This window comes from Malania oleifera, chromosome 11 (genome assembly GCF_029873635.1).
Source record: "Malania oleifera isolate guangnan ecotype guangnan chromosome 11, ASM2987363v1, whole genome shotgun sequence".
In the NCBI taxonomy this organism is placed as follows: domain Eukaryota; kingdom Viridiplantae; phylum Streptophyta; class Magnoliopsida; order Santalales; family Ximeniaceae; genus Malania; species Malania oleifera.
In genome coordinates, this window is record NC_080427.1 from 66,895,282 (window position 1) to 67,039,460 (window position 144,179).

Below are 144,179 nucleotides of genomic sequence, written 5' to 3' on the forward strand. Positions count from 1 at the left end.
TACCATAGTAAATGATGAGTCATAACGGGCATGGAGACTCGAGTACCATAGTAAATGATTGACTCGTACTGGGGTGAACCTGAGTACCATATCAAATAGGGAACTCGTACTAGGCATGATGATCTGAGTACTATAGTAAATAAGGAAACTCGTATCGAACGTGGGGACCCACGCACCATAGCAAATTGGGAGACTCGTACTGGGCATGGGGACCCGAGCACCATAGCAAATTGGGAGACTCGTACCGGGCATGGGGACCCAAACACCATAGCAAATGGGGAGACTCGTACCGAGCCTGGGAACCCGAATACCATAGTAAATGATGACTTGTACCGGGTATGGGGGCCCAAGTACCATAGCAAATGATTGACTCATACCGGGGTGAACCTGAGAACCATAGGAAATAGGGAACTCATATTGGGCATGATGACCAAAGTACCATAGTAAATGAGGAAACTCATACCGCGCGTGGGGACCCAAGCACCATAGCAAATTGGGAGACTCGTACCGGGTATGAGGACCCGAGTACCATAGAAAATGAGGAGACTCGTACTGGGCATGGGGACCCGAGTACCATAGTAAATAAGGAGAACTCGTACTTGGCATGGTGACCCTTGTACCATAGTAAAATGGGAAACTCGTATCGGGTATGGGGACCCGAATACCATAGCAAATTAGGAAACTCGTACCAGACGTGGGGACCCGAGTACCATAGCAAATAGGGAACTCGTACTAGGCATGGGGACCTAAGTACCATAGTAAATGAGGAAAATTCTAGAAAAAACTCATCTGAAGGTTGGATATATATTTTGGGGTTCAAAGACCCGTGCCCTAATTTCTACTGATATGTGCATGACTCGTACTGGGTTCGTTGACCCGAGTACCATAGTATCTTTGCATGACTCGTACTGGATACGCAAACCATGGTACCATAGAAAATGAGGAAATTTCTTATTAAAAATCATCTAAATGTTGGAGGCATATTTTTGGGTTCAAAGACCTGTGCCCCCTTCTCAAAGTGGTCATTCTATGTCTAGGGTCAGCTACCCCAGTTTCAAAGCATGTCATTTTGTGTCTAGGGTTATTTGCCCCAATTTCAAAGCATTTCATTCTGTGCCTAGGGTTAGCTGCCCCAGTTTCTAGGTCAATCATTATATTCCTAGGGTCACCTGCCCCCAGTTTTCTGGTGGTCATTTTGTGCCTGGGGTCAGCTGCCCCAGTTTCAAATATTATCAAGACAAGAATGACTCGATCAAGGATGCAAAAGGATTGTTCAAGGAAACTATTCAATAGGACAAGTATGAATAAATGGTGCTCTATTGTTATATGTATGCATGTTACTACTTATGATGCTAGAATGCAGGTATATACGCATGTTGGATAAGATGATGTGTATGCAGTTTGTATTTTTTTCCTTTTTCATGTAATGCATGAAATGTATGTTAATGCATGAACTTTTTTATTCCCATGTGCCCATAATCGACAATCCCAACTCTGACCTTCACCATTTTTCAAATTCCAATCCAAATAAGGGTCCCTGAATTGGTTCTTTAGAAATTCAACCTGTCATTTGCCCTAGTTATATTTATTTGTCATTGATCTTGGCCAAGCTTTCAACTTCTACTTTGATGTGTGGGTGCTGGAACTGGCTACAATGAAGCTCATCACAGAATTTGCCCTAGTTACATGCATCTGTAATTGCTCATGGACATGTTTTAGAATTCTACTTTGATGTGAAGGCACTAGGACTGGCTACTGTGAAGCTTATCATAGAATTTGCCCCAGTTACATCTGCAATTGCTCTTGGCCATATTTTCAAATTCCAACTCTAATGTGAAGGCACTGGGACTAGCTACAATGAAGCTCAACCTAGAATTTGCCTCAGTTACATCTACTTGTAACTACTCTTGGTCATATTTTCAAATCCCACTTAGGTATGCAAATCTCTGAATTGGCTCCTAGTAAATTAGCGAGCTTTGCAAGATACTTCTTTGACTATCCAATCATCTTTTGGAGCTTTTGAAGGACAAAAGGGGTTTTATGGATGAGTAATCATACATTTTGGACATCAATTTGCAAAGTCAAAAGGTTATATGCACAAAATAGATGTTTTACGATGTTTATGCTATTTTAAAAGGAAAATTTTATACCAATATTCGAAATTCATGTGACATTGATGTTAGTCCATCAGGCTGGATGAGTGACATTCCCCTTTTGTCGATTGCCCCATTTTTGTCGAAGGAAACACTTCCCCTTATGTCTTTTGCTGGGAAACTAATGTCACTTTCCTGTTCTGGCTGTTGTCCATAGTTTAGTGAAACTTTACCTGTATTTTGATCTCGAGATAGAGTGTGGGACTTAGAACGAAACGTAGGCCTAAGGATACAAGTACTTAGAAAAATAAGGAAACCAAGGCTCAAAATTCCCCTTCCCTAAATGATATCTTCTGCCCCAGTTTGTGGCGAAGTTTGCAAAGTATTAACCGAAGTTGTCGTTTGAACAAGCTACATACATACCCCTTCGAGATCAAGTCATTGCGTAGTTCAGACTCAATCATTGAGTCTAACAAAATATTAGAGACAACAATGCATACCAATTTGGTTAGGTCTTTTGATAGGACCGTAATGTAGGCTTAGGGGATAAAGGTCAAGAAATAGACATAATAAGGCTCAAATTTTGTTGATGTTATCAAGGGTAGTCATTGATCAAGGATCACATGTGATGTATGTCCCCGATTTTTCTTTCTCTTTCTCTTTCTTTCTTTTTTCTCTCTTTTGCATCTTCTCTTTACTGCACCTTTCATTATCTTTTTATGGAGGAGTTTTAACTTAATTTTTATTCGATCTCCATTTGGGACTAAAACTTTTGAAATTGCCCTAGTGTGGGGTGTGATCCTTTGACGAGTTAAATTAAGAATCGAAAATTTTGAGCTCAAAGTGGTTAGTAAGAGATTTTTCTTGATCTTCTTTCTGGGTAGTGGAAAAATGGTATGTCGTCATTTTGGTAGCTAATTGTTATCTCGCATGATTTTTCAGACCCTTGAAAACCCCAAACCTGATTTAATCTTTAGGAAAATGACTTAAAAAAAAAAAAAAGCTTGATATTTAGGCTCAAATGGTGTAACAAGTGATAAATGAGTTCTTGTTTCTTTTGGGAAAACTAGTCGACCAAGGATGGCCATCCGTCATTTGATCAAAACAAAAGTGATGAGTAATCATAAACTTATGGAACAAACAACACAATTTCATGCCTTTTTGATGCTTGAATTCATAGGATGAGGAAAATTGTTTCATCTTCTTTATCCTTCCTCTCCTGACTTGAATTTTCAAAAGTTAACATCATTTTTTGGCTCCTGAATACTGGTATCGTTGTTTTTCCTATGCCTACATGAAACATGAGCAAACAAAATTTTGCGATTGAACTCATGATGTAAATGATATATGAAAATGCATAACTTCATTTCATTGATAGGAATGAAATTCTCTGAGACAAAAATGTCACAGGATTACAAAGAGAAAATGAAAATGAAAATAAAGAAGACAAAAGCACTATATGAAGTGGACGAGATAGTAAAAATTCTGCCAATTTGTATTTCTGCTCTAGCAGCAAAAAGGTAAGTCATTCAGGCCACATCTAATATATTCCTCTGCTGTCCCTGGCTCCCATACCTTCTCACATTTTGTTAACCACTTTCTTCCCCGTGATTGGGTAGAGGATCACTTTGAATTCCAGACTGTTTATCATCAAAATGCAGCCACCCTGAATCCCTCAGTGTTTGTACCTTGTGTTTGAATGCCCAGCAGTGCTCGATTGTGTGCCCAAGAGTATTAGCATGATACGTGCATCGAGCTTCTGGGTCATATCAGTACAAGAAAGGGGGTAAAATAGGAGTCCCTAGAATGGTTGAAATCATGTTTTGTTCCTTCAATTGAGAGAATAAGTCTGAATAAGTTGTAGGAATAGGGTATATCTTTCCGATATTCCTCTGGGCACCCCTTTCTTGTGTTTGGTTAATTGGTTTGGCGGGAATAGGCCCGAGAGGAACCATTTGAGGCCACATGCTTGCATGTGCAATCTAATTAATAGAATTTTTCTTAGGCCACTGATTTCTACCTCCCTAATGATAATGCCCCTAAACCATCTAAGCTTCCTCATCCTTTTTCCTACCGATCCATTTCTTGCTTGGACCTGTCTCAGCGTCATTGCTTTTGGCTTGACTTGCCTTGATGTCAGCCTCGATCCTTCCTTCAGTTGCCACTATGTCCATGAAATCGTGGGGAGTTGCTCCTAGGAGATGCATATGGTAGGGGTATTTTAGTGTACTCACAAACAACGTGATGGCTTCCCGATCACCTACCGAGGGGTCCATGATGAGTCCCTAAAATACATGATTTTAGACCCTCATTTACCTTTGTTTATCCTCATTTTATTATGTATTTACCTAGAGTTATCATTGTTCATAACTATGCAATGTTTGTCTGTCTTTTCAGGAAAAACAAGTTAAAACCATGGAATTAGGCATTACAAGAAGTGTTGACTTTTTGAGTCTGATCCCCGAGTTTGATAATGACAAACCGCGTGTTACTAATTTTTGTGCCTAAGTAATTGAACATGTTAATCATTCAGAACACACACATGTAAGTGAAGTGGAAACTAAAAAGACTTAAAGCACATTATCCTGGCTGATTCCATAAAGAGTCCAGAGAAAAAGAAGAAAACATTCGTTTTAACTGTAAATGCATTTTGTTTAATTATTTGGTCTGTAATATTGTGGTCTATAATAACTACATCTCATGTATGATGGGTTCATATGCTCAAGACCATAGATTGACCTTAGGGATCGCCTTCGATCGATCGACGTCGGATTTTTGGGGTTAACTCTCAAGAGGCCTTAGAATGACCATAGGATCATCACCCATATACCCTAAAATTCCTTATGTATAAGTGCTCTGGGTTGATGAATCATTGAGTCCAAAACAAGGCTTAAATTCACATCCTAAGTGGTCTCGGTCGACCGAACCTAAAGCTACATAGAAGCTTCGATCGACCGAACTGAAGTCAACATTTTGACTTTGGTTGGTTGACCATTTTCAAATGAACTAGGCACATACGGTCGACCGAATTGATACGTGGAGAATTCCCAACACCTTGGTCGACCGAAATCTTAGTTCAAATTTGACCTAATCGACTAAACCTCTAAATTTGGTGAACTGAACATGCTCTAGTCGACCGAACCTCGGAGGGTTCAAAATCCCCTTAATCTGGTCGACCAAAACCTTAGTTAAAAAATGCCATGGTTGACCGAACTTAGTGATATGGTCAACCGAACCTCTCGGGTTGGTAAATTTTTACCGCAGTAAATTAGGGTTAATTTTCATTAAACTCAATTAAACATTTTCAAAAATACCTAGCATGTCCCCAACGATTTTATTTTTCTCCAACTCTATATATACCTCCTCATTGGTCATAATTAAGAGAGGATTAGGGTTTTAGATTAGCCTAATTTCCCTAAAAAATTTATTGAACAAAATTATTCATACTCTCATATCTTTTCAAATATATTGCCAAAATCTACCTCACATACTCATCTAGCCATTTATTTTGACTGAGATTAGTTTTTCATATTCATCTTACAAGCTTAAACTCTTCCTCACTTGTATTTGATTGTGTATTGATTTTTGGAGAGTAGCTTAAAGTTCTTCTCATAATATTTTACTTATAAATATTAGATTGGGAAAAACTTTTCATTGGCTTAAGAACTTGCATCCTTATTGCAAGTTTCATAAGCTTACTTTGTGTTTTGATAAAATCATTTTTAGCAAGCTTAAACCATAACATCCATTGTGCTTGATATTTGAAAAATATTTTTGGGATGTTTGCTTAGGGTTCTAGAGATGCTTTGAATATTCATATTGCAAATACATTATCTTGAAATTAAAGGTCTCGCTCTCACATATACATATTGACATACACATTATTGAGAGTTAACACATTAGTTAACGAAATCTAACTTGAGCTTAATATCCTATCATATGTGAGTGCATTAATTGATTGTGCGTAGTGGTATACATATGCTTAGTGTAAAAAGCATATTTGTTTGTATGAAAAAATTCATATATGATTGTGTACCCAACATGTGGTAAGAAGAGGGAGACTTGCCTTGTGAAAAGTCTCGAATTGGCTTTGATCCAGTTAGGAAAGTTAGGTGCACCATCATGTTAAGGTGTTGTATTAGGTGTCACTCCACCCGCTAAGTGAGCCTTAGTGGAATCCTCTTACTTGTGAGCTTGAGGTGGGGACGTAGGCATTGTTGGCCGAACCCCGATAACATATCATGCGTATACTTTATATTTTTGCAATTTATTTTCTGTACTTTCATTTTCAGCACATGTATGTTGTATGCCTAATTCATTATATGTTGTACATGTGTAGATTGGGTTTACGATTATATAGACAGGCCCTAGGTTGTGTACTACTGTTGCTAATTTGGATAAACCTATGAATAAATTTTTAATACCCAATTCACCCCCCCTCTTGGGAATACACCAATTCCAATAAGAAGCCAAGGAGGATTTGGAGGATTCAAAGCTCAAATTCAGACGTTCAGCCAAGCTTTAGAAGCTTCAGATCATAAATAGACAAGAAGATGACGCTCAACCATGTGGTGCGACCAACAAACCATAGTCTTCCATTGCAAACTCCAAGGTTCAAACTAAGATCAGAATGCTACAAGGTTTGACCAAGTGCGTAACCAAGTGACACCCTAGAGCGACCACGTCGAGATACTGAGATAGAACTGAAATTCAGAAATACCGAGACTTTCGATGAAGTGATCGACTAAGAGACCTTCCGGGGCGACTATGTCAAGATACTGAGATTTCCTGAGGGTCGAGATACTGCAAGTTTCGACCATCAGTTCAACCATCAAGACCCTGAGGCACGATGAAGTCAAAGACATTGAAGATTCGAATCCCTGACTTCCCATGAGATCTGACTAGGGCACGCACAAAAATGCCAGAGGAGCGACTTGGTTGACAGTGATGATCTACTACGCGAGATTTGCTACAAACTTTCCAAACTTGTAAAACAACCCTTGTAAACCCTAGCGCCTATAAGTATTTGCTACAAAAACATGCTTTGGGTTCCTCTTTGGCCTCTCTTAGGTTAGTGACAGTCCTATGAATTCATTAAGAGCCAAGTTAGAATAGGAGTAGAGTAGTTTAGGTTCGTGTATGGAGTGTCCGACGGCCTGTGACAACTGGTGGCGTTCATACAACAGCCGTGTATATTAGGATCTTTTTTGTACTTCCTAGTGTTAGTGACAGACGTGATGAATGCAAAAGGATGATCTTTTTACATACTTTCATTTACAACTTTCCTTTACTACTTTCATTTTTAGTTTAGATTGTGATAATGTTTAGTGACAAGATTAGCACTGCTATTGCTTCAATCAAGTACATGTATTAGGCTACAGTCTCCCATAGAGATTCTCATGATCGTTGTGCTAGAGTATACTCCGGTTCCTGATCGTGCTCCGGACGAGACTGGTGCACCCTTGCTACTCTATACGCTCGAACAGCTCCTTGGATTGTTTAGCCGGGTTTCAGTTAGTTTAGTACGGTAAACTCACTGAACTTGGAGTAAGCAAAATAACATCCTAAACTATACTCATGTCTAAACACTGCTTTATAGGAGTAGATTTAATATAGATTTACTTGCATTCATTTAATTGCTTTCCAGTAGTTGGTTAGATTTCATCCTTTGAAAAATACCACCTTTTACTTCTTTTTCACAACAAGACTATAATAAACTAATCTGGAAGTAGTTTAATAACTGCACTTTAAGCTTTCTTGGATCGATACCCGACTTACCCACTTTTGACTAAACTTGGGATAGTTAGGTTTTATAAATGTTATTTTTGGTACCCCGACTTACCTTCAATAGCTTTTAATCGTTCCTCGAGCACATCAAAGCGATACTCGGCTGTGGATTTGTTTGTGCCTACCCTCGTATCAATGGCCATCATTGGAGGTACCCCGACTGTTGGGAACCCCGATACTGGTGCCACTGGGATGAAGGTAGCCATATTTAGTGGTGGGCCCTCTACAACAGCTGGTGGCCACCCAGATGCTTTCCTGTGAACTGGAATGAAACCCGGAGCATGAATGAGATCAATATCGTTCTCATCATCTGGCACCTGAACTATCTTCCCCTTGTTCAGTAACAAATCTAGTATCTTGTTCACTTTGCTACTCAGTTCTTCCAGTCCCTATTCTATGCCTGGGACCCGGCCTTCTAGCTGCTTTGCCATTATCTTTGCTTTTCTTGTGGTGTTGTAAAGGTGGGTAGAGGTGGGCTCAATATTGGAATTCTGGATTTTGATTTGGCCTCATTTTACAGGAAGTTGGAATGTGATTATTGGCCTATAGAAGAAGGAATCTTGTGCATGGATCATGCATGAATGCATGTAATGCAGCCTAAATAATCATTTGGCTAGAGTTTCAAGAAAAACCTTATCCATTAACGATCTCAGCGATGATCCATTTTCCTCTAGGTAGGGTACTTTGGTAGATAAAATTTGACTTTTTAAAAAATGGATTGGGTTCTTTTCAAAATATTGGCCAAATGATATGGATGTCTTAGTGGATGCAGCACGCACAACACAACACAAGGCATTTCATGACATATATACAACAGACATAGATTACAATATGTGGAGAAAGATGTGATTTCTGTCCCGACCCCGGGGGAGGTATATACAAGATTCTCCGAGGCTCTATCCTAGGTAGGGGATTTTGGATAAACATGTGTGGTTAGACTCTAATCCCTATTGAAAAAGGTCCCCAGATTGAAACTCCATCCTCCCTCATAGAGGTCCAAATAAAGCTCGCACTGAGTGCAGTGGTTCGCGGGTTCCCACAGGCCTTGCCACATGGGGATTGGCACAATTACACTCCTTTCTAATCTTAGCAAGGAAAGTCTAGGTATAGAGCTGTGAAAGTGTGCGGGTTCAATTTAACCCGATCCCCTTACCCCACATTCATCCACATGCTTATTTGAACACAATATTCACAATTAAACACATGCGTAATAAAAGTATGTACAGTTAATCACATGCTTAACAAAGTACTCACAATTATTCACAATTAATCACATGCTTAGCCATGGAAATAAAGCATTCAGAACTAATCAAATGCTTATTCAAACACAAAAGTAAGCCAAGCACTTACAGTTAATCCTATATATACAATTATTCACCTATGTACAATCAAATTATCAATTTGTACAAAAATGAAAGGGAGTATTCACAATGGCTTATCAATTTTGAATTTTGGGATAATCTTTGACTAATTACTGGCTTGACTCTCAACATCCCCAGTGGAGTCGCCAAGCTGTCGTGACGTTCCCGGACATGAACTTGGGATGACTTAAAAAATGATAATGAAGTGTGTGGATTTTGAAAATGTGATTTTCGTGAAAAACAATGTGTATGGAGTTGACACTAACCTTTTAAAGTGTGGTTAGAATACTTGATTACTACCCAATTAAGAGTAGAATCGGTCTGCATTACTAAAGTCGGGCTCAAAAGTTCGGTTATGCGAGGGGAAAGTATTAGCACCCCCTACACGCCCGTTCTTATCAACGGTACCTAATTAATTGAAAATTATCTCAAAATAAATTTAATAAGCCTTAGAAAATAACTCCCTTTCAAAAATAAAAAATTCACAAAATAAATACAGTATAAATATTCCCTCAGAACTGGGGCATACCGTACTCCGAAGAGTTCAATGCCTCCCTTTGCAATCATCGGAATCGAAAAATTGAGAAAATAGGGTACAAAATACTCTCCCAAGATTTTGAAATTTTTATAAAATTTCCTAAGTATGAAAAATAATATTCCAGGAGGTTTTGGAATTTATTCGGGATAAAAAAAAAGTGTCAAAACTGATTTTAAAGTCTCAAAATGTTTTTCCTAATTTCTTTTTTTTTCTAAATTTTTTTATATTTTTCCCAAATTTTGAAATAATAAAAAAACAATTAAAGAAAAACAATGAAAATCAAGTCCCAAAAATATTTTTAGAATTTTCTTTGAGTTTTCTAAATTTTTTGCATTTTTCTAATTTTTCTGAATTTTTTAATGATTTTTTGTGAATTTTTAAACCATTAAAAATAACAAAATATAAAAGAAACAAAAATCAGAACCGGTCCAAGGCCGATTTTGGAGACCCAAACCGGTTCAAGACGAAACCGGTTCAAAGGGGGGGAGTCAACCTATAATGACCCCGACCCGCCACGTGGGCTCGGAGTGCTACTTTAGTGACATATGTGTACCTAATACCTTATTCATCCTTATACATAAATATATCCATTTTCACATAATTATATACCATAAAACTAAACAAAAATAAAATTTCTGTCTATACACTACCTACATAAAATTTAAACCACTAGCTCGGCTCCTCTAGCCTGCTAGACCCGATCTCTAGGATTCCCTGAAAAGACAGTTTGTAAAGTAGGGGTAAGACACAACTCAGTAAGGGAAAGACTAAGTTAATGTCAGTGTGCGGCCAACATGCATTTAGTGTACAGAAAATAACCAGTTCACTAAGTAGATAAACACATTTATGAAATCATTCTTATTTTACACTCACACACACCATTAGTCGAGGATAGGGAAGATTATTCGCTCATACAAGTAGCTTCCCCTAGCTCTAATACCATTACTGTTATTAAGGCACTCACCTTTCTCAGCAAGCTCTCGAAATTATCTTATTAATTATTCGTTTTCACACAAATTAACAGATATGCATATAAGACACTCCCTGTGACAAAGACGTCATTTACTTCCCCTATGACACGGTTTGTGCACCCCGAAGGCTAGACTGAGCCTGGGTGATCAGCCCAAACAAAGTCAAAAAAACAACATCCTCTACAAACACATCTGCAGGCATCCACAACAAAGTTACAGGTCTGACGCCCTTACTTCAACCTCACGTAGGCAGTCGACTGGACCCCCTACACTTCTATCAAGAACAGTGTGGGTGCACATGGTCTAACTAGTAACGGTACCGTGCTCACAATACACTAGTCCCTAGGGTTCCTAAAACATATCATGCAATTTAGATAATAGAAATCACCATTTAAAATATAAATTCACATATATTTCCTGTCATTCTAAAAACTTGGCCCTCAACCACAAATACAATCCGTCTCACAGCCATTTAAATAAAACCTCGGCCCTCGGCTGTCAAATAATAATCTTGGCCCTTGGCCAATCAAACAATACCCTGTCATTGGCCTTTATTTCAAAATCCTGCATTTTTCACAAGCAGTTCCAGTATTTTTTAAACAGTTTCAAATCCAGTTAAACAATAAATCCTACCAAATAATCATCGACCACACAATTTCAACATTTAAACAGAACTATATAAACAACCAAACTTTCCACCGTTCGTTTTTATTCAAAATACCATATAATATATCCTAGGTTTGTAAAATCCATTTCGAACGATTGGTTTTTGAAATAACCTTTAAATTTTTAAATACGTAAATAAATAAATAAATATATAACAATTTAATTAGTTTATATTTAATAAAATTTTGACTTAACTTAATCTCCTTACCTAACTCCTGAAAAGCCTACTAACACCTCGGCCTACGCCCCACGGTGTTCAAAATCTCTGAAACCCTAAAATTCAAATTTCACTACATTACTCATCACAATCCCTAGAGTAATTTTTCCTAAAATTTTCCTAAATTTTGAATACCCTAAATAGCTTAATAAAGTCTAAATTATTAAACTTACCCTCGATTTAATATTGGTGCCCCGGAGCTCCAATTCGAAAACCCGCTTCAGCTAGATTGTAGAGAATCTCCCCACAAGTCTCCTGGCAATTTCCATTTATTAATTGGGCTTATGGTTTAAGAAAAATTAATGTAAGTTTGAGAATTGACCTTACCACAGGAGATATGTCTACGCCGCTCTCACAACAAATTCGCTCCAGTAGAAGTGTCGGTGGCGGTGAACAGAGCCCAACGGTATTTTCGGATTTCCAATCGGCCGAATATCGGAGAAGGAAGTGAGGAGAGTGGGAGAGAGGAGATAGAGGAACGGACGCTGCTCTCTGCTTCTATTGCTTCTGTTTCTCTGAAGACTACTAGAGCTTCAACTGAAGCTTCAGGTTACTAATAATATATTATATTATATTATTATATCATATTATATTATATAATTAATAATAATAATTTATTTATTTATTTTAATTATTTTTTTTTTTATCACTACACAACCATTTTAAGCCTTGTCTAAGCCTCAAAAGTTGGAGAGCATATCAAGATGGAATTTTATTTTGGATGCTCCCTCTATTGATATGAATTATAGCTTAGATGAAATAAATTTCTTATACTTTACAAGGAATTGATTTCATTAGATATGCCAAAGTATAATCGAGCACTCAAACAATTTTTCAACAACTATACTGGATATTTATTAACCATATTCATCTCTAATTAGTATAGTCATCCCTGTAAGCCATAGATACATTAGAGAATGTATATGAAGGCATACTTTAGAATTAATGACCTATAAACATTCCATATCAAATTATAAAGCTTTAAGCGTAGGATATAATGTTCAGGGATTTCAGAAGAGCCTCAATATTCAAAAAGTGAAGTGATGCAAGTGAGTCCTTTATGATCTTTCCATAAGGATAGAGCTTAGCTACTCTAATTAGTTCGATGATTATGTGAGGATGAAATTTAATTAATCAAATGATTTCCACTCATCATTTCAAAAAATATTTTAACATTTATTTCATCATAATTATCTTTGTACAAGGTTTTATTTTGGGAAAAATTTATCGAAATTTCAGCAGTATGTCGTCTGTAAATTGGATATTTTCCCATAAAACTTGTACCTGATAGTGAGTTGTTTTCAACAGATAAATCATATAAAGCAAGCTTCAACCTAATATCTACAACTAGCATGCAAATTATATCACTGCATTTGTCATGAAGGAGACTTTCAACACAAGCATGCTTTCCAACAACTCATAAAAGAAATGAACTATCCAACAGATGATATGAACAGTAACTAACAACGGATAGTGATGAGATTAGTGCAGAGTTGTTCTCACAAGAGCATACATACATATAAGCATAAATAAAAATTGAGAGCATTTTAATGTATATAGATTGAAAGATAAATGCTCCCCCTCAATTATGCACTTGACTCATTTAATGTTTTTTTCTTATTTTTCAAATCATTTAGCCAAGAGATCTAGATTTTTAATGACATATGCTTGGCTTTGGATGAATAGGCTTAGAGGACCAAAAAGTCACAATAAATATTTCTTTCAAAGCCATAAGCCTACAATGTCTCTTCTCTTATGAATCTTAATGCGTGTGAGAGGCACCAAGTTGGAATGACTTTTGATTTAAACTGCATGTGCATAGATCTACTTGAATTTTACACATTCATCTAGATTGAAACCTGCTGCAACCACCTTAGTCATTCAACTCATCACGAAGGATATGAAGCTCTAAAAGATTTGATTTAAAAGTTGAGAGCTATGTGAGAGAATTACAAATTAAATACTTTTAAGGATTAAATATCTATTATGTTCAAAAGAGTATTTGAGGAAGTGGGACGTTATTTATGATACACAAGTAAAAGATTATGTCCTAAAGATTTTAGCAAAGAGCATTTAGGAGTATGAATTCTTAGGACCATGCTCTTTGGAGAATGGCAAGTACCCTTTGGATATGATCACATAGAGGAGCAAGGATACGAATCAAGGAATGGGTGAAACCTTACCGAATATGATTGTGGTTTGGTAAGGAATCCTATGAATGGGATGGTAAACCAAAATTAGAGGAGCTACAATTTAAACTCAAAGGAAACAATCCCCTAGTGGATGCTTTTAATTTGATTATAAAGCATGTCTTTAAATAAGTACCCATAGAATAAGAACTTATTATCAGTGCTTATACCTAGAGTGATGACCAGGTTTTGACTAATGAGATTAGGGTAAAATGATATAAAGTAAGACGAATTCCCTAGAGCTCAATTTTGTGCAATGGACAAAAATATGCTTAAACTTGTGATTTTCATGTTAGCATGGGTTAAGCATTATGAATTAAATACCAAGCATAGATGCCATGTCCATTTGGAAGTGGATAAGGATTCTTAGTATAACAAGAGCGTATACTAAGATTTTCATTTTAAGCATCAACCACTTCCCAAACCTATAGTCATCACAACCCCCTAAACCTAAGCCTAGGATCTAAGGAAGCATTAAATAATTAAGTAATATTAATTTAAATCCATTTTTCCTCAGGATCTATAAGATTTGCTTTCATGATCACCTATATCATTTTTTTTATCTAAGCCTCAGGCACTTCTAAATAGATAATTAAAACTGACGTGCCCTTTCATTTTATTAAATAAGTAAATTTTGTATATGTGTGAAGGGTTTTGCTTATTTGTTATATTTTTACAAAAAGAGGCAGATGAATGACTATGAGATTTATGAATCAAGCCTGAACCCTTTTTGAAAAGAATTTTATTTTTTATTCCAAAGCATATAATTTTCAATATTTTCTCAATCTTTTTCTTTTCAAGAGTAGCATGATAATTTTCTAACCCCTTTAATTGTTTGGCTATTCTTTTGTTCTCATTCTTCAAAAATATTTTATGCTTAGATGCTCTAACTAGAAACTTGTACATTTTCAATAAAGTCTTTTCTAGTTTTTCATATGATAACATGCTTTTATTATTCAATTCAGCACACGATTCATCAAAAGAATTAACACAATAATTTTCACATGAATCATTGCATGCAACGTCAACAGTATAATCATTATTTTCAACAAATGATTCAATGCATAATATATTCTTGTATTCTACATGAAAATCATCAAGTGCATCAATCGTAGAATTTTCACAATATTCAATAGATGATTCAGCACATGAAGCAACACAACATTCAACACAAGAATCATCCGTTGAGTTATAGAGAGAATCATATACCACTCGTTTTGTTATTGCCATTTCCCTATCACTTACCACTCCCTGAACATCTGAGCATCACACCTCTGGAGTGGTGGTCTCCTTTTCCTGGGTCTCTTCATACTTCTTTTCAAGCTCAACCCAGATCTCTTGTGAACTACTACATGCCATAATCTCATGAAGAATATTAGTATCTAAAGCACAGTACAAAAGATCCATGGCAAGTGAATTTGCATGCATTAAATTAATATCATTTTCTACTGGCATATGAATTCCCTTATCAATCACCTGCCGAACCCTCCAATTCATAGATTTTATAAAAATTCTCATTCAAATTTTCCAGTGGGTGTAGTTTACACTACAAAACAATGGGGGACTGGAAGGTGACTGTCCCTCTCTGAATGGGGATACACCAATCTGAGTCATCTCGATCTTTTAGTAAAAACGTTTAAGTCAATGCTACGAGGCTCTGATACCAATTGTTGGAATTGGTGTACTCCCAAGAAGGGGGTGAATTGGGTATTAAAAATTTTGTCCTAGGTTAAACTAATCCAACAATCAATATTACACAAACTTAGGGTCTTTATATGTAATCATACACCCAATCAAATATTCAAATTAATAAATATAAACATACAGGTGTAGAAAGTAAATTTTGGAAAATAAAATTAACAAGATATATTATCGGGGTTCGACCAATACTGCCTACATCCGTGCCTTGGCTTACCAACACAAGGATTCCACTAATGCTCACTTAAGGGGTGGAGCGGCACTAGTTACAACTAGGTCAATTCACAGGGCTGACCTCAACCTACAACGGCACCTTAATAGGATGGTACGCCTAGCTTTCCTAACTGAGTCTAAGCCAATCCGAGACTATTCAATAGGGCTAATCTCCCTCTTCAAGCCCACGCCTGGAATACAACAGATATAAAAATTTGCGTACAAACAGATGCTTCTTACACAAGCAGATATGTACCAATATAATCAACACACTACCGAATGATAAGATATGATAAACTCAGTGTAGTCTTAATGTTTACTCTCAAAGATTAATGCAAATATGACAATCAGTTCGTGAGAGTGTATGTGAAAAGATCTTTGTGTCAAAATAATAGTATCAATCACAATCAGTTCAGAGGGTATTTGCTTATTATGTTTGCTAATCTCACCCTAATCTTTACAAATGAGCGGGTATATTTAGACTTCCCCAAAATTATAATCGTTCGGGACATATGAGTCATTTTTGCAAAAGTTTAACTGAGGTTACTAAAAATAACAACGTTTTTAACCTCGATAAATTTTGACAACCCGAGAGGGTCGGTCAACCATATTGAGGGTTCGGTCGACCGTAGTGCCAAGTTTGGTTGACCAGGGAAAATTTGAACTTTGTGTTCGGTCGGCCATTCATAAAGCGATTCCAGAACCTCTGCGATTTGGTCGATCGAAGTGAGTTCGGTTGATTGAATTGGTCAAACTTTGATTGACCGAGACATTTTGAACTTAAGGGCTCGGTCGACCAGATGGTTGGAATTTCCCACGTGGGGGTTCGGTCGACCAAAGTGTTGCCTATATATTTCTAGTCGATCGGCCGAAGGGTCAACTTTTTGACCTGGTAGGGGTTCGGTCGAGCGAAGATCTCAGTGTAACTGAGTTCGGTCGACTGAACATGCCATCCTTGAGCATTTCAGTCTTTTCCCCTTTATTAAATTGTCCCTAAATATATTATGTTTATTTTCAAGACTATGGGGGACATTTTATGCAATATTTAGGGTCCTAAAGACAATTTATGGTCTTTGTGAGTTAATCCCAAAAATCTGGCGTCGGTCGACCGATCCCTAAGGTCATTCAATAATCCTTTGAGCTTATTTATCCTATCATGCATGTAATGCATTGATTACTACAGACTATTTCCTATTTACTATTACATACCCGAATAAAACTCAATTAAATTACAACAAATAAATGTTTTGGGTCTTTATCTTCTTCTAGTCCATGCGTGTGCACCATATTATACTTCCAATTGATCCTGCACACAAACTCATCAACTATTAAATATCAAAGTATTTGTTATAATCAAAACGGGATATGACCTATAAGGTCAACAAGTATACAATGCCGCTCCACCCGTAAAGGGGCATTTAATGGAATTTTCTTGCTTGTGAGCTTGAGGCGAGGACGTAGGCATTGTTGGCCAAACCCTGATAACATATCTTGTGTCAGCTCTCTCTTTCGCACGTCTACCTAAATTTTTGCACTTTAATTTCTATACATGTATGTTATTATTTATTGTCTTGTTTATTTTACATACACGCCTTGAATAATTAAGAAATACTAAGTCTACTTTAATTGATTTATTTATCTGTTCAATTTTACATTGTTTGGTAATTGACATATATTTTTAAAGACCCTATGTTGCGGTATACTGCTTGTGGATTTGAACTTAACTTAGGAAAAGTTTTAAAATTCCAATTTACCCCCCTCTTGGGAATACACCAAAGTCAACAGTAAGTGATGAGAAGTATAAGCCTTGTGTTCTTAACATCTGAAAAGTATTTAACTTCTCAACTTAAATCTTATGGATTTAATCATAAAGCAAATGTTTTTATTTTTTTGGCATAAATAATTAATTCATATGGTTACCATGTGAATAATTATAATAAAAAGAATCAATATATAAAGCATTTGATCATTCTGAAATCCTCACATATTGTGCACTATTAGTGCACCAAATCCTCATGGCTTTTCACCCCTCCTTATCTATTTATTTATTTTCATTTTTGTTGTGCTTATGGTAATGGGGATGGAAAAAATACAATTTAGGAATGGTGAGGAGAGGAGACATAGTAGTTTTGAGTTGGTAGCTTGTTTGTGCTCATTGTTGTTTGAGGTGGCTGAGAAGGAATTTTGGAGATTTAGTACTTTTGTGTTGGCAGTTAGTCATGCTCATTATCATTTGAGATATATATCTTGGTGATGTCTTCAAGTCCAATTGAATTTAAGCTTATTGGAAACAATGACACTAAATGTGACTGGAGATGGACGGAGACATGACCAAAGTCGGTGGTGAACTTGGATTGAAATGATAAATGTTATGAAAAGGCAATTGGAATGGGCTATGGCTCCATGTCGTTCACATTCAGAGTAATAAGAAGAGGGCATAAAAAACTAAGAAAAAGAAAAGAAAGAAAGGACCATTAACCATGACCAACTCTTACATTGCATTTAAGAGCATGAATTTCGAACGTTAGATTTGGATTTGGGTGGATTTGAAAATATTTTAATACAATTTTATATTACATCTTATTCAAATCCAATACAAATCCAAATTTAAGGTCTTTCCAAACATAGGGTTATTGTGGGCTTTCAAACCATAGGTCCCTACAAACTTCTTTAAAAAAAAGAGCTCCACTCTCTCTTTTTTATTAACCAATGATCTCCTTAAGACATCATAATGTCAAATGCACAAGAGAAGGAGGATGGTGATTGATATAACACATAATGATCCCAATATTGACTTACAAAAGACTAAAAAAGAAAGAACTTGCATTGAGGTACAAGATGATTTTAGTAGTAACAAATATAACATCCAAATCATTTCAACCCAATAAATACCCACAAATCAAATCATAACTCCCACAATCCCAATAATTTCTCATTTTGAAGAAATAAATTAGGGTATCCCTCGAAACCCTATACAATGGATTCCATAAGAAAGGTCAAGGTATCTTATTCTTACCTATTTTTTTTACTGTTGCAATAATTTAATCCTTTCATATCCCCTAACCTAAGCATTAGAGTGATCCCCTAAAGTACACCCCAGGTCCTCCAAAAATTTTCTTTTCTTGATTCTTAGGGGGTGGTCTAGCTCGTGGTCGATCTAGTTAACTTGATTAATTTTTGGCTGCAATAATTGGCGCCATTTGTGGGAAGATTAGAAGGATTGAATTAATAACTATCACAGTCGCCTCTCATAATTCCAATTCCTATAATCCTTTTGGAGATCATTCACCTTTATCAATTCAATCAATGCATGTCAATATCTCTTCATGAAACAAATGGTACCAATGGAGCAATTTCCAATCTTTTATAGAAGGATGAAAGAAATATTTGGAGTGCTTTTACAATAGAGAAGGATTATTCATAACAGAATCCAGAAATGCTTCTTTTGGATATGTCCTTAGAAGGTAATCTGCGGTGCATTGAGAAATTTTTTTGAAGATTTCAGATCTGGTCGGAAAGAACCATGGTCTTGAGAATGCCAATAACATTGGCATTGACGAACAATGCTTATAAGCATTTGAGGATAAATATTTTTTAAAAAAACGACCTATCAACTTGAAAAAATGATGGAGGTTTTTGATAAATTTATATTAGATGAACTCAATATAATTTTGTTATATAATCTTATGAGATATTCTTTTATTGTTAATATTTAAATGCAAGCAACTAATAGCTTACAAAGACTGCAAGACTTTCAACAAGTCAGTTGGGTCCACTTGCTGAAAAAAGCCCAACTGATGAGCACTGCTCATAAGACATGAAAAAACCCAAATGAAACATTGCTCATAAGGCATATAATGCCCATATGATGAGCACAGTTGATAAGGAAATTAGAAGCACTGCTCACCAAAATATGACCCATTTAACAAGCACAGCTCATAAGCCCCAAAAATGGCCATATGATGGGCACAACTCACAAGGCAACTAGAGGCAAGCACAACTCACCAAAATATGACCCATCTGATGAGGACAGCTCATGAGGGAACCAGAGGCGAGCACTACTCACTAAGATATGACCCATTTGATGATCACAACTTATGAGTCCCAAAAATGTCCATCTAATGAGCACAACTTATAAGGAAACCAAAGGCTAGCACAACTCACCAAAATATGAGTCATCTAATGAGCACAACTTATGAGACCCAAAAATTCCCATTTGATGAACACAACTCATGAGACAACTAGAGGCAAACACTGTTCACCAAAATATGGTCCACCAAGCACAGCTCACGAGGCAACAAAGGGAGAACACTACTTATCAAAATATGTCATATGAGCACTGATCATAATACCTAAAAACACTTTTTTTATAAGCACAACTCATGCCATCTTGCTCAGTTTGAGTCGTCTCCACCAAATGCGACTCGATTGTTCATAATCTGGCATGAACTTGGCCCAAATTTATATTAGGACCTCTATATTTAGGTTTGAATTGGACTTTACCAAAAAGCTAGCTTGGTACTCCTTAAGCAACTTGAGGCTCATTTGTTGGTTTGGATTTTGCATGATTCAATTGAGTCGTTTTTTAAGAGATTTGTTCGAATTTTTTGATTGAATAAAACTGGATTAAGTAAATCATATGGACCACTCTCAAGCCAAAGAAAGTAATTCTAAAGCTTGAGAGTTGGGGGGGGGGGGGTGGATTGATACACCACAAAATAATATTAATGTTGACTTGTAAAAGACTAAAAAAGAAAGGACCTAAATCGAGGGATAAGATGAGTTTAGTGGCAACAAATAGGACATCCAAATCAATTCAACTCATTAAATACCCATAAGTCAAATCATAACTCCCACAATCCTAATAATTTCTCATTTATGAAGAAATCAATAAAGATGTCCCTCAAACTATCTATAAAAGGGGCTCCATAAGAAAGGTTAATGTATCTCATTCTTATTTATTCTTTTACTGTTATAATAATTCAATCATTCTATGATCTCTAACTTAGGCTTTTGGTGTGATCCCCTAGAGTGTACCTCAAGCTCTCCAAGCCTCTTTTTTCCTAATTCTTAGTAGGTGGTCGAGGTTGTGGTTGATTTGGTTCACCCAATTAACTTTTGGCTGCAACAGTGATAAAAATAAATGGTATGGCTAATTATGTTGTCAACAACCACAAATACTACTAGGGCTTCAAAAATAGTTTGTTCTTGGAAGTTTTCTATGCTCGAGCTCCTTTCTAAAACATTATTTACTGACATTTGAGAAAGACAAAGATTGAAGGAGAAACATAAGATAAGAAAGAATAAAGAAGAAATTAAACGAAGTAGATGAGAAAAATATGGAAAGAGAAGGGACAAGAGAGAGAAATAGGGGGTTAACATATGCAATTTTTTTAATGGACTTCCAAAAAACAATTAACTATTGAAACTTGTTAGCTGCAATTAAAAGGCTGTGCTAGTAAATTTTCTTCTGATGACATCCATTTGAAAGAAAGAATTTATTGTAGTTGATGACAAATTTGATAATGAATAGTTCTAATCCAAAGGTTTCCTAATTACTTGTCAAAGAAAATAAGTGAAAAATTCTATTAAATGTTGTATGAGTAGTGAAAGCATACTATTAGTGAAAATAATTTTGAGTATTTTTAAAAATATTTGAAAAATTGATTCACTTTATATTATTTTATATATAGTTTTGTCAATCAAATAACAATGGTACATAATTCATCTTTTTTTTTTTTCTATTGATAATAGGACAATTCAATAATAATAATAATAATATAATATAATTTTAAATACTTGTTTAATAAACATTACTTTGGAGGATAACCTCCTAGATTACTATGTTTAAGATGTAAAACAATTTGTACATTAAAACATTTTTTTTAATAAAAATGTTGAACTGCCTAGTGGGTATATTAGGTAACTTAAAAGCCGGAAGGGGGTAAAATTTTAGTATCAAAGGCGTTGGAAAAGGAAGAATTAGAAATTAGAATTTTTATTGCAAGGTTTTTCCCATCGGAGCACCCAGAACTCGGCGGGGAGCATCATATAAAGAGAGCTGCCAACAACGAGTAGCCTCTGTGTCGCTCTCTCCATCTTCGAGCTCCATTCCCCGCTGCCATACCTCGCCGGAAAGGTTACTTCACAGACCGTTATCTAGCTGAATCTCCAAACCGCAAGCAGCGTCGCCATTTCCGATCATCAAGCTTCCATGTGAAAACTTCCATTAATTCCATAACTGACCGATCTCCGACGGCAGCGCGGTTCGATTAGTTGCTACTGCTTCGGAGACATAGACTCGAAGAAACTATGGCGCTCTCAGCTTCTGACCTTCCGGCGATGTACTCGTTGCTCACCAATTCGCTTAGCGGCGATGAAAACTTGCGCAAACCGGCCGAGGCCGCCCTTTCTCAGTCCGAGAGCAGGCCTGGCTTCTGCTCTTGTCTTATGGTAATTTTTGCATTCCCAGAGTCTCGCTGTTCTCTTTCCATCTCTATCTCGGAAGTTGTGTCCTGAAGATTCTGGATGATGCAGGAAGTGATAACAGCAAAGGACTTAGCGTCTCAGGTGGATGTTCGTTTGATGGCTTCCGTCTACTTCAAGAATAGTATTAATCGGTATTGGAGGAACAGACGGGATTCCTTGTAAGATGCCATCCTCCGTGTCCTTTAGTTTCGTGGTGGTCCAAAAATGTCGCATTTGTTGTCATGCAATTTTGTGATTTGATCACAAGATTGCGATGAAAGGCTGATTTGACTGTTCTATGCCGGATATTTCATGCTTAGTTTAGTGAACTTTGTAGGAAGATGTGGTGATCCCTGTTTATAGCAGGGTATTCTAATTTAAAAAACATAGGTTGCAATGCAGAGAAAGCTTCATGGTTTTGTGAAAGTCAAGTGGCTTTACTGTGTCTGCCATACCCAAACTGAATAATGTTTTGAGGTATAATGCATCAGTATAATATTATTAATGGTGCACGCATATTTGCAACTGATTACAGGAGGCTTTCAGTTATAGGCAATCGCAATACATGATAACTTGATTGGGAACTGGGATTTGGATAGATGATTGTCTAAGAAATGTGTTTCTTCCATGGAAAATGATCTTTACTCAAACTATTGATGGCATGCCTTATTGTTCATGGAGGGGTCTGGGTTGGTATGCACTGTCTTGCACCTTGTTACTTGCTACAAGGAATGAACTCAAATGTCATGTGCCAAATGACTGAAGTGCAATATGATTATGGATGCAACCCAGCTCCATGCACAAATAGCCAATTACTATGTCGTTTGTCTCAACTCAATTTAGCTTGAAAAAACCATTTGTACCAGCTCGGAACTTTGTTTTGTCCATGTAAATCCCAATTTGTGATTATGCTTTATTGATGGTTTAACCTCCTATAAGCTCATGTCCCACAATGGTTCTTTTCTTGCCATATAAGCATCTTTATTTGTGGGTCTTATTCTACATTCCAAATTCTTCATTTATGAAATTATATTGATGAAAATGATCTCATCTTGTCCCCAAGGTTTTGCCCAAACACATTGTTTTCTCTATTCAAAGTTTGAGGTAGTATTTCGATTGTTATAAAGCATAGGAATGTAATGTCAAACAAATGGCAATGGTCTAGGTAATCTAATGTGTCAACAGTCATCAGAGATGTGCTGATTGTTGAAGGCAACCATCTGTTTGCCATTTTGCATGTTTAAGTTACGGAAATGGTTATTCTCTCAGGTGTTTGTGTTATGGCTACCTAGTTATTCTTCCTTTTCCCTTACTTTTGTTTACTTGATACATGCAACAAATTCTGGACCAAATAGGTGGTCTCTCACTTTTCTCTATCATTTTAGACGGAGACTCTTAAATAAGCCATATGGGTCTGCAAATTACTAAATGTTTACATGGCTGTGAATCATATTGTCCTTTTCTAAAAAAAATCTTTGCCTTGGTTTTCCGGATAATTGTTGCTTTCTGCATGGATCTTGTATGGAAGGAATAGAAGAAGAAAATGTTAATATATTGAATTCTTCATATATGTGTTCTTGTGTATTTATGTATGTTTGTATTGTATACCCACATCCTCTCAGTTTCTAATTTAGAAAAACCAAGAAATTGATAGATAAATGTGCTATTTGTCTGTTATAAATGAGAGGATGCTTTTTACCAAGAAAATGATAGATAAATGTGCTATTTGGCTGTTATTAACAAGAGGATGCTTTTGAGAATTGGTGGAGTAAAATTTATTTTAATGTCGTAGGCACATGTGATATACATGTTTCCGCTCATGGAAAATTCATGCATTGATGTTTAAGGAGTCTCAGGCCTCATATATTTTAACTTTTCTTGTCACATTTTTTTTTTCTTTTGTAGTTTTATTGTCATTTTCTGCTTTGATGGAATTTGGTGCATTAATATCATCACTTTCTGATGGGAGTTGAATTATGAATTGATTTTGACTGTTTGAATCGCCTAGGGTGTTATTCTTCTCGTGCATCCCCTTTCATCCCTTTCTCTCTATGTTTTCCACATTTGGTCTCTTCTATACCTATCCTAACATATTTCTCCTCTCCCTTCTCTACCTTTCTCTCCCATCCTAAATCTGTTGTCCAAAATTCACTTCATTGTTTGCTTCAATTATTCCTCATTATGAGCTAGTAGGAGTTTTGCTCAAACATAGAGCATGAATTGGACATGGCCATAGTTGGATTTGTTATAAAAATGATAAAATCACTTTTCTTCATATTATTATTATTATTTTCATTTTTTTAAATTTAAGAGTGTATTTGACAGCGTGGTAAGCTTATTATTGTATTTGACTCAGCTAAAATATGCTGTGAAATTACCTGTGCAGGGGAATTAGCAGTGAGGAGAAATTGCATTTGAGACAAAAACTGTTGTCACACTTGAGAGAAGAAAATTATCAGGTGGTGGCTGAAACTTTTCCCCCCTCTTTTCATGAATGGTTTGCTTTTTCAATTTTTGTCAAGCATAAGATGGATAAAGATGCCTACATCCAGTGTGGTCCCTTCCCCTTATGAAACTACCTTAAAACTACAGATTACAAAAGGAACCCTTCTTATATGTTAATATGCTGTCCTCGTATGTTTCAATATGCATAATGGGCCATTGGTGCAACCTTAGTTCTAATGCTATGATGATACTGCATATGGAAAGTCAAGGTTTCAAGTCTGGCATATTTGTTACAAGATGTGGTTAATAAATGCATTTTTAGTATACTAAGTGGTTGATTTTCATCGGACATATAAATGCAATATGCCTAAGCCCTAACTAACATGCCTTCAGTGGATTGGGTATACATAAATGTAGTATGTCCTCAGTGGCTTTTGAACAATACTTATGACTTAATAATATTAAAGAGATAATGGATAAATTTTTCCTTCAAATAAAATAATCAGATATTATGTATTTCATGGGTCAAATTCTCTATCAACTAAAATCATCAGATATTATGTATTTCATTCTTTGTTATATGGGACTTGCTCTTTCTCACTCCTACAATTGCTTCTGTTAGCAGTTAGTTTTGCTAATTTTCTGTGCAATTTTGGTCCAGTGCAGATAGCTCTTCTGTTGGCTGTGCTCATCTCAAAAATTGCTCGCATTGATTATCCTAAAGAATGGTACACCAGTTGTCTGTTCATTTTTCTATTTATGAAGCATTAGAAAAACTGAAAGAGTGCATATGCCACCTAATCACAATGTAAGTTTATTTGACATGATTATTGAGCAAGTTATTTATAAGGTTTGTGAAAAACTTGCAGACATGATGCTAAAAAGCTCCTCTTCAAAGGTCTTTTTTTATTACTATTTAGAATTAAGATCAAGGCCAAAAAGTAACACTACAGGTTCCTGTTGTTGGAGGGATTGAGGATAAATTTTGGATGGGCACTAGAGGGTCCCCCTCATTTCAATCCCTTGATGTTTGGTGTGTAACCCTGCAATAGAAATTGGAAATCCACTCAAATCCAAGAATTGATTTTGGGTTATAAGAGGGGTTACATATAACCCTCAAGGGGAAATGTATTATTTGCAAACCCCCAGCAAGGATAGAGATCGGAGAAGAAGTCTACTGCAAGTTTGCAACTACAATTGCCACCACTTCTGCTATTGCCAACACCACCAACCCCCACATCCACCATGACCACCACCACCATTGTTTCCACAGTTATAATCACGAGCACTGCCAGCACTATGACTACCATAGCCACCACAACTACCGTGTTATTGTTTTTAACTCCCTCTTCTTTATAACTTGCATTGTGCTGTTAGCACCATTGTTGCCAACACCTCTGCAGCAATACTTCACGTGATAATTTGTTTTTTCTTGTCCCACAAATTCCTCAATACCAAAGAAGAAATCTAACTTGCTCAACTAGCTGAAATGCGTGTTCTAGTTGCCGATGTGGTTTGAATGAATAGACATTGTTTGATTGTTACTTTCATACACACGGTGCATCCCACGATTCCCACCTCCTTCCCTTTTTGTATTCGTTTTCTTTTAGGTAATTCACGCATATTATATGAACCTTGTAATGCCACTGGAGCCATTTCTGGACTAAATTTTAAAGTAGAAAAAGAAAAAGAAATTGATAATAACAAATTGTTAAGAAAATTTGGAGGGTTTGTTGAGCTAGGGAGAGGCAGTTGCCACCAGTTTTGGAACTGAGCTAAAAAATGAATGGTTTTCCAGTTCTATGCTGCGATTATTGGTGTTGTGACTTGTGGTGGTCAGACTAAGTATGCCATGCTTTCCCTCCGCCAATATGGTTTGGGATCCTTGCATACTGAGTATTGAATTTATTGTTATTCTTCTTCTTCTTCTTCTTCTTCTTATAATTATTATTACTATTATAATTAATATTATTATTGGTGTTTGTGAGCTATTAAATGTAGTATTTGGTTTTCAGTCCTCATGGTTCTTTTAGTAAATTAGATTACCTGTATTGATCTATTAAATGATCTCTTAATCAGGCCAGAGCTCTTTACAGTTCTTGCGCAACAACTTCAATCAGCAGATATACTTACTTCCCACCGGATTTTCATGATTCTCTTCCGAACGTTGAAGGAATTGTCCACTAAAAGGCTTGCTTCAGATCAGAGGAACTTTGCACAGGTACAGTATATCATACCACATTAGTGTTTTTTATATTTTCCTCTCTCTTCCTTCAGTGAAATCTTCTCTTTCCCTTATTTTTCTCTTTTACTTTCCTGAACCTACAAGATATTTTATTGCTGTTGTATTCTGCACCTACCTATTTGATTTATTTGTAGTTTGTGTTTCTTTGGGCCAAACATCATCATATTAGGGAAGTATGTGATGCAAAAATAATTTTGGTGGTTCTTAGAGCTTAAAAGGATTTTTTTACTAAGTTTCATTGGGATGATCCCGTGTTAAGTTATGTTTATTTTAATATTTGAATCTTTAGTATCACTTTTGGGCTTCAGGTTCCTTTTCTTTCCCTCTCCCTCTCGTCCAGGCTCTCCCTCTTGTCTTCTCCTCCTCCTTCCTCCTTTCTTTTTCCTTCTTCATTTCTCTTTCTGTTCTCCCTCTGTTCTATCTCTCTCTGTTTCTGACTTTCTGTTTGTGTCCCACATAAGTCTTGCTCGTAAGGAAATTCATTTATTTGAATCTAATAATCTCAGTTTCATATTAAATTTTGGATTCATTATATACAAAAATAAATAAATTCCTTGCCAACTAAATTCCTTTTCTTTTCTTTCTTTTACTTCTACTTCTAAAGGTTTCTTTTCTTTTTCGTTCTTTCATTTTCCTGTATTTTATTCTCTGTTTTGGTTTTGTTTCTCACCAATCAAAAGATCCACTCTCTGGACTTCCTTTCTTTCCTTTCTTTTCTCCTAAAGACTCAAACAAATCCAAGGATTCTTGTTTCTTCAACCCTAAAATCATGAAGAAGCAATAAAGATTTATGGGTTGAGGAATTTTGTTTCTTTAATATTCTTGGATTTGAATCTTGAATTTAGATTTGAAGAATTCTTGCAATCCCTCATTGCTTAAATATTCTTTGAATTGATTTTCTTTAGTAACATCAAATTTCTTGCATCAAAGGTACTTACGATAGCATTTTTCAAGCGGTTGTTGTTACCTCTTTTAGTTTCAGTCACCGGTGAAATTTTCTCCTCTCTTGTGATTCTTTTTTTATTACGATTATTAATAATTTTTCCAATAGTTGGTTAGCAGTAGAGATTGTGTTTTTGATTACATGCTTTTTTGTGTTTTGTGTTTTTCATTTGCTAGTTTTAGAATATACAAAATTTTTCAAGAAGTACTATTGCATGTTTTTTTTTTAAAAAAATTTTGTCTAGCTTGGATTAACACCTAAAATTGTGTGCTTTAAAATTTTTAATGCATTATATTGTGTGTGTGGTTACTATTAGTTGTAGGGTGTGACTTAGAAAATTGTCTATGTGAATTAAGTTTGCAAAAAAATAAAATAAAAATGCAAATGTATATGTTGCCTGCGTAACAGAAATTCTTTGTACACAATCAGTCCCAAAGCTGGATAAAGGAGTAGGATTGTTATAGGTAGCTGACAACCAAAGTAAAAAACCTTTGTTAGATCTTATTATCATAAGTTCTTACCAAATTCACCTAGGTCAAGGGAATAGATCGGGCCAGTATAAATGGGAGAGGGTTAATAAGTTAGCACAAGAAACTAAAATAAGATTAGCAACTTGAAATATATGGACTCTTATGGGAAATAATATGGAAATAGTGGAAATAATATTTAGAAGAAAAATTAACTTAATTTGCCTTCAAGAGACGAAATGGGAAGGAGAGAAAGTTAGAGAAATTGAAAAATCAAGATTTAAATTTTGGTACATTGGTAAAGAGAAACATAAAAACAGGGTGGGTATTATTGTAGAGAAAAACCTAAAAGATAATGTAGTAGATGCTAAAAGAATAGGGGATAGGATCATTATAATTAGGATAGCTTTAGGTCGGGAAATAGTGACTGTCATTAGTGCGTATGCTCCCCAAATAGGCTCAGTAGAAAATCTGGAAAGACAAATTTGGGAAGATATGGATAGTATTTTACAAGGGATACCAATGTATGAAAAGACATTTATAGGAGCCGATTTGAATGGTCATATTGGCAAGGATAATATAGGATATGATAGGATACATGGACGCCATGGATATGGAGATAAAAATAAGGTCAGTAAAACAATAGGTCAGTAAAACAATCTTAGATTTTGCCATGTCTTACGATTTGGTTATACTGAATACTTCCTTTATAAAAAGAGAAGAACGCTTAATAACTTTCAAGAGTATAATAAAAGCCAAATAGATTTCTTCTTAATTAAGAATGGTGATCATCTATCTTGAAATGATTGTAAAGTTATTCCAGGTGAAAGTTTGGCTACACAACATACAATCTTAGTACGAGATATACATATTAAAAAATAGAAGAGAAGGAGTAGTATAAATCAACACAAGAGGACTAGATGGTGGAATTTGAAGAGGTATAATATAGTAAAATTCAAAGATAAAATGAACAAAGAGTGTGATTAGACAATAGGGGATAAGGTTGATGCAAATACTGTTTGGAATAAAATGGTAAATTCTATTGTAGGATAGTAAAAGAGGTTTTAAGAGAGTCCAAAGGAAGATACTCGGGTTGTAAAGAAAGTTGGTGGTGGGATCAAAATGTCTAAAAAATTGTTAAGACAAAAAGAAATTGGTATGAAATATGGAAAAATTGTAGAAATATAGATAATCTTGAAAAAAATAAAAAAGCCAGAAAAATGCAGAAAAGTCTATCAATGAAAGGTAAACATAGAGCTTATGATACTTATACTAAACTAGATATAAAAGGAGAAAAAAACATTTATAAACTTGCTAGAGCTAGAGAAAGAAAATGCAAAGTTTTAGGTGATGTAAAATGTATGAAAGACGAGAATGATAATGTCTTAATTAGAGAAGAAAACATAAAAAAAGTGGCGAAGATACTTTAATAAGTTGTTTAATGAAATCCAAATGAAGGATTGAACTTGCAAGTGGGAAATGAGGAGAAGACTAAAAATAGGAGATTTATTTGTAAAATTAGAGTCCTTGAAGTTAAGATCACATCTATAGGACCAGATAAAATACCAATTGAAGAGTGGAAATGTTTAGGGGATAAAGGAATTATTTGATTAACTAACTTTTCAAAGCTATTATAAAAATTAAGAAAATGGTAGAAGAATGGAGGAAAAGTATGTTAGTACCTTTGTATAAAAACAAAGGCGATATTTCAAAGCTGTAATAACTATCGTGGAATTAAGGTTATGAGTCATATGATGAAATTATGGGAAAGGGTAATTGAACATAGAATAAGATTAGACACGAAGGTTTCAGAAAATAAATTTGGTTTTATGCCTGGGAGATCAACAACAAAAGCTATTTATCTTTTAATAAGTTTAGTGGAAAAGTTTAGGGAAAAGAAGAAGGATTTGCATATGGTTTTTATTGACTTAGAGAAAGCTTATGATAGGGTACGTAGGGAAGTTCTTTGTTGGGTATTAGAAAAGAAGGGAGTTTGCAATAGATATACAGAGTTCATTAAGGATATGTATGATAGAATAGTGACTAGCGTTAGGACTATAGGAGGAGAATCTAGAGAGTTTCCAATCACAATAGGTGTACATCAAGGTTTTGCTTTGAGTCCTTAATTTTTTACTTTTGTAATTGATGAACTAACTAGGAATACCCAAAATGAGATCCCTTGTTGTATGTTGTCTGCATATGATCTCATATTGATTGATAATTGTAGAAGTGGCGTGGAATCTAAGCTAGAACTTTGGAGAACCACATTAGAGTCTAAAGGGTTTAGGATAAGTAGGAATAAAGATAGAACATAAGAAATGTAATTTTAATAATGTAAGGAGTAGCAATAGAGAGAAGATTAAATTGGATAATTAAGAGATTAATAGCATTGATAGATTTAGATATCTTGGATCTACTATGCAAGCCTGAAAGGGAAATTAAAGAAGATGTAGTACGTAGAATTAAGACAAGTTGGTCAAAATGGAGGAGTGCGTTAGGTGTCTTGTGTGATCATAGAATACCCTTAAAATTAAAAGGAAAGTTTTATAAGACGGCTGTAAGGCCAGTTATGCTTTATGGTTCGGAATGTTGGGCAACTAAGAAACAACATGTACAAAAAATGAAAGTTGCTAAGTTGCGTAGGTTAAGGTGGATGAGTGATTTTACATTAAAAAATAAAGTGAGAAATGAGCATATACACAATAATTTAGGTATAGCATTGATTGAAAACAAGATAAAGGAGGGGCGGCTTAGATGGTTTTGGCATTTGAAACACAGACCTAGTAGAGCACCTATGAGGAGGAGTGAGTTAGTTATTGTTTCTTGCATGAAAAGGGGTAGGGGTAGCCGGTAGGCTTAAAATAACTTGGAATGAGGTAGTGAGGAAGGATTTAATAGCCCTTAATCTAATAGAGGAAATATGAATCAGGTGAATTGATGGGAAATGATTCATAGTGCTGATCCCACCTAGTGGGACTTGAGACTTGTTGTTGTTGTTGTTGTTGTTTAGTATCACTTTTAGGTGATGGGGGCATTTTTGAAGAGCATTTGAAACTGTGTGTTGTGGGAGTGTCTTGTTTTAAGCAGTTAAAGTTGGTTTGAGGTGGTGAACTGGCTACATGGTGCTCCCTGCTCATGGATAATGGACCTGAACTTTTTCTTTTTACTTGTAGTCAGCTTCATAGCATGTGCTGCACATCTGGCTAGTAAATTGCATATATTAATATCTTCTCCAATAAAATTTATCAATAAAAAATGTATACCAGTAAGTAGAAGTTTCATTGCTCCAGTTCTGCAGTTAGAATTTCAAAAAATGTTGCACTGGTATTTTGTAGCAACATACTTCCTGTTATGTGCTGACATTGTTTATAAATTGCTTCACATGACTGTTCTTTTTTAGTGCTGACTGCTGATAGTGATAAACTGTCATCACCAATAGTCGTTTTATAAGGTGCCAGCATTTTTCTATTTTTCTTGTTAATATATATTTGATGATGTTTGGGCATGCGAATGATATAATGATGTCTAAACAAGAAAATATTTTGCCGATGTCAACCTGAAATATGGTCATAGTGATACATAACTTCCACCTGTAATTAATAAGGGATCTTCATAGGCATTTTGCCTAAAATCTCTCTCTCTCTCTCTCTCTCTCTCTCTCTCTCTCTCTCACGCGCGCGCGCACAAAAAAAAAGCTGTTAGTGGAACTGGATTTAAGTTTTGTTTCTAATGTTCTTTTCTCAAATGTTCTTTTTGGCAGATATCATCCCATTTCTTTGACTATAGCTGGCAGCTTTGGCAGAGTGATGTGCAGAACATCTTGCATGCTTTCTCTACACTTGATCAGAGCATTAGTTCAAATGCTTCAGAGCAGCATCATGATGATCTTTATGTAATGTCTGAGCGATGGTTGTTGTGTTTGAAAATATTACGTCAATTAATTATTTGTGGTTTTTCAAGTGATGCAAAATGTACACAGGTAATTATGTATTTATAAGTAAATTTATCCTGGTTTCAGTGTTTGTTGCAGTCTCCTTTTCCTCTTTCCTCACTTTCTTTATGGTATTAAATTCAGTGGCCCTCCTGCTGACCCATAATGTTTTTGTTTTTTTCCCAACTTTATTATTTCTATCATTTAGGAAGTCCGACCAGTTAAAGAGGTCTCGCCAGTGTTTCTGAATGCTATTCGATCATTTCTTCCATACTGTGAGATTTCTCTCTTGTTCTTGCTACAAAATGTTGTTATTTCTATGGGGTTATTCCACATATTTTGGTGTATATTGTAGAATCTTTCAAGAGTTATTGTTACAATTTCATTGTGCTTATTTGTGCCTTTATCTTGCATCATGTCATATACTATGTCTTGTATTGTGCTGTGCTGTATTTTTATTTGTTAGCACACATACAAATGAAGGACATGTACATGGGATGACATGGCAGATATTTTTTTTTTCATTTTTTTTGGGTTTCAAAATTTGGACACGTTGTGGAGAGACAACAATAAATTCATTCATATTTATGCATATGGATATTCAATACATAATAAGGGATAAAATTTCAGTGGGATGGATTGGATTATAGGCTTGCATGCCGAACACTTCACACTCTGTGAAAGGTTGTGTTACACTAATTATAACACACAAGCTTAACTACTCAGCCCAAAGTAAACTAAGGATTCACCACAAGATCAAGTTCACAAGCATTGAATACAAAATTAGTGGGAGCACCAAACAGTCATGAAAGTAAACACGATTCAAGCGGTAAAATATAAAGCATCACCATTTGTATTATCACACCTTCATAGGCAACCTGTGTTTATTGAGGGAGGCGAGTAGGCTAACATAGTTATGATAGCTAGTTAATATTACACCTTCCCCCAAAGAGCTTTCTATGCTACTCACTCTAGCACTATGGAACATCAATGTGACCAAGAGGTTATACACCATTCCCCCTTCTTCGCTAAGGTATTACTTTACTCAAATAATAAAACTTACATTGGTATTTACATGATGGTCACCTGCCCAATGTGTACAAGACAAGTGCAAGTCTAAGGCCTTGAACAAGCTTGGTTTATGACATTTTCCCCTACTTATGCGGTTGACGTCCTTATAAACTTTGACACTAAGCACTCTTTGACTTTCTCCACAAATGGTTGCACGTCTTTTGCCAAGCTTATTTCATCATCTCTTGTGCCATTGTCACCTTGATGATGTGAACTCCTTGTCTACAAGGATCTTTAGTGATGCCCCGGTTGACTTGATTTCGAGTTGGATCCTCAATGTTGGTGATGAATGGCTTGAATGTGAAACACGTGTTGCATCTTCTTCCAAGCTAAAGGATCAATCTTGTAAGATGTCTTTTAAAATTCCTCCAAGATTAGGGATAGTCCTTCATATTTGCGAATTAGTCTCTTATTTCGATCTCATAATGACTTAATCTATTTTGGATGGAGTTTGACAAATGATAAATACCAAATCACTCACATTGAAGTGCAGCGACCTTCTCCCTTGGTTTCCCACTTCTTCATTTGCTTGAAAGATTTCTCATTGACAATCTTTGCGTTCTGCCTATGAAGATGTATGCTATTGGATTCTTTCTTATGTGTGAGGTAACAATGATTATCAATTTGTAACAAGATCAAAAGGACTCCTTGTTGTGGAGCTCTTTTGTGCATTGAAATAGTTAGGTGCACCCAATTCTTTTGATTGGCAATGACAAAACAGCTCAAGTACTTATGTAGTAGCTCGTTGAATCTCTTTGTTGGCTCTTAAGTTTTTTTTTTTTTGGGGGGGGGGGGGGTGATAGCTTGAAGAAATGTCAAGCTGTGAACTAAGAATTTTGAAAAGTTTCGACAAAAATTTATATGAATCTTGTGTTGTGTCTTGGTCTTTGATGTCTTGGGAACACCCCAAACTTCATGATATGCTCGAAGAACAATTATGTTGTCTCTCATGTCTAGCCATATTTTGGTGTTGGTATGGGAGTATTGTACTTTGAGAACTTGTCTATAGCCACAAGTATGGATACGATGTCTCCTTGACTCTGGGTAGGTTGGTAATGAAGCAAAGTGAGACACTCTCTCATGGTTTTGTTGGTACTTAAAAGGCTCCAATAGCCATATAGTCTTCTTTCTCTCAACCCTGTCATTTTGACAGGTGAGACATATCTAGGTAAACAACTTCATCTCGCGTGGCGTAGTACCTTTGCTTCAACAATGCCAAAGTTTGGAGCCATCTTATTTGGCCTGCCCACATGGCGTCATGACACTCTAGCGACAACGTCTTCTTGATGAGCTCCGGCATTATCACGAGAACCTTATCATTAAGTGAGTTACTAGTTCGAGGCTGCAATCTTTGCCTTCTTGTTCAATGCATTTGTGATTTGATTCATTCACTCTATTTTATGTTCAAAGAAGAAATCAAACTCAGCGAAGAATTCTTGCCTACAAGCTTTGGGGATAACTTAAGTTGTGTAAAGAAAGGGGTGATGATCGAGTTATTTATTTTCACCACAAACTTGGACCCAAGCTGGTAATGCCGTCACAGTCGAAGACAATGAATCACTACTAGCATCTTCTTTTCTTTAGTTGTGTTCTTCTGTTTAGCTTCACTTACCTTACAACTTTTATACACAGTAGGATGCCCCACTTGTAACAAGACTAGGGCATAGTCTGATGCTTCCAGACCTTTCTTTCTATACCTTGACAGGCCTCAACTAGTATCAAAGTTTCTTTCAAGTTGTCAAAGGCTCCATGGAACTCTATGTTTAGTTTCATCCATGACTCTTTTTCAGCAATTTGGTTTACAGGGCAATCCTCCGTGAGTACCCCACAATGAAGCTACAATGGCGTTTAGCAAGTCCAAGAAAGGAGCGTAACTCCTTGATTGTTGTTGCAATCTTTCAGTCTTGGAATAACCCTCGCCTTCTCCATATCCATCCTAATACAACTTTGTTCAATTACATGATCAAAGAATTTAATACTCTTTTGGTAAAAAAAAACACTTCCTTTTCTTCACATATATATTGTTCTCCTTAACACCTTCTGTGGATGCTCCTGATGTTCTTCCAAAGTAGAACTGTAGACAACTTTTCAACGTATACTTGTCATGAAACACCTGATTCATCAGCATTCAAAAAGTCTTAGGCGCATTCATTAACTCAAAGGTCATCATCAATAATTCATGAGCCCTGCATCGCATCACGTAAGTAGTCTTCAGCTCATTGCCTTTATCCTCAACATGAAATGAGATACTCGTTGCACATAATCACTTTATTGAGCATGCTAATATACACACGCCTGTATGCTCCCATCAAGTTTCCTTTGAAACACCATGGGTCTTTGAAGCCCGTTTTAATTTGCTTCTAATAACTCTTCAAGTTGCTTCTATAATTTTGCTAACTTTGGAGGCACCATCTGGGAATGACCATTTACTAGGGAGCTTTGACCTAACAACTCCCTGATCTCATGTTTTACACCTTTGCCGTGGAGGCAAGTTGTGCGGTAGGCTGGTGGCTTATTTGACAGTACAACTTGATATTCTTTTAATATGTCTTGGATGACAATAGATACCTTCATCCACCATCAAGGTGAGATAAGTTGGCTCGCCCTTTTTCGATCCCTATTTGGGTTGCATAGCAGATAGGAACTGCTCATCATTTGCTTTCTTTGCCACTACTTGCATCATGCAAGGGTGATCATCCATTAGGCAAAGGAACCACCCTAGTTTCTTGTAAGAATTCCTTTACAAGTATCACTTGGAAATCATCCATCAAAACCATAGTGTTTACATGTCTTCCACACTGACCACCTTCATAGTCACCTACTTGGCTACTCCTTAGTGGCTGGGATGTGGAGGTGGTTGTAGAACTAAACGTGTTCATACTTCCTGAGTCTTTGTCCAATTTCAAATTTAGTTTTTGTATTTCACCCTATGAGACAAAGTTAGGTAGTCTTGGTATAACACGAGTTTTCTTCCTAATAATCCATAGATCCACAAACATTAATCGTTTGGCGTGGACAACCTTGGTTTTTTTCATCCACCACTCCATTGCATTGAGTAGTTGCATTGTGCCCATCTTTGGTCCTCACTGTCATCTTGTCCTTGTGGCCTTTTTGCAATGGAAGTTTGCAAGGCATTGATTGATGACTTATAAGGGCAATCAACAACTCTATGAGGGTCTTGACATAAGAACACTGAGTGTGTTGAGTGCCCAAGACAAGGATGCTTCATTTCAAGTTGATGCCTTGGCGTCAGCTCTCCCACTTCTGGGTTTGCCATTCTTGAAAGACTTTCTATTGCCTTCGCCTGACAAGCCACTCTCCTTAGGTGCGGGGGAATTGTCTTGTGCAGTTAGCAACTCTTGAACTCTTTGTCGATGAAGTTTGCTTTTGCTCATAGTTTCAAACCTTCATGAAATAGAACAATTAGTCTTTCTCTAACATGTCCTGAATATCTAGCATCAAAGCAAGGAATTGTTTAACGTATTTTCTTATTGTCCCGATGTGCTTAAGATCCTGCAGTTTGCACCAAGCATTGTACTTCACATTTTCTGAAAAGAATTAACCCTCTGCCTATAGTGAAACAGAACTCGGTCTCTAAGAAAAGGTCCTAACCCAGCCTGAGCATGGATTAGCTTGGCTAGTTTAAATTCTAAACATCTTTGTTATAGCGTTGTGTGAAGAATAATTTACATGCCCAAAATTTAATTTTTAGTGAAATTTCTCCACTATGAAGATATCTTAATGCATTTCGTGATGCTAAAAAATAGCTTTTCTTGAAGTTATTTTGACTTCAGATTTTTGGACAATTTGCACATTTTCCTGTGGAAAATTTGAATTATTATTGAAGCATCTTAGTGTGACCACGCTTGATCATCATGACTCATCAGCCTGCTAGACTTGCTTGAATTAGAAGGATTGGTCTCTGAAACCTGATAGATGAGAATCAGACCTTTCATTAAGCACCTATATACGTATATTAAATCATTCAAATTAAGATCATTAATATGGCTGAGGAGGATGATTTATGTTGTGGAAATTTTAATGTTTGAGGTTGCCCATTGCTTGCTTGTTCTAATTTTGAGTAGAGTTCATTGGGTCTTTCAAGTTGACAGCTTCAATTGACCTAAAGTAAGCAAAATTTCCCACTAAGTGCGTTGGCAACTATAGTTTGACTTGTGGCATTGCACCCTTATTGCCATTTAGCGTAACGTCTGCTGCTAAATTTGTATGGTACAATTTTAAACTCTGTTTTCCTTGTTTATTGGCTGAGAATTTTTTACGGCTATTAAAATATTTTAATGCATTTCAGTGCTTTATGAACAAATGTCTTAAAAAAATTCTCTGGATTAGATAAGAACTCCTAAATTGCACATATTTGTCTGGAACATAAATGGAGTGCACACTGCAGTTTGCAATATATCTGAGTTCTTGATTTAAATCTGCAGATTCATCTTTCCATGGTCGGCATCCAAAATTTTGGGACTTCGTAAAGCGGGCGTGTACTAAATTGATGAAAGTTTTAGTTGCAGTTCAGGGCCGACATCGTTATTCCTTTGGCGATAAATGTGTCCTCCCACATGTTATGGGCTTTTGTTTAATTAAGATCATAGATTCCGAACAAGATGCAATTCCATTTGAACAATTTCTGATTCAATGTATGGTAATGGTGAAATCTGTATTGGAATGTAAAGAATACAAGCCAAGTCTTACTGGCCGTGTGATGGATGAAAATGGTGTTACGCTGGAGCAGATGAAGAAAAAATTTTCCAATGTTATTGCTGGTACCCTTGCCTCAATTTTGTCCAGTGAACGGGTAGTACACTTGTGTAACATCTTGATCAGAAGGTAATGACAAACTAATTTTTCTTGCGGCATGTATTACTCAACTTGATAAAGGTGCATTAACTGCATCAGGTCTTTAAAATTGGGTGCAATATTATTGTATATACTTTCTTAATCAGACTGGTCTTAGTTGAGTTGTCATCATAGATATATTTTTTTGGTCATTTTGTAAATTCTATGTGGATTCTTTAACCTTTTGATTTTATTTAGCATAGAATCTTCTACACGCATGCACGCATATACATATCTTTATTTATTTATTTACAGCTGTTGTTGATAAAATTTTGGATTAAGATTGCTAACATGGAATGAACATCTGGGCAACTTTATTGTTTTGGTGGATTTTAGCATCAGTCCAATCCAGGTGTCAAGTGATTGGCTAAGGTTCAGTTTGTTATCTGCTTTCCTGGTATGTATAATGTATTATTGTCCATCAACTGCCAACTCAAACTTGCTTTCACCTGAGCTTTGGGGCAATCATTTTTCTAAGAAATGTTCCTTGAGGGAGATAGATTAATGGGTATCATGAGAGTTAACAAATTACACACATACATGGGCGAAGGTGTCATTAGCAATCTGTTTTTATGAATTTATTTTTTAATTCGAGTAATTTAGGGATTGTCGTCCATTGACTTGACTTTCTCATATTGTTTCCTTAATTTGATGTTTGGAGAAAGGCTGTGCTTCATTATGTATTGTTGGACAGCCTTTGTTCTTTGCTTTGTCTACCTTGGTTTTATATTCCAATTTTATTTTCCTTTAGTATATTTTTTCTTTTCCTTGCCAATTGACTCTGCATCACATATTTTGTATGTATACTTGTGTTTTATATCTATTTTTGCAACAATTGTTTTCATTATCTTCTTAGGAATGTGGTTTAGAGGTAAACTTGTATTTCTATAGCATGTAGAATGCTTGCAATTGGTGTCTAAATGAATTTATTAGGTAAATTTCTTTCATTGAACTTCTTTTAGAGGTTGTTCCATCCGGGCTAAATGAATTCTTTGGATGAGACAAGAAAGAGTGATTCAATTTGTTGCAGGTAGATAATAGAATCATGTGCTTATTGGCGCCTTGATAATAAACAATTTGTTATTAATATTGGCAAGCTGATAAATTTGGCCAGTTAACGTTTTTCCTTTATTCATTTAATAAAATATAAGATGGATGGTGTAGCAAGATCTGTGCTACAAGCAGTAGATAGCTCTGATGGGGCACTATGAAATTTAGTTGCAATAATCACATAGGATTTTTCTTGCAAAATTTCTCATTTTCTCCTGCCTGTTGTGCTGCAAAGTATTGATACCATATTGAAGAAGTAGTGGAGCATATAAAGCTAAGCTAGATCGCTATCTTGTCAAGCCTTATTCGATATTCAAAACTATAATAATTATCGTGGAATTAAGATTATGAGCTATACAATGAAATTATGGGAAAGGGTAATTGAATATAGAATGAGACTAGAAACGAGGATTTCAGAAAGTCAATTTGGTTTTATGCTTGGGAGATCAGCAACATAAGCTATTTATCTTTTAAGAAGTTTAATGGAAAAGTTTAGGGAAAAGAAAAGGGACTTGCATATCGTTTTTATTGACCTAGATAAAGCATATGATAAAGTACCTAGGGAAGTAATTTGGTGGGTCTTAGAAAAGAAGGGGGTATGCGGTAGATATACTGAGATCATTAAGGATATGTATGATAGAGTAGTGACTAGCGTTAGGACTGTAGGAGGGGAATCTAGAGATTTTCCTATCAGTATAGGTGTACATCAAGGTTCTACTTTGAGTCCTTATTGTTTCACCTTTGTGATTGATGATCTCACTAGGAATATCCAAAATGAGATCCCTTGGTGTATGTTTGCAGATGATATCATGTTGATTAATGATCGTAGGAGTGGAGTGGAATCTAAGCTAGAACTTTGGGGAGCCACATTAGAGCCTAAAGGGTTTAGGATCAGTAGGAATAAGACAAATATATATGAAATGTAATTTTAGTAATGTAAGGAGTAGTAGTGGAGAGAAGATTAAACTTGATAATCAAGAGATTAATAACACTAATAGATTTAGATATCTTGGATCTATTATGCAACCGGAAGTGGAAATTGAAGAAATGTAGTACATAGAATTAAAACAGGTTGGGTAAAATGGAGGAGTGCGTCAAGTGTGTTGTGTGATCATAGAATACCCTTAAAATTAAAAGGAAATTTTTATAAGATGACTTATAAGGCTGACTATGCTTGATGGTTCAAAATGTTGGAAGAAACATGATGTACAAAAAGTAAAAGTTGCTAAAATGCAGATGTTAAGGTGGATGAGTGGTATAACACTAAAATATAAAGTAAGAAATGAGCATATACATAATAATTTAGGCATAGAACCAGTCAAAGACAAGATAAGGAAGGAGCTGCTTAGATGGTTTGCATTTGGAACGCAGGCCTAGTAGAACACCTGTGAGGAGGAGTAAGTGAGTTGTTTCTAGCATGAAAAGGGGTGGGGGTGGGGCTAGGGGTAGGGGTAGGGGTAGGCCTAAAATAACTTGAAATGAGGTAGTGAGGAAGGATTTAATAGCTCTTAATCTAGTAGAGGAAAATGCTCTTGATCGGGTGAATTGATGGAAAAGGATTCGTTTGGCCGACCCACCTAGTGGGACTTAAGGCTTGTTGTTGTTGTTGTTGTTGTATCTTGTCAAGCCTTATAATTCATTTCATTGGTTTCCATTAAATTTAGTTGGTTGGTGTCTGCTAAGTTAATTATTTTGATTTACAAGCAAGCAGGTTTAGTTTATATTGGTATCTTAATGTTTGACCTATACAAAGAGGTAGGGAATATTATATTGCACATTTGGAATTTGCATTAACATAGGGATGTATTTAATGTTCTTAACCCTTTAACAAGTGTTGACCTAATTTTGGTTTCTCTGATTTTCAAAAATGAGAATATTTTGCTAATGATATGCTGTTTTCGCTTAATTAGGTATTTTGTTTTAACGGCAACCGATTTGGAGGAATGGTACCAGAACCCTGAGCTTTTTCACCATGAGCAAGATATGGTTCAGTGGACAGAGAAACTGAGGCCATGTGCTGAAGCCCTATACATAGTGTTGTTTGAAAACAATAGCCAAGTATGTTACTTGTTTCTCAACACAACATCACACTTCTTTTGTTCAATATTGCATTTAAATAATCAGTAATTAATACTTCGTGAGTTTGGTTTAGGGAGACATGTGCTCATGTGATCTTGGTTGTTATTTTTAGCTGCTAGGTCCTGTTGTGGTATCCATTCTTCAAGAAGCAATGAATGGTTGCCCAACTTCAGTAACTGAAATCACTCCAGGTTTGCTTCTGAAAGAGGCTTCTTATGGTGCTACTGTATATGTTCATTATGAGCTCTCAAACTACCTGAGCTTTAGAGATTGGTATGCCCGTTTCTACACTGATATGTCTCAATTTTCATCCATGGATTTTTTAGCTAGCAACTTTTACTAACATGCAAGCAGTTTCTGTAGCATTTTAAATCATGACGGCTTGTGAGAATGATTTGTAAATTGTAAATTGGAACAGCATACTTTGCTGTTCTTTTGTGCTGCATGTCCCCCCCCCCCCCCCCTCCCCCTCCCCCTCTTTTACAGTTTTAAATAACTTGAATTTGGTAAATGTTCCTCTTGGTTAGTAGTAGAGATTTTGTGTTCATGATTTGTAGGCTTAATATATGCATTTTTGTGTTTTTCATTTGCAAGTTTTGGAATATACAAATTTTTTCAGAAAGTACTATTGCATGGTTTTTTAATTGTAGTCTAGCTTGGATTCACACCCAAAATTGTATGCTTTAATTTTTTTTTAATGCATTTGTATTGTGTGTGTGGTTTTTGCTGGTTGTAGGGGGTGATTTAAATACGCAAATGTGTACTTTGCCTTTGTAACACAAGTTCTTTATACACATAGCCTGTCCCAAACTTGGATAAAGTAGCAGAATTGTGTTAGGTTGTTGACAGCCAGCTTAAAACTTTGTTAGATCTTATTATCATGAATTCTTACCAAATTCACCTAGGTCAAAGGAATAGACCGACTCAGTATAAAAGGGAGAGGGTTATTAAGTTAGCACAACAAACTAAAATTAGATTAGCAACTTGGATTATATATAGGGACCCTTATAGGAAAAAAACATGGAAATAGTGGAAATAATGTTTAGAAGGAAAATTAACTTGATCTTCCTTCAAGAGACAAAATGTGTAGGAGAGAAAGCTAGAGAAATTGAAAAATTATGATTTAAAACTTTGGTACACTGGTAAAGAGAAACATAAAAACAAGGTGGGTATTATTGTTGACAAAGACCTAAAAGATAATGTAGTAGATGTTAAAAGAATAGGGGATAGGATCATTAAAATTAGGATAGCTTTAGGCAAGGAGATAGTGAACGCCATTAGTGATGGGGATTAGCATGCCCTACCTATCTTATTTTCATATGTTGTGACGCGTGGACGGCCTCCTGATGTCCACATTTCCTTTGCTGATATGCTGACACGTGGATGACCTCCCGATGTCCGCATCGGTTCATATTTGTTTGTAGATTTTGAATGGATTATTTAAAGACTTCTTTTGAAGACTTTTTCAATGTGAGAAAGACCCGAGTAGAGATGCTGAAGCACGTCCAAGTTCAAAACCCATGTGGGCCCCACACGGCTCCATTGGGCTCACACGAATTGGGCCTCCCTTTGACTTTTGTTTGTATTTAATTTGTAAACATGCTAGACAACTTGCTTGCATGTGTATGTTAGGAAATTTTGTGAGTATGTCTAGTGAGTTGGAGCGTTAGTAAGTTGTGCTTAGTATTTATTGTGTCTAGAAAGCTGGAGCATTTATTTTGTTAGTAACTTGTAAGAGTAATTAATGTGTCTAGTAAATTGGTGTCTTTATTATTTGTGTCACCTATGCTTGTGTGGGAATTGTTAGTGTTAATTGTTAGTGTCCCGTATGCTAGCTAATCTCGTCTCCCCATGCTAGCTTATATATACCCTTTCATTGTAAGAATTATGTAGAGAGAAAAATATTGATATTGAAAGGAAATTCCTTTGTTGAAGCTTGTTAAGCTTTGTCCAATCCTTGTGATTGTGTAGTGAGAGGCTATGTTGTTCTTCTCGAAGATCAGGTGGTGAGAGACCACTATTCTATCCAGCGACTCCATCCCTATCCCACTTTTACGACTTCCCTCCATCACCCACACGGCCACCACCAAGTTACACCCAAGGCCAACAATTCACCATTCCATTGCAGCATACATATTACATTTCAAAGTTTGCACAAAGGACTTCAAGAGAGTTCTATCTTCTGTAGAATATCGTCAAGTTAACCATCATTTTGATTGGTAAATTCAGCTTTCATTTGGATCATTACATACTTACAGCAGTTCCACTTCCATCATTACATTTCAAAGCTTGTTCTAGGGAATTTTCTGGCGTGGTCTAAGACTTGTGTTGAACAACGTCAAGTTATCCAAACAATTCTCTTGGTAATTTTAGTACTTGTGTTTGAATCCGTGCTATATTTTGTAAACCCTTGCTTATATTGAAGCCTTTGCTGGAAGTCTGAAATTCTATATTTGATAAGCCCTTTGAATCCATAGATTGCAATATTGATACTTGATAGTATAAAATCAATTGTGGGAATATTGCTTGCTAACAATAGAACTTAAATTCTTGAAATTTTGAATAACATATTTGTTGCATTTAACTTGATTCCTTTGTGAACGAAGTCATGGGGCTTATTTTCTGGACAGCATCATACACCTTTTTAAAATCCTTGAACATGTGAAATATAGCATGATTTATTGTGTTTATATTTGGATAACTGAATTCTTAATTTAAAGTGTCTTGAGTGTATGTGCTTGTGTGAGGGTTGAAACCGTAGGACTAGGCCACCCACTCGCGTCCTACATCATCTTGGTATCAGAGCATAGGTTAGAATAGGCTAAACCCTCAAAGTCCCATTTCCTTAGCTCGCAGGATTTCAGTTTCAAACTGAAACAGCCGCAGGATTTTGCCCAGAACAGCCCACCTATATTCTGAATTTTGGATATTTGGAACTTAGTTTGGTTAGGTTTACACTTGACCCTACTTTGTGTGACCAAACACCATTCCAAGGGCTTCCCTAATGTGTCCGAATCCTTCCCCAACCCCTACGATGTCTACTCAAGTCAGGAATCCTTATTGAGGTTGTAGGATTAATGATGAAAGAGAACGACCTATGCCTCCTAGAGAAAGACCTCCCCTCCTTCCACAAAGGCGAGTGAATCGTGAAGTTGACTTTGCTAAGAGTCCCCCACGTCATGAGCCCTATGCCCAACATTGGAATGATGAGGACTATGACGTTGATGACTTTCACATTAGGAGACCTTACCATAGGGACCATCGTGATCCTTACAAGGATGTAATGAAGATAGAAGCGCCCACCTATGATGGGCAGATGAACCCTAAAGTCTTCCAAGATTGGTTGACTGGGATGGATTCCTATTTTGATTGGTGTAAGATGACCGACTCTCATCGAGTTAAGTTTGCAAAAATGAAGTTAATGGGGCAAGCCAAACTCTATTGGATAAATGTTGAGAGGCAGGAAGCGAGGTTAGATCATAGACCCATTGAGCATTGGGATCTAATGAAGGATAGGTTAAGGGAGAAGTATGTACCCCTTAGTTATAGAGAGCACCTTATAGATCAGTTTTACAGCTTGCGTCAAGGTAGCATGACTGTTTCAAAATACATGAGTCAATTCGATGAGTTGTCTATAAGATGTGGTGTCTATGAGATTGTTAGTTAGCAAATTTCTCGATTTTGCCTAGGATTAAAGCCTGAACTAAGGAAAAAATTGTTTCCCTATCACATTGAATCCCTTGAACAGACCTATAATATGGCTCATGACTTTGAGCAAATGACTAAAGGGCCCATGGGAAAACGGTTTGATACCACTTCAAATGAGTCATACTCTTGAAAGATACAGAGTTATGACAAGTCCTGACTAGCGCAATCAGGTCAAGTTACCTCCTGAGGGAGCAATTCCATAGTTCAACAATCTATGGACAAAGGAAAAGCACCCATGACTGGATCCTCTCACCCGAGTTCTAGCAGTGTAGTGTACTTTAGGTGCCATAAACAAGGATACTTTTCCGAACAATGTCCTACCAAGAACTTGGCGCTTGAAAGGGAAGATAGTGAGAAAAAGAAGAAGGAAAAGAAAGAAACGAGTGGAAAATCCTTGAAAAAGATGTGTGAGCAGAAAAGTCAAGATACCTTGGAAGTGAATGTGGTTGTTACTAAGGAGACTGAAATACCCCTTCCTGAGAAGGAAACACCACTAGAAGTATCATCCCTACCTTCTAAGTTTAAGGATGTCATCTTTGAGCCACCTAGTGAGTTATCCCATGAGAGACAATCAACATGTCACCGACCTTGTTCCTTATTCATCTCTGCCTCATTTATCACATCATAGAGTGAACCCTGATAGAGCATGAGGAGCTGAAACAAGTGAATGAATTGAAGGAACATGACTTTCTTCAGAAGAGTTTAGTTCCACTTGCATGCCCTACTTTCCCTAATCCCAAGGAAGATAACACTTTGAGCACATGCATCAATGATAGAGCAACCAACAAGATTGTCATCGAGAGTAGGTTTCTCAAAACCATTGTTTCCAATGAAGATGTACAGCTCATAGGTAACTTCTTGAAAGCCTTAAGGACCATGTTAGGCACCAAACTTAAATGTCCTAGTGCTTATCACCCTCAAACCAATTGGCAAGTTGAAGTAGTGAATAGGACCACACGCCTTAGCCCATTTCAAGTTATCATAGGATCTAGTCCTAGGAAGCCTTAGCCTGTAGATCTTATTCCACTACCACTTAAGTCTAGAGTGAGTGAGCCGACTGATGCTTTTGCAAAGCATATACACAATCTACACTCTGAAATAAGAATGAAGGTTAATTTGAATTTTGAACATTATAAATCTTGTGCTGATATATATTGCATGTTGATAGAATTTTCAAAGGGTGATATGGTTATAGTCCGTATTCGTTCTGAGTAGATTCTTGTAGGAAAGGAGAGGAAGTTACATGCTAACATGATGGATCATTTCAAAATTTTAAAGAAAACTGGTTCTAATGCTTACATGCTTAATATTCCTGTTGATTTTAGCATAAGCAACGTTTTTAATGTTGAAAATCTAAACCCATTTCTTGTAGCATCTTCTTTTGTAGAACCTTCAGCTTCTAACCCTATAGGTGACCCCACTCCATTCCCCACTCCTCTTCAACCTGAAAACCTAAAATTGCCTTTTTCTCTACCCTTACCCATGCCCAAGAACCTTGAAGCAATCTTGGATGACTAGGCAAAGTTCCCACAAGCAGGATCATGTTGGAAGTTCGTGGTCAAGTGGAGAGATAAGCCACTCCCCGAAAGGAGCTAGAATCTTAAGTTCTCCTTCATCTTAACCCGGAATGTTACTCCCAGTACTTGACCTCTAATTCTTTAGAGAAGAATTCTTTTGGGTCTGGGAGAGATGATGGGGATCAGCATGCCCTACCTATCTTATTTTCAGATGTTGTGACACGTGGACGGCCTCCCAATGTCCACATTTCCTTTGCTGATATGCTGACACGTGGATGACCTCCCAATGTCCACATCGGTTCATAATTGTTTGTAGATTTTGAATGGATTATTTGAAAACTTGTTTAGAAGAATTTTCATTGTGAGAAAGACCCGAGTAGAGATGCCGAAGTAAGTCCGAGTTCAAGACCCATGTGGGCCCCACACGATCTTGTGGGCCCCACACGGCTCCATTGGGCCCACACAAATTGGGTCTCCCTTTGACCTTTGTTTGTATTTAATTTGTAAACATGCAAGACAACTTGCTTGCATGTGTATGTTAGGATATTGTGTATGTCTAGTGAGTTGGAGTGTTAGTAAGTTGTGCTTAGTATTTATTATGTCTAGAAAGTTGGAGCGTTTATTTTGTTAGTAACTTGTAAGAGTAATTAATGTGTCTAGTAAGTTGGTGTCTTTATTATTTGTGTCCTTCAAGCTTGTGTGGGAATTGTTAGTGTTAATTGTTTGTGTCCCCCATGCTAGCTAATCTTCTCTCCCCATGCTAGCTTATATATACCCCTTCATTGTAAGAACTATGTAGAGAGAAAAATATTGATATTGAAAGGAAATTCCTTTGTTGAAGCTTGTTAAGCTTTGTCCAATCCTTGTGATTGTGTAGTGAGAGGCTACGCCGTTCTTCTCGGATATCAGGTGGTGAGAGACCACTATTCTATCCAGCGACTCCATCCCTATCCCACCTTTACGACTTACCTCCATCACCCACACGGCCACCACCAAGTTACACCCAAGGCCAACAATCCACCATTCCATTGCAGCATACATGTTACATTTCAAAGTTTGCACGAAGGACTTTAGGAGAGTTCTATCATGTGTAGAATATCGTTAAGTCAACCAACATTTTGATTGGTAAATTCAGCATTCATTTGATCATTACATACTTAAAGCAGTTCCACTTCCATCATTTCATTTCAAAGCTTGTTCCAAGGAATTTTCTGGCGTGGTCTAAGACTTGTGTTGAACAACGTCAAGTCATCCAAATAATTCTCTTGGTAATTTTAGTACTTGTGTTTGAATCCTTGCTCTATATTGTAAACCCTTGCTTATATTGAGGCCTTTGCTGGAAATCTGAAATTCCATATTTGATAAGCCCTTTTAATCCATAAATTGCAATATTGATACTTGCTAGTTTAAAATCAATTGTGGGAATATTGCTTGCTAACAATAGAACTTAAATTCTTGAAATTTTGAATAACATATTTGTTGCATTTAACTTGATTCCTTTGTGAAAGAAGTCATGGGACTTATTTTCTGGACAACATCATACACCTTTTTAAAATACTTGAACATGCGAAATATAACATGATTTATTGTGTTTATATTTGGATAACTGAATTCTTAATTTAAAGTGTCTTGAGTGTATGTGCTTGTGTGAGGGTTGAAACCATAGGACTAGGCCACCCTCTCTCGTCCTACATCAATTAGTGCATATGCTCCCCAAATAGGCTAAGCAAAAAAATCGTAAAAGACAATTTTGGGAAGATATGGATTGTATTTTACAAGGGATACTAATGTCTCAAGATACATTCATAGGAGCTGATTTGAGCGGTCACATTGGAAAGGATAATATGGGATATGAGAGGATACATGGAGGCCATGGATATGGAGATAAAAATGAGGCTGGTGATGCAATCTTAGATTTTGCCATGTCTTACGATTTGGTTATATTGAATACTTGTTTTATAAAAAGAGAAGAACAGTTAATAACCTTCAAGAATGAGTATAATAAAAGCCAAATTGATTTCTTCTTAACTAAGAATGTGGATCATCTATCTTGTAAGGATTGCAAAGCAATTCCAGGTGAAAGTTTGGCTATGCAACATAGATTCTTAGTATAAGAAATACATTTTAAAAAATGGAAGATGAGTAGCATAAATCAACGCAAGAGAACTAGATGGTGGAACTTGAAGGAAGATAATATAGTAAAATTCAAAGATAAGATGAACAAAAAGTGTGATTGGACATTAGGGGATAAGGTTGTTGCAAATACTATTTGGAATAAAATGGCAAATTCTATCATTAGAATAGCAAAATAGGTTTCAGGTGAGTCCAAAAGAAGATACTCGGGTGGTAAAAGAAGTTAGTGGTGGGATTAAGAAGTCCAAAAAGCTGTTAAGACAAAAAGAAATTGGCATAAAATGTGGAAAAATTGTAGAAATATTGAAAAAAATGCAAAAAAGACTATTAGTGAAGCTAAACATAGAGCTTATGATACTTTATATGCTAAACTAGATACAAAAGAAGGAGAAATAGACATTTATAAACTTGCTAGAGCTAGAGAAAGAAAATGCAAAGATTTAGGTGTTCTAAAATGTATAAAGGACGAGAATGGTAATGTATTAAGTAGAGAAGAAGACATAAATGAGAGGTAGCGGAGATACTTTGATAAGTTGTTTAATGAAAACCAAAATAAAAAATTGAACTTGGAAGTGAGAAATGAGGAGAAGACTAAAAATAGGAGATTTATTTGCCAAATTAGAGTCCTTGAAGTTAAGATGGCATTAAAAAAATGAAAAGTGGGAAATCGACAAGAGTAGATAAAATACAAATTGAAGTTTGGAAATTTTTAGGGGAAAAAGGAATTATTTGGTTAACTAATCTATTCAACACTATCATTAAAACCAAGAAAATGCTAGAAAAATGGAGAAAAAGTACATTAGTACCTTTGTACAAAAACGAAGGCGATATTCAAAATTGTAATAACTATTGTGGAATTAAGATTATAAGTCATATGATGAAATTATGAAAAAGGGTAATTGAACATAGAATAAGATTATAAACAAAGATTTTTAAAAAATCAATTTGGTTTTATGCCTGAGAGATCAACAACAAAAGCTATTTATCTTTCAAGAAGTTTAATGGAAAAGTTTAAAGAAAAGAAGAGGGACTTACACATGGTTTTTATTGACCTAGAGAAAGCTTATGATAGCATGGTTCGAAATCGCGGTTGTGGGTAACATCGCGTAACAGTCGCGGGTGTCGCGAGATGCGGGAGATGCGGGTGTTATGTAACAGGAAGCGGGCGTAATAGTCGTGAATTTTTTTCACGCATGCACAACCATTCCAAAATCGAAAAATAAGCATGAAATCCATTAATTCATGATTTTTAATGAATTTTGAAGGCTTTCATTCAACCTAAAAATTCTTTTTAATAGGTATTATGATTTTTATATTAATTTTAGTGCGCTGTTTGAAAAAAAAACATATTTTTTTATAGTTTACATTACTTTAATTTGTAAAAAATGTAGAAATGTAATTAAAATGAAGAATCAATTAATTAAAGTTATAAAGTTACTAAAAATGAGTCAATAGACTCAATACTCATTATACACATTATACATACATGAATTTAAAAAGTGATTAATATCAAATATCAATAAATAGTTGAAAATACATGAATACAATATTACAAATTTATAACATAACATATGTCACCACCAAAAAGAATGACGTGGAGGGTCTTCATAATTTGCATCTGTATCTTGAGATTGGGATTGGAAATTATCTCCCTATCCTTGTGGAAATACATAGTTGAATAAACCCGAGTTTGCGTCATTTCGTTGTTGCTCTTGAAAATGTATTGGTGGTGAAAATCCAACTGATATAGGGGGTGCATAATCTCCTCTTTGACCATATCCTAAATAATGTCCATAAGTTGAGGCTTGGGCTGGCTCTGGGTAGTGTGTAGAAGAAGACTCACTGGATCTTGAGATTCCTGATCCACTAGGATAAAAACATGAGTCACAAGATGCATAATGTGGATATGCGATGAGATCCATATGATTGTGATGATGAACTATCTAAACCAAAGTTGCCAAAATTACGAACCACACCATATGAATCTTCAGCAGAATCACTAGGGTCACCACGAGTACTCTTTCTCCTGGGTTGTGAAGATTGGTTCCCTAGAGGAATACCCAAGTCATAATTTTCAAGTATATCATGTTGTCCATAACGATCAGAAGGATATATATCCCTTACAAATGATGTCCCTGTGTCATATCCATAATTATATTCTACATCGCCACCACCACCACCACCACTACCACCCCCCCAAACCCCAACCCCAACTCTAGCACCCATTATTACCATCATCATCACTTGGTGGGCTCAAACCAAGATTGTCATCGCTTTGTGTACGTTCATGGCTTGAACTTGAATCATCATGCACGTTTATTGGTGGTTGATCATCTCCTTCTGCAGTATCACCAACTTCATCATTTAACCAATTTGAATTATCCTGACCGTCAAGTAGTGGTGTCTCTCTCTCCTCTAACCATTGACTTAAAAGATCATCTTCTTCGAAAATGTAGTCTAAATTGATAGGATTGAATGCATGTTCAATTTCTCGTTGGCTTCTTCTCATTGTACGTCTTAACTTTAACCTCATGTTGTAATGTACGAAAACAAGTTTGTGTAGTCTTATGTACTTGTATCTATTTCTTGTTTTCGTATAGATGAGGCTAAAGGTGCTCCAATTAAGCTCATAGTTCAAAGCTGATGTGGTCTGGTTAAGAACTCTGATTGCTATTCTTTGGAGCTTAGGAGCACACAAGCCATAATGAATCCACCATTCGGCTGCATGAATAATTAAAAAGAGTTTTATGTCAGTATAGCATATATTTCAAAAGTCAAATTTGAACATAGAGAGAGAAAATAGAGCTATTCATCCATTATTTAGCTATGTAGCCTATATTTACCAGGATTTGTTTGTTTCATTGCCTTTTGAGCCAACGAGGTTTTAAAAGTCTTTTGCCTATCTCGATATAGCAATAGCTGAAAAAGGATGATTGTGAAATATAATTAATCAATTAGATGTATGAATAATTATTCTAGAAAGTATTACAGAATACTAGAACAATTCATTATTCAATTTAATGGAATCAATACTTACTTGATTAATAACCTGAATTTGAGTATCTATATTGGGTACCAACTTGGTTATCACTTTTTTAACTCCATCCATGACTTCTCTAGCAACTTCAAGAGAGGGTGGGGCACCATAAAGAAATTGTGGGTTCAAAAAATATTCTACAATTAAATTTAGAAACATATTAATCAATAGTTTTTTAATGCAACTATGCATAATTTAAAAGTTCAAATAGTATTTGATTTACATTTACCAGTAGCGTGCAAATCTTGGTGCAATCGAAAACTCCACCGGTTGTCAATAATTTTCCAATAGTTTTTGTAGAACCGACAATCTTTTTGAATGACCAACTTCGCCCTATCAATTGCCTCGTATATAAAACCCATGGTTTGTTTTTCATCACAATCAACCAATTTAAGAACTTTCACTAAGGGTTCTTGCACTTTAATTATATCGGAGGCCTTTTGTCAAAACTCTTTGTCTAAGATAATCTTCTTCGAATCATATGTTGGGCCTGATCTTGCCATCCCAAACCTTGAGTTTTTTCAAGCATCAGATGTAAACATTTCCCTTAATGCTTGTTTATGCCCGACAATAGTCTCCAAAGTAATGAAGTTGGTGGCAAATCGAGTGATGGTAGGGCGAAGGAACTCTCTATTATTTGTGAATTTCTTTGTGAAATTCACTGTCCATGTGTGGTTGGAAATAAAGGAGGTTATTGTTCTTGCATCTTCTAAGACCTTCTTCGTGTTACTTTTCTTACCAATATCTTCAAGAATAAGGTTTATGCAATGAGCTGCACATGCTGTCAAATAGAGATTGGTCCTCTTTTGCATTAATAATTTTCCTCCTGCCTTCATTGCAGCTTCATTATCAGTTACTACTTGGACAACATTTTCCTCTCCAATTTCTTTAACCATCTCGTCCATTAATCTGAAATGAAATTATAAATTCAATAATTACCACTATTTAATTAAAAACATATAAGTTCATAATACTATTTGCATATACAATTAAAATTAGAAAATTACTTGAAATAATATTCAGCTGTTCTGCTTGGCACATCAGAGGCATCAACTAATTTATGAAACATGGTGCCTCTATCGCAATAAATTAAAAAGTTTATAACGTGTTTTCAAGTTGGTCCTGATCAATCATCACACATAAGGGTTACACTTCTCTCCTTTCAAATTTCAGCAAAAGAAGCTATATAATTTTTCATTTTTTGATACTCTTGCTCCATATAAATTTCAGATACCTCATGGGGTGATGGACCCTTCACCCCCTTTCCAACCTCTGTAGCAATATCAAGCATAGGCTGCATAAATAGAGTCAGCTACATTCGCTGGAATCCGATTATAAATTAGGAATTTTCCAACTGCTTTTCCTAATTTACTTCTTAAACCTTTCAGTAACTTAGTGTTGATTTTTGGTTGTTTTGCACTCTTTCTTCTAAAATAGGATCCATTGTCTTTAGTCTAGCTTCAGGGGCATCGGGATTGGTCCATTGTCGTCCACTACCTCCAGCTTCTCGACCACTATAAGATCGAGCTCCTGCTCTACTGAAACAACTGGTAGCATCACTGCCAGAGCCACCTCCCTCTTCATAAATATTATCCCTTCCAGTTCTTCTTGCTCGAAAGCTTTCTCTCTCTTCCCATTGTTGTTGCGATCGCATGCTTTCTTGTTGAGCAAATCTCATACTTTCTTCTTCCAAGTCTTCTTCATCGCCCAAATTCTCAAAATCTCCTTTAATTTGGGCTTCTGCTTCTTCTTGCATTTTTTGTTTATCTCTTTTCTTTTCAGCATACTGTTGTAGATGTTTCATCATTTGTTCTATTACTTGCATGGTCACATTTGAGCATCCAGCTACTTGACCCTTTTAATGTGCCAAGTGTTGTTTCAAGCGTGTAATGCCTCATTTAATTATCTTCCCACATAACTTACGCATAATAACTTGTCTATTATCGTCCACCGCAGTACCAAAATGCCATCCAATATCCTCACTAGGTATGTTCTCATTTCCTCTTATCACATGACATCTTGATAGAATTGATTTGATGATCTCTACACAGAACATAGAGAAAATACAAAGTTACAACCTTTCTAAAAAAATTGCAGGTATAATATAATTAGTAATTTAGTAAATATTAAATAGTAATACTAAATAGTCCTAATTTTAAATACTTATTACGTAAAAATAAAATATAATATTTGATTAAAAATAATAAGTAATGTTTATTTAAAATATTTAAATAAATAAAATTATTAAATATTAGATATTTTATTTATTAGTAAAATAAGAGTGTTTATGCATTTATTTAAGGGATGTGTTCTCGTGTTGAAAGGATTTCAATAAATACATATCTTTAAAGTGTAGAAATAATTACAAAAAAATATATTCTTTTATCTTTAAAAAGATATTTTCATTATTTTTTATAACTTGATTTTATTTTCATTTATAACTATAAGAAATTAACATTGTAATTTTAAAGGTGAAAAAGACTTTTGCTCTACTTTCATATACATCACTAATAGAAATCCACACAGTACATATTGACTATTTAACTTTTTAAGCATTTTCTCAGTATATGGATTAAAATAAATTTTTTCTACAAATTCTAGTAGTAAAAATATGAATTATTAATGTATTAACTATTAGGTTAAAATTTTGTTTATTAAGTTATCAATTTTTACTTTATTTGATAACTAAAAACAAAAAATAGATCATGTAAAGATCTAGTTTACCTAATTTTAAATTTAATGTCAAAATGATGTTTTAAAACTTAAAAAATATTAAGAAAAAAGAAATATGTGATGGAACTAGATTTTCATAATTACTTTTCAAAAAAAAAAAAAGACAATTAAAATATTCATGAATCAAGAATATTTTATTTTACATATGATTATTATTGATTTCTAATTTTTTACTCTATTAAATTTTTTTTTTTTTTAAAAAATTCAATTTAACATGCATAATTTACAACAAAATATAATTTTTTTAAAAGAAAAACAAAATGAAGAGTTTAAGTGGCAGTGGGTGTTGACTGATTGACTCTAAAGCTGATCTCATACGCTGGCTGGAGAGTGGAGGAGAAGTCGAGTCTTGAGACTTGAGAGCGCAGCAGAGAGTCTGAGATTGAGAGAGGACTCAGAGGAGCCTCGAAGCCCGAACGGCCGATGACTCCAAGCTCTAAAGCCGAAAACAAAGGGCTGGCCGGTGGCGAGTGGCGACGACTGGCGGAGGGAGCTTTTGAAGGGCTATCGGTGACTCGCAGAGGTGGTGGAGGTGCTGCAGAGCTGTCACCGGTGACTCGCCAAGTTGCTGCAAGTCTGCAACTCTTGCAAGGCTGCGAAGATGAGTAGATCTGCTCATTCTCAGGCTTCGAAGAAGTGAAGCCTTCTTATTTAGCTTCGGCCAATAAAAGTTCAAGGTAAGTTTTTTATTTTGCTCTTTGAATGTTAGATTGAATGGCAGATGGGTGGTTGGGAGAGGGGCAAAGCAGCGGAAGGCCTGCTTTAGGGATTCAAAATACTTGCAAGCTGTCAGCCATGTAACGGTCTGTAACGAAGTGTAACGTTGGGTAACGGCTGTTACGGACCGTTACAGCAATGAATTTTTTCCGCTCCGCAATAATGGCCCGTATCGGTTTCGGAGCCTTCGATTTCCGTTACGTAACGAACGTTATTTAAAACCATGTATAATAAAGTACTTAGGGGAAGCTCTTTGGTGGGTCTTAGAAAAGAAGGGAGTTTACAGTAGATATATGGAGGTTATTAAGGATATGTATGATAGAGGAGTGACTAGTGTTAGGATTATAGGAGGAGAATTTAGAGAGTTTCTAATCGCAATAGGTGTACATCAAGGTTCTACTTTGAGTCCTTATCATTTTATTTTTGTAATTGATGAACTAACTAGGAATATCCAAAATTAGATCCCTTTGTATAATGTTGTTTGCAGATGATATTGTGTTGATTGGTAATACTAGGAGCAAAGTGGAATCTAAGCTGGAACTTTGGAGAGCCACATTAGAGTCTAAAGGGTTTAAGATAAGTAGGAATAAGACAGAATATATGAAATGTAATTTCAGTAATGTGAAGAGTAGCAATAGAGAAGATTAAACTGGATATCTTCGTGCCACATTGGGGGGTCCAATGTGGCTTGTTGGTGGCTGGAGTTCCCGCGACATAATAAAAATAAATAAATTTGGACATAGCATTGGTTGAAAACAAGATAAGCGAGGGACGACTTATATTGTTTAGGCATTTGAAACGTAGACCTAGTAGAGCACCTGTGAGGAGGAGCGAGTTAGTTATTGTTTTTGGCATGAAAAGGGGTACGGGTAGGCCTAAAATAACTTGGTATGAGGTGGTGAGGAAAGATTTAACAGCCCTTAATCTAATAGAGGAAAACATTCTTGATCAGGTGAATTGGTAGAAAAGGATTCATGTAGCCGACCCCACCTAGTGGGATTTAAGGCTTGTTGTTGTTGTTGTTTGTTGTAATCTGTATAAAAAATGCCCTTAAATTATGTTTGCTCAAGCTGGTTTTTAGTGAGAGGAAATAGAGCTGTTAAGACAAGGAATACTAGTTTGCTGGAAATGGATCTAGTGGCCAGTGTAACTTCAAGAAAGCAAAAGATAGCAATAAAAGTAATTGGACATAGCCTGGAGTTGGGCAATACTATAATTCCCCTTTGTAATTTAATTAATTCTGTGAAAGTCAGTTACTTGGAGCCAATATCAGAAATTATGTTTTTTGTATTTCCTTGTGTGTAAATGCCATACAAATGTTTTTATACAGCTGTGTCTACATCTGTTTGTTTCTTTGTTTATGTCTCTAATGTATATTTAGTGATGGTTTATTCCTTTCTACCCTGAGAAATTACTTGTTGCAGGTTTAATGGTGCCTTATCCCTGGAGCTCACAAATGATCATCCAAATCTTCGCATCATTCATCGGAAAGTTGCCCTGATACTTGGGCAATGGGTTTCTGAGGTATGCAATCTGAGCTAATAGTATGAGAACTGTAATTTTTGGTTCATTTTCATGTTTTTCAAGCACTAGTGCCTCATTCTTGGACAATGCAATTTGTGGTTGTAGATAAAACACCATATTTTTGGTGGACTGATGCTTTATTTGTAGTACTCTCTGCCTCTGAGCATGCACACACTAATTTTGGAAATAGAATTCTTGAAAGTAGCTGGGTTATTTGGCATGGGGAGTAAAAATGAAGGTTTTTACTTGTGTAGCATATTCCTCAGCCCAAACAAACTATTCCAAAACGACCTCTATCTGGCCCAAGACTTAAATTATAGCTTTTATGCAAACAGAGATCTATTAAATAATTTATGTTTTTATTTTCATAGAACGCTTGATTTGCTCCAAGCATGTTCTCATTGTCTCTCTGGAATGGCGTGCTTCTCCCAAAGCATACTTGATTACAGAACTGTGTTTGCTTGAATCCTTTCCCATTATATTTTTGTTGCTGTAGTTTCCTTCTAGAAAAATGTTAAAAAAGCAATATAAAGTTAGGTCTCCGCCCATTTGTTTAGCCATTAAGCAAGTCTCTTATGACATGAGATTCATTTACTGTTTCTATTTCTGTTTACTTAAGCAAAAGATTGAGAAGATTTGCAGTGCTTGAAAGCAGAACAAGGATTTTCTTTTTTAATTTTTGAGAATTAGTTGTTCCATACTTAGTAAAATAAAAATGTCACTTTTGAAGAAATTGGGAGTTATGATCAGTTTTTTAGGGGGCTTGCAGTTGGCGAAATATTAGTTAACCATTTGCTAGTATCAATTCTGCTAGTATATTTTATTTTGGCCATATCATTCTTCTAACAGTTAATGGTGCAACTTTGAGTAGCCATGTCTGTGTTTTGTCATGTCTTCTGTCTCTGATTCACACTGAAGTTAACCATGTGACATTTTTAATATTTTCATTTCTGGTGCTTGTTTACTCAGCAGATTAAAGATGACACAAAAAGACCTGTATACTGTGCTTTGATCAGATTGCTCCAGGACAAGGACCTCGCAGTCAGGGTAGGAAGCATGCATTTTCGGTCTTGCCCCATTGTCTATATGTCATATTTTATAATTTTCTGCATTTGCATATTCATTGTATTTGTTCAATCCTCATAATTGTACTTCCATTATTTCAGCTCGCTGCATGTCGATCGTTGTTCTTACTCATAGAAGATGCAAACTTTTCTGAGCAAGATTTTACTGATCTTCTGCCTGTCTGTTGGGATTCATGTTTTAAATTGTTTGAGGAGGTCCAGGAATTCGATTCAAAGGTAAATTATTGCAGCTGGTTCACTTCACTGTTCATCAGTTGCTAGAATTGTCTTTTTTCTGCTGACTGCAGTTTTATTCATTGATTGATTTGTGAGACATTTTTATTGGTGTCTCTCGCCGGTTATATCTTTCCCTCTTTTCCTCTCCCCTGCTTATTGTTATCTATGCAGATTGTTGTTCTAAATTTTGAAGTTGGTGTAGAAGCTACTAAGCATGCATGAATATGATGCGGGTTTATAATTGCCATTGTTCAGTTGTTCAGTTTGAATTCCAATGTTGTCAAATTGTGTATGTTTTGCAAATGATGAGGGAAATGCGCATGGTGATTAATGATTTTTTATTCTTGCTTGCATTAATGTTTTGAAGATGGGATTTTTAAGGCAATGAATATCCTGTTTCTTTATAAGATGCCCCTTTTTGTATTGCTTGGTTGAAAGGAATGAGGGAGGATGACAATGAACCATTGATGTAATCTGTTGCCTTGTTCCATGTGCATATTATGTTTGCTATTGAAATTATTTAAAAATGTTCTAAATGATATTTTAATTGTTTCCATTTTGTTTAAATTATTTTTTAATACAGATTTTTTTTTGGTTGCATCAAGGATCATGTTTAGGGTATTGGGGAAATTATGGTTGGTTTTGAATGTTTACCATTCTCTTTTGCAGTGTTTTAAAAGGCGTTGGTGCGCCTCAATGCGTTTTCAAGCTAAAATGTCCCAAGATGTATTTTAAAATGTGAAACTCCCGATATGTGTATGCCTTTTGTAGCTGGGCATACCCCTCAGCCAAAAAAAATGCGCCTTTCACGCCGCAGAGTTTAAGGCATACACATATTGATCCCCACATCAACCTGTTCTCTAAAATATAAAAAATATTTTTAAAATAGAAAATAGCATATTAGGGCACAAATTCCCTTTGTTCGTGCAGGCTCTGTCCCTCCTCGATGATGGCAGCTCCTGCATGGAGCATCCCCCTCCACGAAACATCCCATTCAACAAAGCCTCTCTTTGAAAATGCTGTGTCAATCTTCTCCAGCAAGACTCCTCCGACGCCATCGTCTCTCTTGCAGAATACATTTCCTAATCTTCTTTATCCAACGGACTGATTGGCGTCTTTGAGAATTTCTCTCGCCTTGCGTCTCGACAATTTCTGTCTCTCGTATCTCAAGTATGTTCTCATCTAAGTGTTCTCCCAGTCTACAGAAGAGCAGCCCCCTGACCCCTTTTTGTACCCTCGTGTCATTTCTATTAAGTGTGCACGCGGCTGTTTCATTATAGTCCATGCCATGGGCATATGGCAAATTTATGTATTTACACTTTAGATTCTTTTTTCCTTACTATTTTTCAGTTTTAAAATTCAAACAATAAAATCTGTAAATTATTTTAAAAAATTTCATATTTATTTTGATATATAATGAATCTGTATATATTTAAAATTAAAAATTAAAAATTAAATTCTAAAAAGTCTTACACCTCAATGCCTCGAGGCTTACAACTCGCTTTATGCCTTCACCTTTTAAAACTCTGCCCTTTCGTAATGGCGTCATTTCAGACAATGGATGAGCTTTCTGTGTGTTGGGCTATGCTCTGGATGCATCTTTTATTTATTTACTTATTTTTGCTAGAACATTTTGAAGTATTCTTAGTATATAAATATACTGCGTATCATCTTTGTGCCATTCAAATGTTCTATAATTGGTGAGTGTTTCATTTATATAATCACGTAACATTATTAGAATGCTATCCTAATGCATTGGTTTACAAATACCCCTTGATAATTCTGAAATATAAGTCTTCCCTTTGCATATTGTGCAGTTTCTAGAATAAGATGATTCCAGCTTGTATCCACATCTATTTATTGATTTTGTTACCAAATGTGATATACGTACCATGCTATGTTGCTGATATAAGTTATGTGCATGTGATATGATAATGCAACTCTGACTTATTTATTTTATATACTTTTTTGATGTTTTGTAGGGCTGTGTCCATACTTAACAGTCCTTTGAATAAGTTTATATCATTTTGTCTGGACTCATGCACATCAATTATTACTTCTTGATGATTATATACAATATGTTGTGTGGACATTGAGAACTATAAAATTACATGCCTATGCTAGTGGCATAACCATGAATTTATATTCTTTATTTGGGTAGTCCAACCATCCAAATTCAATAAAACTCATGTTGGTAGGAGTGAACCATCCCAGTAGATTACCATGGCTTTTAAGGTATTGGTTGCTCCATGTAGAGGCTAAATTAATTTGGAAGCCAAATCCTTCTCAATCACATAAAGCACCCAGGATCCTTCTTTGAAGGCTCTAATTAGCAGAGCACTCATATTAATTAGCTACATGAAATTCTCTCTCTTTCTCTCTCTCTCTCTCTTTCCCCACTAAGTTCTTCTGCCTAGGTTATCCACCGTTGAATACTCAAAAAAAAAAAAAATTCCTACTACTTCAACCTTAATTTTTGGGTCCTGGTGTCCTCTAGTCACTTCTTACTTGAATTGTATTGCTGCTTTGCTTTTTTGCATTCATTGGTTTCCATTGCACATGGCCAAACCACCTTAAACATATATATTTGAAGTTTCTGTTTAAAATTTATTCACATGGTTCACTCGTCCAAATCAATTGATGTATTCTGATTGTCATGCCTACTTTATTCTTAATTTCTTATAAACCTTGGTGACGGAAAATGTTCTTGAAATGCACTTCTTAATCCATGCTGTACATTTTTTTTGGCGAACAAGTGGAGATTCGTGCATCTTTATGAAGAGAGCATCATGTTAACAATGTGACTGTGACCAAAAGCAAACATCATGTTGTGATTTGTTAAAGCAAATTTTATGTTTGAATAGCCTTATTGTGAACAAAGAAAAAATTGCGCTATCGAACCTTGATTTCTACATATTTGTTTTCTGAATGAATTCTTGATATCCTCCCCCTTTGATAAATTTAAATTAATCTTTCTTTTTTTTTTCATTTATTTTCAGGTTCAGATTATGAATTCAATATCTGTTCTTATTGGGCGTGTTAATGAAGTCATTCCATTTGCTAACAAGCTAGTGCAATTTTTCCAGAAGGTATTTTTTAATTGGCACAATATGTAACCTGTAATTACATAAAATGCAGTAAATCAAAAGGCATTAGAAATTTGTTTGACTTAATGACAAATTGACAGCATGATTGGTCACAGAACCTGGTTTGGAAAAAACCAGTTCAGAGAGAAATTTTTTAAAAGGTTTTCAACTTTTCATCAACCTTGAGAAAGCATATGGATATGGTGGTGGAATTGTGGAGAATAATGAAACCAAATTATTGTTCATGATCAAGGACCATATATGATGATTTTCAACTAGTGATGGAAGAATTTGGGGGTGATGATATTAGGGGATCTCTAGACACAGTAGACTTAGGTTTGAGGAATGTACTTAGTCATATTATTCTAGGAGTAGGTGTAGTAGTAGCAGGAATTCTAGTAGTTGTAGTTGTAGGAGGAGGAGCAGGAGGAAGAGTAGTTGTTAGCAGAAGCACTAGTAGAAGATGTATTAGTAGGAGTAGTAGTAGTAGGAGCAGCAGCATTAGTAGTAGGAGCAGCAGCACAGGATTAGTAGCAGGTGGAACAGGAACAGTAGCAATAGTAGCAGTAACAATTGTAGCAGTAGTGGCCAGAGTGTCAGTAGCAGTAGTAGTAGACAGATGAATAAATCTGTTGAGAAAACTATTAGAACCTGACAGATTGTAGAGGCAAGTATGACATTGATATATGTGTTGTGCTATATTCATAAAATATTTACTGTAAAATTATTAAATGAATTCTGTTGATGTGCAAAATGTGTTCCTCGTATTATTTTGTTTCCTCATGTGCAAGCATGAAATTGATATATTTATTGTGCTATATTCATAAAATAAATTGTGAAAATACATGAGATGGTTAAAATCATTAAATGATTATGTTGATGTGCAAAATGGTTCCTTGCAACAGTTTGTTTCTTTTTGTGCTCACTCCTGTAGCTTCCTCAATCCTCGATGTTCATTGCTATGGCTGTTGTATGCCATGACAGGAGTAGCAATTTGGCAACAATCAGTCTGTTGAAGGGAAATCTATCCATCTGAGATTGGATAAATTTCCAGAAGGAGATTTTCTCTTTGTTTTTGAGAGCAACCCAATTTGGAATCGTTACATGAGGATCTCTTTGGTGACATCGAAATGGTCCTCTGAAGGTTTGTCTTCAGTTATTGGTAGCTTGGGAAGATGTTTAGAAGTGTTAGGATTGGGAGGGTGGCTTTTTGGATGTCAATTAGATCCACAATAATGAGGAATTTTTGGAGTTAGGGTTGGGCCGGAATGAGAAAAGTTTACCGTGTTTATACGTAGTGTGTCTAAAGGAGACAGATGGAACAGATTTGTGCAAGTCGTTAACTATGCATGAGATGCATGTGTAGGCTGTGTAACAGATTGTTAGTTCAGTTCCAGCAGGCAATGATGTGCATATGAGAATATGGGGATTTGCAGCATTTGCTTCAGCAGCGGCTAGAGTTTTTCTATGGGGGGAGGTCACAGGATGACCATGGGGTGTTGTGGGCTGGGATGCTTGTCTATTTTTGTTGGATTTGGGCCATCATGAGCCATAAAAGGGAAGTTGAATCCCTCAGGTGAGCCAGAAGAGCTTGTTTCATGAACAGGCCCAATATGGTATTAATTAGGCCCAAAATAAACTATCCAATGCGGTGTTACAGGCTGACTATTTTCACACCTTTGTGAAAGGGCCATGTGGCACTAGTTAAAACACTTTTGCTTAATTAGCCAGCCTGTCGTTTACCAACATTCATCCACGAAACACTTTCATTAGCATTCAATCAAATATCAGCAGAAACAGTAAGCAATTATGAAAGCAGTGGCAAGCAAGCAGTAAACATTGAAGCAATGCAATTCATTAACACCTACGTTGACATTGTGTGTTTAGCGAGGGAGGCAAGTAGGCTAAACACGCTGACAATAGCTAGTGAGTTTTACAAGACTGATGAACACTCACCCTCCCCTAAAGAGGTTTTTATGTAAATATCATCCTAACACTAGAAAACATCAAAGTGACCGAGGAGTCATATTGCTTTATTTGACATACAAAAAAACTGCTAGCAGAAAATAACCCTACACTAGTATTTACGTGATGGAAACCCATCCCCAGCACATGAGACAAGCGGTCACAGACAAGCATAATAACCTGAACAAGCTTAGCTCGTGACACTCCCCCACTTATGCGGCCGATGTCCTCGTAGACTTTGGTGCTTGGTACACTTCAACTTTGTCCACGAACGATTACATATTTGCCGCTGAAATCTAGCAAATTTCTTCATTACCAAGGTCTTTCCACTTCACTAAGAACTCCCGCCGCTTCTTCTTTGAGGATATGAACTTTTTGTGTGCAAGGATATCTTCAACTTCATGTATGTCAGGTTGCACTGTCTTCAACTCTGTTATGTTTACTGACTTCTGCTCAGATCATCGGTGTCGGCGTTGAACGACTTGAGGCAGTTGACATGAAACACATGGTGCACTTTCATCCAGTTGAAGTGTTGCGGTCTTCTCCCCGGATTTGCCCACTTCTTCATCTGCTTAGAAGCTTTCTCCAGATAGGTTCGGGCAATTTCTGCATTCTGTCTCCATTCTCTGGTGAAGATGTACGCCCTGGGACTCTTTCCTTAGCATGACTTGCCCACTGTGTGAGGTGAGAGCGGCTGCTAGCCTATAACAAGCTCAAAAGGGCTCTTGTTGGTTGTTGAGCTCCTTTGAGTATTGCAGCAGAACGGAGCCACATCAAGTAGTTGCACCTAATTCTTCTGGTTCTTGTTGATGAAATGGTGCAAGTACTCTTCTAGTAGCCCATTGAATCTCTCTGTCTGTCCATTGGTGAGAAATGTCAAGATGTGAACCGAGGAACCTAAAAAATTCTGTCAAGAAGTTGTCAGTGCGTATTGAGTCTTGGTCCCAAACAATGTCTTGGGGAACACCCCAATTTTTCACAACATTCAGAAGGAACAATTGTGTCATCTCCTCTGTAGACCCTGCATCTCCTACTCTGGGCAGGTTGGTGATGAAGCCTAGTGAGACACTTTCCCACGGTTTGGACATACTGGTATGGGCTCCTGTAGCCCCTACACTCTTCTTCCACTCCACCTTGTCTTGTTGGCAAGTGAGACAAGTTCGGGTATAATGAACCATATTATCACACATGTGCGGCCAATAATACCTCTGCTTCAATAGTCCTGTTATTGGAGTCATTCTCCATGAATACCCCTCAATGAACTTCTTGTAATAGTTAGTAAGGCCAAGAAAGGAACGCAACTCCTTCACGGTCGTGGGGATCTTCCATTCTTGAATCATCCTTACCTTCTCCATATCCCTCCGGATACGACCCTGCTCACCCACATGACCAAGGAATTTGTTGCTCTGCTGAGCGAAAGAGCACTTCTCTTTCTTCACATACAGACTGTTTCCCCTCAGTCTATTGAACACCTCTTGTAGATGCCCTTCATGTTTCCTCTGAAGCAACACCGATGCTCCCAACGGTGCTTTGGAAGGGCAAACACATCCCGCTTCCAACTTATCAAGTTGTTTCCTCCGCTCTGCTGTCTCTAGAGGCACCATCTGACATGGCCTTTTAGCAGGTGGTTTCAGTCCTGGCAACAACTCGATCTCATTCTCCATAGTCCGTCGTGGAGGCAAGTTATGAGGCAGCTTATTTGGCATCACTTCCTTGTACTCATCCAACACCGATTGGATGGTCATAGGCACCAACTCTTGGCCTACTTCATCTACCACCATTGTGGTTAGATGTGTCTGCTCACCCTTTCTCAATCCCTCCTTGAGTTGCATGGTTGAAAGGGACTTCCCATCATCTCCTTTTGTTGCAACTACTTGCACCATGCACGGGTAATCTCCCATCAGACACAGGGAACCAGTAGAAGGCATCAGCATTGCCTTCATCCCCCTTAGGAATTCCATGCCCAGAATGACTGCAAAGTCATCCAATGGCACTGTTGTGAAATTCGCATGACCTTCCCACTGTCCAAGCTTCACAATCACTTGCTTGGCTACTCCCAGAGTAGGTTGGGCTGCATAATTAACTGCTTTCATGCGTCCTATATCCTTCTCTAAGGATAAGTTGAGTCTCCATGCTTCCAATTGTGAAACAAAATTATGAGTAGCCCCCGTATCCACCATAGTGCGGGTACTCTTCCCATTGATTCTCAAGTCCACAAACATCAATCCTTTTGCTTGTGTAACTATTGGAGCTCTTGCCTGCTTTTCCAATGCGTTCACCTGCCGCATTGCACCCATCCTCGGGGTATCATTCTCTTCCCCCTCACTTTCCACCACTTGTCCCGAAGTGGAAGCTTGTAAGGTATTGAGTAATCCCTTGTGTGGGCTCTTCACAACTCTATGAGGGCCTCCACACAAGTAGCATGAAATTTTTCCCTTTCCATTAGGTGTGTTGATTCTTTTAGACGACGAAGCTTCATTTGAGGTTGATGTTTTATAGTCGGCTCCCCCACTCTTGGGTTTGCCTTTCTTGAAAGACTTTCCACTTTTCCCCCTCTCCGCTAAACCCTTTGGACGAAGAGGGGTTATCCCCAGCGTAGTCAGTCAAGCATTCTGCAGCAGCTTGTGCAGTAGACAAGTCTTGAACTTTGTGTATGAAGTTCAGTTCTTGCCCACAGTTCCATCCCTTCTAGAAAATAGAACAGTTTGTCCTTCTCCGACAGGTCCCTGATATCCAACATCAAAGCAGAAAATTGTTTCACGTATTCCCTGATTAACCCTCTATGCTTGAGGTCTCTCAGCTTCTTCTTAGAATTATACTCAACATTCTCAGGAAAGAATTGAGCCTTGAGCTCTCTCTTCAAGTCTGCCCAATTATCCACTACACAACTTCCATTTTCAATTTCCTGATACTTGGTACGCTACCACAGTTTGGCGTCACCAACCAAGTACATGGTCGCAATATCCACTTTCACCTGTTCTGAGGCCATCCTCACAGCGCAAAAGTACTGCTCCACATCAAACAAGAAGTTCTCCAACTCCTTGGCATCACGGGCACCCCTATACGTCCTGGGTTCTGGTACCTTGGTCTTATTAACTCCCGGAGTGTTAAAGTTCCCTTAAGCAAGAACCATCAGGTTCATCTTTGCATCCAGATCATTCATCCGCGATTGCAAAGTTTCCACTGTATGGCGAAAGTCCTTTGACATCTCACCCAACAAACTTGCTTGATGCTTTTGTGATCCCATCACTTCATCAACAAGTTCCCTCATCTGGGCCACCTCTGCATCCACAGTGTTGGCTGTTGTCTCAGCCTGTGCTTCCAGCATGCTGATTCTCTTAGCATTGGTTGGTACCATGGTCATTTACCAAAGCTATCTCAATCCCACAACGAAGGTAACTAAATCCACGTAGTGACTAACCTTTGCTCCAATACCAGGTGTCATAGGTCGACTATTTTTACACCTTTGTGAAAGGGCCGTGCGGCGCTAACTAAAGCACTCTTGCTTAACTAGCCAGCCTATCTTTTACCAACATTAATCCACAAAACACTTTTATTAGCATTCAATCAAAAAATAGCGGAAACATTAAACATTTATGAAAGCAGTGGTAAGCAAGCAGTAAACATTGAAGCAACGCAATTCATTAACAACACCTCCGTTGACATTGTGTGTTTAGCAAGGGAGGCAAGTGGACTAAACATGTTGACAATAGCTAGTGAATTCAACAAGATTGATGAACACTCACCCTCCCCTAAAGAGGTTTTTATGTAAATATCATCCTAGCACTAGGAACCATCAAAGTGATCGAGGAGTCATACTGCCTTATATGGCATACAAAGAAACTAGTAGCAGAAAATAACCCTACACTAGTATTTACATGATGGAAACTCATACCTAGCACACGAGATAAGCGGTCACAGGCAAGCATAATGCCTTGAACAAGCTTAGCTCGTGACACGCAGGCATGTGGTCAATTTATAAACAAAGAGGTCCAGTGCCCTAATGGCATAACTGATCAAGGTAGTCAATCAAAAGCCCAGCAAAGAACTCATTTGGATGTGGATTACATGGGGTTACTTAATGCATAAGGGGGAGACTAATAATGGGTAGATTAAGTATAACAACCTGGAAGTAGATAGGCTTTTGTGTTTTGCTGACACGATGCAGCACAGGTGGAGAAGAGAAGATTTTGATGTTTCTTTTATCAAATGCAGGGGAATTGCAGAGGGACCACCTCTTAAGGATCTGTTAAACGGATCCTATGGTAGGGGAAGGGAGGCATTAACACTGTGGGGTTATTCAGAAATCAATTGTTGGTGGCTGGTAGTTGTGGGAATACATGTAAGGATCCAAAAAAACAGAATTTTGCTTATATTTGTGCATGCAAGATGCGAAGGTTTTTGGCATGGATGTGAAGCAGAGATTAAGTGGTGCTTATGTGGGAGATAATGGAGGAGATAGGTCTTTGATTGGTGATGAGGACAATGAAAAGGTTGAGAGTAATTTTTTAAAAAAAATAAAAATAAATATGTATGGTAGTTGTTATTGAGGAAGCTTTGAATGACTTGAAGGAAGGTTCAGAAAAAAAAGGATAATAAGATAGATTCAAGGGAAAAAAGGAATTGGGATGATGTATCTGGTAATGGGAGTCATTTTGATAGTGAGTTTGCTTATGATGGCAGTTTACAATTGGATGAGTTTTGTGAATGGTGTAGTTATGGTTCAGATTCCTGAAGTTTTTGGGGATATTTCCCATGTGCCAGAAACTCCCTTTGAAGGATTAGAGGGTATTCCTATTTTTGAGGATAATGGAATGGATAAAAAGCAACCTGTGAAGGATCAGATTAGGGATGGTATTCTGCCTACCCTTCTCTCCTGTGGTGAAGATTATGTGAAAGATTGAGAAACTCAACAATTATTTTAGAAGATGGGTTTGTGGTCATCTGATCCTGGAGGTCAAGAAGTTTGATGGGATGGTGGTAAGAGTAAGTAGAAAAAGGGTCCCAAGGGTTGCTTAGTTGGAAAACTCGAGGCTTTCTTTTGGACACAAGGGTTATAGTATTGAGGGCTATGACTTTCCAATTGAGATTAAACCATGGTATTTAAGTGGGAGTGGGTAGAGGGTCAGGTCTGTTATTTTGGTGGATTAGTTGAGTGTCCAAATGGCCTTGGAGACATACTTTTTTTTATACAAATAATAATAATAAAATAAAATAACAGTGAGGAGTAAAAAGGACTTGGTAGACTTGGAATGTTCAATTAATTAATATGGAAAAGGTTAAGGGCATTTGGTGACATCAATAACACCATTAGGTAAAAAAAAAAGGTATTATGTTCTTAGAACCTAAAATCCCTTCAGTATAGGGGAGACAAGGACATCGATGGGTTATGTTGGTTTTCTTTCTTGAGAAATCTTGCATTTTCTTTGTCAAAGAACCAAGCCATGGATCCAATAGAATATGTTAAGTGAGATGTACAACTGCTCGATCCAAATTGAAGGAAAGTAAAGAAGACCTTCAACCTGAGGTTGGATGAAGTAGGGAAGATTCCTTATCTATTTTTTTCCCAAATGCAATTGTTTACCCAAGAGGTGGGTGAGATTTCCTAAAGATGCTGCCAATTGGGTCTCAAATGGCTTATTGAGCTTTGGCTTGGTGGGAAGGGGATTTTCAAGCATTTGAATGGGTATTGTGCAATCAAGGTCTTAAATTTTGATTTCTACTCAAATTTCAAAGCTCCAAAAGCATGGAAATTTTAATTTCGATGTCAATTTTGATTTTGATTTTAAAAAATAATGGAAATTAGTAGTAAAGCATGGAATTCTTTTATGAACCTTTAGAAATGGTTAATAGGCATAATAATATAAGTTTTAGGACTAATATATTACAAGTAAATACATCTATGTTGTGTATGAGGTGCAGAAGTGTAATATAATATGTGCATCAAACATATTTGTAAGATAATGTGCGTTAAACATATTTAGTGAATTAGGTAATACAAATGAAATTCATAAATCATTTAAATATTAGTTATTATACAAATAATGATAATTTAGACATGAATGGTTAAATAAAATGTTGTTGTAAGTTTATTTTTTCATATAATTTCAAAAGTACTTGTAATAATCTTTTGTTTCAATAAAAATAAATAAAAGAATTTAAGAGAGAAATTTCACTTCACTCCTAAATATCTCATTTGAATTCCAAGGAAATTTCATTGCATAGTTCAAATTTCGACAATTTTGCTAAAAATTTGAGATTTCGATAAATTTTGGATGATTTGTTGAGATTTTGATGGAAATTATGCAAGATAAAAATCAACTGCCTTTTCGATTTCGAGGGTCACAGAAGCCGGAAATTTCGACAATTTCGTGGAAATTTAAGACCATGTGTGCAATGTTTGGATGTTAATTGTTTGAAAAATGACGGGGCAAGTTTTTGGAGTTAGGGCTGAGATTGAAAGGGAAGAGATTCACAGTGTCCTAGGCGGTTCAAAGGATCATTGGTAGCAAAGCCTTGTGATGGTTTTTGTGAGGTGGTGAGGGAGTTGCATCTTGATTGTGGTGGTAAAGATGATGAAGTCAGTCCATTAATCATGGAGTTAGGTACTGGTGGCAGAGGAGATTGGCAGGGATGAAGGATGAGAAAGGATGCGATGACAAGGAAGGGTTAGTTATCTACTTAGTGGTGGTGAGTTGCAATCAAAATAATCTGGGCATTCGTTGCTGGAGATAATGAGTACTTGTTCAGATAAGAAGATTCCCACAGTCAAGGTGGCTAGGGTTATGGAAGGGGCTGTGAAATTGGTAGAGGTAACTAGGGTTTCTCTTGGGAAGGAGGAAGAGATGAAGATTGGGCCAGTGTGTTTGTCGTTTGTGTCAGATCTGGACCAGGTACTTTGAAAATGGGGTGGTTCTTTGTTATCTGAATTGAGCCAGTCATTGGTACAGGCCTGCCAGGATAAATATGGGTTGGATATGAAGCCATATTTGGAAAATAAAGAGAGCTTCTTCTCTTCCAAGTTGGGCAAATCCATTGAATGAGCACATTATATAAATAGTGTTGGCAAAAGCCAGGAGGTAAGCATAATAGAACATGGAGTTGATAAATTTTCTAATGAGGGTCAAAGAGTTCTTGTAATTGGGAAGGGCCCAAAATTGTTCTTATTGCAATAAGAAGCAGGATTGTTCATCTTGGGGTGGAATAACAAGTGGGAAATTCTTGGGTGGGGGGGAAAGGGGCTGCAACCAGTTGGAGACCAAAATTTCCTGCAATTAGCTGGAGGACAGAATCTCTTGCGGTCAGTTGGAGGGTAGATTTGGGAATGTTTTGGTGATGGTTCATGTACGCAAAAATGAGTATTTATGGTAGAAGCAAGGATGGAAAAGAGTGCAAAAGACGGTGGATATGAAGGTATGTAAGTATTGATTAGCGGCGAAGGAAGTGAAACGTATGAAAGGCTTGGTTGTTAAAATTGACTGTTTGGCTCTGGGCCTTGATGATCTGGGCCATAGTAAAACATATGGCTATGCAAAATCCGGTCCAAACTGAAATAACCAACCAAACCAAATTGGCTTAGTTCATCTAGTCCAAGTTTAATATGTGGCCATTGGTTCGGTTGTCGGTTATGCAAATCAAATTTTGTATCGACAGAAAATTGAAATATATGTTAGTGTGCCCTTCGGATCGGCCTCCAAGCCCGACCCTCCGTCCTGCTCCCAGTCCTTGCCATCCCACCCCAGCCTTCACTCTGTAGACAAACCCTAGCTCTTTAAGGTGCGTTTGTTCGGTGGATAAGATTTATTGGATTGGAATCGACTGAATTGGACTAGATTGGACCAACTAAGATTTCGTGAGAAGATTTTTCTACTCCCTCTCTTCCTTTCTATGCCCCTCTTTCTTTTCTCATTCTTCTTATTTTTATTAAAGCTGAAATTTTTGGGGTTTTGTTTAAAATCGGTGATCTCTAAAGGTTTCCTCTTCGGCTATCCAAATTTCAGAAGCTATTTAAACATGGTTACATTTAAGGAATTGAATGTGGATTGATTTAAATTCCGTGTCTCTCATAGTTTCAAGAAAGCTCGAGAGTTCTTCTAAGTCGTCACCTCCTATGACAAGCTCTAGTTTCCTCCGCCGAGTGTCCCGCCGTCTTCCTCTGCATCAATTCCATTTTCTTGATTTCTCTTGATATTTCATTTAAGTTCTTGTATGACTTTTTTTTTTTGGTTTCAGTCATCGCCACCGTAGTAGTAAAGAAATTTGACATCTTGGACTCCGCCCACCACCCTCCATTCTCATCCCTCTCTCTCCATCGTTTTGGTGTTCTTCAATGTAGTTTCTTTTCCAAGTTTCTTTGCCATCATGTAGAGCTTCTGTCTTCTTTTCTCTCTTTTCTTCGTCATCTGATTTGTCTAATCCCAAATCTTGAGTTACATACACACTCTCACATCCTGTATTTTCTTGAAAGTGAAGAAATTAAATCCTCAAATATTCTTTGTTTTTTAGCACTTATGTATTTTTGTCTCTCTTGAAACGCCAAATTGAGTTCTTCCAAAGGACTTGTGTCAAAGGAATTTCGACTAAAATATGCAAAATTGCATATTTTAGCTCAAGATTGTGTTGAAAAAGAACATCCAGGTTTGATCAAGGTTATGTGTGAGGGGGCGTGCGTCCAATGAGAAGTTATGTCGACACCATATATTACTCAACTCCATCACCAATCTTGAATGTGAATCTTGAATTTAGATTGAAGAATTCTTGCAATTCCTTGTTGCTTCAATATTATTTGATTGCTTTTTCGTTAGTAGCATCAAATTTTTGGTGCCAAAGGGTACGTGTTGTAGTATTTTCAATCGGTTGTCATTAACTTTTAGTTTCAACCACTAATGAGATCTTCGCCTCTATTGTTATTTCTTTCATTATTACTATTATTATTATTTTTTTCAACAGTTGGTTAATAAGCTCAGGTAGTAAGGAGGTTCACCAAACGGCCTTGGACAAAGGTAAAGTCTGGGGTTCAAACCTTGCCGCCTGCAGCGCACATCCGTGATTTACCTCTTACGTTTTGGCTGAGGGCACAGCTGGCGTAGGTGTGGGATTAGTCTGGCGCGTAAGCCCAGCACACCCGGCATATCTAGAAAAAAAAAAAAAAAAAAACTAAGAGCGGGGATTGTCTATCTTATAATGATTGTGAAGTTATCCCAAGTGAAAGTTTGGCTACACAACATAGAGTTCTAGTGTTAGATATACATATTAAAAAATGGAAGAAAAAGAGTGTAAAGCTTCAAGGGAGAGATAATTATAAGTTTTTTTAGATTTCTTAATAGTTCAAGTTTTTGATTATGTCGTAAAATTCAATTTATTTATTTATTTTGATTTCGATTGTATCTACACACTCTTTCTTATCTTAGCAAAAGTGTGTAAACTACAAAAATGAGTTAAAGTGGATTGTCCCACACTGGAACTTCCGTGTAATAACTTTACCAAAAGCGATCCTATTACAGGAATAGCTTCAGGTACCCCCTCACGTCAATCCCATGAGCCTCTTATCCATTCTCATTTGATCACGGCAAGGGAGCAAGTCAAAATAGAAACACTTGCATTGGGTTTAGGGATAATCAGGCTTGAACTGATGACTTCCACCATATCAAGGTGACACTCTAGCGCTAAGTTATATCCCTCCCTTGCCCCCAATGAGATAAGTCAAAGGGTCAAGAAACTCAATGCCACGCCACTATTCTTGAACAACTTGGAGCTAGGCCGCACCAATATCTACCATAAAAAGGCCAAGCCATAACCAATGAGAAAATTTAGTAAAATTCAAAGATAAAATGATAAGAAGTGTGATTGGACTATAAGGGATGAGGTAGATGCAGATACTGTTTGGAATAAAATGGCTAATTCTATCGTAAGGATAGCAAAAGAGGTTTTAGGTGAGTGCAAAGGAAGATAATCAGGTAGTAAAGAAAGTTGGTGGTAGGATCAAGAAGCCTACAAATCTGTTAAGACAAAAATAATTTGGCATAAAATATGTCAAAATTGTAGAAATATATAAAATCTTGAAACATATAAAGAGGCAAGAAAAAGTTCCCAAAAAAAAAAAAACTATTATTAGTGAAGCTAAACATAGGGCTATAGCTATAGAAGGAGAAAAAGACATTTATAAATTTTCTATAGCTAAAGAAAGAAAATGCAAGGATTTAGGTGATGTAAAATGTCTAAAGGACGAGAATGATAATATCTTAACTAGAGAAGAAGACATAAATGAGAGGTGGTGAAGATACTTTAATAATTTGTTTAATGAAAACCAAAATGAAAGATTGAACTTAGAAGTGACAAATGAGGAAAGACTAAAAATAGGAGATTTATTTGCAAAATTAGAGTTCTTGAAGTTAAGATAGCATTAACAATGATGAAAAGTGGGAAATCTATAGGACTAGATAAAATACCAATTGGTTTGGAAATGTTTAGGAGATAAAGGAAATATTTGGTTAACTAATCTATTCAACATTATTATAAAAACCAAGAAAATGCTAGAAGAATGGAGGAAAAGCACGTTAATACCTTTATACGAAAACAAAGGCAATATTCAAAATTGTAATTACCATTGTCGAATTAAGTTTATGGTCATATGATGAAATTATGGGAAAGAATAATTGAACATAGAATAAGACTAGAAACGAGAATTTCATAAAATCAATTTGATTTTATGCCTAAGAGATCAACAATAGAAGCTATTTATCTTTTAAGAAACTTAATGGAAAAGTTTAGGGAAAAGAAAAGGGACTTGCATGATTTTTATTGACCTAGAGAAAACTTATGATAGAGTACCTAGAGAAGTTCTTTGGTGGGTCTTGGAAAAGAAAGGAGTTTGCAATAGATATACTAAGGTCATTAAGGACATGTATGATACAGTAGTGACTGGCATGAGTATTGTAGGAGGGGAATCTAGAGATTTTCCAATCACAATAGGTGTGCATCAAGGTTCTACTTTGAGTCCTTATCTTTTTACTTTATTGATTGATGAAGTTACTAGGAATATTCAAAATGAGATCTCTTGGTGTATGTGTTTGTAGGTGATATCGTCTTTATTGATGATAGTAGAAGCGGAGTGGAATCTAAGCTAGAACTTTGGAGAACTATATTAGAGTCTAAAGGCTTTAGGATAAAGTAGGAATAAGACAGAATATATGATATGTAATTTCAGTAATGTAAGGTGTAGTAGTGGAGAGAAGATTAAACTTGATAATCAAACCATTAATAGCACTAATAGATTTAGATATCTTGGATCTATTATACAAGCATAAGGGGAAGTTGAAGAAGACGTAATACATGGAATTAAAACAAGTTGGGTAAAATGGAGGAGTGCGTTAGGTGTGTTGTGCGATCATAGAATACCCTTAAAATTGAAAGGAAAGATTTATAAGATGGCTATAATGTTGACTATGCTTTATGGTTCAGAATGTTGGGCAACTAAGAACCAACATGTAGAAAAAGTAAAAGTTGTTGAAATGTGAATGTTAAGGTGGATGAGTGGTATAACATTAAAAAAATAAAGAAAAGAGAAATGAGCAATATATGCAATAATTAAGCATAGCTTTGATTGAAAACAAGATAAGGGAGGGGCGGCTTAGATGGTTTGGGTATTTGAAACGCAGGCTTCGTAAAGCACCTATGAGGAGGAGTGAGGGAGGTATTGTTTCTAACATGAAAAGGGGTAGGGGTAGGCCTAAAATAACTTGAAATGAGGTAGTGAGGAAGGATTTAATAACTCTAAATTTAATAGAGGGAAACACTCTCGATCTGATGAATTGGCAAAAAAGGGATCATTTAGCTGGCCCCACCAAGTGGGACTTGAGGCTTATTGTTGTTGTTGTACCATGTTTGAATTACCACTCTCATTAAGTAGGCTAGTCATTCGAAAGATCAAAATACCCTCTAATTTTGGTAGACCTGTTGAGAGAGAACATGTGTAAGCTCTACTCTGGCAGCTTTACCAACTTCCCCAAGTCCACTTCCCGCTTCTAATCACAATTTACTTAATATGGGTATAATTTCGGTAAAACATCCGTGGAAACTCCAAAATTCAAAGCCCTTCAATCTTTTACCAAGGATGAAATTTGAAATCACATTTACAATATATCTCAAGTTGAGGGAAACAGAAACGGTTGCTTTATCTGTTTTGGCCAGTTACATTGGCACCCTTGGCGAGCCATAGATCATAAATCCTGAAAAAATTTCCATGATGGCACCCTTAAAAACAAAGACGCTAGCAGAACTGCTGGAGAAGCTCGCGGTGATGGCCCATGTGGTGACAGAGGAGAAGGAGCTGATGAGAATGCAGTTTCTGTTGTCAGCAAATTACACTGCATCGGCAAAGGTTCCAATGTCATTGGATGAGAGTGTGACAATATGGGAGGGTTTGATTATTATGGTTGGCTTGGGTCTGGTGGCTGAGAAGTCGAGGAATTCGTCAGCCAAAGAGAATAGGATGTTCAGCTCTAAGACAAGAAGATGCTTGTTTTGTGTGTGTTGGGGAGAGAGGGGGGGGGGGGGGAGGAGGGGACTATACTCCCTCTTCTTGGACAGCCCTACACCAGCAGTGTGTTGTACCATAGGCTAAGGGGCCTAGTCTAGCCTGGCATAGCCACCAAGCAAAGGCACCCTTAAGAGGTTAGGGTTAGGAAAGAAAACTCCTTTTCCTCAATGGCTCTTGCTGCTCCTCCTTGACTAGCGATTGCAACTGCGCCCTCTGCCTCCCACCCCTCTGGCCTCCTACCTCAGCCCATCAGCCATGATTTTCTATATTTTCTGATGAAGACTCACAATCTGCACATCTCAGGTTCCATTAATTGGCTAGACAACCATTATTAGACAGAGCCAATCATTAGTTCCCAACCATGGGGGGAATAGGCATCAATTGCAACAATTTGATAGACTGCTCATTGGGATAGATGAGCAATACATAAGTACCTTGCGTCAGAATTGAGAAATTCTATGGCTCGAATATTTAGTAATCTCTTATTTATTACCTATGTCTACTTACTCCTCATATTGATTGTAATCTCCCTTCACCAGTGCTTCAATTGGCATAATAAATATCTGTCATCCTATTGCATCTCCAGCATCTAGGATTGTAAAAGATTGAGAGCCCCCAGCTTAAAGGATCATGAATGGATCCATAAGAAAGAAAATTTTGATTCTCATAATAGAAAACACACAGGAATTGACAGATTGCACAGCCCTAGTAAAACAAACTCATATTGGATTCTGTTTTTTGGTCCCCAACAGATTGTACAGTCCTAGTAAAACAAACTCAGAGACTACTTATAGACTTGTACCAGACACTAGCTGTGAATAATGAAGTGCTGTCCCATTTAAACTTCACTGCCTGTAGAAAGGGAAATGTAAACTGGGATCAAACATAGATTGAACCAAAATCATAACAGGCTGTTACTTTATTTTTCCCATGCACTCTTTTTAGAGAGAAAAAAAAAGTGTGAATCTCAAAGCAAAGGAAAGCATGTCATCTTGTGGAATGAGCAGTCATAGGATCTTATTATCTGATAGCTCAGCTAATGTAGCATGCCAAAGCCAAATTGTAGGGCAATGATGAATTGATTATTGAATTTATCGGCTCTGTGTAGCAACATTGTTCTCCCTCAAGACGAATGTGGAAGAAATGATAATTTGTTACTTACAATTTGTCTGTCCATGAAGTAGAAAATGCTGATATGTTTTTAGATTTGAACATTTGCATGTTTGTGTATCCCCTTCCTTTATTTTCTTTTCTTTTCCCCAATTGATGGGGTATGAAATATTTTGGTAGTAAAACTGTAACTTGTTTCATTTTATTGGACCATAAATTTTTTGAAGTAATATAGGGGCTGGTGAACTAGCATGCCCTGAATTCTTTTGACAAAAAAATGTTAATTTCAAGAGCTTAAATAACTTATCATTTATCCAGTTAGGCAATATTAACAATGTAAGATGGCACCTTTTCCCCTAAGTTTCTTGCATAAAGGACCCATGGATTTCAATTTCAAGCTTTCCATCTGGGTTTTCACGTAGTTCAAGATTCCATTATAAAATTTCAATGAAAGGACACCCAACAGGAAATCATTTGAGATTATCCATGCTTGTGTGCAAAGCACACACACACACACACACACACACACACACACGTTTGCATGTGCATACCAAGAGTTTGAATTAGTTCCAGAATTCATTATACATTTCTAATAGAAAGAAACCCCATATGAAATCATGCTTTTGAGAGTATGCAAGTGTGTGCACGCACAGACAGACAGAGACATGCACAGAGAAAGAAAGGGCTAAAGGTTGCAGCCTATAATACTTCTTCAGGATTGTAGCCTGCAATACTTCATAAAGTTAAGCATTTAGAAAATATTTGGGTTTCGTGAGTTACTCAACATATGTTGCTGCGTCTAAAATTGTGAGAATGTAATCCATGTATAGTCTTGCTCATCCTGGAGGATTGTCAATTAAATTTGCTTCTTGATTGTTAAAGGAACTATGGTCTGCCCACCTGCAGGGATTAATGTTGCAGAATATTTCTTTCCGATGTTTAAAAAGTGCCTAGTTACAAAATTTTGATTTGTTGTATTTTTTATTTTAATTTGGCAAGGTCTGGGAGGAATCTTCTGGTGAAAGCCTTCTGCGAATTCAGCTTCTAATTGCGCTACGGAACTTTGTGGTATCACTTGGCTACCAGTCGCCCATTTGCTACAGCATGCTTTTGCCCATTTTGAAAGGGGGCATTGATATAAATAACCCAGATGAACTCAATCTTTTGGAGGACAGTATGGTGGTAGGCTAACCAGATTTTTCTTACATATTTGAAAAATCACTACTTTCATTTTTAACATATAATGCTAATGAAAATTTGCAAAAATAAAATTATGCAGCTTTGGGAAGCTACACTTTCTTATGCTCCTTCAATGGTGCCTCAACTATTAGGGTTCTTCCCATGCCTAGTAGAGATCATTGAGAGAAGTTTTGATCACTTGCAGGTTATACTTGATAAGATGTCTTTATTGTTATATTCTCCATTAATTTTCTGTTCTTTGTTTATTTGGAATTCTTGCTATCTTTCATGCTATGCCTCAAAGGCCCTCTTATTAATTTTTGCTTGAAATATTGAATTCTACAACATTGACATGTTTTAACTGTTGACATCCCATTAGGCCAATATTATTACCACTGACGTTTGGTTCATTACCTCAGTTTAACTTTCACTGCTAATGCTAATATATGCTACTTTCACAATTTTACAAAGAACTCAAGTTCTATTGGAAATTACGCATTTGAACCCTGGAATTCCATTTCAATGTATATCCAATTGTAAAATCTTGAGTTATTTGAAACTGAAATGCAAGGTTAAACTCAGATTTCCTGGACAAGAAGTTCACAGTTAAAATAAGAGAACATATATGGTAGAAAAAAATTACAGCAAGTGTTAAATTTTGAACTAGAGTTTCTGAAGGAAGAAGCCCTCACAATTTAGTTGCTATAGATATATAGTATAATTAAGCTCTCATCGATGTTATTTTCATGAGGCAGTGCATGGACGCCTTAACTATATGTTTCCTAACATCTTGCTACAACATAGGTCATTTTTGCTCATTTGGTTCATTGATTAAGATTTGATCTTTAGATTAACTGAACTTGAAGCCTTTTTACTGTCTTGAAGAAACTTTTGGGAGAATTCCTTGAGCAATAACATTCCGACTAGGAAGAAATTCTTCCAAAGGAATCTCCTGAATGGCTAACTTTTGATGATGACAAGAAAATTTTAATGCAAGAATATTTAAAGTTTATATCTAAATTTGCACTTTCCACCATCTTGACATTGAAATGGCAACCAATTCCCATCTTACAAATTTTTGCTGAATTTTTTTTTTTCTGAAATTTCCATTACTCACCCCAAATTTGTCAACACCTCTAAATTTGACTAAGGGATAAGTTTTCCATGAAGAAGGAAAATGAAATTTGGGGCTCAAAATCCTCCAAATTAATATTGCCCAGTTAATCTTCATTTTTAATTGAAAATAAAGCTGTTTTATTACTAGAGGAGAGAGATGATAGCTTTAAAACTCTTAAAATTTTATGCAAAATGGAGTAATCAGAACATGGTTTTAAATAAAGGCCGTGCCCGTTACTTAACACCGTTACGTAACGGTTTTTGGGTTAGCGATACTGTTATACACCGCGAAATCGGTGGGAAGAAAAATTATGGCCATAGCGGCCGTTACGGACTGCTACCATTACGCTACAGCCATTACGTAACCTCTACAGGACTGTTACACTAAAAAATTATTTTATTTTTTACTTTTTCTTCTCACTTTTTCTCTTTCATATATCATTCTCAATATACCTAGTGGCAAAAGGGGGAAAAGATTATGATGAGGATGACAATGATACAAAATTTACTATTTCTTTAAATACTCACAATAGATGCATTAATTAACAATTAGAAAATACTAACTTGTTAGGAAAATATTTTATTTTGATAATATTAGTAATGTGATATTTATGTTCTATATTTTTCAACTTCAACCTTATTTCTTTTCTAGCTATTTTATATTTGTATTATTTGTATGTCTTATGTGTCTAATAGATTAATGAAGCGTATACTGTATTTTGTTTTATTAATTAATTTAGCACACATAAGAATTTATCATAGATAAGAACAATGAAAAGTATAAATACGCACACACGCGTAATTTTTCTATCAATGGTGGTTTAAAACAAATGTAAACTTGTTGCCCTTACCAAATAACTTTGTTACACGAACTAAAGAATCCAAAATATACTAAAACTCTTTCTAAGAAGGGCTAGAAAGCTTAAAACAAGCAAGTACACTAATATGCACAAGGTTGTGCGTGCTTCAAAAAAATTCACGACCGTTACACCCGCTTCCCGTTATGTAACATCCGCTACTCCTGCCTCCCGTTACACCCGTCACCATTACGTTACGCTATCCGCTACTGCAATTTAAAACTATGAATCAGAACATGTTATTCGACTTTTACCTTGAAATTAGGTGCATTTGTTTAAGATAATGTTTAACTGATTTATTGATTTCAGCTATATTAATTGAAGATGTTCAATATCGCCTCTATTAAAAAAAAATGGTTTATTATTGCTGATTTTATAGTTACTGCTCCTTACAAATCACATTCTTCTCATTGACGTATGTTATGTACAATTTTTTTTGTTCTAGTCCTCCAAATTGAAAATTTTGACTAGCTAATCTTGATTTTTAATTGAAAATAAAGCTATTTTATTACTAGATGAGAGGGATGATAGCTTTAAGACTCTTGAAATTTTAGGCAAAATGGAACTTTGTTATTAACTACAACACTTTAGTTGAATTTAGTCTTTAAATTAGTTGTATTTGTTTAAGATATATATATTGGCAAAAAGAAAATATATTCTTATTTTAAGGCATCACCAACACGTGGTACAAAACATCAACCGCCCTGTAGAGTGTCGAAAACATCAAGTATTACAAAATGATCATTAACAATGTTCCTGCTAAGCCAACTGAAGATAGCATTAATCCGTTGGGCTTTGTAGGTCTGAAGTGGAGTAGATGAATCTTTGAAGGCTCTCTTATTTCTTTCTTTCCAAGCCCACCAAAATATGGCAAGATCTCCTTTGTGGCTCTGATGCCTTTTCCAAGTCCAAATCTCCCCTCCAACTGAATTTGCGGTAACCCACTGCTGCCCAATCAAGGAAAGAGCCAAATTCCACATGTTCCTTGTCGAGGGGCAGTGGAGAAGAATGTGGTTGACTGATTCTTCGTCTGCCATGCAGAGAAAACACCGATTCATGACTGTAAGCCCTCTTTTCTGCAGATTGTCGAGGGTTAAAATATTTCCATGTACAGACTCCCAAGCAAAAAAGGCAACCTTTAAAGGGGCTGCTATCCTCCAAATGTGAATCCAAGGGGAGTTATTGCAATTTGTTCCCAATGGTGAGAGCTTCTTATAAAAAGATTTAATAGAGTGTCATTTTTGTCCAAAACCCATTTTGGCTCATTGGGGATGTTTTGGTGATGGATATTGTATAGAAATCTGTAGAATTTAGAGTGTGTGAAGTTCCCAATCTACCACGTTCCTTATAAAAGGAATGTCCCAAGAATTCCCTAATCAGTGATTTGGAGATGATGACTGATAAGGGCATTTCTTTCACAAGCCAAGTTGTAGATGGAAGGAAATGCAGCTCTAAGATTACGGGTCTCATGCCACACATCATGCCAAAAGTAAACATTGGCCCCATTCCCCACTTGAATTATCACAAATTGAAAATAAAAAATAAAAAATCACCTCATCCTTTCTGATGAATTTCCAAACACCCACTCTAGAGGAACCTCTTCCATTGTGTGTTGTCCAATCATTGTGCTATAGCACATATTTAGAAACAATAATTTTCCCCCAAAGGTGGTCTTTCTCCTTCATGAACCTCCATAACCACTTCCTGGGGAGGGCTTTATTGAAAGTGAGAAGGGATTTCAACCCGAGACTTCTGAACCAATGTTTTAAAAGGCGTTGGGACATAAGCCTTTTGTGAATTTGTTTTAAGATAAAAATATGTAAATAAATTATATGTATTATAAAAATAAATAAAAAATTAAGAAAATCACATATATAATGTAAAAAAGAAAAATTAGATATACTTTGCAGACTACTTGTGGCCATTCAAAAATTGCTAACTTGAGTACATGACTTGAATCATAACTAGATGGCTATACTATAAAGTTCAAGCCATTTTCATCATCTAAGATACAAGTCTCAATTATTTTGGAAAGATTGAGGTTCAAAGATTCTAGAAATTAACTCATATTATGAAATTCCTTTTATACAAACATATATAAACATGTGGTTAAAATTTTCTAACCAATTCTAACTTGAGACTCGCACACCCATAATGCGCAAGCCTCAAATCAAAAGGTGCAAAAGGTGTGCCTTTTGTAAAAATGCGTAAGCCTCAGCAAGTAATGCATTAGCTTTTTTGGAATTTGGTATTTTAGATTGAGCCTTAAGGCATTTTAGGCATGCCTTGCTTTGAGGCGAGCCTCGATTGAGTCTTTTTAAAACACATTTTTGAACAAATGGGTTGTTTGACCCCTCCTCGTCTAACAAGGTGGTATTTAAACTCCTCCTCTAAGCTTCCCCAAAGAAATCTTCTCTAAATTTTATCCAATCTCTTAGCAACTGAGGCTAGTAAGGGAAGTAGAGACATGAAGTAAAATGGAAGATTTGTCAAAGTTCTTTTGATAAGAGTGAGTTTGCCGCCTTTTGATAAGAAATTTCTTTTCCATCCTACTAACATCCTTTCAATTTTTCTATAATAGGGTCCAGAATCCTTTATCTTTGAATTTGGATCCAAGAGGGAGACCAAGGTAATTATTGGGAAAGTTCCCATCTTACAACCCAAGAAACTAGCAAGGAAAGTCCTCTTCCCCCCCCCCCCCCCCTCAATGTTCTCCCAATTGGAATAAGCTCACTGTTGCCTAGGTTCACTTAAAGGCCTGAGATGGCCTCAAACCCAAAGGCTAAGGATATGAAGGGGATCATCTTCACAAAAAATATTAGTATGATTTACAAAAAGAAGATGAGAAACTTCTGTAGTCCATCCATTTCTGCTCACCTTGAGACCTCTAAAGATCCCTCCTTTAGTAGCTTTCATTAGCATGAGGCTAAGCACCTGCATGACCAAAATAAACAGAAAAGGGGACAAGGGATCTCTTTGTCTCAATCCTCTCTAGGAGTGAAAGAAATCATAAGGGCAACCATTAATGAGCGTTGAGAAGCTTGGAGTTTTGATACATTAAGCAATCCAATTACACCAAAGCTCACCAAATCCCATTTTCCTAAGGTGATGAAGGAAATTCCAATTGACGTGATTGAATGCTTTCTCCATATCCAATATGCACATTATTCCCATTTTTCCCTCCTTCAGATAGGCATCCACCACTTCGTTAGCAATAAGGACAGCATCCATAATCTGTCTTCCAGCCACAAAAGAATGTTGATACTGACCAATGACTTCCGATATTGCTTTTTTGAACCTTGCAGCAAGTACTTTGGCAATGATTTTATAAATGCTTCTCAACAAGCTAATGGGGCAGAAATTTTTTATGCTAGCAGCCCCAACTTTCTTTGGAATAAGACTTACAATGGTATTTATGCAACTGACAAATTTTTTTGGTCTACGGAACTCCTTGAACATGTTTATTAAGTCACGTTTGAGGAGGTTACAGTTAGCCGGAAAGAAAGCAAGTAGAAATCATCAGGCTTAGGCGCGTTATTCCCATTGCAAATTTTAATATCTTGGAGTGCTTTTGTTTCTTCAAAAGATCTCTCAAGACACTTTGCAATGGAGGAACTGAGGGATCTAAAAGTGATGCCATCCACCGTAGGTTTCCAAGACTTGGATTTGGTGTAGATGTCTTTATAAAAATCACAAATACCTTTTCTAAAGTCCTCTTGCCTAGTTAAGGTGACACAGTCAATTTCAATGCTGGAAAGGGTGTACTTCTATGGTGAGCATTTGTTGTCTGATAAAAGAATTTTGTATTACAGTCCCCCTCTTTAAGCCATAGAGCTCTGGATTTCTACCTCCAAGATATCTCTTCAAGATCAATAACCTCATACTATACCTTCTTGAGCATAGCTCTTTTGGCTCTTTGATCATCATTATGACCCTCTATTAATTCTTGCTCATCAAACTCTTTGATGCCATTTAAGGATAACAATCTTCTTCGCTTGGACATTCCCAAAAGGTGTTTCTGTTCCAAATTTTAAGCTTTCCTTTTATTACTTTCAACTTTGGGGCAAGCACAAAGCTAGCCTTCCCCATGGTTAGAATAGAATACTACCAAGTTTTCACCAACTCCCCAAAACCATCATGCTTTAACTCATATTCTCTGAGCGAAAAGGGTTTGGCCCCCATTTAACTGCCCCCATGCCAAGGGAGATGGGGATATGATCTAAGATGGGCCTAAGAAGTATACTTTGAATCATGTGAGGAAAATGAAGTTCCAATCCAACCAAAATCAGGAACCTATCGATCCTTGAAAAGGAAGGCTGCTTCCTGGAGTTGGGTCAAGTGAACTTGCCACCAATGAGAGGGAGATCAATAAGGGCATTCACATTGATAAAGTCAAGGAATTCTCTTATGCTACTAGTTTCAAGGCTACACCCACTTCTTTCTTGCGGATTTATGATCATATTGAAATCGCCTCCAACAATGCAAGGAGCATTCCATCTAATTCTTATCCCAAAGAGCTCATTCCAAAAAATTTACCTAGGGAGTCTTTCACCTAGGCCATACACCCCCTACGAAAATCCATCAAAAGTTATGGTTCAATGGGGTCTTTCACCTAGGCCATACACCCTTGTGAAAATCCACTAAAAGTTATGGTTTGTGCTTTTGAACAAACAAAAGATTGAGAAGGACTTTATGGAGTGATCCAACAATTGTACAACACTAGGCTTCCACATGACTAGAATACCTCCTAAGCTACCTATTGCTCCAAGGGAAATCCAAATACAAGCTTATTGGCCCCAAAGTTCATTGATCAAGAGTTGCTCCATCATCGCCACCTTAGTTTCTTGAACACCACGTCACCCCTCCAATCCTTAAGAAAGGATTTGGTTATACTCCTCTTAACTTTGTTATTGAGATCATTTATGTTCCCGAAAATGATTTTTCTTAACATGACTTAAAACAAAGGCTTCGACTGTTGCATGTCTCTTCTGTTTCTAAGCATCCTCCTATTTTTCCATAATTCATTGTGCATTCCAACTGCTTTAATTCCCTATTGGTATCCAACTCTTTGATACTTCTATAAGGTTTTTGTGATTGCTTCCCAATTCCTCTCCTCTTTCTTTCGATATCCTCAAACAACAGTAAGGCTCTATCCTCAAACCCTTCGAAGGGCACGCATAAAAAGCTTACCAATTTCAGCTTTCGAAGAACCCAAATAGATACCTGTTTTTGAGCGTTGCTGGAGTCCAAGTCATTCAAAGTCTCAAAATTAGGTCTATCAACCAAATCCTCAGAATTGGGATTGGCACCCAAAGCATCATAGCTAGTACTAGGGGCTGGGACAAGGGCTAGTCTTCCCGCATCATTTGTAGAATTTGGTGGGTCCCTTTCCAAAACTGTCTCCTCCTAAATTGCAGCTCCCTGTGAGGGGAACTTTTATAAGGGGATAGGCTTCCCAAAATGGAGTAGCTTTTTGCCAAATTCCAAAGGACACCATGAAGCTTAAAAGGAGAAAGATTGGACTTTGAGCAGTCAAGTGGGATTGCGCTGGAAAAGGTCCCTTTCTTTGTAGCTCAAAGTCCCGAGTTAAGGCGCACGCCAACATCCTCAAAAGAGACAAAGGTTTTGGCATTGCCTTTATCAAGTTAAGGAAATCCAAAGTCACTAGCAGCATTACTCCTCTACCCCACAATAATCCCAAAGGATTGTAAACGCTTAGTCGTCTTCCCCTCTGCCTATGGGTTAGGTGTCAAGCAACTAGTCAGTAAAAGACTCAAAAGGCTTGCCACAATAAGGGCAAGGGAACACGGAAGCTCTACTATTGAGAAGGTTGTCGACTTCTTCTCCTCCTATTGAAGAATTGACATGTTGGGCCTTTCTTTATGGGAGTAAAAACATGGTCTCCCAACTTGGTTGCCAAGGAGGAGATCTTCATTCATCCCTTGGATTCAAACCCTTCCAAAAATGCAAGTGTTCTCCAACCATCACTGTTGCTCTCCATAAGGGCAAGGTAGTTCCATGCTTGTTTGAGTTCAGCTTCAAAGTGAAGGTTCTATCCTTGTTCCTTGTTCGATGAGACCAATAATTTGCTTGGGGTATGGATTTTTTCAGAGCCCAAAATTCATTCCAAGATTCAAGAAACCATTTGAATTCAACCAACTCTACAAAGATGGAGATCCTTCATCCCCTGCAGTATTATGTGATTTTAAGAAAATCGAAACTTCCCACTTTAAAGACCAAGTCAAAAGACATCCTTTCGGCCACCATAGTGCACCTCCCATCCCTTGGCATCACAACAAGATATGCAGCAAATAGAAACCAAGGTAAAGAAGCTATCGGACTAGGAGAGAGCTTGCAAGATTGAGGAACAAAGAGAGAAAGGTCGAAGGGGAGGGCCCAAGACTAGATGAACAGAGGACTGCTCGACTAGGGCTTGTGGGAGGAAGAAGCTTGCTCAAGTGCGAGGGCATCCGTGGCCAACGAGGATAAGGTGAGGACAAGGGCTTGTTACAAAAGGAAAAGTAAAGGACTTATTGAACGAGAGGGGGGTCGAGGTCGAGCGAGAGAGAAGTCGAGGTCGAGTGAGAAGAGAGCGAAAGGGGAGTCCAGGTCGAGCGAGAGGTCAAGCGAAAGGAGAGTCTAGATTGAGCAAGAGAGGAGTGGAGGCCCAAAGGGATCTCCTGTTTAGGTTGAAGCACGAGCAAAGACCCTCCATTGTTGATGGCAGAGGGAGCCAGCAAAGGGAAGGAGCAAGGATAGTCAGTGAGGGAGATCGTCTTTGAGCATTAGAGTGACTTAGGTTGACTATAGAAATAAACTTGGGTTTGTATTTTTTTAAGATAATGTAACGAATTTATTGATTTTAGTTATATTAATTGAAGATTTTTTTTTAATCAGCAATGATAGTATATATTAAGAGGCCATCAAGGGGATGCCAACCCGAAGTACAATAAATCAAGCACCCTAAAAAGGGTGTCACAAAAATCAAAAATTACGTTGAACTCATTTGCTACAAGTAAACTATGCCAACAAGTAACCTGCAATAAACAACTCCTCTTTGCTAAACTGAAGCATTGTGATTGAATTTTAAGAACTCTTATGTCCTTTCTTTCCAAATGCACTAAAAAATTGCAAAAGGAATGAGAGACAAAGCCTTCCTTTTTTTTTTTTGTTGCTTGAATCCCTCTTTAGGCCCAAAGCTCCCCTCGAATAGATCTAGTAGTAACTCACCATTGCCTGATTAGAGTTAGAGCCACATTCCAAAGATTTCTAGTCCAGGGGCGATGCGGAAGGATGTGGTCTACTGATTCTGCCTTAACCATTCAAAGGGCACATCTATTGGCAATGAAGAACCCCTTTTTCTGTAAGTTGTCCAGGGTCAAGATCTTACCAAGTTGCTTCCAAGTTAAAAAAGGCAACCTTTGTAGGGGCAGTTGTTCTCCACATTTGAGACCAAGGGGAGTGAACGTTGTTTGACTCAGAGAAAAAAGTTTCTTGTAGAAGGATCTGACAGTATAGACCCCTTTCTTGTCTAAGGACCCAACAAGAAGGTCAAGAGTGTTTTGAAATTGGAACTTGTAAAGTTAACTGTAGAAATCAGTGACTTGGTGGAGTTCCCAATCTCCCACATTTATATGAAAGGGGATATTCGAGAAAAATCCCTAATTTGATGTTTGAAGATGTGGGCACGTGTAGGCATGTTTATCACAAGCCATGTTGTAAATGGCGGGAAATGAAATACTAAGAACCTCCATATTACTCCACACATCATGCCAAAAATAAATGTTGTTACCATCCCCCACTTGGAATCTAATACACAACAACAAAACCAAGTCTTAAGTCCCACGAGATGGGGTCGGCCAATTTATGCGATCATGGACCATTTCTTTTAACAAATTCAGGGCTTTTAAATCTTTACTCACTATCTCATTCCAAGTTATTTTAGGTCTACCCCTACCCCTTCTACTTCCTCCCACAGTAATTAACTTACTCTTCCTCACTGGCGCACTCTGTGGCCTATGTTGCAAGTGTCCAACCATTTGAGTCGTCCCTCCCTTATCTTATCTTCTATAGGAGCTACACCTAACTTACTGCGAATATGTTCATTCCTTAATTTATCTTTTAGTGTTATACCACTTATTCATCTAAGCATTCCCATCTTGGCAACTTTTACTTTTTGGATATTCTGTTTCTTTGCCGCCTAACATTCTGATCCATATAGCATAGTTGGTCTTATAGCTGTCCTATAAAATTTTCCTTTCAATTTTAAGGGTGTTCTATGATCACAAAGCATACTTAAAGCACTTCTCCATTTTATCCAATTTGCTTTAACTCTATGCATTACATCATCTTCAATTTCCCCTTCAGCTTGCATAATAGATCCAAGGTATCGAAATCTACAAGTGTTATTTATTTCTTCATCATCAAGTTTAACTTTGTCTCCAATATTCCTTCTACCATTATTGAATTTACATTTCATATATTTAGTCTTATTTCTACTTTCCTAAAGCCTCTAGATTTCAAAGTTTCTCTCCATAATTCTAATTTAGCCTCTACTCCGCCACTAATTTCATCAATCAATACAATATCATCTACAAACAACATACACCATGGAACCTCATTTTGAATGCTTTTAGTTAGTTAGTCCATCACTAAAGCAAAAAGATAAGGGTTCAAAGCAGATCCTACACCTATGGTGATTATAATTTCTTTAGTTTCTCCATCTATAGTATTTTCATTAGTCATTACTCCATCATACATATCCTTATTGACATCAGTATGCCTACTACATACACCCTTTTTTTTTTTCTAAAACCCACCATAGAACTTCCCTTAGTATCCTATCATATGTTTTCTCTAAGTCACTAAATACCATATGCAATTTCCTCTTCTTTTCCTTAAACTTTTCCATTAATCTTTTTCAAAGATATAATATAGCTTCTATGGTAGATCTCCCAGGCATAAAATCAAATTGATATTTTGAGACCTTCATTTCTAGCCTTAATCTTTGTTCAATTACTCTTTCCCACAGTTTCATTGTGTGACTAATAAGTTTAATTCCACAATAGTTATTTTAATTTTGAATATCTCTATTTTTGCATATAGGTATTATAGTCCCTTTCCTCCATTCGTCTGGAATTTTCTTAGTTTTTATGATTGTGTTAAATAAATTAGTTAATCATATAATTTCGTTATCACTTAAGCATTTCCAAACTTCAATTGGGATGTTATCCAATCCTATATCTTTTCCATTTTTCATCTTTTTTAGTGCAAACTTAACTTCGTTTACTTAAATTTTGTGAATAAATGTCATATTTTTAATCTTTTCCTTATTTGTCAATTCTAAGCTTAAGCCTTCTATTTGATTGTCATTAAACAACTTACTAAAGTAACTTCGTCATCTTTTTTTTATGTCTTCGTCCTTAACCAAGACAATATCATCCTCACTTTTTATACATTTTACATTTCCTAAGTCCTTACTCTTTCTTTCTCTAGCTTTAGCAAGTTTAAATATATCTCTTTCCCCTCATTTTGTATCTAATCTATCATACAAACTATTAAATGATCTGTGTTTAGCTTCACTAATGACCTTTATTCCATCTTTTCTTGTCTCTTTATACTTTTCAAAGTTATCCATGTTTCTACATTTTCGCGACGTTTTTTGCCAAATTTTTTTTGTCTTCACGACTTTTTGGATATTTTTATCATCCCACCACCAACTTTTTTTGCTATTCTAGAATCTTCTTGTTGATTCACCTAAAATCTCTTTTTCTATCTTTTTAATAGAGCTAGCCAATCTACTCCAAAGAGTATTTGTATCTATCCCATCATCTATAGGCCAATCCCCATCTTTGATCATTTTATCTTTAAATTTTATTATATTTTCTCCCTTTAGGCTCCACCACCAAGTTCTCTTACATTGGTTTATTTTATCATTTTTCTTCCATTTTTTAATACATCTAACACGAAGACTTTATGTTGTGTGCTTAAGCTTTCACCTAGAATAACTTTACAATCCTTACATGATAAACGATCTACCCCCCTAGTTAAAAAAAGAAACCTATTTGACTTCTATTTTGTCCATTTTTAAAAGTTATTAAGTGTTCTTCTCTCTTCGTAAAGCAATTATTCGTTGTAATAAAATCATATGACATAGCGAAGTCTAAGATCATCTTCCCAGACTCATTTTTTACCTCCATATCCATATCCTCTATGTATCCTTTCATAACCTTTATCATCTCTTCCAACGTGTCCATTTAGATCTCCTCCTATGAATATTTTCTAGACCCCTGGTATGCCTTGTATAATACTATCCATATCTTCCCAAAATTGTCTCTTAATATTTTCTACTAAGCCTACTTGAGGAGCATAAACACTAATGATATTTATTATCTCTTGACCTAATTCCATCTTGATTCTCCTACTCTGTTTATATCAACAATACTATTTTTAAGTTTTTGTCTACAATAATTCGTACACTATTCTTATGTTTTTCTTTTCTAGTGTACCAAAGTTTAAATTTTGATTTTTCAATTTCTCTAGCTTTCTCCCCCACCCACTTAGTTTCTTCTAATCATTGTGTCCACAATTTCCATACTTTTACCCGTAAGTGTACCTATATTCCAAGTTACTAATCTAATCCTAGTTTCTGTACTTGCTCATGTCCAAAATGATGCAAGAACTCTCGCATATTTGACACTGTACTTGGATGTCGACACGGTGTGTCACTTCGGGGCGACAACCTAGTCAACCCTCGCCCACTTGTAGGGGACGCCCTAGCAATTTATCATAGTGATGTGAAAAATTTTATGTTGGCTGTCAGCTACCTAACGCAACCCTCCTCCTTTACCCGAGCTTGGGACTGGCTATGAGTGAAAAAAATTAGGACTTTAAGTGCATCACAGGCAGAGTTTCCACTTGGAATCGAATAAAGGAGAAAAAGTAATTCCAGCCTTTCTTGATGCAAATCCACACCCTTACATTGTGTGGTCCTTTTTCAGCACAGGAGATCGACTACTTGTGCTCAAGCCCATATTTCATGGCAAAGATTTCCGTCCAAAGATGATCTTTCTCTATTATGAATCTCCACAACCATTTACTAAGAAGCGCTTAATTGAAAATGTGAAAAGATTTTAAACTCAAGCCTCCTTAGCAAATTGGCTATTTCACCTTGGCCCATTTGACTAGGTGGAATTTGAATTCTAACCCCAAGCTCCCCTGTAGGAATCTCCTTTGAATCCCTTCCAGTCTTTTGGCAATAGAAATTGGGAGTGGGAGGAGTTACATGAAGTAAACTGGAAGATTTGTCAGGGTGCTTTTAATAAGAGTGAGTTTATCACCTTTTGACAAAATAATCTTTTTCCATCCTGCTAGCCTTTTCTCAAACTTCTCGATAATAGGGTCCCAAACTCCTTTATCTTTGAATCTGGCTCTAAAAGCTAACCAAGGTAATTAATAGGGAAAAATCCTAATTTGCATCCCAAAAGACCCGCAAGGAAAGGCCCTCCTCAATTGTTGACAATCAGAATAATTTTACTTTTTCCAAGATTTACTTTCAAACCTAAGATAGCCTAAAAAATTGCTAAAATGCATCAACCTAAGATAGCCTCAAAAGTCTCTAAAATGCAATGCATATTCAGAATGTGGAGAAGGGTCATCCTCATAGAAAATAATAATTTCATTCGTGAACAAAAGATGTAAGACCTGCAAAGGCCTTCCATTTCTACCAACTCTGAAGCCTTTAAGGAACCCTCATTCAATGGCATTTTTCAATATGAGGCTCAGCACCTCCGTCACCTCAATGAACAAGAAGGGGGACAATGTACCCCCTTGTCTCAATCCTCTGGAGGAGAAAAAGAAATTGGAAGGGCACCCATTTATAAGCACCAAGAAACTTACAGTACTTACGCAGTACGATCCAATTGCACCATTGCTCCGTAAAACCCATCTTTCCGAGAAGATAAAGAAGAAATGTCAAGCTCAATTGAAGATGTTTAATATGGCCTCTATCAAAAAACACAAAAAAGTTCAGTATGGCTGATTTTTATAGTATTGGCCCCTTATAGATCACATACTTCTCATCGATGTATGCTGTGTACAATATTTTTGTTTTAAAATTTGCACTATTATGTCTACTAAAACTTGAAAAAGGCTTTCTTTTTGCTGAAGTTTCATGAAAAATTTCCATACTTACTGCTAATTTCAATAATTTTTTTAATTCAAAATCAATTTTTTTGTGTTTTTGAAGTCTCAAAATTTTAGCCAACCAAAATTTAAAATGTTGTTGCTTCAGTATTGAAATTCTTATGGGCATCTGCAGCCTGTAATTAATTAACTAGTGTCTAGGTAAATTTCAATAATTAGGTTCTTATGGTATGTGATGCGTAGAATTCTTTAAAGTCGCACTGCATAACATTTAGAAAAAGATAAATAGACCATTTTACTTTTCAACAATGTAGTTTTCATTTGCTTGTAATTGGCATTACTGTCACTATTATGTTCCTTCTGTTCCACTGCCTGTTGACACAAAGATGTTAGAATTTTGCTTGGTATTTTAATTGGAGTGAATGGGTGATCACTTGAAGGGGAGCCTAGGCGCAATGGTAAAGTTGCCTCTTTGTGACCGGACGTCATGGGTTTGAGGCGTGGAAACAGCCTCTTGCAATGCAAGGTAAAGCTGCGTACTATAGACCTAGTGTGGTCAGCCCTTTCCCGAACCCCGCATATGCGGTAACTTTGTGCACCGGGCTGCCTTTTTAAAAAAAAAAATGGGTGATCACTTATTGTATATGTAACATATGCAAAATGTTGTAGGTAGTTGTCAATTCCAGACTTGCATCTTTTGAATTTTTTTCTTTCCATAGGCCAAAAAAAATATATATTATTAGTTGGGCGTCAAGGTAATGTCAACCAAGGTACAAAAAGTCAACCACTCTGTAGAGTGTCACTCACATCGAGATTTACATTATGATCATTCACAATTTGCCCACTGTGCCAGTTGGAAACATCAGCAATCCACTGCTCTTTGCAAATCTGAAGCGAGTAATTGAATCCTTGAAGGCTATCTTATTTCTTTCTTTCCAAGCACACCAAAAGATGGCAAGAAGAATGTTCAAAGCCTTTCTCTTCTCCTGGGTGGCTCTAATGCCTTTCCAAGCTCAATGCTCCCCTCCCACAGAATTTGCAGCAACCAACTGATGGCCAATCAAGGACAGAGCCATGTTCCTCAGATTTTTTGTCCAGGGGCACTGGAGAAGGATGTGGTTGACTGCATCAGGCATACAAAGAAAACAGCTATTGGTTATGGTTACCCCCTTTTCTGCAGGTTGTCCAAGGTTAGAATTTTTCCATGGGTTGACTCCCAAACAAAAAAGGCAGCCTTTGAAGGGGCCGCTGTCTTCAAAATACGAATCCAAGGGGTGTTGTTGCAATTTTTTCCCATCGGAGAGAGCTTACTTGTAAAATTATCTGACAGTGAAGACACCATTTCTGTCCAAAGCCCATTTTGGTTCATTGGGGATGCTTTGGTACTGGAAATAATAGAGATTGCTGTAAAAGTCAGAGAGTACATGTAGTTCCCATTTTGCCACATTCCTAATAAAGAGAATATCCTAGAAGATCCCCTGATCTGAGATTTGGAGATGATGGCTGATGAGGGCACCCTTGTCAGAAGCCAAACTATAGATGGAAGGAAAGATAGCTCTAAGATTTATGTCATTACTTCAAACATCGTTCCAAACGTAAACGTTGGCCCCATTCCCCTTTTGAAATCTCACATAGGGGGAACATCTCGTGCAAAACGTCATGCCAGAAGCAAACATTGGCCCTCCCATAGTAGCTTTCAACAACATAAGGCTTAACACCTTCATCGCCAAGATAAACAAAAAGGGGGATGGGGGATCCCCTTGTCTCCAGCCTCTAGAAGAGCGAAAGAAGTCAGATGGACAGCCATTTATGAGCACTGAGAAGCTTGGAGTTTTGATACATTGTGCAATCCAACTGCACCAAAGTTCCCCAAAGCCCATTTTCCTGAGTAAAATAAGGAAATTTCAGACATGATTAAATGCTTTCTTCATATCAAACATGCACACTACTCCCCTTTTTCCCTTCTTCTGATAGGCATCCATCACCTCATTAGCAAAATAAGGTCCGTATTCATAATTTGTCTTCCAGCCATGAAAGCATGCTGATACCAACCAATGACTTCCGATATTGCTTTTTTGACCCTCTCAGCTCGGATTTTGGCAAGGATTCTACAAATGCTTCCCACCAAGCTAATAGGCCGAAAATCCTTGATGTTAACAGCCCCAACTTTCTTCAGAACTAGGGTGACAAAGGTGGTGTTGATCCAACTGACAAATCCACATGGTCCATAACACTCCTCGAAAATGTTTATAATGTCATGCTTGTCTAGTTAGCCGAAAAGAATGCTGATGAGAAACCATTCGAATTGGGCAGTTTGTCCCCGTTGCAATTTTTAATGGCTTGGAAGATTTCTACACTGTCAAAGGGTCTTTCTACCCCACTATGGAGGGACTAAGAGATCTGAAATTGATTCCATCCACAATTGGTCTCCATGTTTCAAGTTCAAAGTAGAAGACTGTAAAATCCACAGATGCCCTTTTTATACTCCTCTTCCCTGGTCAAGGTGTTTCCCCCAATTCAATGCTGGATAAGGTGTTACATCTATGATGAGTGATTTATGCGTGGTGAAAGAATCTAGTATTCTAATACCCCTCCTTGGGCCATTGCCTCCAATAAATTTCTTCAAGGTTAATAACCTCATTCAAATCCTTCTTGAGCAGCACTCTTCTGGCCCTCCTTTTGGCATCAAGACCCTGGATTAACTCCCGCACATTGAGTTCTTTGATGCCATTGAGGATAATAGTCTTTTCCGCTTGGACATTTCCAAATGTGCTTCTATTCCACATTTTCAGCTTTTCTTTCATCCCCTTCAATTTTGAGGCTAGCACAAGGCTAGCCTTCTTCATGACACGTAGAGAGGACCACCTTATATTTTAACTAGCTCCCCGAAGCCGTCATTTTACTCCCCCCCGTGTCAAGGAGAACAAGGAAGTGCTCTGAGATGGACCTAAGAAGCAAGCTCTGAATCACGTTGGGGAAGCAAATTTCCCAATCCACAAAAATTAGGAACCTGTCGATCCTTGAAAAGCAAGGCGGCTCCTTGGAGTTGGACCAAGTGAAATTGCCACCAATGAGTAGAAGATCAATGAGGGCATTCATGTTGATTGAGTCTAGAAATTCTCTCATGTAGCTGGTCTCAGGGCTGCCTCCACTTCTCTCGTGAGAATAAACTACCATCTTGAAATCGCCTCGAGCATCCCACCTACTCCTAACCTGAAAGATCTCATTCCAAAAAGGATATCTGGAGGGTCCTTCACCTAGGATGTAAACCCCTGTGACAAACCATTGAAAATTATACTGTGATAATCCATTGAAAGTTATCATTTAGATTCTTGAACAAACAGTAGTCCGAGAAGGAATTAATGGAGTGGTCCAACAATTCCACAAAATTAAGCTTCCACAAGACAAGAATACCCTTTGCGCTGCTCTCAGCTCCAAGTGATATCCATCCACATGCGTCTTGGCCCCAAAGGTCTCTGACCAAGAGTTGCTTCACCCTCTCCACTTTAGTTTCCTGTAAGCACACAACATTGCCCCTCCAATCCATAAGAAAAGACTTGATTACTGTCCTTTTAGATCTGTTATTGAGTCCCCTAACATTCCAGAAAGTGAATTTCCTAAACATAATTTACAATGGGCTTCGGCTATTGCATGCCTCTGAGATTTCTGAGCACCCTTCCTGATTTTTCATAGTTTATTGAGTGTTCCAAATGTTTTAGTTCCCTGTTGGTATCCAACTTTTTCTCTAACTGCCCAAGAGTTTTTTGAGGTATTTTTGAGATTGTTTGTGGACTTGCATCTTTTGAACTGTTAGTTATTTTATTATAATTCGTATTTCGTACTATATTCTGCATCACCTGAGTTTATTTGCAGGTTGCTGTCAATATCATTGAGGATTACATAATTCTGGGCGGATCTGAGTTTCTGAGCATGCATACTTCTACCGTGGTTAAGCTCCTTGATCTGATTGTGGGAAATGTCAATGATAGAGGACTTCTCTCAATTCTCCCAGCCATTGAACTTCTAATACAGGTATTTGATTTTTATACTTGCAGCCATATGTTTACAGAAAAAGTTGCCTGAGTTATAGCCTACTAATGAGTTTTGAAGTTTTTTGAGTTAAAATTTGTTAATTTGGTCACCTTAATATGGGAAGTTTTGTGCATGCTTGGTCTGCTTTAGCTTCCCAGTTCTGACTAGTTTCAATGGAAGTAGCAGCAGTGTACAATCATCATTGCTAACTAATTATTTCATCTGCATGCTTTTTCTGCTATTTTGCAGTGTTTCCCTGTGGAAATTCCTCCATTGATCAGCAATACTCTTCAGGTCAGATTTTTCTGTCAGTTTGGATCTGTGATCATTTATCTGTAGATCATTGGTGGTTATTTTTATTTTTTGTGATGTACTTCCATAATTGACTTATCTATTCATTTTGGTTTGACATTTTTAGAAATTAATTGTCATCTGTTTGAGTGGAGGAGATGACTGTGATCCTTCTAAGGCAGCTGTAAAAGCATCTTCTGCAGCAATTGTAGCTAGGATTTTGGTCATGAATACCAATTACCTAGCCCAATTAACATCGGAACCATCACTTTCATTACTCCTTCAAAGTGTGGGTTTCCAAATTGAAGAAAATGTACTTCTTTGCTTGGTTGACATATGGCTTGATAAGGTCAGTATGAAATGCATCCATAACCAAGATTGCTACTTGAAGCTTGTGAAAACATTCCCCTTTTCCCCTTTTACTTCCCTTTAAGATCATCGTTTTATGTATATATTTCAAAAAAATGTAGAGGCATTAAGACTACATAAATAAATTGAAAAACAAATGTTTGAGTTGAACTGAAGCATTACATACAAAGAAGATACTTCAATGTGCAGATTTTGTTATTTATAAAGCATGCCTATCACTATCTTATGGTTGAGAAATTTGAAACCAGAATGGATATCTTCTTGTCAATCGCCACTATCATTGTGTCTTATGGTTATCAAAACATTCTAAATGTGTGTGCATGCCCTTGTGTGTGTGTCTGTGTGTGTGCGTGTGCGCGCACGTTTATCAGCAAGATATCACCTAGTAGTTCAGGTATTAAACCCAGATAAATATCATGGCAAATTCAGGAGGAAGTTGATATATACTGCTTGCGCATTACACAAAACCATGACTCGATAAAATCCATTATATTCTTATCTAGTTTACGGTCTGTTTGGTTGAGAGGAAAATATATCTTTAAGAAAGAATTTTCCATTTTTTGGTTTGGTGCCACACCTGAAAGAGAAGATGTTTTTAAGAAAAATATTTTCCATTTAAGAGTAGAAAACAACTTTCTCAAAGACAGTAATTCTTTCTCCGAACAAAGAAAGAAAAAATAATGGAAGATTACCTTTTCCCTTGAAAATAGTTTTTCTATTTTCCATTGAAAAATACTTCCTCCTGTACAAATGGAGCCTCAATAGAAAATTTTGTTTCTCCACTAAAATTATTCTACTCCACTTCCTGGGAAAAAATGCTAGAATTATTCTAACTAAATTTGAAATTTTGCTTGTAATACATTTATTATGACAATGTTTGGCATGCACAAATTTTGAATTGGTAAGGTTGTCTTAGGTTGAGTCGTGGAAACTGTTTCTTATTATTAGAATAATCAATTATGACATAAGTGATGAAAACTTAATGGCTTTATTAGACTACTGTTTATGGTTAGCACATGGAAAAAAAATATGATTTCAATACATAAAATGCTTTAGATACAGCTAAACTTATTTGATAGCATATTTCTTGGAAGAAATAATATATTTATCTGACAGTTTTTGTGATATTTCTGTTTAAAACACATTGTCATTAAACCTGCTTTTGTCTTAATTATTTGTTAAAAATGACAGAAGTGGAATTGGGTTCATAATGGTTAACTAAACATTCTAGTTTTATAGAATTGATTTAAATGATTTGAAATCAATTAAATCTTGTGTAAAAATCCTAACCAATGACAACCTAAGATGTGTGCTATGAAATCTAGTTATGAATAAATATATCACTAGTGTTGTTTAAATTGGGACCTTTGATCAAAGCTCCAAAACAGTTTGCCAGAATGGTGTGGTAATGTAGTATTTTATCACATCTAAGTGCTGAAGGCCATGATTTCATCTACTGTAAGGTCTTGGTTTTGGCTTGTCAATCAAATATTTTTTCATCCATCTGTTGATAATAAAAATAAGAAGCCAAGACCTTTCTTTAAGGATCTGACAGTAAGTGTGCCCTCTTTCTCGCATGAGGAATTTCTGCAACTTGAGTCCAATACCTTTTGAGATTTGAGAAAACAGGATCAATGACAAGTCTGGATTACGAAGAGGTGAAGGTGGGGGTTGGAGAGTATGAATCAGAGGAGTAATAATGAATCAAGCAACCTAGGTAGTAGATTTCGCAAAGGATTACTGGGATGAATTTCTTTGGAAAAAATCAGCCTCTGTCCCTTCAGGTTCTCACAAATCCCGAAGAAGCTTTCTTGGAACTCCTCTTCAGGAGAGAGGGGAGCCCTCTTAGTTAGGCTCCTAGAAGCTGCATAGTTACAGGGTTGGATTGTTTTGCAAAGCTGTGCAGAGAGGCAGCAGGTGAAGAGAAGAAACTTGTGGTGAGAACCTGGGAGTTGGGAGTAACAGAAAGCCTTCCTGTTGTTTTTCAGAGATAGTATCTTGAGAAGTGTTATTGTGAGGTTGAGTACTAAGACTAACATTAGGATGTCTTCTATGGATAGGGAGGTTTCTTTCCAGTTGGAGGCTATGGAACTTAGCTTGCAGGTGTTGAGGTCTGCACTGGTGGGAAGCTATACATGTGATGGTATGGTTGGAGGCAGAAATGAAATGGTAAGGTGGGTGGAGAACTCAGAAAAGGGCAAAAGGGAGGGGATCGATGTGTATCAGAACCTAGTTTCTATTCTCATTTTTTGGTACCTTTTAAAATTGAGCTATGTTGTTCTTAGCTCGACACATGGCAGGTGAGAGGGACAATTCGGACGGGTTTGAGTCGGTAAGTTTTGCTTGGTGGATTGATCTGCTTTTTAATTGGTCAATCTTTGAGAAGAAGGATGCTGAGAATGTGCTTCAAAAGCAGTGGAGGTTTGAAGAGATATTCTTCTCGACTGGTGGAATCTAATGGCAATTCGTTGGTACATCTAGTGAGGGGATCGGACCGAAAAAGATATGGATTTGCCACCTCTGTTTTCTGATCCTTTTTTGGGAAGTAAAAGTTTTTGGAGTGATTGGAGATTTCTGTGGAGGATTTGTGGATTTAGGCAAAGTGACTAGATGCTCAAAAGAATTTTGACCAGCCCCCACATGAAAATCAAGTTGGATGGTAATCCAATCATAGTGGAGGTGGAGAGGCATATAGGACAGCTTATGGAGTTTGAGATTTTGTTAACCTTGAGGCTTTGGTGGATCTTCCTGGAGGGATTTTACCTGGTAGATTTTCCCATTATCAAGGATTGATGGAATCTTCATTTTCGTTTTTTGGGACTCCTAATTTTCTGGAGCTACTCAGAAGCTGTTGCCTAGGCCCATGTCCAATCAGCGCCCTACTAAGCTGGTTTATGGAGCTTTTTGGGCGGGAAAGGTGCCTTTTAGGTTTGAAAAATGTGGTTCATGGCAGAGAATTTTGGGAATCTGGTCAAGGAGCGAGGGGACCAGCCAGTTAGGAGGGGCAGAGCCAGTTTTGTTTTGGCAAATAAGCTGAAGTTACTTAAAGGCAAGTTGGAATCTTGAAGAAAGGAGACTCTTGGGATGTTTAGGGCCCATTTAGTTGTGGAAAACAGTTTTCATTCTCCATTCCAGTTTTCAGTTTTAGGACATTTGTATGCAAAAATTGAAAAACAATAAAAGGTTTTGGCACTATTTGCTCATGGAAATAGTTTCATTTTTCATTTCTAATTTTTCAAATAATTACAGAAATGCCACCTCATTTTCCAATTTTCTAAGTTTGCATAGAAAAGTTGCAAAACATCTTCTTCTTAAGTTTGCATTGATTATGACAAAATATAGTATGAAATTGTATTGAGTTTCTTCTTAATCCACACAAATCCAAATCCAAGTCATAAAATCCATGACCACAAAAACTACTTTTTGTAATTTTGGAAAATTGAAAATTAGTTGGCTTTTTTTTTTGTAGTTATTTTGAAATCTAGTCATGTAGAATAAAAATGAAAAACTGTTTTGTACTAGTAAACAAACTCTTTATTTTCTACCCTTTTAATTCGAATTGATTAACAAAAAATAAGTTGGAATTTTCATAATTCTTTGGAGAACTAAAAATGGAAAATATTCTCCACAACTAAATGGACCCTAATATCTTCCAAAGGTAATTTGTTGCGTGAAATCAACAGATTGGATTGAAAAGGAGACATGGGAGGGGTTAATGAAGAGAGATAATGGAGCAGTTTTGAAAGAGGAACTGAGAAGATTCACTGTGATGGGAAATATTCTAGAGACAAAAAACTAGAGCTTTATAGCTAGAGAAGGAATAAAGAGATTCAACTTTGGTGACTCGGTTGAGGTAGAAGGTCAAAATATGACCACTAAAAGGGAAATTTGGGGAGGGACAAATGCTTATCAAGAGCTGTTGTTTAAGGAGAATTCTTATGCTAGACCCAAGCTGGATGGATTGGAGGTGGTTGGGCTTGATACAGAGGCAGTAGGTAAGTTAGAGGTTATCTTTTTGAGGAGTATGATGTGGTGAGAGCTCTTAGCAAGCTTAATGAAGACAACGCTCCTGAACTATGGGTTTTCTTTTGCTACTTTTCAACAGCATTGGGCGACTCTGAAGGATAACAGCATGAAGACGTTTAGAGATTCACTACTGGGGAGTTTTGAGTTATGCGTCAAGAGGGATTGAGAAAAAAATATCAAAGATTGTAGGCCCATTAGCTTAGTGGACAAATTTATAAATTATTGTTGAAGGTGCTGGCTAAGAGATTGAAGGGAGAGATTGATAAAATGATTGGGAGATGTCAGCATGCTTTTGTCAGCGGAAGGCAGATTTTAAATGTGGTTCTTTTAGCCCATGAAGTGGTGATGTCCATCTAAAAGAGCATAGATAAGGGATGATTTGCAAACTCAACATTGAGAAAGCATGCTGATATCTCCAAATCACTTTGGAGAGAAATGGAGATTCTGGATTTTTTTTTTAGGCGCATATCTACTGTGAAATTCTCTGTGCTAGGTATGGGCATCCAGCTGGTTTTTCTTGCAAGTTGTAGAAGCTTAAGGCAAAGGGTCCTCTCTCCCCATTTCTATTCATTTTGGTAATGAGTTTGATGTTGAAAAAAGCAGAAGATAATGCCTATTATTGGATTTTAAGGCAGGAAATATGAGAAGAGAAGAGATTAGGATTTCTTAATTATATATTTTTGAATAGGCCAACTCTTTTGGGCTGTTCATCAATTATATATTTTTGAATTCATTGATGTAATCTCTTTGTAAAGCAGCGTCACCCCCTCGAAGACCTTTTAGCTCATATGTTAATGATAATGATGATAATTGCATCAGAAACTGTTGACACTAGTTTCTTGGTTTTGGGTTTGTGAAATGTTACAGACTGCTGCTTAAGCATGCTTCATTACATAAATAGAACTATATTAGTGTTCTTGAGAATCCTTCATATCAACTTCAGAGAAGAGTGAAATTTTGATTGTGTCCGCTCTTTGTGGAGTTGCTATTGGAGAATTTTATTATCCTCATGCTTGATAGGTTGTCATTTGGTTCATGCTTGTAACAATCATAGAAAAAGAAAAAGGAAGAGGAACACTGATGGCATGGACTGGTACTGAGACTTTCTAATTATTACTTTGTTGATATTTGATTGCATTTTTGGTAGTGTAATGGATTTGTGTATCATTTGGACTTGGACATTACCTGCTCTAAAATTCACTGCTTTAAAACATTGCTCTTCCATTTATGCTTCTTTTGGGCTGTCACAGGTTGACAATGTAACTTCCACCCAAAGAAAGACATTTGGTTTAGCCCTCTCTCTAATTTTGACATTAAGACTGCCTCAAGTCCTTGATAAACTTGATCAGATTCTAAGGTAATTTTTGAGCTTTGAATTTGATATTAGTGTCGAGAAGATAATGTATTCATTTCACATGCATTTTGATTGTAGTGTATGTACCGGTGTAATATTGGGTGTAAAAGATGATTTAAGTGAGGAAGAGTCCAGGTTTGATTTCTCTTCATACTCCTAAACTGTCATGATCAATGAAGATATTACTTTTTTAAAAAGAGACAAATTCTCTTCAACAAATTGCAGTGGCGATAACATGAGTTCCAGCAGGTCTCACTGCGAGGGCACTGTCCCAAATAAGGAGTTCAGAATACGACAGGTAGTCATGTTTGAAATTTAATATAGCAGCAAACAGAATTAATTGCAGATAGAAACTTATATGATAGATCTGTTTGTTTCTAGATCAAGTTTTCAGATCCTATCAACCAACTATCATTAGAGACCTCACTGAGAGAGAATCTTCAAACATGTGCTACCCTTCATGGAGAATCTTTTAATTCAGCCATTAATAGAATGCATCCTTCTGCTCTTGCACAACTGAAGCAGGCACTGAAGATGTCATAGTTGGGTTTTCTACTGTTAGATGGCATTGCTGCATTGTAACCTACGTCCAGGGTCCTTAAATTCGTCAAACATCCAATATTGGAGAATATACAGGGTGAGATTCTCAAGCCTTTGTTATGTGATGCATTTTCCTGTGGCTTGCGTAAGGTGTCTGTTGATGGAGGATGGTGGAAAACTTCAAGCCCAGTACCATATGTTTGGATATATGATTGTGTCATATAATCAATCTATAAAAGCCCAGGATCAGACTTAAAATACTTTTACCAATTACTAAGAATTTGGGAATTAGATTGATAATACACATAAGAATCAGTCCAACAAAAGGTTCACCAGTCATCTTAATGCATAGCAGTAATATAAAATACACACACACACACACACACATGTATATAACTCTGATCCTAGCTTTTGTATATGGCGCAATCAAAACATTGAACTAGAAAGAAATTTAAGAATTCTAATTAATTCTGAACCGAACATAAAAACGAACACAACAGATCAAATGAATAAAATACAAATAAATTTGTGTCATCTTTTGGCTCAAAGCTAGATGCAACAATATGCATTAATTATTATTCCTATTAATACTTATTAAGTTACATTTATGAATCAGGCTTCATAGACTCTGCATGTGCACGTGTTTGTACAGCTTACATGAAGTGTGTATGTAGAGAGAGAGAGAGAGAACTCTTTGTGTTCACATTTTGACAGGTGCACCATTGAATTAATAAAAACTATTTGTACTCAAAAAATACAAGAGGATTTGATATTGTTATTCATGTGATATGAACATTTCTCCATTTTGCTATGCCAAATATTTGTAAAAGAAAAAAATCTAATATAGAACTTTCTTTAGGGCAAATGACTAATATCTGGTAAGACTACTTTTGCAAGTAGGATGAGCATATGAAATTGGAATAATATTGGAATGTGCATTCTTAACTCTTTTTTTACAGTTCAATTTGAATACATGTGGATACACGCAAGCTCCCTTGCTCCCTCCTTTAACCTATGTCACTTGTTCCTGCAGGTGACAGTGAGGCTTCTATGATATGAATTGTGCTTTCCACATTCTTTTGTTTTTTCCTTCTCCAATTGTTTGGGCTGGTATGGGTTTCATTTTCATCTTATGTTTCCAAATTTCTAGTTGTTTGTAAATGCATCCTCGGCAGCAAGAGAATGTAAATAGCATTGATCCTTTCTTGTCTTTGTAATTAAGGCATGGGGATCGCAACACGAGTTCACTCACAGGTTTGTTTTATTTCCCAAATTAGAGTCACTTTTATTTTTTTGGAGGGCGAGGGGAAAGAGAGAGGTGTTGGAGGTGGTGAACAAAGAATGTATCTACGTGAACAATTTTCTACGAAAATCAGTTAGATACTGCTTTGTTGTTTTCACTTATTTAGCTTTGTGCCCTCGTGGAGGGCACTGGTGCATGGTCTTCTTATCTTTTGTTTTGCCTGTAGGCTGTAGCGCATACTCATCTTTTTGGCTGAGTTGCCCCGAGTGTGTAAAACCACTGTTGAATTAAAAATTAATAGTGAAGAAAAGGATTAAAGAAAGCTGGAGACTAAAGATATTAGGAGTAGAATGGCAGTATTGAATCCTGCTTGGTGCATGTTCGAGTGTAGCTCCACTGCTGCATGTTGGGATATTTGCATTGTGATGGATGGAAAGAGGAAAAATGGTTGATGTTAGTTTTCTTTGATTTTGATTGGTAAGGTAGAAAATTGAGGGTCTGTGATAGAATTGTCACCTCTAAATTATACTCTCTTTTCTTTTCTTCTGTTAGATCAATTGACAGCTAAGAAAACACTTTTATTATGTTTGGAGAGGGTTTGGATTTGGAGTTGTGTTGGTTAGAGATTCATGTTTTCAAACACTATTTTTTTATTTTTATCTTTTTCCTTAACATTTTGCCATTTTCATTTTTTTTTTTTTTTTAACTCTAGTTACTACTAGTCATAGCATTAAATCTCCATAGTAATACTATATTTATTGTCTACATTAAATACTATTAAAATTTTATCTTTTTCTAGTATGTTTGAAATCTAATAAATATCAAAGCTTAATTAAGTGTAAAATTAATTTTTTATTTCTTTATTATGCATTTTTTGCTTGCTTTTTTCACTTGTCTTGGACTGAATATGAAAATGTGGTTTTTTTTATTTTACAAAACTTCTATTTATTTCTTTAACATCTCTTTATGTTCAAGAAGGACCCTAAAAGCTTACTGGGAGTGTAAGTGCTATCTTTAGTTACAAGTCCATTTTTAAACCACTACATTCAAGTATTACACCATTTAGAAAAGAAAATGAAAGATGCCAATGAATGAATGAATGAATGAGCCCCTGGGATTCTTCATATTGGAGATCTTGGTATAAATCTTGAGAACAGCTTCTCATGACAAAGATGTGTTAAAAATCTTTGGATCATGTGGCCCCCCTGTAATAATTCTGACCTATGCCTATAGTTTTTGACCTTTTCAATACGTAAGTCATATTTTTGGTTGGTAGGGTAGATGAATTTCTGTAGAACAATATGAACGCACCATCTGTTTGTCTAGGTAATGAACATTTGAATAGACTGGAAAAAGAAGAGAAAAAGAAAAAGAAAAACAGGGCCTACTCTTTTAGCTAATTTTGTTCTTAATACACAACTATTTCATGTCATGTTTTTTGGCTATTAGGACAGGTAAATTCCTATAAACCCGTCTCCCCAAGGACGAAAATATGTGCGCCCAATAATAAGCATTTGAGTAGACTGGGAAAAAAATGAAAAAGAAACACATGACTTAGTGCACAAATATTTCTCGAAGTACTCACAAAACAGTCAATGAATAAGAATACAAAATAAGTAAACAATCTATTAAACCACAATTGGCATTTTACGTTCTCTTTTCTGCCAAGATTCAAGCCTTTTGTCAAGGCTTTAAAATTTGGTCCTATTATCTTACCAAGCCGTTTGACGTGTGAAAGAGAAGAAGAAAAAGTAGTAGTAAAAGAGGAAATTTATGTGAATTTTACAGTTAATTCATGGCAACATAAATTTAAAATAAAATTGATAGTATCTATAGTGATAATTTAGTAAAAGGCCTTTAGGCCGTCACATCAATTTCTAGGTATTGTCACGTATCAAGAAGAAAAAGAAGAAATTTATGTGAATATGACTATTAGTTCATGCCAACAAAAAACATAAAACAAAACAAAGCTCTTGCGCCTACGCCGAGTCGCTGACAATGAATTGGGATTAGGGTTTCACCATTTTCTGAGGGTTTCACTTCCTCGGAGAAACTTATTCAACTATTCTTCTTTTTGTTGGAGTAGTCTATTTGGGACCAGAGCTTCAACGCCATCAGTAGCATTGTTAGTTTGTACAAACGTTGGCGAACGGATCTCCTTCGGAGAAGGCACCATCTATTCCAGCAAAGTGCTTCAGAACCTCTCGGCAAACAGCACGAAGTCGTCTCTCCTTGACGACACTGAGATCACCATAGCAGATCACCAGATTGCTGCCATCGCTGTCGCGACCACGCCTTGCTGCCGATCTCTCTAACAACTCTCTTGCCCCTTCGACACAATGACAATCTCATCATCATCACAGCCAATCGCCAGTGTTTTTCGCAATTAGTTTGGCTCGCATCCCACATCCTAGCCTCCTCCCTCTGTGCGTTATTCGAAAGTCACTAGCCGCAACCACAATCGGTCGCCCATCTCACCGCTTGCTGGATCTCCAGGACATTGAATTCCTTAATCAAGTATGTCTCTCTTTAGCCATCACACGGTCTAGGGTTTCGCTGAAGTTAGGCGTCTACGATGGCGGCGCCCGCCGGCCCTCTGGTGGATCCTCCACCAGTGGGGCCTCTTTCGAAAGGTGGTTCGGAACTTTTGTCGTATGCCCATGTAGTATCACATTCTCATGCTGTCAACCTATCGTTTTCCTCTTTCAAACTAGCCATGAGATATTTTGTTGAGGTAGATGGAGATATTGGATTCATTTTCTCTAGGGCTGAGATGAACAAAGTGGCGAAAGATTTCCGGTTTGCCTTAGTTTTGAAATTTTTGAGCTGTAGGCCATCCATTGACGTTATCCGTTTGAATATCATAAAGTCTTGGGGCTTTTCGAAGATCCCTTCTGTTAGTTTCACAGATGATTTTCACGTGCTGGTTCAAATGAATAATGAACAAGATTTTCTTCATGGATGGTCTCGTGAAGGAAAGATTTTGGATGGGTTTCCGTTTTGTATTTTCGATGGACAAAGGATTTCAATCTGAAGCAGGAACCATCTTTGGCCCCTCAATGGTTATTTCTCCCTAGTCTTCTGACGCACATGTACAGGCCTGATTGTTTACAGATTCTAGCCACGAGGTTTGGTCGATATCTAGGAACTGACAATGCTACACTTAACCGAACTAGGGCTACGGGTGTGAGAATGTGCGTGGAGGTGGATTTATTGGTAGATCAAGTGGATGCTTTCCCGATTGTTGTTTCTACAAATCAAAAAATTTGGCTAGAAGTGAGATACGAAAAGTAAGGATTTTATTGTAAGAAATGTCATAGACAAGGGCATTCAAATGTAGTATGCTGAATGGATGAAAGGAAACAAAAAATTGGGGATAGACGTAAGGATACAAAAAATGCTAGACAAGAAAATCAACAAGAAGTTTGGTGTGTGAAGCATTTGGATAAAGGGAAAGAAGTTCAGAGAGAATTGATAGATCCATGCATTGTTGAAGAACCTTTAGAGGTGGATCATATTCAAGAGGGTGCAATGACATCACAAATTTTGTCAGTAGTTGAGACAGTTATGCGAAGAGAGATGGAAGAGGGGAAGTTTGTTCTTGAAGAACCGAGGCCTGAAGTGGAGATTTTGCAGATGAACACAAACAGTATGAGATTAAGCAAAGGGAGGAGATTGTTGAACCAGTCCTGGGTGCTCCCGGCATTGATATGTTGATAGTGGAAGATGTCATAGTAGTGCATGATCAGTTGATGACATCTTGTAACATGGTTTTAGAAATCTTGGAACAAGAGTGTAAAATCATGCCCAGGTATGTCCTACATAATTGTGAATTGGATAGGGAGATGGAGACAAATACGTTGGAGAAACTCCCATTGGAAAAAGGCTTTTTTTTCGGATGATGATTTACATGTTCTGCTTGTTAAGTTGAAGGATATTAATGGCCAAAGTGAAAAGAAGTCTCAATAGGTTATTACCCGTCTAAAGAAAACTGATTTATGATTAATACAATTCTAGTGTGGAACCTACGGGGTTTAGGCACGTCTAAAAGTCGTTTACAAAAGTTAATGAGGAAATTTTCGCTTTCTATTTTGGTTCTTTCAGAGCCATTTTATAATGAAAGTTTGATGTTGCAATGAGCTGGCTTTCTAAATTTTTTGAATTTTTGTGCGAATGCATTAGTGGGGGGGGGGGGTAAACTTTGGATGTTTTGGGAAGAGGAAGTGCACTTTGAGTTACAACATATGTAGAGACCCAAAAAATTAAATTAATAAAAAAATGAAAGGAAGGAAATATTAAAAGGGAGAGATAATAGGGCTTCGTCGACGAACCCAGGATCTTCGTCGACAAATGTCTCATAGATTTCGGTGATGAGGTACACGTGTCTCGTTGACGAGAGATTACCGAGAGAGTTTAGGGAATTTCAGGTTCGTCGACGAAATAGCCTCCTCGTCGACGAAGTTCCTTCATGGATTCGTCAACGAACCACTTGAATTCGTCAATGAATTCCGGCCTATAAGGGGTGAAACCCTCATTTTTAGCGCCGTCTTCTCTCTCTCTCTCTCTCTCTCTCTCTCTCTCTCTCTCTCTCTCTCACACTAGACCCTTGGCTCTCTCTTGCTTCTCTCTTCGTTTTCGGCTTTGTTAAGGCCCGGTTTGACAATTGGAAACCGCCACGAGATTCCTCGGAAGATTCTCTCTAACATAAGAGGAGTAGATTTTCAAATTTGAGTTTCGGGGCACCATCCCAAAACCAGGGTAAGTGAAACACTTTAAGGGTTTCAAAGTTAATTTGGAGTATATAAAGTTTAGGGATTTTTGTATATTAAATGTTCTGGGAGTTGAGTTGGTTAATTTGGGGAAAATGTGATTTTTAGATTTTTGGGCAATGAATGCCAATGAGCATCAGATTTAGGGTGTTAGTGGACCTCTCAGTAAGCCTAATAAGGGGAATAAAATATAACAGTTTATTTATAAAAATTATGGGTTGAGAAATATGAGAAATGGAATTATGATATTTTACCTAAAATTATTTTATGATATAAATATCAGATGAAATTTGTGTGGCATATGATTTATAATGAGAAATGTTTAAATTGGGATTAAATGATCTACGCTGAAAATGTGAATTGAGATATGAGATTTGAAATGGGGGAAAAATGATGAAAGTGAAATGTACTAAAAAATGATGAATATGAGATATGTATATGATAATATGAAATGAAATGAGTTGTAAATACTGAATTGTAAAAGCTGGGTTGAGAATACTGATTATGTGAATATTTTAGTGTTAATACTGTAATACATATTTTGAAATGTGAAAAAGAAAAATGAAAATATTGCAACGTAAATACTGCAATACGAATGTGATATGAGTATACTAAAAATGTGAACATTGCAAGGATAATGCAGCATTAAGAATAATGATATGTGAATACTAATTTGAGAATATGAAATTTAGAATATGTGAATGTGTGTATTTTAATGTGAATACTACAATACAGATATTGAAATATGGAAATAAGAAATGTGAATATTACACTGTTAATTCTGCAATATGAATATTGAATTGTGAGAATTGAAATGTAAAATTCTGAAATATGAATACAAACATGAAATGGATGAAATGCCAATACCGCATAATGATTATTGGTATGTGGTAGTTATAACCCTGATGGACGGATACGGAAACCCTAATGATGGGTTGTGATATTGAGCACGGTACCACACGGGCTCGTGGAGCGTGTGGCGTGATAGTAGACTGAGCTGTATAATAGATTTGTTGTGCCCCTTGAGTTCGGATCAGGGTTTTTGGCCGACTAGTCGTACTACAGATACGGGATATATGATGATATTTGACCTAACCGGGTATGCCAACCGCGGTTAGGTCCAGCCTTCGGGCCACACAACCCTATTCATGGAGGGAAGCATGACTTGGAGAGATATCCTCATGGCAGCCATGAGTACAGACACAAATGTATTAGTAGCTAGTGACACTCATGAGTTAGATATGGAAATGGAAAATGATAAGGAAATGGAAATGGAAATGAAATGAAAATAGAAATGAAATGAGAATGAAAACGAGAAAGGAAATGAGAAATGAAATAGCGTGGGTTAATAATTAAAGCAAAGTAAAACACTCCGCCTAAGGGCTTACTGAGTAAGGTGAGTGCTCTGATAAGTAATAGTTGTAGCTGAACTCGAGTTAATCGAGCTAGGCTCCAAATGATATCAGGGCAAAGGGAAGCTACTTGTATGGGCGGGTAAGCTTCCCTATTCTCAGGAACTTTGCTAGTAATTATGGGTTGTGTGAATGGATTTGGAAATGGAATTTAAAATCTTATGAAAGCTTGTGTTGTATATTTATATGATTATGATTGTGGAAATGGTATATTTTCTCAGAAGATATTATTAATGAAACAAATATATGTTATGATATAATGAATCTCATACTACCACACACTGTAGATAATTTATTACGTCTTACTGAGATGTGTCTCACCAAATTATTTAAATATTTCAGGAAATCGAGATAGACTTGGTGATAAAGCTCCGAGATAGAGGGGAGCAGATATCCAGGGTTAACAGGGTAAGTATTTTGAGTTAGGGAGATTTAATTCCCCTAAAGGTTTTGTATTAGACTTGTATATGTGGATGGTAGTACTATGGTGTATTCGTTGTGGTATGTATATATATATATATATATGAAATGACTTCTGCTGTTAGGATTATATGTATGAGTATCAGTGGTTGACGTGACCAATATGTGGTTATATGTGTTGTTTATATGAAAAAAAAAATATAGTATGAAAATTGAGACATCACAGTTTGGTATTAGAGCCTAGGTTTGTTAGGTTCTACAGACTTTAGTAAACAGAAGAATACAATACCAGAGTATAGGAATGAATATTGATGAGATATGAGTCAGTTGTTGTTAGAGGATGAGATTATAATTTAGGGTTCTGTCTTGCAACCTAAAAGCAAGAGTTTCGTGGTTGTTTCTATGTTTTTCCTAGGATGACGACTTCTGGAAAACCATAGATACTATCGCTGGATCGTGTTTCTGAGTGGTACGATTGAATCTTAAATGGGGATTGAGTATATTGGGTGTGTTAGTGAGATATGAGAATAGAGTTCTAAAATGGTTTTATATCCTTTGCAGGATGGATCCAAGGAGTAGTAGTGCTCATGCTGGGGGTGACGATGCAGGCCCTTCTGATATGATTGGAGGAGACCCTGATGTTGTATTACGTAGTGTCACCCAGTAGGTAATGTCAGAGATGGCTAGGAGTTTGGGAGGGCGGAGCTGCACAATTGAGTAGTTCACGCGAATTACACCTTCGTCGTTTTCTAGAGGAACTGACCCACTTGTGGCTGAGAACTGGGTCCAGGATATGGAGGACATGCTGATAGTTCTTGCATGTACAAATGAGCAGAAAAATTTTATTTGTGACATTTAAGCTGATAGGGGAGGTAAAGCGCTGGTAGAGATCAGTGAAATTATTGGAGGAGTACAGACCGGACCCTATGGAGGTGACGTGGAGCCGTCTCAGGGAGATTTTTTTTGAGAGATATTTTCCTAGTATTGTCAGGAGTGAGAAGGCAGCGGAGTTTCTACATCTGACGTAGGGACCGTTGATAGTACAGCAGTATACGACGAGATTTATTGAGTTGTTTCGGTTTGCCTTGTATTTGGTACCAGATAAGGAGAGGAAAGTGAGGAAGTTTGAGGAAGGTTTGAGGCAGAGTCTATTTGAGCAGGTTATAAGCTTTCGAGCTCAGAAATTTGCAGAGGTAGTAGACAAAGCTACAATGAGTGAGGGTGACCTTCAGAGAGGCACTGCAGCACAAAGTCAGTGAAAGAGGCCCGCGCCTTCAAATGTTTAGGCAGGGTCCAATTGAGGGCCTTGGAGGAGGCAGGATAACAGGGGAGGACGGAGACAGATAGTGAGAGATCGGGTTGTACAGGGCAGTCGGATGCTTCCTTCTTGTCCCATATGCTACAGCAGACACTTGAGGGAGTGTCGGGTTAAGGAGATGGTGTGTTATCGGTGATATCAGCCAGGGCATATGGCGAGGGACTGTCATGCATTGCCACTTGTTGCACCTGCTTATAGACCATACTGAGGAGGTCATTAGGCACCTTAAGGTAGATAGTAGAGGAATATTTTCCCAGCACGAGTTTATGCGCTAACACCGGGAGATGCAGAGGTAGTAGGCGATGTTGTGACAGGTACTGTTTCAATTCTGTCATTTACAGCTACTGCTTTATTTGATTTAGGGGCGACTCATTCTTTTATCGCCCAGGAGTTTGTTAAGTTTTATAGGTTAGAAAAATAGAAGTTGGGTGTCAGTATGTCAGTGGTTACATCGACAGGGGCTATGGGGATATGTGGTAAATACTTAGTAACTGTTCGGTACATATTCAAGGGAGGATTTTATTAGCTGATCTGGTGGTCTTGGATATACATGAGTTTGAGGTAATATTGGGGATGGACTGGCTAGCTGCTTACTATGTCAGTATAGATTTTCATTAGAAGGAAGTAGTGTTCAGACCTATAGGGGAACATGAGTACAGGTTTATGGGGTCTCGTGTGCATACCCCACCACAGTTGTTATTCACCATTTAGGTGAGGCGATAGTTGTTTGAGGGTTGTCAGGGATTTGTGGCCTGTGTAAAGGAGACATCAAAAGGGGAGTTAAGAGTTGAGGATATCCCAATAATAAGGGATTTTCCTGATGTTTTTCCTGAGGAATTGTCAGGACTACCTCCTGATCGTGAGGTAGAGTTTTCTATTGATCTAGTAACGGGGACAGTGCTGATTTTGAAAGCACCATACAGAATGGCACCGGCAGAACTAAAGGAATTGAAGCACCAGCTGTAGGAATTGTTAGACAAGGGAAATATTTGGCCCAGTGTGTCGCCCTGGGGAGCTCCGATATTATTTGTGAAAAAGAAATATGGGTCGATGAGAATGTGCATCGGCTATCGAGAAATTAACAAAGTGACTATCAAGAATAAATACCTGCTTCCTCGCATCAATGATTTGTTTAATCAGCTACATGGGACACAAGTTTTCTCGAAGATAGATTTACGGTATGGGTATCATCATGTAAAGGTTAGAGTAGAGGATGTTCAAAGACGACACTTAGGACTTGTTATGAGCAATATGAATTTTTGGTTATGCCGTTTGGACTGATAAATGCTCCTACAGTGTATATGGATTTGATGAACAAGGTCTTTTACTAGTATCTGGACTAGTTTGTGATAATGTTTATCGATAATATATTGGTGTATTCAAAGAGCCCAGAGGAGCATGAGGAACATCTGGGGATAGTACTTTAGGTACTGAGGGAAAGGAAATTGTTTGTGAAATTCAAGAAGTGCGAGTTCTAGTTAGAGCAGGTTACCTTTCTTGGACATATGATTTCCAGGGGTGGTATCTCAGTAGACCTGAGTAAGATTGAGGTGGTAGTAGATTGGGTACGACCAAAGAATGTGCGGGAAATCAGAAGTTTCTTGGGATTGGGTGGGTATTACTGCAGGTTTGTTGATGATTTTTCTAAATTGTCGGGTCCATTGACTAGATTGACCAGGAAAGGGGTGAAATTTGAGTGGTCTGATGAACGTGAGTAGAGCTTCCAAGAGTTGAAGCAGCAGCTCATTATTGCACTGGTGTTGACGATTCCTTCAGATGAAGAGGGTTTCATGATTTACAGTGATACATCACATAAAGGGCTCGGTTGTGTTCTAATGCAGCAGAGAAGAGTTATAGCATATGTCTCATGACAGTTGAAAGAATATGAGAAGAATTACCCTACCCATGATTTGGAGTTAGCAGCAATGATATATGCACTAAAGATTTTAAGGCATTATCTTTATGGGGCTAAGTGTGAAATTTTCACTAATCACAAAATCCTGAAATACTTTTTCACGTAAAAATAATTGAACATGAGGCAAAGAAGATGGTTGGAGTTGATAAAAGATTACAACTACACCATTAGTTACCACCCGAGAAAGACTAAAGTGGTGGCTGATGATTTGAGCCGAAAATCAGTGGGTGCATCAGTATCTATAGTGACGATCCAGCATCTGATTCAGATGGATCTAGAGAGACTGGGGATAGAACTCGTAGAGGGTGATCATTAGGCATTTATTGCCAATCTGGTGTTGCAACCAACTCTATAGGAAAGAATTAAAGCAGTGCGGAGGAGTGATGCAAAGCTGGTAGAGCTTATAGAAAAAGTACTGGATGGTCTAAAGGAGGATTTTAGTATCTCAGATGATGGAGTTTTGAGGTTCCGTACCAAGTTATGTGTACCTTTCGATAGTGAGATTAAGAAAATGTTTCTAGAAGAAGCACACCGATCCTTGTATACGGTACATCCTGGTAGCACTAAAATGTACAGGGATCTACAGAAATATGTTTAGTGGAGCAGAATGAAAAGAGGGATTGCCGAATTTGTAGCACATTGTTTGACATGCTAGCAAGTAAAAGCTGAGCATCAGAGACTGGCGAGGTCATTGCAGTCGTTGTATATTTCTAAGTGGAAGTGGGTGCATATAGCGATGGATTTTGTCACTGGGTTACCGCCGGCACTGCATGTATAGGACATCATTTGGGTAGTAGTAGATCGAATTACAAAGACTGCCCATTTTTTGCCTATCAGAGTTAACTACTCCTTAAACAGATTTGGCAAAATTATACATTCAGGAGATAGTGAGAATGCATGGCATTCCAGTGTCCATAGTTTTAGACCGAGATCTATGGTTTACATCCCATTTCTAAAGGAGTTTGCAAGAGGCCATGGGTTCTCAGTTGTCATTCAGCACAACATTCCATCCTTAGATAAACGGATAAACGGAAAGGACGATACATATATTGGAGGATATGCTATATGCATGTGTGCTGGAATTTGGAGGCAGTTGGTTGCATTTTATACCACTGGTCGAGTTTGCGTATAATAATAGCTATCAGGTCAGCATTATGATGGCGCCATTTAAGACATTGTATGGTAGGAAATGTCGATCTCCATTGTTCTGGGATGATAAGTAGGGAGAGACAGATATTGGGGTCAGAGCTGATATAGCAGATTCAGAATAAAGTCAAACTCATCAGGGACAAGATCAGAATAGCGCAGAGTTAGCAGAAAAGTTATGCAGATAGTCGCCGATGAGAGTTAGAATTTAACGTTGGAGATCATGTATTTTTTAGGGTGGCACCATTAAAAGGAGTTATGAGATTCGGTAGGAAGGGTAAACTGAGTCTTAGGTATATTGGACCATTCCAGATTCTTAAAAGAGTGGGTCCAGTTACCTACAGGTTGGCATTACCGCAAGTTTTGACTAGAATTCATGACGTATTTTATGTTTCTATGTTGAAGAAATACGTCCAAGATCCCTCCCATGTGACCAGATATGAGGCACTGGAGCTCAGTGATGCGCTGTCTTATGAAGAAGTTGTAGTAACCCGAATAATTATAGGAATTAAATAATTAAGAAAAGAGAGAGAGAAGAGAACTTTCTCAAGGGGATTTAGTAGGGCCTCGTTGGCGAACGCAGAGCGTTCGTCGATGAACAGTCTTCTTGGGCTCGTCAACGTGGTTATGAGTTCATTGACGAACTCCTTTCTTGGACTCGTCGACGAGGTGTTGTGGCTCGTCGATGAGGCCACGTGGACAACGCTCCATTTATAGCCTCAAACCGATTTCAGCGGAGAAAAAATTATTTTTATCAGATTCTCTCTCTACGCGATTTCTCTCACTTCTCTCTAAATTTTTGGCTCCGATTCTCCTCGGTTCGACGATCAGAAGCTAGCACGGTGATCTTGGGGAGATTCTCTACAACATAGTTGGAGCAGAAATTCGATTTAGGAAGTTTGGGAATCATCCCAAAATTAGGGTAAGTGAATTTTTAGGTAATTCCACTATTATTAGTTTTATCTGAGTTTGGATTTTGTATTATGAGAGTGTATACTGGTATTTTGTGGAATAAAATTAAGGTGTTATATTTTCAAGGTTAGGGTATTTTTGGGACCCTGCAGGCATGTGTTGAGAAGCCCAGTAGATATTTTTTTCCCAAAAGCCCAGGTATATTAAAATTTAAGAAATTGTAAATAGGCAAGTTTAGGAAATATGAGTAAGATGATCTTCTAGGGAATTCAGTAATTTACTGAGGAATTTGTATAAATGTGTTATTTCAAGATTTTGAGGATAGTGCATCGTGAGCGTGGAAACAGGATTGGAGGCAAGTCTCCCAGCTAGTTAGGTAAGGGAAATATGTTATGCTAAGAAATTAAAGAATTATATCAGTAAAATATGGTATTTATTTAACAGAGTATGGGATACTATTTATATAGCTTTATGAATTTTAGAACATGTATTTTTATTAGCTGTGTGGCCTGAGTAGATATTTGTTCAATATAGCGTTTATACAGTTTTCAGAATACCATGACTTATCAGAATTTATGCACAGGAATATGTATTTTCAGATTTATAGAATTATAAATTTCAGCGTAAATATATATATAGACAGATATTTTACAGACAATTATATTACAACATTTACAGAATTCCATGATTTCCAAAACCATAACACACAGACATTACAGATTATTTAGTCAGATATTTTAGTCAAATATTATAGTTATTTCAATCAAATATTTCAGTATTTTATATCAGATTTATAGTATTATGGTTATTTTGAAATCATGATGAAACATTAAGATAATACATATATACAGTATTAGACCCTAATGAAATAGATCAGTTATCAGCAAGCATGGTACCATTGCTATTTCAGATCAGTTTTCCAGCTACCGTGCCACGGAGTTTGTGTCAGGGATGGGCTGAGGAATTGGTGGATTTTAGTTTTCCAATTATCGTGCCACGAAGTTTGTGTCAGGGCCAAGAATGAGGCGTGGTAAAAATTTACTCAGAATATACAGTTTTTCCAGGGTATTATCACAGTTATTTTTAAATTTATAGATTTACAGTAGAACAACATATATATATATATATATATATATTATATTCTTATAAGTATGGTTAAATAGAAAAATCAGATAATGCAATTATATTTTAAGCCATGTAGGTGTGTGTTACACAGTATTTATATGATATCTCAATTCAATTACTTATCAGGAAATTATTATTTATGTAACTCAGTTGCCACACACTAGTGATAACATATTTCCTCTTATTGAGCATTGTCTCATCCCAGTAGTTTAATATTTTTCAGGTGATCCAATTACGCGAGCGGATCAAGCTCGCAGATAGTGAGGGCGAGTACACTACCCTATCTGTAGGGTAAGTTTTTAATAAGTGGTTGTATTTTTGGGTAGTAATCAGGAGTATAGGTATTTAATACTGGGATGATGTGTAATTATGTAATTATGTGTTGGAAAAACTGGATTCTGGGATTGTAAATATGGATGTGTGTTTTTTATGCTTTCTACTGCTTAGGTATGTAATATGAATAGGGTTCCCTCAGTGCTCACTTGGGGCCCTGAGAGGTTATAACAAATAAATCAGGGGTATCAGAGTAAAAAAATGGTATAATTTTTGGGTTGTTACAATTTGGTATCAGAGCCTAGGTTGCTAGGTTCTGTAAACTCTAAAGTGCAGTGGAAACAATACTAGAATATAGAAAAAGGATTTGAGGTTTTGTTTTGTGGTCTGGGTACAAGATTTTCGTGATGGTTTCTATGTCTTTCCTGGGGTGACGATTTTAGGAAAGCCATAGTAAACTATTGTCAGGTTGTGTCTAGGTTGCAGGATTGAATTTTGAATTAAGATTAGGGAGTGTAGTTAAAAATTAGATATGTTTGGGAGATAGGGTCCTTAAATTATGTTCATTGTCTTTTCAGGATGGATCTAGGGAGCTATGGTACGAATGTTGGGGGGTGATGGAGCAAGACCCTCCAGTCTGAGGGGTAGAGATTCCGATGCGATACTGCGCAGCGTCACCCTGTAAGTGATGGCTAAAATGGCCAGAAGCTTAGGAGAGCGTAGCTGCACGATTGAGCAGTTTACGCGGATGAGACCTGCATCATTTTTTGAAGGAATAAACCCTTTAGCAGCTGAGAACTAGATTCAAGATGTTGAGGATATAATGATGGTCCTCTCATGTACTGACGAGCAAAAGGTATTATTTGCAACATTTAAGCTAACCGGGGAGGCAAAACACTGGTGGAGATCAGCGAGGCTGATTGAAGAATAGAGGCCTGATTCGGTAGCAGTGACGTGGAGACGTTTTCGAGAGTTATTTTTTTATTGGTATTTCCCTGCCACCGTTAGGAGAGCAAAGGTAACAAAATTTCTACACCTGACTCAGGAACAGATGATAGTACAGCAATATGCAGCCCATTTCATAGAGTTGTCTCGGTTTGCCCCATATTTGGCACCAGATGAGGAGAAGAAGGCAAAGAAGTTTGAGGAGGCTTAAGGTAGAATTTGTTTGAGTAGGTTATTGGTTTTTGGGCTCAGACATTCGCAAAGGTTGTGGACAGAGCTGCAGTTATTGAGAGTGGTATGCAGAGGGGCACCACAGCTCAGAGTCAGAAGAAGAGGCCTACACCTCAGGGTTTCCAGGCGGGTTCTACCCGGGGCCCATGGAGAGGAGACCGGTATGGAGGAGGTCAAGGACAGACGATGAGGCACGGCGGTTTTCAGAGTGGGCAGACTTTTCCTACTTGCCTTGAATGTGGCCGAAGGCATCCAAGAGAATGTAAAAGGGGAGAAAATGTTTGTTATCGTTATGGGAAACCTGGCCATATGGTACGATCATGTTAGGAACCTCTGATCCATACGCCAGCTCAGAGACCACTTCGGGGTGGTTATCAGGAACCCTGTGGGAGCCAGTAGAGGAACACAACATTGGCAAGGGTGTATGCTTTGACATTGAGAGATGCTGAGGTTGCTGAAGACGTTGTTACAGTTATTTTTACTACTTTTTCATATAAAGTTGTTGTTTTATTTGACACAGGTGCCACTCATTCATTTGTATCGTCGGGGTATGCTAAATTAGTTGGGATTGAAGAACTGTTATTAGATGTTAAGTTGGTTGTAGCTATGCCAATTGGATCTAAAGTGAGGTGTAGAAAAGTACTTAAGAATTTTCCAGTGGCCATTTAGGGAAAAGTATAACTAGCTGATCTCGTGGTACTTGATCTGCAGGGGTTTGACGTGATATTGGGTATGGACTGGTTGGTAGCTAATCATGCCAGCATTGATTGTCATCAGAAAGAAGTAATTTTCAGACCCCTAGGTGAGCAAGAATACAGATTTATGGGATCGTGTGTGTGTACACCACTGCAGTTAGTGTCATCTTTACAGGCGAGGAGGTCGCTTTAGGTTGGTTGCTAGGGATATGTTGCTTACATAAAAGAGTTGCCAAAGGAAGAACTAAAACAAGCCGATATTCCAATGGTTAGAGAATTTCCAAATGTTTTTTCAGAAGAATTATTTGGCTTACCACAAGACCGAGAGATAGATTTTGCAATTGATCTACTTCTAGGGACGACACCAATATTTAAAGCACCTTACAGAATCGCTCCAACAGAATTAAAAGAGTTAAAAGACTAGTTGCAGGAGTTGTTAGAAAAAGGTTTTATCAAACCTGACGTATCGCCTTGGGGGGAACCAATTTTATTTGTGAAGAAGAAAATGAGACTATGAGAATGTGCATTGATTATAGAAAGATAAACAAAGTGACGTTAAAGAATAAATATCCTCTTACTAGAATTGATGGTTTATTTGATTAGCTCTAGGGGACTATTGTCTACTCCAAGATTGACCTTCAGTCAGACTATCACCAGGTGAAAGTCAAGGCAGAGGACATATCAAAGATAGCTTTTCAAACCAGGTATGGGTACTACGAGTTCTTGGTAACGTCGTTTGGATTGACAAATGCACCAGCAATGTTCATGGATTTAATAAATCGAGTGTTCCATCAATATCTAGACCAGTTCGTTGTGGTTTTTATAGATGATATACTAGTTTATTCGAAGAGTTTTGAGGAACACAAACATCATCTGAGGCTGGTGTTGCAGGTATTGAGGAAAAGAAAGTTGTACGCAAAATTCAAGAAATGTGAATTCTAGTTGAGACAGGTTACTTTCCTCGGGCATGTGATTTCTGGGGATTGGCAAGCTACTACCTACACTTTGGAGATGGTTTTTACAGACTGTTAGGTCCCTTGACACAGCTCACGAGAAAGAATGCAAATTTTGAATGGTCTGATGAATGTGAGCAAAGCTTTCAGGAATTGAAACAGCGGCCGGTTACTGCCTTGGTGTTGGCTATTCCATCAGAAGATGATGGATTTGTTATTTCCAGTGATGTGTCTCAGAAGGGGCTCGGGTGTGTGTTGATGTAGCACAGGAGAGTTATTGCTTATGCATCCAGGCAACTTAAGGAATATGAGAAAAATAATTATGTGCATGATTTGGAATTAGCTGCAGTGGTGTATGCTTTGAAGATCTGGAGGCACTATCTTTATGGTGGGAAATGCGAGATTTTTACAGATCATAAAAGTTTAAAGTATTCCTTCACCCAGAAAGATTTGAATATGCGACAGAGAAGATGGTTGGAGCTTATCAAGGATTATGATTGTACTATCAATTATCACTCAGGGAAAGCAAATGTGGTGGCTGATGCACTAAGTAGGAAAACAGCAGGAGCAGTGGTGTCAATAGTTGAGATTAACACCCTATCCAGATGGATCTAGAGAGACTTGGAGTAGAGATAGTAGTGGGTGATCACCAGGCATTCATTGCCAACCTAGTATTACAACCTACATTGCAAGAAAGGATTAAAGCTACCCAGAGAACTGATCCAGAACTAGAAGAATTGATAGAGAAAGGGCAAGAGGGGCAGGAGGAAGAGTTCAGTATATCAAATGACGGAGCGCTGCAGTTTTGTACCAAATTATATGTTCCTACAGATGCTCAGATCATGAGAGTTATCTTGGAGGAGGCTTATAGATCCCTATACACCGTGCATCCAAGTAGTACTAAAATGTATCGGGAACTACGGAATCCTTCTGGTGGAGCAGTATGAAGAAGGAGATTGCAGAATTCATAAAACAATGCTTGACGTGCCAGTAGATAAAGGTTGAAGACCAAAGACACGCAGGGCAGTTGCAGCCATTCTACATCCCTGAGTGGAAATGAGATCATGTCTTTATGGATTTTGTAACAGGGCTACCGCTTGTGCGATAGGGACAAAACGTTATATGGGTGGTCGTTGATTGGCTGACAAACACCGCTCACTTCATTCCTTTCAAAATCAACTATTCTATGGACAGACTGGGAGAATTATATATTTAGGAGCTAGTGCGCTCACATGGAGTGCTAGTATCCATAGTCTCAAACCGAGACCCCCAATTTACATCTTGATTTTGGAAGAGTTTTCAAGAGGCTATGGGATCATAGTTAGCATTCAAAACAGCTTTTCATCCTCAAACTAATTGGCAGATAGAGAGGAAAATTCAGATACTTGTGTGCTAGATTTTGGAGGTAGCTGAACCTAGTATCTACCATTGGTTGAGTTTACATATAATAATAATAACTATCAGGCCAGCATTGGGATGACACCGTACGAGACTTTATATGGTAGGAGGTGTCGTTCTCCATTATATTGGGATGAAGTGGGAAAAATACAAGTATTGTGACCAAAGTTGGTGCAACAAACATACGATAAGGTTAGGCTTATTAAAGAAAGAATCAGTACATCTCAGAGTCGGCAGAAAAGTTATGCAGATACACACTACCGAGAGTTGGAGTTTGAAGTAGGAGATCGGGTATTTTTGAAGGTAGCTCCACTGAGAGAAGTTATGAGATTTGGGAGGAAGGGTAAGCTGAGCCCTAGGTATATTGGCCCATTTAAGATACTTGAGAGAGTGGGGTCAGTTGCCTACAAGCTAGCTCTACCACCAGCCCTATCTAGAGTACATGACATATTTCATGTTTCCATACTAAGAAAATATGTTTCATACCCATCCCACGTGATCAGTTATGCAAAGATAGAGCTTGGGGATTTAATGACATATGAGGAAGCAGCAATACAGATCTTGGACAGGAAGGGACAGGAATTGCGTACCAGAAAAATTCAATTAGTAAAAGTCCTGTGGAGGAATCATGACATAGAGGAAGCTTTGTGGGAGCTTGAGGAATAAATCAGATAGAAATACCCACACCTGTTAGGTAGGATACAGTAGGAGTTAGTAATATTCAGATAACGATAGTTTTATTTTATTCAATACAGAGTAATGAATGTGTAATTGTATTTTAGATTATAGGATAGGTAGTGTTTTGGTTTTGGGAGAATTTTCTTTTATTGGTATATTTGTAATCTCTCAAAACTGTTTATGTAACCAGGTATTCCTTCGCCATAAGTGAGGGTAATTAATAGAATAAGTAGTCTGTTTTCCTCAATGGATGGTGTTCAATATATATAACAAATTTCGAGGACAAAATTTTATGAGGGAGAATGTAGTAACCTAGATAATTATAGGAATTATATAATTAAGAAAAGAGAGAGAGAAGAGAAATTTTTCAAGGGGGTTTAGCAAGGCCTCGTCGACATGGGCGTGTGTCTTGTCGACAAGAGTTTACTAAGAGGCTATTTTCAAGGCCTAAAACTTGTCGATGAGGGTTATGAGTTCGTCGATGAACTCCCTTCTTGGACTCGTCGGCGAGGTGTCGTGGCTCATCGATGAGCCACATGAACAACACTCTATTTATAACCCAAAACCGATTTCAGCGGAGAAAAATTTATTTTTATCAGGTTCTCTCTCTCTCTCTCTCTCTCTACACGGTTTCTCTCACTTCTCTCTAGATTTTCGGCTTCGATTCTCCCCGATTCGACGATCAGAAGCTACCACAGTGATCCTGGGAAGATTCTCTACAACATAGCCGGAACATAAATTCAATTTAGGAAGTTTGGGAATCATCCCAAAATCAGGGTAAGTGAATTTTTAGGTAATTCCAGTATTACTAGTTTTATCTGAGCTTGGATTTTTTGTTGTGAGAGTGTATACTAGTGTTTTGTGGAATAAAATTAAGGTGTTATATTTTCAGGGTTATGGTGTTTTTGGGACCCTGCAGGCATAGGTTGAGAAGCCCGGTAGATATTTTTTCCCAAAAGCCTAGGTATATTAAAATTTAAGAAATTGTGAATAGGCAGGTTTAGGAAATATGAGTGAGATGATCTTTTGGGGAATTCAGTAATTTACTGAGGAATTTGTATAAATGTGTTATTTTAGGATTTTGAGGATAGTGCGCCGTGAGCTTAAAAATAGGATTGGAGATAGGCCTCCCAGCTAGTTAGGTAAAGGAAATATGCTATGCTAGGAAATTTAGGAATTGTATTAGTAAAATATGGTATTTATTTAACAAAGTATGGGATACTATTTATATAGCTTTATGGATTTCAGAACATGTATTTTTATTAGCTATGTGACTTGAGTAGATATTTGTTCAGTATAGCATTTATATAGTTTTCAGAATACCCATGACTTATCAGAATTTATGCACAGGAATATGTATTATCAAATTTTATAGAATTATAAATTTCAGTGTAAATATCTATAGACAGATATTTTACAGACAATTATGTTACAGCATTTATAGAATCCATGATTTCCAAAACCATAACACACAGACATTACAGATTATTTAGTCAGATATTTTAATCAAATTTTACAGTTATTTCAGTCAGATATTTCAGTATTTTAGATCAGATTTATAGTATTATAGTTATTTTGAAATCACGATGAAACATTAAGATAATACATAAATACAGTATTAGACCCTGATGAATTAGATCAGTTATCAATAAGCACGTTACCGTTGCTATTTCATATCAGTTTTCCAGCTACTGTGCCACAGAGTTTGTGTCAGGGACAAGCTGAGGAATTGGTGGAGTTAAGTTTTTCAATTACCGTGCCACAGAGTTTGTGTTAGAGTCGGGACTGAGGCATGGTAAAAGTTTAATCAGAATATACAGTTTTTCCAGCGTATTATCACAATTATTTTTAAATATATAGATTTACAGTAGAACAACATATATATATATATATATATATATATATATTATATTCTTATAAGTATGGTTAAATAGAAAACTCAGATAATGCAATTATATTTTAAGCCATGTAGGTGTGTGTTACACAGTATTTACATGATATCTTAGTTCAGTTATTTATTAGGAAATTTTTATTTATGTAGATCAGTTGTCATACACTAGTGCTAGCATATTTTATCTTACTGAACATTGTCTCATCCCAGTGGTTTAATATTTTTCAGGTTATCTAGTTAGGCAAGCAGATCAGGTTCACAAATAGTGAGGGCGGGTACACTACCCTATCTGTAGGGTAAGTTTTTAATAGGTAGTTGTGTTTTTGGGTAGTAATCAGGAGTATGGGTATTTGATACTGGGATGATGTGTAATTATGTAATTATGTGTTGGAAAAACTAGATTTTGGTATTATAAATATGGATATATGTTTTTATGTTTTCCACTGCTTAGGTATGTAATATGAACAGGGTTTCCTCAATGGTCACTTGGGGCCTCGGGAGATTATAGCAAATAAATAAGGGGTATCAAAGTAAAAAAAAAATGGTATAATTTTTGGGTTGTTACAAAAGTGCTAGTGCAGATTTTGGATTGGAAAAAATAGGAACTGCGTACGAAAAGCATACCACTAGTAAAAGTTCTGTGGCGCAACCATGCAGTAGAGGAAGCTTCTTGGGAATTAGAGGGGTAGATGCGCCAGAAATACCCGCACCTATTCAGTGGGAACTAGGATTAAAGGTATATAATTTGATTTATATAAGTATACGATAGGTGGTATTTTGGTTTTAATGGTTTGGGAAATAATTTTCTTTCAATGGTTGTAATCTCCCAGAACCCCTATGTAACCACAGTATTCCTCCGCCATAAGTGAGGGTGATTAATAAAATGGTGGTGTTTTCTTTAAGATTGGAAATGTGATGAATGGCAAATTTCGAGGACGATATTTTATAAGGGAGAATGTAGAGACCTAGAAAATTAAATTAATAAAAGAAGTGAAAGGAAGGAAATTTTAAAAGGGAGAGATAACAAGACTTCGTCAACGAGCTCAGGGTCTTCATCGACGAATGTACCATAGATTTCTGCGAAGAGGTACACGTGTCTCGTCGACGAGAGATTACCAAGAGAGTTTAGGGAATTTCAAGTTTGTTGACGAAATAGCCTCCTCGTTGATGAAGTTCCTTCATGGATTCGTCGACGAATCACTTGAATTCATTGACGAATTCCGGCCTATAAAGGGTGAAACCCTCATTTTTCAGCGTGGTCTTCTCTCTCACTCTCTCTCACTAGACCCATGGCTCTCTCTCGCTTCTCCCTTCGTTTTCGGCTCCGTTAAGGTCCGGTTTGACAATCGAGAACCGCCACAAGGTTCTTGGGAAGATTCTCTGCAACATAGGCGGAGAAAATTTTCAAATTTGAGTTTCGGGGCACCATCCCAAAACTAGGATATGTGAGAAACTTTAAGGGTTTTAAAGTTAATTTGGAGTATATAAAGTTTAGGGATTTTTGAATGTTAAATGTTCTAGGAGTTGAGTTGGTTAATTTGGGAAAAATGTGATTTTTAGGCTTTTAGGCTGTGAAAGTCGAGGAGTGTCAGATATAGAGTGTTAGTGGACCTCTCAGTAAGCCATGTAAGGGAAATAAATTATAGCAGTTTATTTCTAAAAATTATGGGTTGAGAAATATGAGAAACAAAATTATGATATTTTACCTGAAATTTATTTATGATATAAATATCAAATGAAATTTGTGTAGCATATGATTTATATTGAGAAATGTTTAAATTGGGATTAAATGATTTACCCTGAAAATGTGAATTGAGATATGAGATTTGAAATAGGGGGAAAATGATGAAAGTGAAATGTATTGAAAAATGTATATCTTCTGAGAAATGATGAATATAAGATATGTATATGATAATATGAAATGAAATGAGTTGTGAATACTAAATTGTGAAAACTGAGTTGAGAATACTGATTATGTGAATATTTCAGTGTTAATATTGTAATGCAAATTTTGAAATGTGAAAAAGAGAAATGAAAATATTGTAACGTAAATACTATAATACGAAGGTGATATGAGTATACTGAAAATGTGAACATTGCAAGGATAATGCTGCAATGAGAATAATGATATGTGAATACTGATTTGAGAATATGAAATTGAGAATATGTAAATGTGTGTATTGTAATGTGAATACTACAATATAGATATTGAAATATGGAAATGAGAAATGTGAATATTGCAATGTGAATTGTGAGAATTGAAATGTGAAATTCCGAAATAGGAATACATACATGTAATGGATGAAATGCTAATACCACATAATGATTGCTGGTATGTGGTAGTTATAACCCTGATGGGCGGATATGGAAACCGTAATGATGGGTTGTGATATTGAGCACAATACCATTGCTAGTGGTATTAGTGCAACCACACGGGCTCATGGAGCGTGTGGCGTGACAATAAACTGAGCTTTATAATAGAGTTGTTGTGCCCCCTGAGTTCAGATCAGGGCTTTTGGCCTGCCAGATGTACTACAGACACGGGATATATGATGATATTTGACCTAACCAGGTCAGCCAACCACGGTTAGGTCTAGCCTCCGGACCACACAACCCTATTCATAGGGAGAAGCATGACGTGGAGAGATATCCTCATGGCAGCCATGAGTATAGACACGGATGTATTAGTAGCTAGTGACACTCATGAGCTAGATGTAGAAATGGAAAATCATAAGGAAATGAAATGAAAATAGAAATGAAATGAGAACGAAAATGAGAAAGGAAATGAGAAATGAAATAGCATGAGTTAATAAATAATTAAAGCAAATTAAAACACTCCGCTTGAGGACTTATTGAGTAAGGTGAGTGCTCTGATAAGTATCAGTTGTAGGTGAACCTAAGTTAATCGGGTTAGGCTGCAAACAATATCAGGGCAGAGGGAAGCTACTTGTATGGGTGGTGGGTAAACTTCCCTATTCTCAGGAACTTCGTTGGTGATTATGGGTTGTGTGAATGGATTTGGAAATGAAATTTAAAAACTTATGAAAGCTTGTGTTGTATATTTATATGATTATGATTGTGGAAATGGTATATTCTCTCAAAAGATATTATTACAGAAACAAATATGTGTTATGATATAATGAATCTCATATTGCCACACACTGTAGATAATTTATTCCGTCTTACTGAGATGTGTCTCACCCAATTATTTAAATATTTCAAAAAATCGAGATAGACCTGGTGATAAAGCTCTGAGATAGAGGGGATCAGATACCCAGGGTTGACAAGGTAAGTATTTTGAGTTACGGAGATTTGATTCCCCTAGAGGTTTTATATTATACTTGTATATGTGGATGGTAGTACTCTAGTATGTGTATTCGTTGTGGTATGTATATATATATATATATAATGACTTTCGTTGTTAGGATTATGTATATGAGTATGATAGTATACCTGGTACCCACTTTCAGGTCGGGTTATATATTATGGTATTAATGGTTGACGTGGCCGATATGTGGTTATATGTGTTGTTTATATGGAAAAAAAAATATAGCATGAAAATCGGGGCGTCACAACATATGTCTAATTAAGTTATTTCGGGTATTTTTAGTTCTATGGACCAGAATTTCTTGGCTTCATTTATTTATGCTAAATGTCGTCAAATAGATTGCTGGGAACTTTGGAATGATTTGGAGTTTGTAAAGAGAGATGATTTCACTTGGTTAGTGGCGGGAGATTTTAATATCATCCGTTTAGATTCAGAACGTATTGGTGGTCATACGAGGCCGTTATCATCTATGAAGAAATTTAATACTTGCTTAGGCAACTATGGTCTTATGGATTTGGTTGTTACGGGCAGCAACATGTCTTGGTGTAATGGTCACAGTGGAAATTCTCGGAGTTAGGCAAAACTGGATAGGGTCCTCTATAATTCGACTCTTCTTCAATCTTTACCAAATATTTTTGTTGAGTATGGAAATAGAAGGACTTCAGATCATAACCGATTGATTAGTTGGTTTCATAGAAATTTGCATCGGTATGGTCCTTCTCCCTTCAAGTATCAGAATATGTGGAGCATTCATCAGTATTTTAAGTCTTGCGTGGAGGAAGCCTGGAAGGAGGAATCCCATGGCATGGGTTTAGTTAGACTTGCTGCTAAATTGAAGCATACAAAGTTGCAATCCGAAACTAGAACAAGCAAGTATTTGGATATGTGCATCAGAACATTAAAAAACTGGAGGAAAGTATGGAGGTTCTAAAGGCTCAGCTTCAGGAAGGGTATTTGCCAGAAATTGAGGAAGATTTCTTCCTTTCTAAACTCGAATTGGAAGCTTGGGAAAAGAGGGAGGAGATTCAAATTTCTCAGCTAGCCGAAAAGAAGTGGTTGGAGGTGGGGGATAATAATACAAAGTTCTTTCATGCATTTGTGAACCAAAAGAGGAAGAAGGCTATCATTCATTCATTGAAGCTTCCGAATGGAGAAGTGTTGGATTCTATGGAGGCTATTCATGAGGGTGCAGTAAGGTATTTTCAAACTTTCTTAATAGGTGCAAGACCAAGTCGAATAGCTTACCTTGATGATATTATATCTCCTATGGTTTTTGAAGAGGAGAATATTGCTCTTTGTCGTGCTCCGTCTGAGGTGGAGGTAAGGGGTGCTATTCTTTCTATCTCGATAAATAGTAGCTCGGGTCTGGATGGTTTTGGTTTGGCTTTTTTCTATGATTATTGGATGTTGTAAAAGAAAAGGTGATCGATGTAGCTAGAGATTTTTTTGCTAGGTCTCCTCTTCCTAGATTTTATTTTGCATCTTACATTGTTCTAATCCCAAAAGTTCAGAATCCCCAGATTTTTTACAAGTTTAGGCCTATTGGTCTTTGTAGTGTTATCTACAAAATTTTTTCAAAACTTATTGTTACAAGGATGATAGGTTTATTGTCTGCATTGATTTCTCTGGAGCAAGAAGCTTTCATTCCCGGTAGAAGTATATTTGAAAATATTACATTGGCGCAAGAAATGGTTCATTTTCTGTATAAGAAGTCTAATGGTGGAAATGTAATGATCAAAGTAGACATGGCTAAGACTTATGATAGGGTCGATTGGGATTTTTTAAACTTAGTTCTGAAAAGATTTGGATTTTTCAAGAGATTCTGTGGTTTAGTAGCGGAATGTGTTTCCTCCCCTTGGTTCTCCATTATGATGAATGACACTTATAAAGGTTTCTTTAAACCTTCTCGAGGGCTTCGCCAAGGAGACCCTCTATTTCCTTATCTGTTTATTATTTTACAGGAAGTTCTTTTTCGGCTTCTAAAGAAAAATTTTATGGAGAATAAGATAGGGGCTTGCTATCATCCTCGTGGGGTGCCTTTGGTATCTTACATACTCTATGCGGATGACATTCTTATTTTTTCCAATGATAAGAGAAGTTCCATTCGAATGCTTATCAAGACCCTTAAGAAATATGAGGATTGGTCTAGCCAAATGATAACTAAAGACAAGTCAAGTATTTTTTTTGTCAAAGAGAATTGCTTATGCTCGGAAGCGATCCTTATTAAGGATGGCTGGCTTTGCGGAAGGAGGGTTCCCTGCTACATACTTAGGTGTTCCTTTGGTATCGGGTCGTCTTATGGCCCGTAGTTTAGAGCCTCTAGTTGCTAAATTGAGGAAAAAGATAGCAAGTTGGAAATTTAAGCATTTATCTCAAGGGGGCCGCTTAGTTTTAATTAAGAATGTATTATCATCAATGGCGGTTCATCAATTGGCGATAATTGACATTCCTAATAATGTCTTCACAAAGTTAAATTCTATGTTATTGAATTTTTTTTTTGGAGTGGAGTAAATGATAAAAGAAAAAGGAAATGGTGTTCCTAGCCTAATATATGTAAGCCTATTTGTGATGGTGGTTTGGGTATAAGAAATTTTGAGGAAGTAAAAAAATCATTGCATATGAAGTTTGTGTGGAGATTGTTAATTATGGATAATCTATGGACTCGATTCTTTAAAGCCAAGTATTTGAATAATAGACACCACTTGAGAGAAATAAAGCCAAATAAAGGAACCAAATTTTGGAGATCGATTGCTCGGGTGATACCTGAAGTATTAGAGCATGTTCGTGTTCAAATTAAAGAAGGGTTAGCCTCTTTCTGGTTTGATCGATGGTTAGCCTCTGGTCCCTTTTGTGCTAAGGTTCGGGAAATTAGAAACCATAAGCTACGAACACAAGATTGTTGGGATAAAGATGGGTGGAATGTTGATTTATTAGTGGATCTATTGGGTGAAAAACAGGTTGAGGAAGTAATGAACTCTTCTATTTCTTGCAAGAAGGGTCCAAATACAATAATTTGAGAACTTTCGAAAGATGGGAAATTTACCATGGCAAGTGCTTGGGAAATTATAAGGGAGCGTAAAGAGGAATTCTTTGTTTCAAAATGGATTTATCATCCTATGTTGCCAAAACAGGTGTCAATTTGTATATGGAAGTCTTGGTTCGCTTGTCTTTCGGTTGATACTCGTATTCAAGAAGTAGGTGTTCAAATGACCTCTCAGTGTGATTGTTGTTCAAATGCCAAGATTGAATCTCTAGACCATGTGTTTTGCACGGGATCTTTTGCTCATGAGGTATGGAAACAAGCAGCAGTGGCGTTGGGTGTTAGTTGTATGGCAACAAATACATGGAAAGCCAGGGTTAAATTCTGGTTTAGTTGTGCAAAACGAGCCTCACAGTTAGGCATTCTGATAGGTCTCATACCTAGTCTCATCATTTGGAGACTTTGGACTCGTCGATATAGAGCTAGGATGGAATTAATTCGTGATTCGGTGAGAACTGTGTGTCTTGATATTAAATATTGGCTGAGATCCATTTCGGACAAGTTAACTAAATGTGCACCTGCTTCTTGCATGGATATTGCAGTCCTTCGTGCTTTGGATATTCAAGTAAAAAATGTGAGGGTTCTTCTTCCTCGTGTATCAGATGGTGTAAACCTATGATAGGTTGGGTTAAGTTAATGTGGATGGAAGCTGTAGAGGTAACCCAGGTAATTGTAGTGGTGGAGGCATGATAAGAGATGAAAGAGGATTATTTAAAGCAGCTTTTCCTCATTACTGGGTTATGAAACCAATAATATGGATGAATTGAAATCGAATATTATAGGGATTAATCTATGCTAAGATCTCAAATTTGATCAAGTGGAGATTGCCTGTAACGCTTAGTTGGTTCAGTGGATTACTTTTGGGAAGTGTTCGATTTGGAACTTATGGGAATTGTGGGAAAAGCTTGTGTTAGCATTGAGAGGCATACATTACAAAGTGGAACATGTTTACAGGAAGGCGAATCAAAGTACATATTTCTTTGCCAAGTAAGGTGAATTTGGTATATCTTGATTATATAGTTTCCCGGATGAGCTTTCACAGCAAGTCAGGGGAATGATTCTATTAGATTTGTTGGGATTTCCTTTTGTTAGCTTTGATGTATTCCCAAGAGAGGGGATGAATTGGAATTTAAAACTTTTTCTTAAGTTTGACCTAAATAGCAGCAGTACATTCACAACCTAGGGTTGTCTACCCAAATGCGCAGATAAGTATAATATGCAGAATTTAAATCATGCGCATCATTTACACAATAACATACACATGTGGTAAATATAAACAGACATGCGATATGTTATCAAGGTTTGGCCAATTGTGCCTACGTCCCCGCCTCTAGCTCGCAAACCCGAGGATTCCACTATTGCTCACTTAACAGGTGAAGTGGCACCTAATACAACCAAGTCAATTAGCACAGGGCTGACCTCAACCTTTACAAACTCTCCTTGCGGGGCGGCAACCTTTACACAATCTTTACCAGTTTGGATTACCGCCATCTCAGGCCATGCCTGGAAATATAACAATATGTTCACTCAAATGGTACAGTGATTATGCTTTCATGTAAAGCAGATATGTACCCAATACACGCAATCACATACACATCAACAATGTAGATAATGTAAGCTCAGTGATGTGTATTTTTGTGCTAGCCACACTCAACAAAATATGATCGCTAATATGCTCAGGAGTGTTCTAAACAAATTGTATCTTTGAAGCAGTATATATCAAATCTCAAAAATAATCGGGGTTTCAAAGATGCTGCAAATATTCAAAATAACTCAAAATATTTTCTTCAGTGTAATATGCTCAAGAGTTGCTTGAAAGAATAATATAGCTTGTAGAAAAATGTTTTTGCACAACAAAATCAAGCTATAGGAATCTTTGCAATGACAATGCAAAGATCCTTAAGCTAATGAGTTTTTCTTAAGACTAGATTTATCAAATAAAAATATGTGGGAAAACTCTTGCTTGACTCCCCAAAAATAATATCAAACAATCAACTAAACAAATGGGAGTGTTAGCACTATCTAATGACCACAAGGAAAATCAATAAACTCTCACACTATCAAGATGTATCAAGAGAGTGAATATTTGAGAGTATTTTGGGCAAAATATGATTTTGAGATAGAGAGGATTTTTACTAATGATTTTGGCTAATCTCCTTTTAATCTTCACAAATGAACCCATATTTATAGACAAGGTAAAAAATATAACCGTTTGGGACTTGTTGGGAATTTAAAAAAGTTTCAAATAGTTAAAACACCATTAACCCAACTTAACCGGTTTTTACCACAATTAAATTAATTTTAACCCGCTGAGATTCAAGTGGATAAACCATGGTTCGGTCACCCGAACAAACACAGGAATAAAAGGTATTTAAATAGGTTTGGTCGCTCGAATCATGCTTTGGCAATCCGAATCAAAGTCAGTAGCCTTTGTTCGTAACTTTCGGTGCTCGGTCATAGGGTCGGTCACCCGAACTCATGTGTTCGCTTGCTCGAGGCTCTTTTTGAACTATATCTCTCAGTAGCTCGAGTTGGTGGAATGTCCCTTTCGAAGGGTTCGGGCACCCTTGGACAACACGCACAAAATGGTTCGGTCACTTGAGAGCCTAAGTCAATTGTTGACTCTTCAACAGTTCGGCGCCTGAGGAGTTTTGAACTCCTAGGGTTCGGTCGCCCGAGCTCTCTCAAGTTCCTTATAAATATTCAATTTAAGCACATTTTTAACACTCTTGTATTTTGTATGATATATGTGAGAGTGTTGGGACCTAGAGCCATACTAGGTTCTTACTGAGGCTGTTTTGAGATAGACCCAAAAATCCAGCGTTTGCCCTAAGGTCATTCGATTCCTATGGTCATTCTACGATCATTTTGAGCTTACAAAACCTAGATGCATGACATGCAGAGATTATTACAGACCGATATCCTATTTACTATTACAGACCCAATAACATTACAATAAATAATAAATGTGTCGGGGTCTTCACTTCTCTTCAAGTTACCGCATGCCATTATATAAACTTGTCAATGAGAACCTGCACACAAACTTGGTAACCATTAAATATCAAAGTATTTGTCATTATCAAAACTGGGATTGACCCATGGGGTCAACACCTTCCTTGCGCTCGCGATGATTTGTGCTGGTGTTTGTGAAGGTTGGAGTGGTTGGTTTATTCCTCGAGATCTTCCAAAGTTTTGTTTGTTTTCCACTTATAGTTGTTTAGTTCTTATTTATCTGTTTGGTTGTTGGTCATTGGTTTATTGGTTTTGAATAAGTTGGTTAAGTCAGTTTTAGATTCTTGGGGTTTGATTTTGTTTTCCCCAAGTCTCAAGGTTGGAACCACGGTATTCCTCCACCATAAGTGAGGGGTTTTCTAATAAATATATGAGGTGCTGCCCTTTTTTTCCAAAAAAAAAAAAAAACAAAACAAAATGGATAGCATCTCTAGTGAAAATTTAGTAAAAGGTCTTTATGTATTCACTTCAACATCTAGGTATAGTAGGTGATGAAAATTATAATAATTTCAATCCTATTAAGCTATTTGAGTTTGATAAGAAACCTAACTAAGCTAAAGATAGGACTCTAGACATACAATATTTGCAAAGAACACATGGTTATGGACCACATCCTTGTGCATATGTGCCAGCTAGGCATTTATCTTAGATGAAGCCTCCATTGTTATATGTTTCTTGCTTAACTAGTCCTCAATCAACCAATGTATGTCATGTCATCATTCACATACTTATGGATGACAAGACTTCTAACAACTCTTTAGTTTATTTTAAGGAGTTGTCCTTCGATGATGTTCCCTTATAAATGTGTCCATGTACTAACATGTGAGATCCCCTAATTAACTAGAAATCATATAGCCAACTCTTCGAGATGCCATGAGATAATGTGCAACCATTGCTTTTGAAATTAAAAACACTTTATGCTCCCTTTTTTTCTTATATGAACCCTGTTGTGTAAATTAATGCGTAGTGGAAACAAACAATCTTACAACGCAGCAACCAAAGAGTGAAATATACAGAACACACAATCATGCATATTATATGAAAGCATTAAAATAATGACATGAAAAAATTATGTGGTTTGGCAATGCCTACTTCCATGGGAGCAAATGATAGTGAATTTTCACTATCTTGTGTCCAAAGACATAGAGTTACATCATACAACATGTATATATAACCCTCCCTAAGGTTTTCTCCCCAAAACCCAACCTATACAACTTCCCAATTCAAAATTTGAAAACCAACGCTGAGTAACAAAGAAAAATCGTCAACGATTTTAGTAGTACCGTCAATGGTTTAAAGCCGAGACCAAACAGTCGATGTAACAGGACAAAAATAGTCGACCGTGTCATCTGTACCTGGCAAATTTGTCTATGGTTTCCTTTTGCATGTCAGCTTCATTGTTTTCTACCATGTTTTCTCTTTGTATATGCATTCCACTCAACGTATGAGTTACATAATACAACAATCTCCACGTTGACGAATATGCCCCTTAAGAGAAAATCAAAAATATAACCCGTTGCTCCACCTAATACAATAGGTTGAGACCACCTCCCATCTAGCAATTGGAGACATTAAGCAAGTCTAAGGAATGCTTGAACTTATCCGTGGTAACCGGCTTTGTCAAGATATCTATTGCATTCTCAGAAGTGTGAACTTTCTTAAGTACAAGTTCACCTAAAGAAATCAACTCCGGGATCTTATGGAACCTCACATCTATATGCTTGGTTCTTGCATGATACACTTGATTCTTCACTAAATAAATAGCACTCTGACTATCACAACGCAGTTGAACTCCACCTTGCTGTATACCCAGCTCCTTGAATAAACCTGTAAGCCACAATGCTTCCTTGGCAACTTCGGCGACTGCCATATACTCTGACTCGGTTGTTGATAATGCAACAAGAGATTGTACCATGGACCTCCAACAATTAAGCCTTTCCATAAGGGTGAACACATACCCGATTTTAGACTTCCTATCATTCAAATCCCTTGCAAAATCTACATCAAAATATCCAACAATTGACGGATCACTCTGTTGCCTGTCAAATATGATGCCATAGTGAGAAGTACCCCATAAGTATCTAAAAATTCATTTGACATCATCCCAATGTTTTCTACCCAGATTTGAAAGAAACTTACTCACCACACTGACAACTTATGCCAAGTCCAGTCTTATACATATCATAGCATACATTAAACACCCCCACTGCAGTAACATAGGGGACCTTTGGCATGTCACGAATATCATCATCCGTCCTTAGGCACTGAGCGATAGATAATTTAAAATGATTTGCTAACGTTGTACTTATCGGTTTTGCATTAGTCATGTTAAACCTCTCCAACAACTTCTTGACATAGCCACCCTAAGATAACCATAATCTCCCTGCAGTTCTGTCCCTACGAATCTCCATCCCAAGAATCTTCTTCGCTACACCCAAATCTATCATGACAAATTCTTTATTCAATAGAGTCTTCAACTGATTCGCCTCAGTCATATCCTTTATAGCAATCAGCATGTCATCAACATAAAGCAACAAAAAAATGAGAGAACTATCCTCAAGACTCTTCACATACACACAACAATCATACTCACACCTCCTGTAGCCAATCTAGATCATGTAGGATTCAAAACATTTGTACCACTACCTCAAATACTACTTCAGCCCATAAAGTGACTTCTTCAGTTTACAAACCAAATGCTTTTGTCCAGGTTGACTAAACCCTTCTAGTTGTGCCATTTAAATCAGCTCCTCCAAAAAACCATGGAGAAACGTTGTTTTTACATCCATTTTCTCTAATTGTATATCGTAATGTGCCACCAATCCCAACACTACCCTAATGGAAGTGTGCCTGACCACAAGAGAGAAGATTTCATCATAATCAACCCCTTTCTTTTGTGAGTATCTCTTTGCTACCAACTGAGCCTTGAACTTCTCTCCTTCCTTTTCTAATACCGCCTCCTTATTCCTATACACCCACTTGCAACCTATCACCCTCTTCCTTTCTAGAAGCTCCATTAAATCCCACGTTTAGTTCTTATGTAATGACTCCATTTCCTCCACCATAGCACCCATCTATCTACTTTTCTCCTAACTATGCACCGCTTTTTGAAAAGTAGTTGGATCCTTGCAACTAGTAATGAGAGCATAAGACACTAGATCATCAAATCCATACCTGGGCGGTGACCTAATAGTGCATCTGGGTCTATGTATAGTAATACTGTGATCTTTTTGGTTTCTTGAGCTAGAACTCCTTGCATTCTGAATACTATCATCACTACCCTGAGTCTCTAACTCTACCTGCACCACATACTCATCTTTGCTCCGATTTTCTGGTACCTATTTCTCTTCATCTTCCTCCTAAGTACACTTTACCATGGCTTTCTCATAAAAAAACCATATCTCCACTAATCACCAACTTGGTTGCCATTGGATCCCACATATTGAACCCTTTTACACCTTTTCGATATCCTAGAAAAATGCAACGTCTAGACTTTGCATCAAGCTTTGATATCTTCTCACTAGAAATGTGCACATAGGTTGGACAACCAAATACTCTCAAACTAGAGTAGTCTACCACATTACCTGTTCATACCTCCTCTGCAACTTTCCCCTATATTGATGCCCTTGGAGATCGATTAACCAAGAAACATGTCATACTTATTGCCTCGACCCAAAATTTTTTTGCTATCCTTGCATTCAACCTGAGACACCAACCCCTTTTAGCTAGAGGTCGGTTCATCCTTTCTACCACACCATTTTTTTGTAGTGTCTGGTGAATTGTGAAATGTCTCCTTATGCCATGCTACTCACAAAGCTCCATGAACCTCGAATCAGCAAACTTGGTTCTATTGTTTGACCCAAGGCATTAAATTCTCCTCCCGATCTAGTTTTCCACCTCAACTTTCCACAATTTAAACCTAGAAAATGTCTCTGAGTTGTGCCGCATGAACTACACCTAGACTATTGGAGATATGGCGCATATTTGAGTGGAACGCATACGCTAGGGAAGCATAGTAATGCGATGAACAAGGAAGCTAGTTGCAAGAGATAACCGTCAATAGTTTGGTTGATGTTAGGCTCGATGGTTTCAGCCTCAGGAGAGAACCGTCAATGGTTTCAGTCTGTAGCAAGAATAACTCTCGGTATCAAACCGTCGATGGTTTCATTTGGTGCAAGTCATGAATTTTTGGAATTGCTGATTAGTATATTGGAAGATTTAAGAGGATTTTCCACCTAGGATTGCTACAAAAGAGTTTTAGTTATAGTCTAAGTCTTCTATACGAATAAGGTTAGTATTTAAACTATATTTTGTAACCCAAGATGTAAGATTTACATAAGATAGTGAAAATCAGTCGTTTGCTCCCATGGACGTAGACAAATTGTCGAATCGTGTAAATTTTCATGTCTTGTGTTCTTATTACTTGTTTTAATTCTTATTGTGGTTTATTGTTAATTTCCATATATTCATTGTTTAGTTGCTTGCATTACTCGTTCCAGATTGTTTTTGAGTTACGAGGTTTCCGCTGCACATCTATATCAACAGTTGGTATCAGAGCTATTGGTTGCAATGGTTGGTATTTCTTTTTGAATTTTGAGATTGGTAAGTTCAATAGAATAGGAAATTTTGGACTTTGGCAGAAGAAGGACGTATTGGTGCAATAAGGTATGGTGAAGGCACTATATGGAAAGAAGCCAAAAGGCATGGACAACACGAGTTGGAAGGAGTTGGAAGTGAAGGTTGTGTATACTATTAGGCTTGGTTTGTTCGATGACGTGATGTATCACGTCATGAATGAGGAATCGGGAGTAGTAGTTTGATTGAAATTAGAGGGCCAGTATATGTCCAAATCTTTATCGAACAAGTTGTATCTTAATCAAAGACTTTACGAGCTTAAGATGGCAGAGGGTTTGGATCTGAATCAACACATAAGCATATTCAATTAGATCATTAGCAATCTAAAGTGGGTTGATGTGAAGTTCGAGGATGAAGACAAGGCTTTGATGCTGCTAAATTTCCTACCAAAACTTCCTACGCACAAGAACCTGGTTATGACTCTGACATGAGGGAAAGAAACCCCGGAGTTGAATGCTAGCGATTGAGTAATAATAAAACTCAGTTGTAGTCTAGGAGGAGGAAGGACGTTCAGTGTTTTAAGTGTGTGAAAATTGGGCACATAAAGCCAAAGTGTCTGAAGTAGAAGAAGGGGAATAAATAAACTTAAGAGGGTTCGTCAAAATCTTTGAATGTAATGAAAGAAGGAGACTTAGGGAGCAATGATTGTGATATTCTTTCTGTTTCATCAGGTTTAGAACACCTCATGAATTCATGGATCCTAGACTTGAGATGTTCTTTTCACAAGACGCCTAACAAAGCCTAGTTCACCACTTACAGATTGGTGAGTTCTGGTTCTGTTCCGATGGGAAATGATGCAGCCTGCAAAGTTGTCAGAATGGGGGGTATTAGAATCAAGATGTATGATGGTGTAATAAGGATGTTATTTGATGTAAGGCATGTCCTAATCTACAAAAGAATGTAATTTTATTGGGTACTTTAGAATGTTACAGGTATAGTTACAAGTTTGAAAGTGAAATAATGAAGGTGTGTAAAGGCGTCTTGATGGTGATGAAGGGACAGAGGTTAGTAGGGAATATCTATACACTGCTGGGTAACATAGTTGTAGGTGGAGCTGCAGCTGCAAATTCTAACTCAGGTAATACTATTTTGTGTAAAAAAATCACACAAAAAATGGACGGTATTCTTAACTACATTGTTATGAATGTTTGGGGAACGGTGAGGGCAGCATCACGGGTTGGACATAGGTACTTTGTGAGTTTATCACGAAAGGTATGTGGGTACTTCATGTGGCACAAGTTGGACATGTTTTCCAGGTTTAACTTGTGGCTGAGGTAGAAAATCATACTGGGAGAAAGTTCCTCAAGTTAGAGATTGGAATTGAGTATACTGGTGTTCAAGGAGTTTTGTGAATAGCGGGTTATATCCAGGGCTTGCAAGGAACTTCTTGGTAAAGTCAGCGAGTATGGCGTGTTTCTTGATTAACCGATCGCCGATGGTATCACTAGATGGGAGAGTTGTAGGAGAGGCTTGGACATGTTATGTTGTAGACTTCTTTAGTTTAAGAGAGTTTGGAGGTCCAGTCATGCACGTTTCTAGTGAGGTGAGATCTAAGTTTGGTGCAATGTTCAGATGGTACATCTTTCTAGGATATAAGAAAGATGGGTTCAAGTTGTGTGATCTAATGGCAAACAAGGTGGTGATTGGTGGAGACATGGTTTTTGATATTAAATCCATGGTGTAACGTACTCAGGTAGATGAAAAGAAATAGGTGCCAAAAAGCTACAATAGCAACGAGCATGTTATGCAGGTGGAGTTGGAGACTCAGGGCAGAAGTGCAGGGAGCTCTAGCTTAGGAGGCCAGCAGTATCACAGTATAAACTGAAGCAAAAAGGAGATTGTGATGCAAGTGGAGTTAAAGACTCATGGCAAAGATGACATCGTTCATATTACAAGGAGTTCTAACTCTGGAGACCAGTAGTATCACAATGGGCCCATATGCACTATCAGACCACCTCCCAAGTATAAATTTGATGATCCAATGTCTTATGCATTCATTACTACTAGCAAGATTTCTACTGTTTTTTAAGATGTGGTGCACAACAAAGGGAAAAATATGTGGATGAGTGTTATGGTGGAGGAGATGGAGTTACTGATGTGAGAGTTGGTGAAGCTTCCAAAAGGGAAGAGGATGATAGAATGCAAGTGAGTAATTATTCTATTGTTTTATATTGGTGATGTCGCGACGTTCCCGGAACCAGGAGCGAGGCGAACTGGACAAGGTGGTTTTAAAATATTTTTATAGAAAATATGTTGTGATGGAGTCTCCACTAACCTTTTAGTGTGGTTAGAACACTTGATAACTACCCAATTAAGGGTAGAATCGGTATGCATTACCAAAGCAGGAATCGGGAGTTCGGTTATACGAGGGGAAGGTATGAGCCCCCCCCCCCCCCTACACACTCATTCTTATGAACGGTACCTAATTAATTGAAAAATTATCCCACAACTTGAATCTAACAGTCTTTCGTTTTACTCCCTTTCAAAATTTGCGAGTATGCATAATTTAGGTATCATATAAGTATTCCCTCAGAACTGGGGCATATCGTACTCCAAAGAGTTCATGCCTCCCCTTGAAATCATCGGGATCAAAAAATCAAGAAAATATTTTAAAAATACACTCCCAAAATTTTTGAAATTTATGGAATTTTTCTAATTATGAGAATACTACTTTAGGAGGTTATCATGTGGGATCTAAGGTGTAAAAATTGATTTTTAAAGTCTCAAAATATTTTTCCTAATTTTCCTCTATTTTTTCATATTTTCCAAAATTTTAAGTAATGAAATAACATAAAAGTAATTAAGGCAAAATAATGGAAATTAAGTGCAAAAATATTCTTTAAATCTGCTCATGAATTTTTTGAATTTTTGTGATTTTTTATGAAATTTTGTGGATTTTTGTGAATTTTTAGATCATTAAAATAATAATTTTTCAAAAAAAAAAAGGGATGAACAAGTTCCATTTAGTTCAGGGGACTAGACCAATTTGGGAAAGGACCGGTCAAGGGGGTGGTCAACCCTTTTAAGGCTGGGTCAGGGCCGTTACACATGGCGCCTTTCGAGCGGAGGGAAGCAAGGAAGTGGGATGGGTGATGTGGTATGATCCCAACCATCCCTGAGAAATTGGGACCAAGCGGCTCAGGAAAAGCCACGTGATGCTTGGGTGTGTGGAGGTAAAGTTGCCAGATGTCAGTGATCGAGTTAAAGGGCACGTAAGGCGAGAATTGGTGAGGTGGCCTAATCATGGACGTCCCCTGCTAACATGGATCAAATGGCTCTTAGGAGGTTGGGAAGGGATTGATGACATGGCGAGATCCTCACTATTCCAAAGAAACACGCCACTGACAACTCTAATTCAGCCGCGTCGCCCACTGCATGCGTGAAAGGAAAAGGGCCACGTGTTGACTAGCGGGTGGAGAAGCGGACACCAATGTAGATTCTTAACACGAGGTGATCCTGGCCGTTACTGGAAGGCGAGATCCAACAATGGGGATGGATAGTCTTGGATTGTTGACATGGCTTGATCAAAGGCGTTGAGTGGGATCCAATTCGTGCGGTGAATGTCAAGGCACCTTTGGATTGCTGACGTGGCCTCATCGTAGCCGCTGGGAGAAAACACAGATCGTCCGGTGATGAGGGAGGTCACATAGCCCTTTGATCGAATGGGCATAGACGTGCCATGTGCTGTGATCCTGTGAGTCCGAGGCTACAAATACTTAAGCTGATATTTTTCATTTCCCCCTCATTTCCATTTCTCTTCTCTCAAGATACACTCTCTCTCGTCTCTTTCCTTTTTGCTTTCTTTTTCTCTCTTCTACCTCTATTCTCTACGAACCCTCTCTGACTTCGAACAAACATAAAGCCCCTGGTTTGAGTCTCCTTCCTTAGGTATTTCGAGAATGATCTGAACCCTAACTCAGATCCCCTTTCCTTGAAGCTCTTTGTAACTCCGTAATTAAAGCCCTAACCTATCACCTCCCCCACTCTCGCCTCAGCGGATCCTTAGAGAAACCAAGATATCACCTTGTGATCTCGAGAGATCTAAGGTCTCTCTACTTCATAATGAGACAAATCCGAGGGCCTAAGGTCTTCCTGACCTCGAAAGGTCTAAAATTTTATGGGTGAGGACATCCTTAGCACTCAAAATCAGAAACAAATAAGTGACTCCCCTTGCCCCCTTTAATTTTTTTTCGTGCTATTTGTATAAGATTTGAGTTTGATGTGTGTTTGTGATTTTTTGTTCGTGTGTGCACTCTAAGGTTTTAGATCTGTTATGGTTCAAGTTGGGACTTAGGGTTCCGAGGGTCAGGCTTCAGATTGAAGATGAGTCAACTCGTGTTGGCCTAACAAGGTCTTTCAATTAGTTTTGGTGATAACAAACAAAGGACAATTTAACTTGGAAAGGTTGAGTTTTTGTGTTTTAGGAAATATGGATTAAGTATGGATCAAGTGAAGATGAAGTATGGATCAAGTGTGGGTCATCAAGGAAGATAAACTAACAAATGATCCAAAGAGAAACTAAGGCATTTGCAGATAAAGCTAGATCAAGCAAATATCCAAAGAACTTCAAAAGCAATGAATGAGATTGATTTCAAACATGGCATATAAAGTCTTAGGAAACATATTGTAAGTATTTCAAAGCTAAATTTCGTTTGAAATATGTTTTGAAGCTTTTCCAAGAGATTATAAGGACCTAAAGACCTATTTAGGATCATTGAAACAAGTTTTGTAAAAATCAGAATAAGAGAGCAAATCATTCTTAATGAAAAATATTTTTAAAACAGCTTTTTGTCTGGAACTCACTATTCAGATGTCTGAAGAATTACTTCAAACGTCTAAATAATAAGCTCAGACATCCGAAGATTTTCTAGGACAAAACTGAAACAGGTAGTAGCTATTCAGACGTCTGAACTCGACACTTCAAACATCTAAACTCGACACTTTAGACATCTGAACCCACTCTTCAGTCATCTGACCCTGTGTCCAATTCATTTTTTAAAGGGTTTTAGGAACTTCAGATGACTGAACTCGACTCTTCAGTCATCTGAACACTATTTAACAGACAAATTTTTAAAATCTAATATTTTAAATAATAGTTATTTGAGCTCCAAATTTTCTAACAACTTGGGAAACTCTCTAAGGAAACTTTTACAACAAGGAAACTTGTTTGAAAGCCTATAAATACATGGTTTTCGTAAATCAAAATACACCAAGCATTGAAAATCTCTCATAAGCTCTCTTGCTCTCAAAGCCTCATCTTGATCATCTCTTGCAAACTGAAAGTGCTGTGATTTTGAGATTCTAGCTCATCAATTCCTAAAGTTAGATTACTGATTTCTCATCCAGAGAAAAGGAATTTGGTGAAATCCTTGTTAAGCTTCAAAAGTGTATTTCTTTCTTGATATTTATCTTTTGAAGTACATAGTTTCAATTTGTTCTAACTTGCTCTTTGTGTGAGCATCTCTTGTACACCAACTTCTTGTTATTTCTCTTGTAGATTTTGGACAATTCCAGGCTGTTGGATCATTGACCAAACGAGAGTATATTTTTTGGAGAAGGCGGGCTCTAGCCTTAGCAAAGGAGTGATTGTAAACAGGTGTTGTTCCGCCCGGTAAAGGAACTGCTATAGTGGAACCCTTCGGTATTTTGCCAAGGACGAGGACGTAGGCTGTGTTGAAGCCGAACCTCGTAAAAACCTTGTATCTTCCTTTCTTCTTTACTTCCTATTTGTGTGATTTAAAGTGCAAGTTCTAAAGTTAGAAATAAAGAAAGACTCTTGATATTTAGAAAGTACGTTTTGATTGACCGTTTGCGAAAACCCAAAAGGGAGTACGTTGGTTAATCTGCAGAAATCTTGATCAAAAGAAGTGCATACGAAGAGGTTATCTAAAGAAGGTTGTGAACATCTACAGGGAAATTGATAAAAGTACTAAGATTCTTGCTTGAGTGGTTGACTTATTTAAGTTTAATTGATTGGCTTGTGAATTTTAAATTTCAGTATTTTTAAGTGTGATTATTAGTTATTTATTGTGTTTTTCTTGGTGTCATAAGCAAAGCTCAAAAATATTAAAATTAAAAAGAATCCAATTCACCCCCCCTCTCGGGAAGCTATTCTTAATTTCAACTCGTATTCAACTCGATGAGTTAGGGTGTGTGTTGACTCGCATAACTCAACCCAGGGTGAGTCATAAGAACCCAGGCGGGCCCGAGTGAACTAGGTCACCTGTGTGGCTTGGCACATGTGGACTAGGGGTTAGATTTTGAAAACAAGGCCCCA

The 144,179-nt window shown here is 37.0% G+C and overlaps 1 protein-coding gene across 4 annotated transcripts; it reads left to right on the forward strand.

The window, feature by feature from the left end:
* The first annotated feature begins 21,715 nt into the window (after positions 1-21,715).
* On the forward strand, positions 21,716-104,128 carry LOC131168633 (uncharacterized). 4 transcript variants are annotated; one of them, XM_058128226.1, is made up of 26 exons: positions 21,716-22,186; positions 22,271-22,380; positions 24,588-24,660; positions 25,313-25,374; positions 26,726-26,867; positions 32,062-32,280; positions 32,441-32,507; positions 37,749-38,148; positions 41,118-41,265; positions 41,399-41,559; positions 56,556-56,655; positions 57,628-57,702; positions 57,822-57,956; positions 60,956-61,045; positions 77,655-77,837; positions 77,935-78,039; positions 95,825-95,983; positions 96,233-96,277; positions 96,402-96,623; positions 101,920-102,026; positions 102,102-102,158; positions 102,249-102,321; positions 102,405-102,660; positions 103,597-103,673; positions 103,786-103,817; positions 104,033-104,128. In XM_058128226.1, the coding sequence occupies exons 1-23, from the start codon at positions 22,046-22,048 to the stop codon at positions 102,564-102,566; spliced, it is 3,036 nt and encodes a 1,011-aa protein (XP_057984209.1). In that variant the 5' UTR covers positions 21,716-22,045; the 3' UTR covers positions 102,567-102,660; positions 103,597-103,673; positions 103,786-103,817; positions 104,033-104,128. The 4 variants fall into 4 exon arrangements, with proteins under 4 accessions (XP_057984209.1, XP_057984208.1, XP_057984207.1 ...); XM_058128225.1 differs by having other exon boundaries at positions 103,597-103,817; XM_058128224.1 differs by lacking the exon at positions 104,033-104,128 and having other exon boundaries at positions 103,786-103,963.
* The last annotated feature ends 40,051 nt before the right edge of the window (positions 104,129-144,179 follow it).

What these genes read in the sequence shown, in the direction of transcription:
- LOC131168633 (XM_058128225.1), top strand. Translation starts at nt 22,046, where the DNA reads ATGGCGCTCTCAGCTTCTGACCTTCCGGCGATGTACTCGTTGCTCACC. An exon ending in AGGAACAGACGGGATTCCTT is followed by an intron (nt 22,381 to 24,587) that starts GTAAGATGCCAT and finishes TTACCTGTGCAG; the next exon opens with GGGAATTAGCAGTGAGGAGA. An exon ending in TTGGGCAATGGGTTTCTGAG is followed by an intron (nt 56,656 to 57,627) that starts GTATGCAATCTG and finishes TTTACTCAGCAG; the next exon opens with ATTAAAGATGACACAAAAAG.